Source organism: Tamandua tetradactyla, chromosome 22, assembly GCF_023851605.1.
Source record: "Tamandua tetradactyla isolate mTamTet1 chromosome 22, mTamTet1.pri, whole genome shotgun sequence".
Lineage (NCBI taxonomy): Eukaryota > Metazoa > Chordata > Mammalia > Pilosa > Myrmecophagidae > Tamandua > Tamandua tetradactyla.
In genome coordinates this window covers 7,795,171-7,939,349 of record NC_135348.1, presented here as the reverse complement: position 1 = coordinate 7,939,349, position 144,179 = coordinate 7,795,171, and the positions used below count along the sequence as shown (strand labels likewise).

At 36.0% G+C, this 144,179-nt stretch overlaps 1 protein-coding gene and 1 long non-coding RNA gene across 3 annotated transcripts; one reads left to right on the top strand and one right to left on the bottom strand.

The window, feature by feature from the left end:
- Positions 1 to 25,776: 25,776 nt before the first annotated feature.
- On the top strand, positions 25,777 to 139,153 carry RXFP1 (relaxin family peptide receptor 1). Its single transcript, XM_077139555.1, has 18 exons — positions 25,777 to 25,870; positions 37,515 to 37,652; positions 60,783 to 60,881; positions 64,871 to 65,054; positions 84,098 to 84,169; positions 86,499 to 86,570; positions 89,564 to 89,635; positions 89,726 to 89,797; positions 90,362 to 90,436; positions 108,919 to 108,990; positions 111,572 to 111,643; positions 116,898 to 116,969; positions 117,756 to 117,827; positions 118,647 to 118,718; positions 121,032 to 121,261; positions 122,926 to 123,336; positions 124,066 to 124,284; positions 138,804 to 139,153. The coding sequence occupies exons 1-18, from the start codon at positions 25,777 to 25,779 to the stop codon at positions 139,103 to 139,105; spliced, it is 2,400 nt and encodes a 799-aa protein (XP_076995670.1). The 3' UTR covers positions 139,106 to 139,153.
- On the bottom strand, positions 50,319 to 60,082 carry LOC143666198 (uncharacterized). 2 transcript variants are annotated; one of them, XR_013167456.1, is made up of 2 exons: positions 59,234 to 60,082; positions 50,319 to 58,308 (listed from the first exon to the last, which is right to left on the bottom strand). It is a non-coding gene; the product is annotated as an uncharacterized LOC143666198 (long non-coding RNA). The 2 variants fall into 2 exon arrangements; XR_013167457.1 differs by lacking the exon at positions 59,234 to 60,082 and adding an exon at positions 58,779 to 59,042.
- Positions 139,154 to 144,179: the final 5,026 nt, after the last annotated feature.

Genomic DNA, 144,179 nt, shown 5'->3' with positions numbered 1-144,179 from the left:
GACAGGGTTACATAGAGTAAATTCTGCACATTGTTAGCACTTAACAAATGCCATCAACCGATATTTACTTCTTAAGGATGGTTTGATAGATGATAGATAGATAGATAGATAGATAGATAGATAGATAGATAGATAGATAGATAGAAATGATAGACAAATAGATAAGAGTTCAGCTTATTAGATATTGTGTCCTTATCTTCTTCACACTATCCATTTTGCCTTGGGACACTAAATCTATTGTGACTAAGTATGTATCCCTATTATATTCTTCAATGGGGTACATAGCAACACATGAATCATGTGAAATGTGATTTAGCATTTAATTGTTGATTTTCTGCTAAAATGACATGATAACTTCTGGTCCCTTTTGTCCTGGGTGACATTGTTTATATTTTGTAGAAAATATCATTTGGAATACTTGTACCTATTAATTGTTCTGTCTCATTTGCACATCTTGCTTTATATCATTCCCCAAAAGTCATTTCACTTCAAAATTGCTTAATTAATGCTAAATCCGACAGCTAAAATTCTCTTTTGGTGTGACTTAGAGATGATGACTCTCATGAGTCTTCCCTGACTGACAGCTGTCAACTAAACATGGATCCATAGGATGAATGAATTAACTGTATGTGTTTAGCCCTTGGTTTGTACTTAATATTCTTAATATATGGGTTGGGGTACTAATACCTGAATATGTACATCTTAAGTCTCTGACTGATATTTTACCAACTTCTTGCAGAGGGACTCTCCCAGCTCAATAGTCAAGAAAACTTGATAAGATGGCTGTTACTTCTGTTGAAAATGATGGCGGTTAACAGATTTAGAAATAAGAACAAAACTTAAAATATGGTGCTGAAGAGAGTAGTGATCTATTTCCGTCACGGTAGGATGTAAAAACTACTGGTTAACCACAAGATCAGAGACTTGGATCTTGGAGTGCAGGTTAACCATGCTTGTCTGGTAACTCACAATGTTGTGAGAAGTAATTTTCAAAGCTATGGTTCTGTTATTATTCAAAGTCCCTCAATAAAGTTTCAAGAAGAAGTTCAAAGATAAGAAAGGGTGTTAACCTATTAAGCCTATGCCTAGAGTCAGACGTTCTGCTGTGCTCAGCCACATAGAGGCACTGACAACAGGGATTCCATCAGACCCATAGTACAAGCTTATAATTGAACAATATGGGCAGGAAGAAAAGGCTAGGAACACACCCCATCGGTTTGTATTTAAAACTCTTAAACGTATGTCTTCAAATTGTAAAACAAGAGAATGAGAAAACACACTTTATTCAAATTTTAGGTAGGAAAAATTCTATTTTAATTATCTGGTAAAAATCACTATTTGAACATTGTTCAAGAAGTCTTTAGCTACAATACAATGTTTCTCAATCAGGGATGATTTTGGCCCTCAGGGCACATCAGGCAATATCTGGAGAACATTTTTAAAAGTCACAACTGGAGAGTGCTACTGGCATCTAGTGGACAGAGGTCATGGTGCTGTTAAACATCCACAAAGCTGAGGACAGCTCTCCATAATAAGGAATTCTCCAGCCGAAAATTTCAGTAGTGCTGAAGTTGAGAAATCCTGCTACCATGCGTGGTAGGAGTGGTCTATGCTGACTCTTGGGTTTTTTCCACCAACATATTTGTAATATTCTAGGTTCATTCCTTTTACCAAATATGAGAAAGAAGTGGCATCCACAGAAAACAAATGTCCAAAATTGTTTCTTCAGTAAATATCTATTCTAGCCAATTAATATATTCCTAATAAAATTAGAAATGATTTTTGAAGCCTTGCTTACCAAGTAAGCCAGACACCAAAAGACAAATGTTGTCTGATTTCACTTATATGAAATACCCAAAACCCACCAATTCAAAGAAACAATGTAAATTACAGGTCACCAGGGACAGGTGGAGGGGGTGGGAAATAACGAGTTATTGCATAATGGACCAGACCATTTCCTGGTCCCTGGTCAACTAATTGCTTACATCTATAATACCAGCTCAAGCAAAATTTTCAAAGCTAACAAAATAACATCAGAATTACTTTGAAAAATTACCTACTTTATTATCAGCTTGCCTTTTACTGAAAAATTCACAAAGCAAGTTCCTTCATTATTTTGTTGAAAAGCTTTTTATGGGTCCCCTTCAGATATTCCCACAGCATCCTTCCAGGAAACACTATTTCTGAAATAAATAATCCATCAATCACCCACAAAACATTTTTTAAATGTTTCAAGTATTATTAAGAAACCAACCATTGTATGGGCATTCAAAGTCAGTTAACCATATACCTTTCTACTAAAAGAACAGTATTTTCATTTTCTAAAAATCTATTGCTAAATGAATGAGGATTTATTAAGATTCCTATACTGCATTTCTCCTTTCATAGAATTAATTTATGAAAGTGTTATTATAGTGTTACTATAAGATTTTAGCCACTATTTAGAAATAGATTTTTCTTACATTCAGTCATAATTTATATTTATATATATAGTATAAAATCATGTAATTTAAGCAGATTCTACTTGTAGGGTGGTTAGGAGACAGTAATCTTAAAAAAAAATTTCTCATATCACGTTGGTACCCATTCTTCTAATAAGACTTACCCTGTAGGGAAATAAAAATGATATACTTTGGTTAACAGAAAATGCAAACCCTTTTGGACATCCAGGCAACCAAGATAACAATGTAAGGTGTACCAGGGTAGCATTCCCACACATAATCTTTGAATAACTAGCAAAAATTGGCAGAGTCATCTTCCTCAAAACTCTAGTTAAAGGGTTGCAGTAACTGGGTAAGGGCCAAATCAAGAAAACGCAGATTGAAAAACAGTAAGAAGAGCTCTTGACACTATAGCTATCCACACATCAAACCCTCCCCAGCATGGTGAAAGCCAGTTATGTGTTCTTGTTCTGGGTCCCTGACCCTGTAAGGGAGGGAGCAGAGTTATCCCTATGCACATACCGGGATGCCTGTACATCAGGTGACGACATGAAAGATTGAATCAAGACACTCATTTCTGGCCTTACCCTCATAGAACTTTCCCTATAGGCAGAACAGCTTGTAGAAAGCTAAAGCAGGATATGAACCAATTATTCTAGATTAAAATATTACCAATTTTAAAATATACAGTAGAGCACCCTGGAGCAGGGAAAGCACCCCAGAGCGAAGAAAGTCTTTTCATAAGGAGAAGGGGGGACGTTCAGATCCTGCAAATGGAAGAACTTCTAAGGCCTAAAGAAAGCAGAAAGCACAGGACCAAACACAGAAACAGACGGCTGATCTTCTTGATAGTGGGGCTAAACTCTGAAAGAGTACACCAGGCAATGCAGAGCCAATTTTCAAAGACTGAGAAACATATTTTTTGCGTTAGTTTATTTGTTTTTGATAGCTCCTGGCACTCTAAAAAATCTCTGTCATAACACCAGTTGCACACAAACTTTAGGAACAGACAGCTCAGGGACAAATACTAAGCTAACACATTAAAATATACAGGGTTCAACAAAAGATTATAAGACAAAGAAATAAGAAATTATGGCCCATCCAAGGGCACAGTATAAAATTTTTCATCAACAAAGGAGATTAGGTGTTGGACAAAGACTTTTAAAAATTTACCTTTAATATGATCAGAGTTAAAGGAAAGCAGGAGAAAGAACTAAAGGACATCAGGAAAATGATGAATGAATATATGAGACTTTCAATAAAGAGATAGATGTTTTTAAATGAATCAAACAGATAAACTAGAGTTGAAGATGACTACACCTAAAATGAAGAAAAAATAATCCCCAAGCATTTCAAAAGTAGATTGGAGATAGAACAGAGACAATTGAAATGATTCAGGATGAGGAGCAGAAAGAAAAAAGAATGACCAAACTTGAACGGAATCTAAAAGACATAACTAGATTAAAAAGGGAAAAATGAGAAAAGATGCAAATAACTAAAATAGAAAACAAAAGAGGGGCCATACTACTGGCCCCACAGAAATAAACAATTTATAAAAGGATACTATGAACAATTGTATGCCAACAAATTAGATAACTTAGATGGTAAAGTTTCTAAACACTCACAAACTGCTTACACTGACTCAAAAAGAAATAGAAGATTTCAACAAACCAATAACAAAGAGATTGAATCAAGAATCAAAAACCTCCCATCAAAGAAAAACCCAGGACAGCATGGCTTCATTGATGCACTTTATCAAACATTCCAAGAAGAATTAGCACCAACACTGCTCAAACTCTTCCAAAAAATTGAAGAGGAGGGAACACCTCCCAACTCATTCTATCAGGCCAACATCACCCTCATGCCAAAGCCAGATGAAGATGCCATAAGAAAAAAAAATGATAGATCAATATCTCTTATAAATATAGAGGCAAACATTTTCAAAAAACACAAAGTAAACCAAATCCAAATATGTTAAAAGAATTGCACAACATAATGAAGTGGGATTTATCCCAAATACACAAAGGTGATCCAACATAAGAAAATCATTTAACATAATACACTACATTTTAAAAAAAAACATATGATCATTTCAATCGATACAGAAAAGGCATTTGAAAAAGCACCATATCTTAATAAAAACATTCTAGAAAGAATAGAAACAAAAAAGAAAATAAAACATTCTAGAAATAGAAAGAAACACCCTTAACATGATAAGGGTATTTATGAAAAATCCACCACTTAGCATTATACTCAATGGTGGAAGACTGAAAGTTTTCACTCTAAGATCAAGAACAAGACAAGGATGTCCACTGTCACCACTATAGTCAACATTATATTAGAAGTTCTAGCCACAGCAATTAGGCAAGAAAAAAAAATAAAAGGCAGCCAAATTGTAAAGGAAGAAGTAAAATGTACCCTATTTACAGATGACATAATCCTATATATTAAAAATCCTGAAAAATCCACAACAAAAACTACTAGAACTAATAAACAAATTCGACAAAATGGCAGGATACAGGATAAACATGCAAAAATCAGTGGTTTTCTATTCACTAGTAAAGAACAATCTGAAGAAGAAACCAAGAAAAATATTCCATTAACAATAACAACTAAAGAATGAACTATCAATGAATAAATTTAACCAAAGATGTAAAAGACTTGTACATGAAAAGCTATAAAAAATTGCTGAAAGAATTAAAGATGACCTAAATAAATGGAAAGATATTCTGTTTTCACGCACCAAAAGACTAAATATCGTTAAGATGGCAATTCTACCCAAAGTGATTTACAGATTCAACACAATCCCAATTCAAATTCCAATAGTATTTTTTGCAGAAATGAAAGTCAATCATCAAATTGATATGGAAAGATAAGGGACCCTGAATGACCAAAGCTATCTTGAAAAAGAAGAATGAAGTTGGAGTACTTAAACTTTCCAATTTAAAAGCATATTATAAAGCTATACAATAATCAAAACATCATGATACTGGTACAAGGACAGACATACAGACCAATAGAATCAAACTGAGAGTTCAGAAATAAGCCCTCACATTTATGACCAAGTGATTTTTAACAAGGGGGCAAAGACCACTCAATTGAGAGAGAATAGTCTATTCAACAAATGGTGCTGGAAAAATTGGATCTCCATTTACAAAAAAAAAAAAAGAGGGAGGACCCCTCTCTCACACCTTACATAAAAATCAACTCAAAATGGATCAAAGATCTAAATATAAGAACCAGACCTTTGAACTTCTAGAAAAAAACATAAGGAAGCATCTTCAGGAACTTGCATTAGGCAATGGTTTCCTAGACTTTATAGCAAAAGTGTGAACAACAAAAGAAAAAAATGGATAAATGAGACTTAACATCAAAATTTAAAACTTTTGCATATCAAAGGACTTCATCAGGAAAGTAAGCAGACAACCTACACAATGGGAGAAAACATTTAGAAACCACACATCTGATAAGGGTTTATTATCTGGAACATATAAAGAAATCCCGCAACTCAACTAAAACACAACTTGCTGGGGAAGACACAGACACACACTCAGCAGCCCTCTCCCAGGCCTCACCTACCACCCCCCCACCCCACCCCCACTCCTTTTCTATTGTGTGTTGATATTTCAGTCTGCTTCCATTCCTCAACCCAAGGGAGATGTTAGGTCTAATGGAAAGACCCAGCCAGATCTTAAACCCAAAAGCCATGAACAAGCAGTCTCAGATACTTATCAGAGCAAGAACTCTCAGTGGCAGGGGCCCCTCCCACTTAGGTCATATAAATATGCCACTGAAACAGCACAGATTTGACTTTTCTCTCTGACATGAGCTGGGGCATGCAGAGATGCCAACCTCTGACCCTGACTTGAGCATTTTAGTCTCCTTGGGAGACCAGCAATGATGGGATCTCTTCCTCTGCTCTTTTGAACTCTTTGTGCTGTATAAGTAATAAAGCTGCTATTTGATGAAAATTTCTGTGGTGCCTAAGTCTGGGTTCCCACACTACATCACTCCACACAAACCCAATTACAAAATGGACTTGAATAAGCATTTCTCCAAAGAAAATATACAAATGGCCAATACACACATGCAAAAGATGCTCAACTGCATTAAGCATTAGAGAAATGTAAATCAAAACCACAGTGAGATACCCTTATAGAATGACTACCATATGAAAAAAAAAGAAAGTAACAAGTGTTGAAAAAGATGTGGAAATACAGGAACCCTTGTTCATTGTTGGTGGAAACGTAAAATGGTGCAGACACTGTGGAAGACAGTTTGGTAGTTCCTCCAAAAGCTAAGTATGGAATTAGCATATGGCCTGGCAATCCCACTTCTAGGTATATACACTAAAAAAGATTTGGAAGCAGAGACTCAAACCAGAAGTTTTCACACTGATGCTCATAGCAGCATTATTTACAATTGTCAAAAGGTGGAACCAAACCCAAATGCCCATCAACAGATGGATAGATAAACAAAAGGTGGTATATAAATGCAATGGAATGTTATTCAGCCATAAAAAGGATTAAAGTTTTGATACGTGCACTCACATGAATGAACCTTGAAGACATTATGTTGCATAAAATGAGCCAGACATAAAAGGACAAATAGTGTATGGTCTCATCGATATGAAGTAATTATAAGAGACAAATTCATAGAGTCAGAAACTAGAATGCAGATTACCAGGGGCCAGAGTGGGGGTTATGGAATGGGGAGTTAATGCTTACTTGATAGAGAGTTTCTATTTGGGATGATGGAAATGTTTTGGTGATGGATGGTGATGACTGTAGAACAACATAGTGAATGCAAATAACACCACGGAATTATATATTTGAATGTGATTTAGGTTATAGATATGATATTAGAACAATTTTTTTAAAGTCACAGGATGGTACATACAACACAAGAAGTGAACTCTAAGGTAAACTACAGACTATAGTTAATGATTTTTCTGTAAACCTACAACTTCTCTAATGATAAAAAAGAATCCCTGCAACCAAAACAAAAACAGGAAAAGAGAGAATGTATTCCACAGAAAATCTTCTTTACGTTCTCTTCACTGATCGACATACTAAAAATCATCGTCCAATTAATGGCTGCCATTTATTAGCCACCTATTATGCATGAGAACCTGTGCTAGAGACCCAGTGTGCACTATATTCATCATCACAGCTATCTTGTTGAATCGATATTTTCCTCTTTTTCAGAGAAGGGAGCCAAGACTCAGCAAGAGTAAGCAACCACCCAACTATAAAGTAACAGGGTATGATTCAAATCCAGGAAGGCTTTATTTCACAGCCAGTCTCATGTCATGGTCTCCACTATAGGAAAACTCAGTTAAATTCAAGAGGATTTAAGGTTTGAAAACGCGTTTGTAATTATTTTTGGAACCATAGTCTATTCAAATTCCTAAACTCAGACGAATCATAAAAGATTCATCACACTTGAATTCTTCTTTATCAGTTAATTCCACAAAGGTAGTTGCCCAGTATAGTCCTGTTCTTTTCTAGCTACAAGTCATGGAGGAAAATATCTTTTTTTGCAATACATATCTAGCTCAAATTTCTTTCTAGTAGTGTGCCTTTGATCACTTTAGACATTTGTCAGTGTTCATACAAACCCTCATTTGTAGATTGTCATAGGACATAGAAACAAGATGTTTGCAGTGAACTAGAAAAGCCTGTGTGTTCTCTGGGAAACTTTTCCCCTCTGCTCAGCTTTGTCTGTGTGTGTGTGTGTGTGTGTGTGTGTGTGTCTGTATGTAAGTATGTGTGTGTGTGTGTGCGTAAAGAAGTAGATTTAGTTTTACAGAGAAGAAGGGTGGGGAAGAGAAATCCTGAGGGAGAGAAAAGGAGAAAGAAAAGAAGAGGGAATGGCAAGAGAAAGGGAGAGGGAACGGGAGAAGAAGGAGGGAGGACAGCTTTATAGCTGCTAAGATTGCAGACAGAAATAGCACACAACCACCAAATGCTGTATGCGACTTCAGAAACCAAGACCAAATTTTATTCATTTTTATTAATCATTTGCTCAGAAAGAAGGAAATGACATCTGGTCCTGTCTTCTTCTACATCTTGATTATTGGAAAATATTGTAAGTATGTTCAGTATTTAATTTTGTATTTTATGGAAATACAAGTGCAAATGCTTAATAGTTTTTTTTTAATGCTGTTAAGATAAAAATACATTTTCCAATAAAATTGTACTCTTGTTGCAGGATTATTCTTCTTAATAAATTTCTGGTATTTATATTTAAAACTGGAATAGATTGTCATAGCCAATAGTTGAGAAAGACTGTTACATTGAGCTATACTTCATAACAACCAATTTGTATAACCATACTGACCATTACCTTAGTAAGTTTATAATATTTGAAGAGTAGTAACCCTTAAAGAACAGATTGCATACAAGGAATATATTCAGTGAAATATGCTGGAAAATTCTTTGCCTTTGTTTCAGTTACTGTATAGTTTTAATGCCTAATCTTCTTTGTCTTTTGTGATTTGTGTCATAGATGTGCTTCTTCTTAAAGAGATGCATTCATATAATCCCTTTTTGATTTAGCAAGATTTCTCACTATCCCTTGAAAGAAAAACAAGAAAAAGCACAAAGCACACATAATCACAAACACAGTGAGCTCCAAATGGGCATTTTACTTATACTAAAATACCAAATTTTGCTCTCTCTCTGTATGCCATAGTTTATTTTTCAGAACATCTTTTAATTCAAGGGAAGGAGTCATTCTGCATTAATGCTCATTAAAGTATGTTATGTAAATAGACATAAAATGTTTATGTTTCTTGGGTAATAAAGATGAGAAAGGCAAAGCAAACCAAGATAGAAAACTTTCTGGGTACTTTCAATACCTTATGATGCTGGGGAATGATTAAGCTTTAAAATAATTTGGAACTCATAAGGATGTTTGTATTCTTCTATCTCTTAAACGTTTGCAAAAGTTCTGTTTTCACTAAATATCCTATGGAGGAATATCTCAGGGCAAATTTATCCTAACTCTTCCAATTCTGATATCATGTACTATATCAAAATGATTTTTTTCCTTTCTCCTTCTGTTCTCGACTGCTAGCATACCTCTCCTAAAAGGGCAAAGAAAAGTGAGAAACTTCATCAAAATTATACAGAATCCTGGATAAACATTCTAGTTTCTAACTTTCTCATCTCTAACCTTGATTGCTGAAATTTCCATTTTTTAACTGGAGAGAAAAATTTCAAATTGTACTCCACCACCAAAAATTTAACGTTTCGAATTAGAATCCAGTGCTAACGCTACCGGAATTTTTAACATTTACAGCCAACAGCCTCATAAATAAAAAATGTATTTTACCTTCTTCTATTCCATTTCAATGAAATGAATGGATTGAATAAGCCAAAGGCATACATACTTCCAAAAGAGGCACTCTAGTATGAGGAATTCAAGGGTATTATAAAAGATGCTTGGGGCAGGTTGAGATGTGGCTAATGTGTTGCCAGTCCTTTCAGGTTACTGAAAACGTTCAATGTATACATGTGATCTTTGATGGTAAGAAATTATTTTCATAAACAGAAAACAGATCATCAAAATTATCACAATCATACCCAAAACCTCCATCCTTTTAAATTTAAGTTCTCTTTTGATTTAAAAAAAAAGGGGGGGGGTTTATGGGAGTTATTGGGAACTTCCAGTTCTTGTTCTTCCATGAGCTCCACAAGGGTTGAGGCTACAAATATCTGATGAAGAGTTGGGCAAGCCAGATTCTTGGCTACATAGCATTCACCTGGCAGAGGCAGCGCTCATCAGGGAGCCCTGAAATAGCAGCTCTCATCCAAGGCTCACCTTTTAACATAGCCCATCACCCAGCCCAACCTAAGCAGAGATTTCCAGTGCACAGAGCAAAAAACACAATAACTACACAGAAGGATAAATTTCTTAGACATCTGTGACTGCCCACTATTGTTACCTTTTTTTATCCACTCTCCTGTTCACCTGGGAAAGGCAATGTGATGTCACGTAAAATACTAGCCTAAGGTGCTTATCAGCACTACCACATACTAGCTCTGGGACTTTAGACAAATGATTTACCTTCTCTGAGCCTTAGTTTTAAGAATGGCAATAAAATCTTTTACCTTATCTAACTGTGAGTCCCTGTGTTTGATCCTTTTTTACATAAATGATCTTTTTGAATCTTCACAAATCTAAGATGTAGACAGAATTAAACACATGAGGAAGGTAAGACCCAACCACTTCCAGTGCCTTGTCACAAGATACAAGCTAAAAAAATACCAAAATTTTGATGCTTTCAAAGTCTGTCCTCTTTTACCTAAACCATGATCAATTTCAGTAGAGAAAATGTGTATAAATAGGCTTTTAAAAACTCTAAAGCCCTTTTTGGACTTGAGCAATTATTAGTCATCCTTTTAACCAAAACCACTTATTGAATGCCTGGTAGTTTAATAAATAATAGAACTAAAAGATGAATATGGTATAATCCCCGCTCTAAAGGGAAAGATACCAGTTTAATCTAGAATTATCATGCAGTCAGACAAGCACAAAATCGAGAGGCACACAGATTAAAATTTAGAGGTTTCCTTTTACCCTTGAGGAATTGTCATTCTTTAAAAATTCCTCTGTCTTCAAAGTTAGAGCTCTGAAACTATGAAAGTCAGCACTGCCCCAAACAAGAGCTGTTTAAAAAGTTGAAAAGGGGATTAGACATCGAGTAGAGATATGAATGAAGCTGATCTGGATAGGACTATGATATATCAGAAGACTGGGTAAAGGATGATATCAGGTGTGAGACTAAAGGAAGAGGTGTTTATTGGGTACAAAATTTTTATTTTGGGTAGTGCATTTCCACCTTTAACTTGTATGGTCAGTTTAGTTAACACCATAAGTACGTGGAATCTTGAATAGAGCATGAGATTTTGTTGGCTTATCCAGGTTAGCATGATGCCCCAATAAATCCCAGAGTTAATATGGACAGTGAATAAAGAAGTATTTGTAAAATCCCCTTGAGGGAATGGGGAGAAAGGAGGAAATATTCAACTTCCCTATTTGGAGAATTTCTGATATTCTCACAAGCAGTGGGGACAACCATATTAATAGGCTGAGCCCTTGATCTTGGGGTTTGCCCTTATGAAACTTATTCTTGCAAAGGATAAGCTAAGCTTACTTAAAATTAGGCCTAAGAGTCACCCCCAGAGAACGTGTTTTGCCACTTACATGTGGCCTCTCTCTCTAAGCCAACTCGGCAAGTGAACTCACTGCTCTTCCCTTCTACGTGGGACATGACTACCAGGGGTGTAAATCTCCCTAGCAACGTGGGTCAAAACTCCTGGGATGAGCCAGGACCCAGCATCAAGGGATTGAAAAAATCTTCTTGACCAAAAAGAGGAAGAGAAAAATGAGACAAAATAAAGTGTCAGTGGCTGAGAGATTTCAGAGTAGAGAGGTTATCTTGGAGTTATTCTTACTCATTATATAGACATCCCTTTTCGGTTTATAGTGTATTGGAGTGACTAGAGGGAAGCACCTGAAACTTTAGAGCTGTGTTCCAGTAGCCTTGTTTCTTGAAGATGATTGTATAATGATATAGCTTTTACAATGCGACTGTGTGATTGTGAAAACCTTGTGTCTGATGCTCCTTTTATCTAGGGTATGGACAGATGAGTAAAAAATATGGATAAAAAGTAAACTAATAAGGGGAACAAAGGTAAAAATAGAGTAGATGGAAATACTAGTGGTCAATGAGAGGGAGGGGAAAAAGGTATGGTATGTATGAGTTTCTTTGTTTTCTGTTCCTTTTTCTGGAGTGATGCAAACGTTCAAAAAAATGATCGTGGTGGTGAATACACGATTATGTGATGATATTGTGAGCCATTGATCGTACACAATGTATGGAATGTTTATACATTATGAATTGTTTGTATGTTTGTATATTAAGTTTTCTCAATAAAAATATTTCTTAAAAAATACTGTAGGGTGGAAACTTTTGATTAGAGTACCTCCACCAGATATGATGCACCCAATTGTGGGTATGAGCTTTTGACTAGATGCAGGTTTTTTTTTTAAAAATCCTCTGTCTGTATCTAGTTAACTGTATCGTGTCCTTGTCACTTTCCAGGCTTTCTTAGTGTAGTATAGTTAGGTATGGTGTTACCACTGGGGGAAGTTGGAGAGAGTATTCAGAAACTTTGTGTACAATTTTGCTACTTTTTGTGAGTTTATAATTATTTCAAAATTACAAGTTAATTATGAGCAGTTTTGTATCTGACTGCTTTTATCCACCATTTCACTGGTCAGATTCATTCATATTAATGTGGGACTTTTTTTTTTGTCTATTTATTTTAAGAAAAGTTGTAGTTTACATAGTTATCATGCATAAAATACAGGATTCCCTTATGAAACCTTAGTGTTCTTCAAAATAAAAAAGATTCCTTGGTATAACCTAAAAAAAAAATTATAAATTTAAAAAAATCCCTGAGAAGCATCCTTATCAGTAAACGTTTTCATTATCACTTAGTATCATTAAGCTAAAATAATAATTTTACTTTACATCTTGGATAGGCAGGGTACAAAAGTGAAAAATAGGAAATAAAGTGGCCCAAACATAAACTTGATCTACTTTAATATTTTTTCAAAGACTGACTCAGCTGGTGAAAAGCCTCACTTTTAGACTCTGGATAGATACTTATGAGATGCCCTGGTCTTTGCCATGTGTTCTAGTTTGCTAGCTGCCAGAATGCAATATACCAGGAATGGAATGACTTTTAAAAAGGGGAATTTAATAAGTTGCTAGCTTACAGTTATCGCTAAGGCTGAGAAAATGTCCCAATTAAATCAAGTCTGTAGAAATGTCCAATCAAAGGCATCCAGGAAGGGCGGGCCACAGTGGCTCAGCAAGCAGGAATGCTTGCCTGCGATGCCAGAGGACCCGGGTTCGGTTCCCGGTTCCTGCCCATGAAAAAAAAAAAATGCATCCAGGAAAAGATACCTTGGTTCAAAGGGGCCAATGAAGTTCAGGGTTTCTCTCTCAAGTGGAAGGGCACATGGAGAACAAAGTCAGAGTTCCTCTCTCATCTGGAAACGCACATGGCAAACACAGCATCATCCGCTAGCTTCTTCTCCTGGCTTCCTGTTTCATGAAGCTCCCCAGGAGGCATTTTCCTTCTTCATCTCTAAAGGTCGCTGGCTGGTGGACTCTGCTTCTCATGGCTGTGCCATTCTGCTCTGCTCTCTCTGAATCTCCTTCATTCTCCAAAATATTTCCTCTTTTATAGGACTCCAGAAACTTACCAAGACCCATCCAAATGGGTGGAGACATGTCACCTAATCCAGCTTAACAAACCACTCTTGATTAAATCACATCTCCAGGGAGATGATCTGATTACAGTTTCAAACATACAGTATTGAATAGGGATTGTTCTGCCTTTATAAAATGGGATTGTGATTAAAACATGGCTTTTCTAGGGGACACGCATCCTTTCAAACCAACACACCATGGATCCCAGCACTGACATGGCACCTAGAATTTTCTTCTCTATCCATGAAAGAGAAGTATAAGGAAGGAGGCAGTCGCAGGATGCATCAGTTAGTGCATGGAGAAGAATACTGGTATATTTACACATCCCAAAGATACTAGAATAAACTTTCTAAAAGGCAGATTACAGAAATATCCAGTATTCCATCTTAAATTATTTTAAGTTTGCGTAAAATTTTGTATTGTTCTTACTATGAACTTGGAATCATATTTTTCTTTCAAATAGAAAGAAAATTAATGTGCATGCAAATAGCATCATCACCTCTATAAAGGTAAATACATTATTATATTTGTGAACTAAATAATTTCTCAAATATAATTTCACACATCAGGACAAACTTGTTGAACTGAAAAGCTTGTAGTTGTGTGTTCTAGTTAGACTTACATTTTTGTTCAGAAGAAACTGTAAACGTTAGAAGTCATTTTGATTCAACCCTTATGATCGATGATGGGGAGTAGTTGTTTTTGTATTTACCATTTATTAAAAGTTGTTCGAGGGCCAGGAACTGTGCTAAATGCTTTGCATTTTATCCTTATAACAAAACTGTGAGATATTCCACTTTATAAAGTAGGAATAGAAGGTGAGAAATATTAAGTAGCTTGCCTCTCATTGCTCTCTAGTAAGCGTTGCAAAAGAGATTTGAATTCAAGTTTACCTCCTTGAAAAGTCTATGCTTGTAAAACATAACTCAAGTCTAATACTTTCTAAACTTATAATACCTTAGAATTAAAAAGGATCTTAACAGACCATCTGATCTAGCTCACTGCCCTTCAGGCAAGCTCAATATTTTTCTATTTTAGAGATTAAACAATAAAGAAATATTGACCAGTCAAAGGTAACAAACCTGGTAAATTGAGGCAGGCACTTCCACATCCTGGGGCAAAACCCTCTCCAACCCAAGGAAGTTTCACAAATTTACGTTCAGGGATCTTCTCTAGTGAGCTGAAACTGTTTGCTCTACACACAATCTTCAGTGTGCACCAACAACTCATGAATTAGGATATAGCCTATGTAGAGAATTCGAGGGTGTAAAAACTTAGGCTCAACCTGTATTGACCACAGGTCTTTGCCTAGAAAGCACTTTTGTTTGTAGCACATGGCACAGAGCTATACACATAGCAAGTACCAATAAATGTTAACCTAATCCCTGTATTAGCTTGTCTCTCTCCTCCTGGATATTTTTTCCCCTTATCTCCACAGCTTCAATAGCTCTATTTCCTGCCTCATATATAGTGCTCCAATACTCTCTCTCTCATCCTCTTCAATTTACAGCTTCACCCATCATCTTGATCAGAACCCATCACTGAAACTAAAAACTACTTCTTTGGAGACAAGCAGGGGCAAGCTGTGAATATTTCAAATTCAAGTTTTGTTCTCTATCAGATATACAAAGGTCAAATGAGAAAAAAACACCATATAAATGTGTTTAAGCTGCTATTTTCCTATTAAATAGTGGTGTTTTATAGTAATTTGGATATTTGATTTTTCGTTAGATTTGTTTTATAATTATATAGATATTAAATTAATTAACTGGGGTCACCATATTTTAAGTCTTACATAATGAATGTATTTTTTTTTTAATATTCATTGTTTTCCAAAAATTTCTGAGAATTATTCTTTGGGAAGGGAATTTGGGGGTTTTTCTGAGGCGTGCTACATGACGTAGAGCTTTACCTCTTGCTGTTATGCCAGCTTCTCTCTCCACCTGTCTCTTACCTTCATTCTTCCACAACTTCTCCTGTATCGCCCCAGGAACTCAAGTTCTTCTAATTCAATAATGCAGAACTACATACTTCTCTCTTTAGCCCTTGTTTCCCAAATTCAATTCCAAAATCCTTTGTATGTCCAGTCAAGGCACTCAGCCAAACCAAAATGTCACCCATGCCATTAGCCACAAAGAGACCGCACAATTCATCCTTCTTCAAAGGCAGATGAGATTGTAAATAATTTTTTTTGTTTTTTCTGGAGGATTGACTGTGCACTTAAACTGATGGGCCATACAATTATATGGGCCACTTCACTGATTAAAACATCTAGCTATGCTGCTGCTTCCTAATTCTTATCTAACTCATTTAAAGAAAAATAATGCAAAACTTCTTTTTCTGCCTCCAGCAGTCTGAGCCTTGCGTTATTGCTATCTAGTTAAACAATCTCTTCTTATATTTCTCAAGTAATTCTTAAACTCTAGTTTCAAAAATTTGGATATTTCTAAGTTGAATAGAAACTTATATGTCATAGAGCACAATGCCCTCATATTTTACATATGAAGAATCTGATACTATTCAGCAGTGCTCCTGTTTATTTTCAGTTCAATTATTGTTTACTCACTTTAAAAAGTGGGTCTCCAAATTTCATGTGTAGGACAAGAAGAGCACAGGAAATATCAGAAGGATCAGAAGGAAAATCCCCTTTAAATAGAAAGAGCCTAGACTGAAGCGGTCAAAATAAATTCTTTATCCACCAAATTCCTATCCTCAAAGATTAAGACTCTGCCTATTTGCCAAGCTAGCATAATCATTTTTCACATACCTGCCTGGTAGCTAAACCTTTTCAACTTCTCACAGCCAAGGAGAGAATGGGGCAAGGGAGAGAAGGTTCTAATCCTTCTCTCAAGGCCATGATGGCAAAAAGTCCCAAAGGATCTTCTAAAATTCTCAGAATAGATTAAGGTCCCATGGGCATCCTCACTATCTTCACTCCCACTCCAGTTCCTGCTCCTAGCCTAATCTCCAGGTAACAAAATCATCTTTAAGGAAGCAATCTGTCCACCACGTGCTGTGTGGGTAATGAATCTGGTCCCTGGGGCCACCACTTCTGAGGTGAGGGACTTTTTACATGCTACAGGTTGATAAATGAGACTGAATATTGTATATAGCTGTGCAGTGAAGCTACAGTGGAAGAAAAATTTGCCAACTTTTTGGGAATAATTTGTTGACTATCAGAATCTTTCAGACATTGTCAATTTCCAGACAGATGCCTTCTTTTCTACAGACGCCCCAAATAGCGTGGGCACCAAATACCTATCAGCTCAACCTCTCGCATAACCCCTCTCACTCCTCCATGAGAAGGAGTAGCATCTCTCCTGTCTTTCTGTCTGTGCAGGGGCTAATGCCAGAGACAGGAAGTGCAGGTGAGGCCCTGATTACCTAGAGTCACCCTAAATTTCTTTTTTTTTCTCCCTTTCTGTACCCCCAGCACACAGTTTCCTGAGATGGGAGTAGCATGTTTTCCAACTTTGTGGGCACTGAAAGGACACCCACAGAGGCAATGGGATGCAATCAGTGCATCTTCACTGTTGTGTAAGGCTACCAAAAGTATTAATGCATGAGTTGGTGACAAATGACTCTCACACCAGTAGTGAACTGTCCATTGTCATGACAGTCTGGTTTCATCTTTATCAAGTGTGGTAAGAAGGTCTCTGCATTTTAATTGCAGGCACTGAGATGAACTGGATGTGTGAAACTAATTAAGTTTCCCTGGTGGCTTTCCCACTCCTGAAAGTTCTGATCCTGCTACGTGCTCAGTCTCTCCTTCTCTCTCCAACATATAGTCTGTTTTGTGCCAGTGGTTCCCAATTGTACAGTTGATTCCCAGTTCTAATCAACCAGTTCCTGTTTCTCCTGTAGCTCTTGATTTCTCCTCCTAATCTTAACCACACTCTCTATTTCTTTGAATCTCCACTCTGCTTGAAAGATATACACATGGGGGTGCAAGGGTAGTTCAGTGGTAGAAATCTCGGCTGCCATGCCGGAGACCCAGGTTCTATTCCCACTCCATGCACTTCCCAAAAAACAGACAAACAAGAAAAACAAATGAACAAAAACTCAACAAATGGTGCAGCAATAATGGGATATTCACATGGAAAAATAATGAAATGTGACCCCACCATACAGCATACACACACACACATGCACACACAAATACACACAGAGACTCTCTTCTCTTGGTCCCAAGTCTTGCAACCAGAATTTTTATTTCTACCTGCCTCTTCTCCATAAAATTTCCTTCTCAGGAATCAGGGCTATGATAGCAGACAGCTGTCTATTACATGTACTGGATACAAGTTAGATCCCATTCCCCACTCACATTTTGCACAGCTACCTGGATTCATGGCTGTATGTGGAAGATTTTTTCATTATTCATAAGGTGAATTCAAAACCTGATCCTCACAGTATAGGGAGGTTACCGCCCTGCAGTTACATAGCAGCATCCATTTAATCATTATTTTTTTACAGAATTTAACTTGCTGCTTAAGAGAATAAAACATACATGTAGATATGAATTGAAAAATTTTAAATAAAACTTGTAAAGGATGTCTCTGGATCTACTGAGAGAAATCAGATAAGCTGCCCTATAAAACTTTGGAAGCTTTTATTCAAGTTATCTATTGCAAGTATAAATTCAAATAAGTGATTAAGTTCTCAGATGCATCCTGCCTTGCTTTCTGAGATAGAACACAATTCATTCACTGCGCTCACTCACAAAACCTCTGATCCTTGTCTTTCTTTTTATCCTTTTCTCTCATTCTCCATTACTCATCCCAGCTTTTTGATATTTTAATAGATTTTTCCCAGAGCTGGCTAGAAATGTTTGACTTGCTTTCAACGGTCCAGAAGTTTTGCCATTTTTACTTTCCTAAGTCATGGCTGATTTGCTAGAAATTGCAAAACTGCCTCATGATTTATAAATGTTTCTACTTTCTCATACATTTCAAACTTAGACGAGAAGATGTCATTGGTCATATTTTCTGTTAGCTTCTCCTAACCTCTGTTTAATATCAGTATTTGTGTTAAGGTCGAGAGAGGTGGCTAATTTGGCAAAGTTTAAATTTAGATTTTCATCTCTGCCCTTTTAATTGCAGTCCTTCTCTTCTGATCTTATGAGCTGAAGCAAAACAATTTAAGCTCCCTGGAAGGACAGATTGTTTTTGTGTTTTGAAACTGAATAACTTTTCTTGACAACCGAGCATTTCTCCCCAGTGTTGACTGGAAATTATGTGGCAAATCATTTGCCCATCAAATACATTTTGATGAAAAATCTGTACTTGTTCTTTTGGACTGTTGCTTATTCTTATGCGTCGTTTTTCAATGTCTCTATCCCAGTATATGCAGCATGTTTAATATCATCTTCATGAGCCACTATAGTCATTAACTAAGAGAAGCTGCAGAAATAATTAAATAGTTTTGTTCCTTTCCCTCTAAGAGTTCACATCTAAGACAAATATGAATAGACACCAGACTACAATGAGCAGATAAGTCCAAAAAGGTCGTCATTAGCATATCCCCTCAACCTTTTCCCTAATGTCTGGTTATAATGAGCAATTGAAGAGATAAATGAAGAATGAATATGGTACAGGTCAGGAAGAATGGAAATTATGAGGAAGAGTGATATGAGGGAAATCAAAGGAGGAATGATGCTAATTGGTGTTGGGCAGAAATAGAAAGGGCTTGAGGACAGACAGCAACCTTCAGAGGTAAAAGAAGAATTCAGTGAAGTCGCCCAGCTGGCCATGATATAGAGGGAGGGTAAGAAATAAGCAAAGGCACACATATTGATGATGGACGTCAGTGTAACCATTATAATGCCATGAATGTGGTCCAGTTCCAGAATGGGATCACATTAAAGACATTCCTCTTTATCCATGCTTCCAAAAAGGATGGTCCTTATACCCAGCCTACACAATTCTTACTACAGCTCCATGCCCATTCCTCCATCAGTCCTCGGGACCCAAGAGCCTTTTCCTCTTTCCACCCAGATTCCTCTCTTTGATCCGAGGCAACACGGACGCAATGTTTCCGCTCCCGTTTCCCTCCGTCACCCAGCCCCACGCTGCTGTTGCCCTCCTGACACCATACACCCCTCTGTCTGCTGCACAAAGTTTCTTTTCTACTCTAATTTTTTTCACGTGAACTCAGCTCAGTTTTTGTCCTTTCTTTCCTCAGAAAGCACGGGGGGGGGAGGGAATTGGGGGAAGAAGGTTAAAAGGGCAGTGCCAGGGTGCACAGGCGGCTCAATCGTAGAATGCTCGCCTTCCATGTAGGAGACCTGGGTTCGAGTCCCGGACCATGCACCCGAAAAATAAAAGGGCAGTGCCAGCATTCTTTGGGATGAAGGTTGAAAATGAGGAGAAATGTTACACACATACATACACACCTTATTACCTTTTGTCCCATCGTTAATATTAAGTATACCAAAATTAGCTGTACTGTAACGAGTGGTGAAAAAATTTTCATATCTCTGAGTCACAAACCACAGAAGTGCAAAAATGAGATTTTCTATTCCTATGACTGAACTAATGACTCCAACATAAGTTGATAAGAATTTAAAATTTTCTAATCCAAGATAGCTTGATCTAAAAATCAGTTACTTTTTATATTGGGTAGATGGAAATACTAGCAATCAATGAGATGGCAGCATAAGGGGTATGGTATGTATGGGTTTTTTCCTTTTTTCTTTTTATTTCTTTGTCTGAATTGATGTGAATGTTCTAAGAAATGATCATGATGATGAATATACAACTATGTGATGATATTGTGAGTTAATGATTATATACCAAGAATGGAATGATCATATGGTAAGAATGTTCGTGTTTGTATGTTGATATGTTTTTAAAAAATTAAAATTAAAAAAGAAAAAAATAAACAAAAAAATCAGTCACTTTTGCTTTAAAATTCATTCTCAACCACTTCAGAATTCTTAACCTCTACACTCTCCTTCCAGTGCATGATAGCATCTGGGTTCAGGGGAGCTTCTGAAACATTGAAGGACCAGGGTGGATGTGTGAGCTGGTAGAGAGATAAACATCTACAGTAACTTTGCCAGCTTCTCATGAAGTTTAACTCCTTCCAGAGAGTCTTAGCATCTGCATTTACCAAAGCATTCAAATGACCTTCCATATTCTCCAGCTACCAGGTCCAGCTACTCCCCATACTTCTCACTGAAACAACATCGCTTTACATTGCCTGTCTGCTCATAGCAAACCTTCTCAGGAGAGCCGAGGAAGCTCTCAAACACCTGTCCTTGTCTGTTAGGAGCCAAGGGAGACTAGGGGCTGAGTAAGACCCTGTCCTTGCTTACCTTTCATCACAGCTTCCCAACCCCTCACATCATACAGGACACATGACTTATTAGAGACTTCCCCTTCATGGTATCCATATTAGGGTAAAAGACAAGAATCATTTCTGCTAGGGTAATCCTCAAACTCTCTTAGAGGTTTCCACCTGTTCCCTTCCACATGGGGTTTTAGATACCATGGGGGTAGGATGCTTCATGCTCACATATAACACCCCCTAAATCCAGAGAAACTGCTTTTAGAGAATCATACATTCTTAACCCTCTGTGCAGGTTGTGAAAAGATTCAATGTTCTGTAACATTTGGTATTTGTCTTATTATTCAAAGCCAAGATAGTAGAAATGAAAAAAGAAATTCTATTAGTTACCTGGCCTTTGCAATTGAAATCTACAACTTTTAAGCTGTGGAACTCAAAGCCAAGAATTTCACAGTTCTAGAAAGGTTCTTCTGTGCCCTAACTTCCCTGGGGCAATAAAGCACTATCTAACTGCCTAGTTTCAGTGGTGGAAGGGTCAAAAAGAATAACCAAGAAGGAAACATACTTGACCATTTCATAAAAGCACAGAGCATTTGTAAGCAGGAATTATAACCATAAAGCCACAATGATCTGAAATAATAGTTAAAATGGAATGTCTTAGTAAAGCTTGAAATCTTTTGAAAAATTGCAAAACATATAATATCAAATAGTTAAATATATTTCCCAGCAGTGTTAAGTCTACCCAGATGAATATACACATATACTCACTTTCAAGAAACCCCCATGGGGGAATCAGATTTTTCAAAACTTGCACAGTAGTGGATAGGGTTATTCACTTTAACAAAGTATCTGCATTTGGTAGTTTCTTTTGAAGTCACACAAAATTTACTCACCCTGTTTGGATTCTAACTCAAATATCTTGGTTCAAAATCCAATACTCTTTGGAAAACTGTTTCCTCCCACTCTCACACTTTTTTTAGTCAAATTAATTCCTCCTGTTTTCCTTACACTTACATTTTTGTGTAATTTTTATGTTTAATCTCTTAAACTTTGACGTTTTCTTTACTTTTTACTACATGTTTTCTTTTCCTATTGTTCTAACCAACACTAACCACAAAATTTTAGAAGAAAACACCAAAATAGAAAAGTATTATCCAAAATGTGAAAAATAAAAAAATTAATGGTTTTATCTATTGGATAAATAGACAAATTTAGGAATGCCTAAAATAGTAGAAATTGGGTTAAATACAATGAAGGTGCAAGGAATAGTTTGACAGTATGTACTCACCCTAATCAGAAGCTCTCACAAACACTCTTCTCTAAGGTCTGCTAGGAACCTACACTGCTTTTAAATTTAATATGGGGAAATTGTTGCAGAATTTTAATAGATGAGCATGTTCTGTATTCTGTGTTCTCAGATACACAAAATGGGCTAGACCAAAGCTCCCATACTCTGATCATTATTATAATTTATATTGCCAAAATAGTTACAGTCTGTTAGATTGCTGAAGTTCTAGTTAAATGATAAGTACTTGTAAGTGAGGTCTACTTAAATCATCACAGGAGCCCTGAAGGGTAGAAGTATCCTGACTTCTCCAGATGAAAGACTAAGTCTTCAAGATTCAGGCATTTGCTGAGGCACATGGGCTCTTAAGTGTTTAATTCAAGGCTAGAACTCAGGTTTATCTGGTTCCCAAGTCTGAGTTCTTTCCACCCATCATGCAAACCACAAGCTCATGATACATAATCATTTTATAGGGCAAATATATTTTTTCCCACTTACGAATGAAGCAACTGCACAAGAAGTTTGAACTCAATTCAAACCTACCATTCATCGCTTCCTGGGGAAATAGGAGAGGGTACAGCAAGATAGGCACTTCTTATGAAAAGAGCAGGGCATGCTTAGGGAATGATGAGAAGTGCTGGTTGGTTTATGAATAAGACTAGAACAAATGCTTAGTGAAGAGGTTAGGGAGATTGGTGGAAACCAAGCTAGAAGGTCTTTGCATGCCACACTCAAGAATTTGAATGTATTGTATATCAGAAGAATGGAGATTTTGTGTTGAATGGCATAAAGAGATTTATCCCTTAGGAAGTAATTGTGGCAACTACACCAAGATGTGGCCAGTTACACACACTCATACCTTTGCACCTGAGTCACTAAAAAGGTAGAAGTGATGGCCAGTTCAAACCAGCTGTTAGTTTTTACATTGTCTCCCTGGGACCTTAAGACATTTTTAATAGCTTTTCCCCATAACTAGCACTTACAAATTGCATAATGTCTAGGGGAACACAATACGAAGTTTTGGTTCAATTCCCAGAATATGATAGCACTGTCTTTTTTTGCATCGTACTATACAAAGACCCAAATAAAATCTCTACTTCTCATTCCCCAGCATCCTTTCGATCTATTCTGTGACTCTATTTACCTTACTTCCTACATCTCTTGTGCTGTTTGTTTTCTAGCTCTGCTGTCTTTAATTGTATAAAGCTTTTGGATCCAATTTGCAAATAACGCAATAGATAAAGCACAACAGAAAACATTAACAAAGATGTATACAATAATGAACAGTAGCAGACAAAGTGTTTATATCACAGTCATTTGAAACTAGTGTTGACTAGCTATCTAAAAGTACAATCAGTATTCTCTACTACATAAGCAACTTAGTGACACAAAACTGTTACTAAGAAAGTATTAGTCAACAGAGAATCTACTCTGCAACTGTAACCTGGCAACAGTAAAAAAACAGCACAAATACAAATAATTTAAAACAGTGTGCTTACAGGGTGAAGGCATACTAGTTATAAGAATGTAATTTTACTCCCTGTTTTACTACATTTACATTTTAATCAACAGCAGTACTCATGATGAGTTTTATGCTCAAGTGTGCATTCAGTAGTTGATTATACTTGGATTTTCCTTTATGAAGCATACAATAATCCCAGGATGAAATGCTGCTGAAAGTTTAAGATTCACCATTAAAAAAAATGCATCACAGATACCCTAACCCCTCAGGAGAATTTCATTCTCCTATAAATTTGCAGAATCTTTGACAAGCTGTCTGGAGAGCTAGCTTGCCTAAGACATCTTTAAAATAAGAATACATTATATCATTCTTGCTAGTAATTATTAACCCAAATACTGAGTTAACAGAGACCCATGACTGAAAATGGGCTGTTTTTTGCAAATACTATATTGATGATAGAGAAGCCATTACTAAGACCTTACACCACGGCCAGAAATATAAAAAGTTGTAGAAAATTTTTTAAATTTATGAAAAAAAGTAGTGAGTCATCTTCATCTGAACTAAGTCGTGTTCTTCCACTGGACCAATTATTTTCTGGAGTAAATTAAATACACACATGGAAACTGTATTAACGCTTTACAAATAACACTTAGCTAGGGTACCATATATATTCCAAAAGTGCAACATTGATATACTAAATAAGGTTTATACTGGAGGGCTGAAATAATTCCATGCGTGTGGAAGGCACAATGGTTACTTCCTATTTCCCAAAAAGAATGAATTCCACGTTTTTTGTCAATTTATAGAAACTTAGATAAGCCAGGACAATTGGATTTTGTTAGCTTCATTAAGACAGATGTATCTTTTAGGATCTAAATCTAAAATCCAAGTAACAAAGTACAGCTGTCATAAATATTGTATCACCCCCACCACTAGCTTTACTAGAGAGGTATTCTTGATTTAAAATGATTCTACTTTGATTTCTTTGTTCCCTATCGCTTCCCTTCACCCCATCCTCTCCTTCCCCAAAGCAGAACTAAGGCCTTTAGTTTAGCTATTCCATAGACAAAATATGCGGTCCCTAGAGTTGCTATGAGTTTGACAAGGGGCTTATATCCTCGAAACAAGGACTTGGTGGCTGATTATAGTAGTATGAGCTCCAGGTTGCCTTTGAAGAATATTGTTTTAGAGAAATTGGCCCCTAATCCTTTGAAACCAGAGTCTAGGGAGAAGTCTTATTTGTCATACACATTAAAGAGATCTTCACAATCCCATTTTAAAAACTACTCGAAATGTTTCAAATACATGAACAATTATTCATTCCTTCTTTCCTTGACCCACTATTTTTTTAGTTTCTACAATATGGAAAGCGCCAATACAGGCATCAGAAATCAATGATGGGCAACACAGAAAGATTCCTCCCATAGGGAAGTTACATTGTGTTAACAATATCCAAATAACAGAAAAGTGAAGTATTAATTAAGCTTTTTTAGATGGTAGTAAGTGTTGGGGGTAGGAGGAAGAAAAACATTGTAATAGGCTAGTAACTAGCAAGCAATATGGAGGATAATGTAAAGGATACAGTGATCCCACACAGTGTCTCTAAGGGAGAAGGAGCTAATGAGGCCTGGTTAGTGAGGAACAGCCATGCTTGTAACAATCTGAGGGAAGAACAGTCCAGCCACAGGAAACAGGTAATGCGAAGGCCCTAAAGCAAACACATCTAGAAACATGGTCAGTGGGTTACAAACCTAGTGAGGGAGGAAAAGTAGAAGGAACCCAAGTCAAAACTTAGGAGTGGCCCATCTTATAAGATCACAGGTAATGGTGCAAAGTTTGGATTTTATTCTAGGAACAACGAGGTGGTAGAAGGTTTAAAAGGGGACATTTTTGTAATCTCATTTGTTTTTATTTAAAGATTCTCAGTCCGCTGTGTGTTGAGCAGGTTGAAAAGAGACAAGAGTAGAGGAAAGAAATCTGGGTGAGAGACTATTGTAGTTAAGAAATCATGGTGGCTGACTCTAGGGAAGGAGTGGAGCTGGGAAGAAATGGATATATTCAGGATAGTTGTGGAAAAAGCACTCAAGGACTTCAGATAGAAGGTGAGGGGAATAGAGAAAGGGAATCTCCTATCCCTAGAAGGTGAGAGGATGCAAAAGGAATTGTAAGGTTCAGAGAGAAGCTAAAGGAATTGGGGGGAGGCATGAATGAATATGTAGAAAATGGGTCATACAATCTTAGCTTTCCTGCTTCCTGTAGGACAGTTTCTTGCTCCAGAATATTCAATTCTGAAAAATTGGCGCTTCCTCTTATCAACCACACACAAGCACCCAACTGAATTATTGATTTATTGAGCTGGGTACAGATGGGCAGGTCAGCAGGCAGCCACTCAAAGGAAACTCAGGTGGCAACAGAAGTGACAGAGCATGACCAAAGAGGAAGACAATGAATCCTTCCTCACTGCTTAACCTGGTGACCTGAATTAGCAACCACCTTCCTTCACAGGCTTCACTCCTAATTTGTGATGGCAGCATGGACAGAAACAGGAAGTCAGACAGTAACAATACACAATGAGTACACGTATGAGGACACATTCACCAGAAGGCAATCAAGAAAGGTAGAAGTGGGGCTACTCTGCAAAAGTAGAACTAACTACTTCCCAATAGGCAAGTATAAGAAAAGGAGAAAGGCACAAGCAACATCTATATGGAATAAGGGATGAGCTCAGAATCAAAGGGGAACAACTCAATATCTTAGCCAATATTTGGCTCAGATGCTTAGAATTTCATGGATTCATGATTTATTGGATAGTATAGATTCAATGAAAGATATAATTAGCATTGTTTTTAAAGTAAAAGTAATCCGGAAATTACATTTAGATGCACTTAGAAAGATGGGAAATCCATACTCAGTATGTGATGCTCTCCCACATCCATTAACTTCATCTAATCACACCAGACAACCGGGGAGGTAGAATTACTAATCTCCATGTTCTAAGAGGAAACTAAGAAGTCAAGAAACTTGTGCAAAAGCCCACAATGGCACAACTGGGAACTTCTAAGATGAACCCTCCCTGCCCCGCCACAGCCACGCTTAACCTGTGCTGTGTGGAGCACACATCAGGGACTAACTGTTGTCTGAGGTTGTAGTTATTCCAAGAAAAGACAAAAGCACGAAAACACAGGATTTAGATTTAAATAAGTTTTTTTTAATGTTGCGGTGTTTCAGGCAGTTATAAGGAAAAGCATTAGAATTAAGTTCATGTTAGATGCCTGTTTTAGTTTCCTTGGCTGTCAAAGCAAATCTTAATGAATAGGTCAGTTTAAACAGTAGGAATTTTAATGGCTTATGGTTTTGAGACTGATAGAAGTCCAAATGAAGGCATTTTCAAGGCAATTCTTTCTCCCAATGATGGTGGCATTCTGGGGCTGGCTGCTTGTGATCCTTGGTCCTTACCTTGTCGTATTGGAAGGCACGTGGTGGCATCTCCTGGTCTTTCTCTTCTCTTCCAGTTTCCATTATTGTTCAGCTTCTGCTGCTTTCTCTGTTTTTCTCTCTCTGTGTCTAAATTTCATTCTTTTTATAAAGGACTCCAATAATAGGAGTAAGACTCATCTTGATTGAGTTGGGTCACACCTTAACTGAATAACCTAACAAAAAAATCCTACTTACAATGGGTCCAGAGCCATAAGGATGAGTTAAGTTTGAAAACACATTTTTCTGGGCTAAATACAGCTCAAAATCACCACTAAGTTACTAGTAAAATAGTAGCCACCATGGGAATCCTAACAAGGAAGCAGTGGTCATTTACCTGTGGTTCTGTGGACAAGCAGCTGGCCAACAGCCACTGCCCTCAGCTGCCTCTGATGCCACTCAGAGTCCTGCTTATTTTATTTCTCCCTGAAAAGTAATGTCCCTGCTATGAAACATGAAACATCTATGTCACTTCCACTGAAACCTTGTCCAACTCTCATAGCCTACAGATATCTTTGAAAGTGTTCTTTTGGCTAAGATGGGGGAAAAAATCACAGACTCCAAATCATAAACACATGGGTGATATGAAATGAAACACTTTATAAATAGTAATCCTGGCATTCAAAATTCTTTGTGTCTCACACCCAAAATTCTCAGAAAGTCTAAAGCACATAAAAGCCACACATGCACACACACACACAGACTACATATGAATGTCAGATGATTTCATATTTATTCAAAAACTGTGCAGCATGGGCCCAAATACCAGGCAGAAGAGAGTCAAATAGTTCACAAATAATAAAAATCTTAAAACCTAGAAACTTTATAAATTATTTCAGCTATAATAAGCTAAAAAGATAAACACATTTACCTAATTTATTACAAAAAAAATTATTTTGAAAAATTTCAAACCTAGAAGCATTACATATACAATGTGTGCCCATATACTCCTGGATTCACGCACATTTACTTTAGATATTTCAACAAGTATGCATGCATATTTTTTCTTGCTGAATGATTTAAGAGTAAACTGAAGACATTATGAAACTTCACGCTTAAATACTTCAGCATGTATCTCCTAAGAATTACATTTTTTATACAGTCCACATATAATTACTAAATTCAGGAAATTTAACATTGATAAAATAATGCATTGTCCCAATATATCTTTTATAGAAAAAAATATTTTTTTTTCTGATCTGGCTCCAATCCAGAATTACACATTGCATCCCATTGACCACATCTGTATATTCTTCTTCAGTCTGGAGGCAATTGAGTGTTTTAAAGAATGTGGAAGGGCTGTTCTATAAAACACTCCACGTTTTGGATTTGTCTGATTGGAAGCGTACTCTTTTATATATATGTAAAAGTGCACCTTTTGCAAACACAAGATTATCACACTTGTCATAAAATATACCAGGGGAAAGCTACCTATTGTGTTGGGCTGATCTCCTGTTCATGTGTCTCTTCACATTTGCATTAATTTTTCTCTAAAATTATTATTCACAGAACTTCCTGTTTTCACCTCTCATGCTTTTTCTGTTAATTGTTCTCTATGATCCTTCAAAAAAAATCCATTTCTCTCTCCTAATTTTCAAAGTCATTTCTGAAACCTTAACCATAAACCTTACACCTTGCCTTCACCTTTCGGCAATCATTTTCAAGATTTCTTTATATAGGTACACTTATGCTCTATGGCTCCCTTCAGGTAGGGAGTCTGTATTGCTATTTTCATCAAAACCTTCCATGTCAGTTTGAAATGCATTCTAGATGCAACAAAGAGAAAGCCAAGCAGCAGTAGTTTAAGCAAATAAAAATTGTTTTTCTCATATGAGCAGAATTCCAGAAGTAAATGCTCACTGACATTGGATCAGCTATTCAGCCATCAGGGTCCCAGGTTCTTTCTATCTTTCCCACTCCAGCATCCTTCATGCATTGGTTTTCACGATATGCTTGTCCTCTAATGGATGGAAAGATGGCTTTGTAGCTCCAGGCATTAAGTAAATGTTCAAAGCAAGACGAGGTAGAATAACGGCATGAAGCCGTATCTTTCCCCTTTTTCCAAGAAACCAAAATCTTTCCTAGAAATTCTCTAAGAAGCCTTATTAAAATTTGGTCACATAGCCACACCTAGCTGCAAGAGAAGGAGATAAAGCAGGAAATAGGAGTATCATTATTGAGTTATCATCTCACTGTGTGGTACTGGATGTATTATCACCACAGACAAAATAGGAATTTTATCAGAGAAAAGGGAGAAATGGATATTGGATAGGCAACTAACAGTTTCTTTGACTCCTCCCAATAACTATATAAATTTACTCATTCTCTATTTCTTCTCAATTATATTTCATATTTCCCTCAATTTTGCATCATTTATTTTCTCTCCCTACAAGTTCATTGAAAAATGAACTTTTAAACTGTTTTTTTTTCACTAACACTCCATCTTCTCCCTAGAATCTAGTAATATTATATCAGCTCATCTGCCTCTTCATTTTTCATGAGAGGAAAAACTGAAATTCAACAAGATAAGGTGACTTGCCCAAATTTACCCATCAATTTTGTTGATACATCCAAGAATAAAACACAATTCTACTGAATTGTATCGTAGTGTCTGCCACTGAGGGAATTTGGTGCACATTTTTGCATTATACTCTTTGGTCCCTTTTGCCAACTCTTTGAGTATTTAAGGTTACCCATGAGGCTTCATAATACAGTTGTTTATTTCTGGAGACTTCTCTAAAGAGGCAAACTAACAAGAAACCCATATTTTCCCCTTCAATGAATATTATTTCCTAAATATGATGGGAGGAGAAGCTAGGATAAGAAAACATTGTCTTTATCAGAAATCTCTGTTCCAATGAACAATAAATTTGAGTTTATAAAGTGCCATTAAATATTCTTCCATCTAAAAGAGTAGAGGAAATTGTCTATTTAAGTGCACTGTATTTATCTCTGACCTTGTGGGGAAGTATCTTGGGGATACCCCTGGCAATACAAACAGGTAACACCCCAATGAAGCAACATGTTGTCCATGTACTGAAATGTTTACACTCCATGTGTGCTTGCACGTCAGTTTCACTTTGATCATCTCAGCATTTTACATGGTTTTTTCCTTCTGAATATTTTTATGAAAACATATTTATAGCCCATAAGTTTTGTTTCACTCATCAAGAAAATAATACTTATTAAGCAAGCATTGTAAGCCTCTCACTACATAGGTTCTCACGTATAACAAGAAAGGTCCCATCACCGAGAACAATTTCTGGAGAAACACAACAGAATTACATGCCAAGTTACATAATTATGCAAGACAATATGGAAGAGACTGTCATGTAGTTGGTGAGTTTTACAGGATTTCAGAAGAGAGACAGACTCCGCAGAACAGAAATGGTTAAGGAAGAAGCCAGTTAAAAAGGTGCAATGGACCTTAATCTTGAAGAGTGAGTAACACTTGGGTAGAGGAAAAAGAAATATTCAGGCAGACCGTCATAGTGAAGAAAGTGATGCAGAAATAAAAATCATTTTTCAGGGGCTCATTAGCAGGTTAATATGGGTGCACTAGGAGAGATCCGATGGTTAAGTTCACATGTTCTAGAATTAGACATACCTGGGTCTGATTTCCAGCTCCACTACTTTTACTAGTTCTGTAATTTCCAAGCAATTTTCTCCTCTATGCCTTAGTTTCCTAAACTATAAAATCATTGTAATATTAATACTTACTTAATGGAGTTTTTGTGCAGATAAAATGAGATAAGGACTGTAGACTGCCTAGCCTACTTCCCAGAAAACAGCAAATGCTCAAAAACATGAAAGAAATACTACTAACCACAGCAAAGGATTAACGTAATGGACTATAAGATTAAACAAGTACGTTGTGGCCAGGTGGGGATGCCTTGAATACAAGGCTAGAGATCAAAAAGAAGCCATTAAAAATGTATTACCTAGACCTGAGATAATAAGGATTAGAATCAGTATAAATGGAAACTAAGCATTGAATGGACAAGTTACTAAGAAGAAATAAAACTGTTCTTGATTTAGGATCCTTCTTTTTTGGGTAAGAATACCATAATCAACAAAGTTGGCTAATGTCATGCCAATGAGTAAGAATAAAAAATTGATGCTTGGGGTAGTCGAAAAATGAGTTTTGGACACAGTTTGAGGCAGATGTGACAAACATACAAATACAAAATTCAGAAAGCTTGGTTACTGTATGTGTTTGGAAATACATGCATTTCTTCAGTAAAAGGTTACTGACTGCTTATTATGACCAGACCCTGAGCCCTAAGTAATGTTTACAACACCTCACCCGACTGAGTATTACTTATTAACCTCGAAATGTTTGATTCTTGAAAAAAAAAGAGAGATTTAATAAAAAGCAAAGCATCTTGTCTTTTTCACGCCCTCGTTCATAGTTTTTTTGCTCTTACTTTATACAGAAGTTTAGCATGTTTGAGTAGCTGCATTTGTAGCCTCAGTGGACTGCGGTAATGCAATAAAAGTGGGAATTAGATACTAGAGAGGGGGACAAATTAATGATAGTAGAACTGATGGCTGGTAGAGAATTGTGGAGAAAAATTATGAAATATAGGCAGAACTCCAAAAGTACAGGAATATGTGATCAAATTTATAGGACAAACAGCCCTTCAGAAAGCTCTAAAGGCATCACTGTATTGTTCAGCATGAAAACCCAAATTCACAAAAAGGTTAATTGAATTCAGTAGATTTTTGAAGCTTCAGAAGTAAGACTAAACTCAAAATTTATATCTGAGGCCACCAGTATAGTAATTCTTTGATAAGCTTTGCTGCAAATGGGAGACAAGAAATGGGGAATTAGCTTGTGCAGAAAATGGGACCAAGACAATATTATTTTGTTTTGTTTGACTTGTTTTTAAGAAAGGAAAATAACAGCAAGTTTTCAAGCTGCTGAGAATGATCCAGGAAATAAGTAATAATTGATGATGTTTAAGAGAGAAAAAGGCCTCGCTGAAATGTATCCTGAGTGGGAAAAAGTGGATGGAATCTGGCACTCAGGTGAAGTACTGAATTTAGACAGAAGCAAAGACCATGCTTTTATCACAGAGAGTCAGAAGGCAGGACATGTGACTGTAGTTTGTGGGCAGGTTTGTCAGGGTTCCTCTGCTGGTCTCAGTTTTATCACTGAGGTCAGAAGATGGGAGAGGGAGTGATGGAAGTCTGAGAAGAAAGAAATAAAATAATCATCTAAGAGTGGGAGAGTAAATGTAAGAGGAAACCATTATTGAGCAGCTTTTAGGGCCCCTTAAGATGTGGATCGTGGTTTGTATACTGCAAATCAACCTAGAGTTCTCCTCATTCATTCATTAAGATTTATTGCAATCTTCCTAGGTTTAGGGCACCCCTGGGAAGTCACAATAACAGAGCAGCACTTTTCCCAGGTGTTTTAGTATGCTAAAGCTGACCAAATGAAATATACCAGAAATGACTTTTAACAATGGGGATTTATTAGCTTACAAATTTACAATTTGAAGGCTGTGAAAATGTCCAAACTAAGGCATCAACAGGACTTGGTCTCCTCCCCAAAGACTGGCTACCAGTGAGCTTCAGCTCCGCTGTCAGGTAGCAAGGCACATGGCAGCATCTGCTGGATGTCTCTCTCCTGGGTTTTATTGCTTCCAGCTTGTGGCTTCAATGGCTTCCGCTCTGAGCTTCTAGGTGTTTTTCTCTTTTAGCTTCTGTCTCTCTCAGCTTCAGTGTGTCCTTCTCTCTAAACTTCTCTGGGGCTTTTTTCTGTGTTTTACCCTCTTCTAAAGGACTCCAGTAGGAAGATTAAGACCAACCTTGAATGAGATGGGTCACATCTCAATTGAAACAAACTAATCAAAAGGTCCTCCTACAACTGGTATACACCCACAGGAATGAATTAAAAGAACTCGATCTTTTTGGGGGGTACATAACAGTTTCAAACCATCTGTTCCAGTTTGCTAACTGCCAGAATGCAATATACCAGAAATTGAATGGGTTTTTTAAAAAGGGGAATTTAATAAGTTGCAAATTAACAGTTTTTAGGCCATGGAAATGTTCCAATTAAAGCAATGAAATGTCCAATTTAAGTTAGCCAAGGAAAGATACTTTGATTCAAGAAGGTCAGTGAAGTTCGGGGTTTCTCTCTCAAATGGAAGAGCACATGGTGAACAGGGTGTCGTTTGCTAGCTTCCTCTCCAGCTCCCCAGGAGGTATTTTCCTTCTTCATTTCTAAAAATCACTGGCTGGTGGACTCTCTGCTTTGAGGTTCTGTGGCGTTCTCTGTTGTGGCTTTCTCATGGCTCTGTCGTTCATCTCGGCTCTCTCTGAATCTCCTGCCTTCTCCAAAACATTTCCTTTTGTAGGATTCCAGTAAAGCAATCAAGACCCACCTGGAATGGGTGGAGACACATCTCCACCTAATCCAGTTTAACAACCACTCTTGATTGCGTCACATCTCCAGGGAGATGATCTAATTAAAGTTTCAAACATACAGTACTGAATAGGGATTAGAAGAAACGGCTGCCTTTACAAAATGGGATTAGGATTAAAACATGGCTTTTCTAGGGGACATACATCCTTTCAAACCAGTCCACCATCACGCCAGGGATGCCAGATGAGCTAATCCTGTGTGCTTTGCTTAAAGTGTTATCTTCCTCCAAAAAAGATGTGTGTGACAGCAACTTAGTAGCCTTGAGTACACAAAACTTGGGATTCATCTCAGTGATGTATAATTCCAGAAAGACTACATTTAAAATATATTTTGAACTCTACAGTACCTGATTTAAATCTGTTCAAGGCACACACACACGGACACGCACACACACAGAGAATATAACATTTTAAAAATGTAGCTATTACCATTCATATTGAAAAATATACAATAATAAAATAAGTAAAACTCCTTTTACGAACTTAGGGGTAGTATAAATGGAACTTTATTTCTCTGTAACTGAAAAACTTGAGCGTCCATTTCTGCAGTAGCAGAAACTTAATTTACTCATTTTCAAATAATTTAATCACTTCCATTTTCTATCTCTCTCTCCTTTTTCCAATATCTTTTGGGCTTTTTCAGTTCAAGGTTATACACCTTCTGCATCTCCTTCATTTCTCCGCAGGAGTGCTTTCAGTTCCACCATGGTTTTTGTGTCACCTAGGCACTGTGGAGTGGAGAGGTGGCATCTGCTTCGGTCCAGTAGTGACATCCACTCTTAGATGATTCACACTGTCCTTTGGTATGGACCTCTGTCCCTTCCACATCTGCAGTCCAGGCACCAGTTCCCCAGCACTCTCCCACTGCTGACATCACATGGGTCACTCTGCATCTTACTCTTCACACTCATGAGGCTGGCCTGGTCTGCTTATTCATTCTCTGGTGCTTCTGTTTCCTCCAGAGAGTGCAGGAAATTTCTGATGACTCTTCCATTTCTGTCCAGGGTTTCAAGAAATAGAAGTATGTAAAAAAGGACCCATCGGGTTTTAACGTACCAGTCTTCCTTTTCTCTTCTATTCTGTTGTGGTTATATCATGTGAGGTTTGTGGTCCCTTTTTACGCCACCCTGATACAGGTTTCTCCTGCTTCTGAGTCCTCCCTTTATATTATCGGTTTGGTCTCAACCCCAGGTGAATGCAGCTACCCTCTGATCCATTTCTTCCTGCTTTATGGTGGATTCTTATATCTTTGGAGGGCAGGAAAACTACCCCACTGTATGCATTCTAGCACTCTGTGGTTTATGAATCAATTCTATGATCTGAGATCTCCAGACAAGTCAGTGCTTCCCAGTGCAAACAAAAAAGAGTTTCTCTCTCATAAGGCTTGGCTTTTGCAATGGAAAGCCAATGCTTTCAACAACATTGCTTCAGCTAAACTTTACAAATTAATTCGGATAGGAGTGTATTTCTTTGCTCTCAGTATAATTGCTCTCCCTCAAAATGAACCACTCAGTAAAGCCAAGCTGGTGAACACAAAGATTTTGAACTAATGCTTATAAGTGAAAGCTGTAGTCATATTAGCCTGAATAAAATTTATGTATTCAGTATTAAGAAAAATAATTATGAGTGGGCCATGGTGGCTCAGTGATAGAGTTCTCGCCTGCCGTGCCAAAGACCCAGGTTGGATTCCTAGCGTGTGCCCATATAAAAAAAAAAGAAAGAAAGAAAGAAAGAAAAGAAAAATAATTATGCACACATATAAGATTTACAAATGGCCCTAGTTTAGAAACAAAAACTCACATGGTAGGGCGGGCCGCGGTGGCTCAGCGGGCAAAGTGCTTGCCTGCCATGCCGGAGGACCTCGGTTCGATTCCCGGCCCCAGCCCATGTAAAAAACAAACAAACAAACAAACAAAATACAATAAAACAAGAAAATGTTTAAAGATGTTTCCCTTTCTTCCTTCCATCCTTCCTTCCTTCTCTCTGTCTTTCCTTCCCTTCCTCCCTCTCTCTTAAAAAAAAAAAAAAAAACTCACATGGTAATTAGGTAGAAGAATTGTTATTCAAGGTGCGATAGTTAAATTCATGTTTCAACTTGGCCAAGTGACAGTGTTTAGTTGTTTAGTTAAGCAAGCACTTGTGTTATTGTTATTGCAAGGATATTTCATGGAATTACGTCATCAGTAAGTTGATTGCTTCTATGGCTGATTATATCTGCAACCCACTGAGGAGATTGCCTTGAACAATGAGAGAAGTCTCATCCTATCAGCTAAAAGCTTAAAAGGAGAAGTGATGATTTCAGCAGTCAGAATAGAGAATTCCCATCTCTGTCTATTTTAGCCAGCCAGCTTCTCCTGGAGAATCTAACAAGGGCCTTCATTAGTACTCCTGGCTTGTAGCTTGCCCTATGGGATTCAGACATGTGCATCCACACTGTCACATGAGACAATTCTTACAAAAATCTTATAATATTTACAGATATCTCTTGTTGGATCTGTTTTAAAGGACCCTGAGTAATATATAAGGTCTGCATAAAATAAAGTTAACCCAGTTGCACAAGTCTGGCGGTTCCCATTGTGTAAAATTGTTATGTGATGGCACTACCATGCTCCTGGCAGTTTAAGCCATTTCAACAAATTCTGCCTATACTAAATTGCGTCTCAAATGTGTCCATTTTCCTCATCTCCACTGACCCCACCTAGACTAAGCCCCATTACCTTTTCCCTGCAACACTGCAGTCACATAACTGGCAGCCCAGCTTCCACCCTTGCCCTCCCTATTCCCCTACCCATTGACACCTGACCTCCAGCAGCCAGAGTTATCTTACTAAAGTATACATGTTTCCCAAGAGGTCCCTTGGCTTAAAGCCCATCATGGGTTTCCTTTTACATTAAAAGAAAAAACAGAACTCCTTATCCTGGCCCAAGGATACCTCTCTACCTTGTCAACCTCAGCTCATATCACCCATCTCTGCTCACCATGCTGTCACAGCAACCTCCTTTCAGTTCTGGGGTCCTGTGCTGGAAGCCCTCTCCACCACCACCTCTTCCCCACTTTCACCTCTTCCACTTCCATAGGTGATTTCTTTTCTTCTTCAGGTCTTGCCTAAATACTACCTTTTTACAGAGGTCCCCACTAACATTTTTATCAATCCCTGGCACTTAGATTGCATTATAGAACCATAATTTGTAACTTTCGTTGTGCACCTCTCATAATTTGTAACTATTTGCTAACTTGTTTGATGTGTCATCCCTGCTAGACAGTAAAATCCACAAAGACAGGAACCCTGTTTTATTCGATGCTGAATGCACAAAATCATGCACAGAAGCCATGCAAAGGAACTATCCAATAAATGAAGGAACTATGGGCATATGCCTTCCTGTCATTCTCTTTGTCTTCCTCCTCCTCCAATACCAGACTAGCCTTGATTCTGAGCCATTAGGTAAGAATGGAGTAAATTCCTGACTTTTAAGTTGATTGCTGAAAATTTTTTGGAGAAGAGGGGAATTAAACTGAATTGTAAAGGACAGACAGACATTTCATAGAAAAGGAAGAAGAGGGAAAATACTCCAGATCGTAAACAGCACAAGTTAAGGCAAAGAGATGAAAATCTGAGAATGCTCTGGAGACATGGAAAAGAACATCCTATTTGCGTTGGAGGTTCTTAGAAAATAGTTGGTGTCAGGCTAGTAAGTAAGGTGAAGCTACCATACGGAAGGTTGTATGTACTGGGATGAGATGGCCAAGTGTTTGTGCAAGATCAAAGGGTGAATCATTTTTTACCAAGCCTTTGTATTAGCTTCTTCAAATATTGTGTCCTCTCTCCCTCTTTCATCACAGTTACTCATGGAAGTGAACATGATGCCAAGTGCTCCCTTGGATATTTCCCTTGTGGGAATATTACAAAGTGCTTGCCTCAATTTCTTCACTGTAATGGCGTGGATGACTGTGGAAATCAGGCAGATGAGGACGACTGTGGTGAGTGCAGCCACTTCTATTCATGGCAAGAGGAAGGGGGCAAAGGCACTGAAGGGAAGTCACTGAGCTCTCTTGTAAAAAGAGGAATGGCAAAAGAAAAACTAAAATGAAATCCAAAACGTTACTTAAGGAAATCTTGCCTTTATTTCACTAGCTTAAAACAGCCATTCTTTGCTATGTAATGGTATCACAGCCAATGTCACAGGAAAGCAGTTATTGCTTTGCAGGTATTCCAAACCAGCAAATCTGCCTGTTCAGTCTCTCAGAGGCAGAATGCTGTGGACAAGGAGATCATGGACTCTGGAGCCAGACTGCTGGGGTTTGTGCCTGGGTACAAAAATGGCCAACTAAGTAAACTTGAAAATGTTCATTAGCCTCTCTATGCCTCAGTTCCTTCATTTGTAAAAGGGTTTGACAACTGTTCCGACATTAGGAGAACTTGTGAAGAGCAAATGTAAAGGACTCGAACAGTGCCAGACATTTGGCAAGTGTTGTAAAAGTATTACAGGCTATTACTCTTTCTAATCTTTCTTACAAGAGTTGAGAAAAAGTAAGGCCTCCTAAAAAAAAAAAAAAAAGACAATATGTAAGTACAGCTTACCTATTATTTAACCAAAAACCATACCTATGGCTTCTGGATAATTAGAACTTCTGAGAGAACTTGACTCTCAGGATTTTGTTAAAATTTTTGAAGCCTTGAAAACATAGATTCATGAAAGAACATGAATTACCTGGATCTAGCTCACTATAGAAAAGAAGAGCTTTCATAAATAATTTAATAAGATTTATCACTCATGGAGAAATAAGTACTATTTTTGGAGGGCAAAAACGTGCACAGCCATGCTAACATTTGAAGTCCCACCTAATAACTGTGATACTAAATAGGCCTTGCTATCATCACTGCCTCAAGTGATACGGGTGTTTCAAGGCACCACCTTGAAGGAATTAAACTTTTCTGTTTGGAACACAGTCACAATCAAGGTGATAGCTCAAGTGTAACCATACTATCTAAACTGGTAAGCTCATCCTATAAGTACATTTGATTTGGTTGACCATAAATATGTTTTCTTCTTTAAAAAATGTATAGCTTCTTGTTAAAATAGCTAAATACTGAATAAATGTTTTAAAAATAAAGATGAAATGATGTTCTGTCCATTGCCAACCATTTTCCCCTCAACCCACTGGAAAATCCATTAGGGAGGCTTAGATGGAGTGACATGATAACTTCCCACTGGCAACCAATAGAAATGGCAGCCAGAAGCAGGAAAATGAGGCTGATGGGGCAGCATATTCACCAGCAGAGTTGCTTCTCAGTGAAGAGTTTGGAAACTCTTGCTTTAGTGTTAAATTTAAAAACTAAAGTAGCAGAAAATAACAGTCAGAATAGTAATTCTTAAAGTCATGTGAGTTTCTCAGGATTCACCAACCAGCAAATTCAGATAGAGGTCATATGGGGTTAGACTTAGGCTTGGGAATCAGAGAGGTCTGGATTTAAAATCTGGCTGTGAGGGGGAGAAAAATGGCTTATTTCTCTTCTATAAAATGAGGATAATAAGAGTATCTGTGACCCTGGGTTGTTAAGAGACTTCAGTGAGATAATGTATCTAAGACACTTGGCAGAATACATGACACATAATTAGCACTCAAATATTAGCTAGTGCAGCTATAGTTATATAATAAATGTAGTGGCTCAAGAAATAACCACCTGCTGAACTCACAATTGTGTAGATCAGCAATTTAAGCTGGACTCAGCTCAAATCATCTGGGCAGTTCTTCTGGTCTCATTTGGACTTTCTCCTGCATCCGCCACCATCGGTGGGTCAGCTTTGTGATCCCAGACCTTGGCTGAGACAACTGGAGTGACTCAGCACTGGTCCATGTGTTTTCTCCTCCTCTAGGAGGCTAGTGCAGGCTTATTCTCATGACAGAGACATGGCACCCAACCATAAGAATGGAAGCAGCAAGCAAGTATTCTTGACACCTAGGCTCAGAATGGCACATTGTCACTTCCATCACATCCTTGCCAAAGAAAATTATGAGTCCAGTCCACTTTCAAGAGGTGGGATATAGACTCAGTGCTTGATGGGAGAGGTGCAAGGTCACACTGCATGGGCACAGGGAAGGCAATACTGCAGCCATTTTTGCAAAACCTGCCATAATTGTTTTTCCTACAAGTATTAATATTAATTCTGGGTGACTTAGATTCCTCACCTATCTGACTGTAGGAAGGCCTGTCTGTTAAGCATTTCAAATATTTCTTGGAACAACCATGAATTATCCAGTTACTTTTTTTTTTTTCACTGAAACAGCAACAGAAAGCACAAGGACTATTTTACACTTTGATTTTACAGTTTTATGTATGTGTGTGTGTGTGTGTGTGCATCTTACTGACTCTGGGATACTGAGGGGGTGGGTAAGCTTTCCCACATCTCCTGAAATTGTATCTATGGTTTATTTGGGGAGATAAATTATCTGGATTGCTATATTTGACCCTTTAGTATGTTGATTACCCTGAATCCTGGTGAATTACAATAGAAAGCAATTTAACATTAGGAAAAACATTAAGGCATATTTCTTTACACTTAAAATTTGAATTCTGATGAAAAGCATGGGTTTAATCCTTTTGAAGACATTACTTAATCAGAACACAAATCAAGTTAGAAATGTATCTGAGTATATCTACAATGTTTTTATTCTTTTTCCACTGTTTTATTTTCTGCTTAACTTTCTCTTCCTTCCAATGTTTCTTCTCCTCTCTCTCTCAAAATCTGTGGATTTTCTATTCATCTCAACACTTTCACTCCCCCACTTCATTCTGCCTATCTTTCTCCTCTTTTACTCTGTCTCAGCTTCCCATTCTATTTCATGTTTGCCTTTTCTTCTCTTTCTTCTCCCTTTCAAACCAAGACTACTATGAAATTCATAAATCAGAATTCAATTATTACTTAGCTCACTTCATTAACTTATAAGCTGATTGGTATAACCACTTAAACAACTGTGCCCAAAAGAAAAAAAATCTAAGCAGTTGCTTTTAATTTCCCGCCATCCCCCACCCCTTAAGTTAGGTACTGCAAAATCAGTGGTTCTTATTCTAAAGTCAATGGACTCTCCAAGATTCTAGAAAATTTTTAGTGGATCTGCGGATCCCCTGAAAACTGTTTGTGAAATGTTGTATATTTGTGTGATGAGAAACACACCTCTACCTAACTATCACCTTTGCAAAAGCATTTATAGTTTTAAAAGGCAAACAGCTTCCTAATCCCTGCCATTGACTAAAACAGAAGCCTCCTAACAAACTCCTGAATCCTAAATTGGGATCAAATTCTCCTAATTAGCACTGTCAAATTTATTAATATAAAATCATTATATTGCCTGTAGTTTTAAAAGACAATCACAACAATAGCAACTTTCCCTCACCTACTTTGATTTCTTTTTAAAATGAAAACAGTATAGAGTTGTATTTGGGCTCAGATGTTGAACTTGCCTCCCCCCATCTTTGGTTACTTGGGCAAGTCCCTACTTTCAGCTAAGTACCAATTTTCTCATTTTGAAATGGGGATAAATTTGTTGTGTAGATTAAGTAAAAATGTCAAAATGTTTGTCCTATATATAATAGGCCCTCATGGTATGTGGATCAGAATATTGGCTATTACACTTGACAGTCACCCTGAAGTTCACACCCGTGAAATCCTGTCCCAGGAATTGTTTACTTTTGATTTCACTGGGTTCCAAATCAGAGAAGTATGAAGAAAATTAAGTGAAGATTGAGCGAGCAATATGTACCCAAGATGCCTCCAATTTATCATTTAGGGATATCAGGGATGAGCAGAGAACGATTGTGTACCACTGACTTTTATAAAAATGGGATATTTAAAAAAAAATGGGATATTTAAGTCATGGGTTGAACAACAAAATTCTATCTACATGTGCAGATAAATCCCCTAAATGCTGGCATCTGAAAATGAACATTTTGTTTAATGGACTAATACTGACTATTAAAATTAAGGGGTGCTGCTGAATCATTGATATCTCTTTTAGTCTCCAGTATCTTAGGGTTGCTAGAAGTAAAAACTTAAGATTGTGGAATTATAACCCATGACAAACTCTGAAATATGTTCTACAGCCAATTGTGATGTTGTGCTTTGAAAGTTATTGCTTTTTTGTATATAGGGTATTTTTTACAAAAAAGAAAAGAGAAGTCAATTGTGATGATAAAAAAGTATTTATTCCTTCTAGCCTCCTATATTCTAGAGGAAATAGAACTAGAAGGAAAAATCCGAGAGGATCATACAGTAGCCCATGACAAACTCTGGGATCTGTCCTGTAACTGCACTTGTTGAAGAGTGCTTTGAAAACTATTGCTTTTCTCTTTCTTTGCTTTGTATATATGTTACATCATACAATAAAAACGTTTAAAAAAAAACATTGAACTGTATGACATAGAGGGAACTCTGATGTAAATTAAGGAATTAATACTTAATATAAAAATAAATAAATAAATAATAAGGGCTGCAAGGATAGTTCGGTGGTAGAATTCTCAACTGCCATGCAGGAGGCTAAGCTTTGATTCTTGGCCCATGCACTTCCTCCCACCAAAATTTAACAAATGGTGCTGCAATAACAGGATAGTCACACAGAAAATAGAATGAAATGTGACCCCCACCATACAGCATGCAAAAAAAATGAATTAATTTAAAAATATACATATAGGTGACAGAAAAGTAAATATTATTTAAATATTTTCATTAGATGAAAAAGTTTACATTGTTTTAAAACACTCTTTAATCACCATTTTCAATATTTGAAAGCATCAACTTCCACTTTGGGAATTAAAACATTCTTTTTTCATCATTGTCAATATTTGAAAATGCCCAAGTCCAGTTTGGAGAACATTCACTGTTAAGAAGAGTAATTCACTCTTACGCAGAAATGTCTATGTAAAAAATACTATTTCACAAACTGGTACTTATCTTCCTATGCCAGAATCTCATAACTCTTAAAATTCACCTATGGCAGTGGACATCCAAGTATGGTCCTCAAACCAAATCCATCAGCATCATCCAGGATCTAGTTGGAAATGCAAACTCTCAGACCCCACCCCAGACCTATTGAATCAGAAACTCCACTGGTGGATCAGAAATCTGTTTCAACAAGCTCTCCAGGTCACATGTAATTTTAAGAAGCACTGAGTTAAACAAATGAGTAGAAAATAAGAAGTGCATGCAAAATGGACACAGCAGAAGAAATAAAAAAGAATCAGTTTTTCAGGATGGTATGCAAGCATTCTAACCTACTAAATAAATTCCATTGTTATCAATTATTTAATGTTTATTGAGTCTTTATAAGAAAAACTGATACTCTGCTGGTTGCAATTCATCTAGAAATACAAAAAAAAATGTAAATTATGTTCAAAATTTCAAAGACGGCCACTTATGCTATAGCTGACCCTGTGGGTACATCAGAACTTTCCAGGAAGGAAGGTAGAATTTTATCACCATCTTGAGTGGCCAGGTAATGAAAATCATGAGATACTTTATTTCTGCTTGTCTTTTTAATTTCCTTTGCCAGCTGTTTCGTTTGAACTTTTTTTTTCTTTTCATTTTATAGTATGAGGATAATTTATGCTCCCCAGGCTATTCATTTTTAAGATATCCATATTTAAATTCTGCTTAATGCTAACTAAATTAAATTAGAGAGTTGGTTCTTTTCAGAATATGTAAATTCATGCATATTTAAGTAGCATTATAAATTTTCAATCCCATAGAAATACCAACATCTTAACATATGAATAAAATTAATGCACATGGTTAAAAATCACTTTAAAGTGTTCATTTGCAACTCATTTATTATCAATTTTTTTTTAATCTTTTTTTAATGGAAGGAGGAGGTTTTTCATAATCACACCTTTAAAAGTACCTTCTAAAACAGATATCCAAAAACTTATTCCTTATTCTCTTAAGCTATTTAAACACTGACTTCAAAAATAATTATCAAAACAGAGAAATTAAGTCTAATAGAACTAGTGGAAACAAAATTCATGGACATCACTAAACAAACAAAATTCATGGACATCACCATCAAGTAAGTTAAACTGACATCTCATATAATGAACTACTTTTTTATTATCATGAACACTTCAAACAAGTAGTCCTACACAGAGCATTAAACTCCTTATTTTCTCAGAAAATGAATAAATTAGATTATAACTGAACACTTTGTTAAACATAAAAAAAAATAAGAATATCTCAGCACAAAGACCATAAGACTTCAATCTACCGAGTATTTTTCATGGATAAAATGCAAGCAAAAGCAATAGATGCAAAAATTTTAAGTGGAATTCGTAGGACTCCCTTACTTTCTAAAACATTTAGACAATATAAAATTTACATATATATATATATATATCAAGTGATATACCATTTTTATAATTACTTTGGATCCTTACTGATTATGCTGGCTTGGTACCCAGAAAAGCCATGATCTTTTAATCCAATCTTTTGGGGGCAGATCTACTGTGGGTGGGATCTTTTGATTAGGTTGTTTCCATGGAGATATGGCCCCACCCATTCAGGGTAGATCTTAATCCGCTTACTGGAGCCCTTTAGAGACCTGAGAGAATTTAGAGAAGAAGGAAAAAATGCCTCCGGAGAAGCAAAGAGAGGACCCATAGATCTTTGAAGACAGAAAATGCCCCAGCAGATGCTAAACTAAGAGATGAAATCCAGAGTTTGTCCCGGATGAGCTAAAAGAGGACCCAAAGGTGTTTAGAGAAAGAAAACAACCAGGAGAAACCAGAAGGACCCACAGGAGCTGAGAGAGACATTTTTAAACCAACCTAGGAGAGAAGAGCCAGCGGACTTTGCCATGTGTCTTCCCATGTAACAGAGAAACCCTCAGATGTTATCCTTCTTGAGTGAAGGTATCCTCTTGCTGAAGCCTTAATTTGGAAATTTTCATGGCCTTAAAACTGTAATTTTTTTTTTTTTTACATGGGCAGGCACCAGGAATCGAACCCAGGTCCTTGGGCATGGCAGGCAAGCACTCTTACCTGCTGAGCCACCGTGGCCCGCCCAAAACTGTAAATTTTTAACCTAATAAATCCCCTTTGTAAAAGCCAATCCATTTCTGGTATATAGCATTCCAGCAGCATTAGCAAACTGGAACACTAATGAACTCCAATATGGAAATTTACAGAGTTTTACCTAATTTATGCCATTTAACATAATTCCCATATAATTTCCATATGTTCTTTGCGGTGCATCACAAACCCATTTTTCATCTCTACTCAAACCTGTCATAGGCCCAATCAAACACAGTAGAGGCCAGAAAGTAAAAAAAAGTCATCAGAGTTATGTTAGGTGCAGCAATGCAAACCAAAATAAAGAGAGACCTTTCAGTTTTCCAGCTAAAAATACTTGGAAGAAATAAGTATGGGCAAATGCCAATGCCAATGGAACCTGATTACAAAAAGCTAAGTAAGGGTATCGAGAGACTACTCTGGAAGTCACTCTTATGCAAGCTTCAGTTAGACATGGCTACTATCAACCAAAACTATTCCTGCCAATCCTAAAGAACACCTAGAGCTATTAAAGATTCTACAAAGGTTCCATGCACTAGGATAACTTTTCAGAAACCTACAACCTCCAGAAGGGTCCCTGGACCAGATAAGTCTTGAAATGCTGAGGGGCCAGCCTCTCTAGAACATCAACTAGTTCCATCCCCCCATCCCATATTATTGGCAGCCCCTTCAATTTGCAAAAGTTAGAATGGGCATAGCCCAAATACCCCTAAAGAGTGGAAGAAAGATCAAAGGTGATGGTGGAGTTATACAGAGAAGGTAGGGTTTAACAAATGGGTATGATTGCTGAATCATGATATTGATGTTTCTTTTAGTCTCCAGTATCTTAGAGCAGCTAGGAGTAAAACCTAAAATTGTGGAATTTTAACTCATACCAAACTCTGTTCTACAACTAATTGTTGCATTGTGCTTTGAAATGTATTGCTTTTTTGTATATATGTTATTTTTCACCAAAAAAAGTTGATGTGATGATAAATACACAGCTATACTGAAAAAAAAAAGGGGATTGAATGACAACAAAACATTTTCCATTCTGGAAAAAAAAAAGCTAAGGGTGCCCTCATTTCAAAAACATATATGCTCATTTTAAACTCAGTAGTGAAAATGAAATATTAAACATTTAGCATCAAACATTCAGGTGCTATTAGCATAACTCACTATACCTAGATTTTTGTTTAAAAAGGAATTCTTTGCATTTTAAGATTAGAATTCGCTAATATTTCTTATTCTATATTATAAACAGCCTTGTACAAAGAAGGCATCATCTTGAGATCAGACTGACCCAACCTCACCCCCTGTTGGAGACAGGGTGAATTAATCTACTGTGAAGACCTGAGTTATGCCTTTTGAGCTCTGTAGATTCTTTCTCTAAACATCCCTCACCTCCTCTGCACTTTAGCATCCTCCTCTACAAGTTTCCTGTAGACTGATCTGTATCAGCATTTCTATGACCCATAGGGGAAATGGAAAACCCTTCTAATACATCCCCAGATTTTGAGTGGTGTAGTGGGTTGAATAGCCCCCAAAATTCATGTCCAATCAGAACCTCAGAATGTGACCTTATTTGCAAATGTAATTAATATAACAATAGAGATGAGATCATACTGGATGAGAGTGTCCATTTAAAAGACAGAAAAGGATACACAGGAAAAGAAAAAAGAAAGAAAGAAGCACAGGAGAGAAGAAGGCCTTGTGAAAATGGAGGCAGAGATTGGACTTTTGTTATCACAAGCCAAAGAAGTCATCAGAAGAAACAAGGAAGAATTCTCCCCGGTAACCTTTGGAAGGAATGTAGCCCCGACAACACCTAGATTTTGGCTATCTGGCCTTCAAAACTATGAGAGAATAAATTTTTCTTGTTTTAAGTCACCAATTTTTTGGTGATCTCTTATGGTAACCCTAGGAACTAATATAGGTAGGGACAGGGAATACCGAAGGGTCACCCTGTCCATGTGGCATCATGTGACATTAAGTCCAACACAAAGTCTTGGTCCGGATTAACACAACCCTGAGAGCTTGGTTTTAGTAAGTTCTAGAGCATTTCCAATGAGCCATGCTTATGCATTATTGTATGTGACACAAACCCCCTTAAAGATGACTTCCTTTTGTTGTTCACATACAATTCTGTGTTCTCTCAAGCCTGAACCACGTTTTTTAATGAGGTCTTTCTTGAATTCAATTTTACTACCATCTCCCTGCCTCCCTCCTGGCACACACATACATAAAGTTGAAATAACTGATAAAAAGAAAAACTTTTAACAGCATGAAATTTAGGACCTCACAGCTTTATTGAGTGATTCATGAATCAGACAGCGTCCTATCCAGGAAATAAAGGGGAGCACCACCAAGAGATAGAAATGGCAGGGATATACAGACAGGCTTCCACAACCAACAAGGAAGCTAGCCATATAAATGGCTCTATAGGCTGCATTAAGATATTTATCCTTATTTGCCTAACACCAAACTAGAGGTGCTGGGACAAACAGCTAAACTGAAGGTGAAAGGCCACGAATGGTTGGCCTTAGGTGTTAGGTTCTGGGGAAGGCCAGTGCTACAAGAAAACAGGAGCTAAGTAAAAATTTTGATTTGCTGAAATGATTTTAGCATGAGTAACTCCATCTTGGGTTCATGCGCATTATGAAAGATAAACAATGGTAGAAGTAAACTTCACCATCTTAGCAAAAATAGTGCCCTGCTTATGAAGTTTCTTTGGGAAACTCCGTGCAGATATGAGCATCATTGTACACATAAAGTTGTCTATTTCAACTCCTTCAAAATTTTATCTCAAATATTTTGTCTTTCCCCACCCCCTTCAGTTGTCATTATTATAAATAATCTATTTGGAGATTTCTCTGTTCAGCAAATATTTTAGGTTTCGAAAAGCAGCCTGTGTTTCCCATTAGTCTGGGCTTCACTATTTGTTGACACTTCCTTTTAATCTTCCTAGAAATATTTGTTTTTACTTGTAAGAATTGAAATAAAATTAATAACAGGTACTATTTTTTGAGTACTACTGTGTACCAGATACAGTGCTTATCCTTTAAATACATTGTCTCATTTCATTCTCACCATACATTGAACAGATAGATCATCTTGTAAAATAAAAACTTGAGAAAACTGTGGTTAGATCTGAGAGTTTTATTGAATCAATACAAGAATGAGGGAGATTTCAATCACCAAGCAGTAGAGAGGAATTCTACCAAACAAAGAGAGCGGTGGGCTTTTATAGACCGAAGAAGGACGTTCATGGGAGAAAATTTTCATTGGTAATGCAGCCTACATTTTTTTCATATGGTTAGCGTAGGCCGTTGCTTAGCAATGAGAATGTTAGCTGGCATAAGAATAGGGACTTGGCAATAGCTGATCGGCTGATTTAAATTCTGTTTTCTGCACTGGTCGGACATTTACAAGGACTAGAAATTTCCTTAGAGTCAGCAGATTTTGTTGATATGGGACTCAGCACAGGGTGCCTCAGGTTGGGTAAACTAGATTTTATTGATCAATCTCCATTCAACGTGAAGGAAAATGGAAACTCAGAGTAGTTACATAACTTTTCTACTGTTACAGTTAGCCCCAAGCATTCAGGTAGCTTTGTTCTGTTTTATTTTGATTGGATGGGGAGACAATGCCCATGCTACTCGTCATTATAATGGAATTGCCTTCAAATAAATATCTAATTGATTAGATTTTAATTCAGGGTGTCTACCTTTAAATCATGTCATAAGCATCTTGATGGGAAAGAAAAAGTAAGGCATTCTTAATTTTCTTTGTAGAATGTAGTATGTGAGCGATTAGATGAACTTCCAAGTTAAAAATGAAAAGTGTAATAAGAATAGTAAATATTTTTACAACATCTACTATATATATAAGGCACTATACTAAGTACTTTTTATATATTACTTTACTTCATCCTTTTAACAATGCGAAAGAAAAGCAGATTTTTTTCCTCCTTCAAAGATCAGAAAATTGAAGGACTGCACCACACATGGTGCATATGAGTTAGTCCACATACTCATGTGAATGAGAAATATAAACCCATATTTTTCTATGGTGAAAGATTTTGCTATTGCAAGCCTCAGTTCTTTCCAAGTGGTAGAAACTTAAACCAAGACAGTCCTTCCTTCATCCCTGGGGATTGCAACTGAGTTCAGCAGCCTGTATCGTATCAGAACATTGTGTGGGGGCTGTCAGGCACGGAGAGCCTGGTTCTCTGCCCTTCTGGTGTCACAACATCCAATGAGATGTATATCAATCCATCTGGTCCCCTACCTTAGGTCACCACTCTGTTTTCTTACACCTGCCTGGGGCCCTGTCACATTCATTGCCTCTCCTGGCCACATCCTTGGCACACTGGGGCTCACAGGAAACATTTAGCTACTCCTGCCCCAGGCTGACCCCCTGGAGAATGTCAATGACCATATTTAAGTCCATCTGCCCAGGTCCTACAGCCATTCTACTCTATCACTTCCATGTCAAGCCAGGGTAAACAATTCTGTGAGTAATGCTGCACCTATGGGCTTTACCTATCAACAGAGCCCAGCCACCCCTGCTCTCAGAGCCCAGAAAAAAGTGTGGAGAATTTGTCATATCTCCTAGGTTCAGCCTGCAGAGGAGGAAGAGAAAGTAGCCCCTTCCACTCTCCCTTCCTGGCCCAAGTCTCTTCATTAATACCGCAGATTATTTTCCTACGTTGCCTAGGCACTCACTAATCTATGAGAATTAGAAAAGTGGTATTTACTTACGGATGTGATAATGATGATAAATGCTCAAAGTAGGATTATAAGAATGTTTGAAACTTTCAAGAACTCCTCTAATTTTTAATTGGCCCTGCACTTAAAATTCTGGAACACTGAATATTCTATCATTTCCTAAATACCGCTTTTTATACAACTATTAGAATGATTGCATTGCCAGAGAGTTTGGGGTAGAATTTAGCTGTTCTCATTTTGGAATATTTCATTAAAGTTGGTGGTTTGCTTTTTTTAAGGTTAAAAGCACAGGAGGGAAAGTGACATGGGTCATAAGTATGTGCTTTAACATGCAAATAATGCATTACATATTTTTTTTTAATGAGTGATTTTCTACTTATTATTCTCAAAACAATAATTGTTTAAGTAGTTGTACCCTTGGCTTTCCTAAATATACAGACCTGATATTAACCTCAAATATGTTTCTCTGTGTTTATCCAACAATGCTCAAATAATATTTAAGCTACTTTCATAAGGAGTTTCATCTTAGAACACTTCCTACTAGATGGGGCACACAAGGCAGCTTATTAGTGGCCATAATTTCCTTCAAAAAAAAGATATCCTGAGTAATGTCAAATCCATGATTTTTACAAAGAGTTAGCTCCAAGGATGCGAAACCCAGAAAGAGTTGTATGCATTTGGTCCAGCAAACTGCTATTGTCATTAAAACTCAAGGAGGCACCACAAAGCTAATTTGATGAATCACTCTGCCTGGCCAGGTTTCATCCCAACCAAGGTTTACTCTAATGTCCACAGGTACCTCTACCTGTGGGGTGCATTGCTTTCTGAGCAAACAATGTTCCACCACGTTCCAAGAAAGGATGCTGAAAGTTAAGTGAATATGTGAGAGACTCAGGAATGCTCCACTTTGCATAACTCCAAACTTTATAGGTTAATCAGCTGTTTATTCATTAATCATAGGCATGTTATAACCTATCATTTTTATTCCTTCATTTAATAAAAGATCAGACTATTAAATATATAAGCATCATCACATCCTCATTTATTCTGGCCTCCTCTCTGACAGAGGTACAAGTTCCTCGACTTTGGATTACTCAAAATCCAAACTCAAGGGAATCCGGGAGTGGCATTCTTGCCCCTACTAATCTATGGGAGCATTTATAAAGTGTGCTTCAAGGACTACTTGCAACAGAGTTACCTGGGCAGGGCTGGTTAAAGGTGCTGAGTGTTTAGGCCCACCCCTCAGCAATTCCAAGCTAGTATGGAATGCTAGCTGTGCCCAGAAATCTGCATTGACAAACATCCCAGGTGAATATCTAACCTGTTAAAGTTCTTAAATGATTCGCTTCTCGACGGAGATCATTTTGTTCAGAACACCTGGAAAATGATAACTTATTCTAAATCAGAGGTTTCCAAATTCAGCAGGCATTGGATCATCTGGAGGGCTTGCTAAAATCCGTATTGCTGGACCCCACCTGCAGGGGTTCTGATTTAGTACTCGAAACTTTGCTTTTCAACAAGTTCCTGGATGATGCTGATGCTAGACAGATATTCTTTTATGCAAATGTGGGAGTAAACACTTTCTAAAATGTATTAATAGGTGTCATATAAAGTGGGTTAAATAAAATTACAGATATGTCTTTAATGCCAGAATTTTCATTTCATCATACTAGCATGCGTAATTAATTTCTAAGTGGGCTATAGGATGCAGCATTCCTCAAGCACATTTTACCAGAGAACTCTCTTCTCAAGGAGAATCTGGGAAACTTTTGAGTAAAGCCTGATACAGCGTCATGACCTGGACCTTTTCCAGTGCCATTCAGACCTCAAACCTCACCCTTGTCTCCCAATGCAGGAGAGTCAGACAATACTGTAGAAGGGAGATGCAGAGGTCAAATCTCACTTTTCCATAAAACTAAATTATACCAATCACTTGGTACTAATTTTTTAGTACATTTTTTAGTACTTGGTGAAATTTTTTAAAACATTTTATATATTGTATACACCTAATGAGAGCTCATAAAGCCATATTTTAACTATATTAAACATGCCTTAGGTAAATAAGTCTCTGTATTCACACATTTTTTAAAAGCACCTTAATACTTGCTGAGGTATATTAAAATACACAGGTTCAGGGCAGGCCCCAGTGGCTCAGCAGGTAGAATTCTCACCTACCATGCCAGAGACCCAAGTTCGATTTCCAGTGCCTGCCCATGCAAAAAAATAAATTAATTAAATACATAGGTTCAGTAGATTATTTCCTACCATACCCTGTAAGAAGATAAACCATGTACATCAATAAGCATATTATGAAGCAGATTACATTGTGTCATAAGAGCGATGTAAACAAAGTACCAGTCAATTGGGTACCACTGCATTTATCTTATCTGAGTATCTTGAGCTACGTGACTGTCAACTATCAGCAACATTACCAGAGAAAAGAGATAAGCCCCATTTGAGTAACAGGACTTTTCTGTTACTAAATGCATCTCTCTTTCACTGAAGTGTGAGAAGGGCTCTAGCTGAGTTGGGCAAATCCCATAATGCAGTGTTTCCAAAACCTTGCTTTAAGAATCCCCTAGAGCACTCATTGAAATATAGGTTCCCGGGCCCCATACTAACCAAATAAATCAGAATCTCCAGTGGAGGGCTTAGAAATCTGTGTTTGACAAGTGCTTAGTTCACAGCCTTTATTTTAACATAAGGGAGACTGGATTTTCTTGAAGTGTCTTTTTGAACAGAACCCCATTCATTCATTCAATCTGTAAATATTTATTGAACTTAGGTAGCCATAAAAGCCAAGATTTTTCTTGTTTTTTGTCATTAATTTTTTATTCAAACATCATTACATCATTTTATCAATGTATCTTTTTAGTAAAAAATATGTATTTTTATTTATGTTGATTATACAACACTACCAATACATACTGGAAAGCAGGTTCTCTGACACAATATTCTCCTAATACAGTGCTCTTCACACTACCCTATGTTTCCTTTTGAAAAATCAGAGAATCAAATTTCAGAGGGATAGATATTAAATTACAATCAAATGAAAAACTGTTTCAGGGTCTTAAAATATGAATGATATTAAATATAGAATCACATATACCAAAAGCTATTTTCTTAAAAATGTTAACTTTCCAACTTTGCAATATGGGCTATTTTTCCTACATTCTATAGTCCTGCCTTCTGGTGGGAGGAAATAATGAATGAAAAGTAGAAGAAAATGCTTTTGGGAAGGTACAAAGAACAGTAAAAACTTATTATTAAATATGTTACATGTTTGAAAACTTTTCTGTTTAAGAAAAGATCTTGGGTGGGTCACGATGGCTCAGCAGGCAGAGTTCGTGCCTGCCATGCCAGAGACCCAGGTTCGATTCCCAGTGCCTGCCCATGTTAAAAAAAAAAAAAATGTCTTCAATAACCTCTTCAAATAATGGTGCTTAACGCACTGGCTATCCATATGCAAAAGAATGGAAAAAGGATCCATATCTCAAAGCCTATACAAAAATTCATTCAAAATGGATCAAAGACCTAAATATTAGTGCTAAGACCATAAAACTTTTAGAAGGAAATGTAGGGAAATATCTTATAAACTTCATAATAGGTGGCAGTTTCCTAGACCTTACACCCAAAGCACAAGCACTGAAGAAAGAAATAGATAAATGGAAACTCCTCAAAATTAAATCAAAGAACTTCTTTAAGTAAGTGAAAAGGCCTACACAATGGGAGACAATATTTGGGAACCACATATCAGATAAGGGTTTAGTATCCAGAATATACAGAGATTCTTCAACTCAACAACAAAAAGACAAACAACCCAATTATAAAATGGGCAACAGACATGAAAAGACACTTCTCAGAAGAGGAAATACAAATGCTAAAAGGCACATGAAAAGATGCTCAACTTCACTGATTATTAGGGAAATGCAAACCAAAACCACAATGAGATATCATCTCACACCCACTGGAATGGCCACTATCAAACAACAACAACAACAACAAAACAACAAGTGCTAGAGAGGATGTGGAGAAAGAGGCACACTTACCCACTGTTGATGGGAATGTAAAATAGTACAACCGCTCTGCCAGGCAGTTCAGCAGTTCCTCAGGAAGCTGAGTATAGAGTTACCATGTGATCCAGCAATCCCATTGCTAGTTATCCACTCAGGGAACATGAGGACAAGGAACATGAGGATAAGCATTGGTGTGCAAATGGATATTTGCACACCAATGCTTATAGCAGCATTATTTATGATTGCCAAGAGAGGGAAACAGCCAAAATGTCCATCAACAGACAAGTGGATAAAGAATCCAAAGTCTGGTATATACGACTATGGAATGTTATGCAACTATGAGACAAAATAAAGTCATGAAGCATGTAACAAAGTGGATGAAGCTTGAGGACATTATGCTGAGTGAAATTAGCCAGAAACAAAAAAACAAATACTGAATGGTCTCACTGTTATGAACTAACATTAATGAATGAAATTGGAGAATTGCAGTTAAGAACACAGGTTATCAAGAGATAGAAATGGGGTAGAGATTGGGCAATTGGAACTGAAGAAATACAGGTTGCACAGCAGGACTGAGTGTAAAAATTCAGAACTATATAGCACAATACTATTTGATTGTAGCATAGTAAGACAAGTACATTGACTGAAACTGAATGTGAATGTGACAGAGGGAGAAGGGCTGGGGGCACATATGAAACCAGAAGGAAAGATAAAGGATTAAGACTGAAATGGTATAACTTAGGAATGCCTAGAGTGGACAATGATGATGATTAAATGTACAAATTAAAAAACAACATCAAAAGATCTCTTCACAGATCTTTTTGAAATTTGGGAAGTTTAAACAGGTTTACCTTGTTCTTTCTGCTAATCTAAAATTACCTAATCCATCCTGACATTCCTGCTCTTATTCCTCCTTTCCCTCTTTTTTCTCTCACTTTGTGTGTGTGTGTGTGTGTCTGTGTGTGTACAATGAGATACATATGAGGTAGAAGGTAGAAGAGGTAGAGAAAGGGAGTAGGATTAAGAAAGAGAAGAGAAGAGAAAAAACATAAATAGCTATATCATTTGAATTAATTGGATTAAAATGTTGTGATTAAGGCCATCTACAGGGTATCCCTTAAAATAGAAAAAGGACGAGAGTGTTGGTGAGGGATAAAGGATTAGGGAAGGGCACAAAGCCGGTGATTTTAAGCACTGCAGTATTAGTAGTAAAAATGTAGCAGATTAAATAGTTCTTTTGTAAAATCTCAGTTAAATATAGGGCCTGCTTAAGGACCAAAAGGAAAGAAAATCATCACCAAAAGTAGTCACCCAACCTCTTCAAACCATGAATTTCAAAGAAACAGAGAAACACCATCGCCCCAAAACAGCCCTGTGTCCTGGAAGGTGTCACCTCAACCAACTTTCATTGTGGTTTTCTAAGGGATAGGTGAATGTATCAGTAACACGAGCGTGAATATGAGGTGTGCACTTCCCCCCACGAGGTGAGACAAGGCTTTGGCAGCCTGCAAGATGACATATTTCAGACCCCTGCAAGCCCACTTTTCATTGCTTTTAGTGGTTTATATAGTGGTGTACGTTTATAAGGATAAACGATGCCTCAACATCCAGAGCAAAATGGCTTATCTTACTTACATGTTTTATTTATGACATTTGTAAATATAAGACAATTTGTAACATAAATTAGAAAATTAATTTACTTAGTAGTTTTTATTAATACCTCAATGATTGGCAATGCTATCCTTTACTCCACAAATAAAAATGATAATGATCTTGAACTTCAGTTAATAATTGCTCCTGGCTATTATTTAAATAAATTTTTATATAAATTCACACACTTCTGGTGTAAGATCAGCAATGTGGAAATGAGATAGGCAACAGAGAGATAGGTAACAAATAATAATAGCTATACTTAAAGCCAGTGTCACACAAAAGTTGGAATTCTATAGGTAGAATATAAACTGCTTAAAATATTTCTTTTTAAACTAATATATAAGGGACTGGAAAGACAGTATAAAAATAATTTTATAATTTTAATTCTTTGGTTTTTTTAATCATTTTCTTTCTTATTCAAACAAGTCTTCTCACTATCAATGTTTCTACCTGTAAATGGAGATGATATTAATGACCAAATAGAGTTACTATGAGGAAGAAATAATGGTATGAGACAGTAGGTACTTGCTAAATATTAGTTCTCTCGGTTCCAAGTGTTAATATTCAACTTCTCTGTTAAGATTGGGAGTGGGGCGGGTCCCTTACAGAACCCTTTATTCATGTATCTAAACATATAAATCAATTCTTAAAAGGCAAAACTTGCCCCACCCCCCAAAAAGAAGAAAGTCCACAAAATCAGCCACACCAGAAAAGCAGAATGGGGACAATCTAATGTCATAAACTTGAAAACTTGTCAACAAAGGAGAAAGATGAACTAAATTGTAAGGTTCCTGGCCCTATCCCCAGAACCCATACAAAAAACTCAAGAAAATGCAGAAAACTGTCACCAGCATTTCTGTAGTGGGATCACAAAACTAAACTACACTGAAACCCATAGTTCAGGAAAAGTGCACAACCTTTTTTTTTTTTGCACCGGGAACCAAACCCCAGTCTCTGGCATGACAGGCAAGAATTCTGCCACTGAGCCACCATCACACCGTCCCAATGCACAGCTTTTTTTCTCTCTCATGACCTTCCACCTAAACTTCCAAAATTAAGTAACTAATGTCTGGCCATAGTTAAACCATATTTTAATCCAACAAGTCAACCAGTCCCTGTATCTATCAGGAGTTTAATTCAATAAATAGAAACCACTGTAAGTATGTAAAATGGAAAGAAACTGTCATGTCGAGTTCATGTGTCAATTTGGCCAAGTGGTGGTACCTGTTTGTCTGGTTGGGCAAGTGCTGGCCTGTCTGTTGCAATGAGGACATTTCACAGAATTAAATCATGATCATGTCAGCTGCATCCATAGCTGATTTCATTTGTAATCAGCCAAGGGAAGTGTCTTCTGCAATGAGTGATGTTTAATCTAATCCCCGGATGCCTTTTAAGGAGGATTCAGAAGAGACAAGCTCTCTTCCTGCTTCAGCCGGTGAGCCTCTCCTGTGGAGTTCATCCAGACCCTCCATTGGAATCGTTGGCTTCACAGCCTGCCCTGCAGATTTTGGACTCTGCATTCCCACGGTTACTTGAGACACTTAAAATTTTATATTTGCGAGTGTTCCCTGTTGATTCTGTTCCCTAGAGAACCCTAACTAATACATAAACTGATTCAGGGAATTAAACCCTTGCAAAATTCTCAAAAGAAGGGGATCTAGCAGTTCCCCCGTTGGAGCTATTGGATCCAAGAGCATAGTACCATAGCTGCGATCTAGGAATTCAATCAGCAGCTACCACCACTGCCAATCTTGCTGCCCCTACCACTGCCACAACTGCCTCTTGGCACCCACAAAGCTGGTAATGCCTAAAATGCTGAGTTCAAACCTGCTACTGCCACAGATGCTTCTAAACACTTATATCTCTGTTTCTTACACAGTAGCAGAAAATTACCTCTACCTCTCTCCTGCCAATCAAAGCACATGTAAATGCATCTCAAATTCTGCCTTGAAGGAAATGAAAATATTATCCTAAACTCTCCAGTCTCTGCTGTGTGGGAATGCGCCAATGAAGGGAAGTAGAATGGAAGATGAGTAAGCCAATCTACAGTACCCATGACATGTCATACAGTCCAAGTCATATCTCTCATAATCTATCCTTTTGATGACTCGATATCCATATGCATTTGCCTCTCAAGTTCATTGAGCCCAGACCAAGTCATTTCAGTCAATAACCTAGCAAACTACTTGAGCCAGCATACTGAATCCAGACACTCTAGTAGGAAATCCATATTAATTATATTTTCCCAATCTAAAGTTATATTCCTTCCTTCTGGTCAAGAGCTCTTAAAATCCATTCCCAATAAAATTTCTTGGATTTCTGCATATAGAAAATAGCCAAATCTTATAGTATGTCAATGTCTTCCTATGTCCAACATGTACTTGTCACCTGGGACATGCTGGGATCTGACTGTACTTATAGTAATTTGGGAAGTAAAGAAGTATGGTAATGAAAGGGCCTGAGGAGAATGGGCAAGTTGTTTACCTCAAGTGAAGTAACTAATGTGTCTCCAAGCAAACTAGGTCTAACGTTACCACAGATGGAAAAGGGAGCTGTTTCTGCTGGCAAGAAGGCTTCAGTGGGATGATGATTTACGGTACTCAGATTAAAATGGACATGCTCAAATGTCCCATTACAATTCACAGGGTTACTTTCTTTCCAACTCTGCATTCTTAGGTTCATTTAAAAGACATGGAAAAATGTAAATTCAACTTATATTGTAACTTATCAACCCATGAGCTCAGATTCTATCTGATTTTATCTACTTCAGAGCTCAGGCCACAAGAATAGTCTTGAAAGCTCCCTGGTTCTCTGTACTTCTTTGCTGATAAGTTATTTATCAGTGTTTGTCATTTGCTTTCTTTAATCTCTCCAGGGTAGTCATAAATAGCCATCCCACCCTACAAACCTTGTAACTTCTCGTTTTCATTCTAATGATTTATCACAGCAACCACTTTGCCAGAGTTTAGCCTTCTGAGAAGCACTTCATTCCAGAAAACCACAAGTGATCATTTAAATAAACCTTTTGTCACTGTGTGCCATAAACTATGAGTCCTATTTTGTTAATGGTAATAGAATTGCCATTATCTTCAAAATCAAACAAGTCAGACAACCAACCCAATATTTCTCACCTTGAAAGTCTGTTATCTACAACTCCTTATGGAAAGAAGATATTTGGAACCGCTCTAGCTTGTATTTCCCTTAAAAAAAGATTTCATATGTGATTTTAATAGAGTGTTTATAGAATCATTGTAAAGGCTATAGAAACAGGATACAGGAGCAAGAAACATATCACCATAATTGCAAGCCCAAGATCAAGAAGCATCTGCAGTGATGCCGCTATTATTATGAATCATGTCTTAACATGTGTGAAGTTGAAACCCTAAAACTGGCTCCTGTACCTGCCTCTACTGCCACAAGATACCCTTGAGGTTGGTTTCTAGAAATTTCTAGTCTCCCATGAGTTAATGCAGTTGGTAAAGGCTTATCTACAGAGAGAACCCTAGCTGCTTAGAGTCTGAAAGACATAGACTTAAGTCACAATTTCGAAAGACCATGAATCACAACTTCTAAAAGACCATGAAAGCATTCTAAAATGAGGATGGAATGCAGGAGGAGAACGCATCGATAAAATCTACCACAGTCTTGATATATTATACTGACTACATACACTTAGACTTTCAAATTTCCTCCCTCTTCTGTTTCTCTGCCTTAGATGCCATCCTCATGATCTCAGGTGTGGGAAGGCATCTTGAATTGGTTCCTAGTATTTTCTTGTCTTGGAGTGATGTCCTTTGTCCTTCAAGTTACTGAGTACCCTTCTGGTGTCCCAACTGCTAACATCTGAAGTTGGTAAAATTGAAGTCCATCAGCTATCTCCCTCTGAACTGAGCTATCATTATATTACTACCATTTTATACTGGTATCATTTGTTACTTTAATTTATTTTGCAATCTTCAGTTATAAAAAAAAAAACTTTAAAACTAATGAGAAAGGCTAAAGGAAGGATACTGTTGTAAATATAATGTTTAAATAACTTATCTTCTTTCCAATTTTTCACCTTTAGTGGGACTTTTAAAAGGAAGTCTAATTATACAAGCCTATTTAGCATTTATGCTAAATTACCTTTTCTTTCCCAAATGTAATCTTCATGGAAGAGATAATGAGCAGTGGAAAACTAAGAAAAGAACCTGGAAGGGGGGGAAATTGCACAAATTGTGTTTCATCAGGCATTAGCATGTGCCAATAAACTTAACCTTTCTGTTTGAGACAACTTGATAGATTGTGGAGACCATTCACAATCCCAGAGAATTTAGAAGTAGCAAGTTTATACAGGAAAAAATGAGCCCCATTTTGGAAATGTTGCTCTTGAGGTAACTGTGAGAAACTGTGTGCATGTTACATGTAGTGGGAGTTGGAGATAACATTTGGAGTCTACACCATGGGTACGGGAAAGTCACTTTCACCAAATCCATGTCGCCGAACAAGGTTGCAAAATCTGAACTAATCTCATATTCAGATTATACATATATGGCAAGAATAATTTACAAAATTAATTTTAGGTTTAATGTCAACAGAAATAGGACAAGCATTCATTATTTTTATCATCTGTTTATATGTTTGTGCATCCTTAAATAATCCTGGCACCATTACAAAAAAAAAGTTTTTAGAACCTCTGAAGAGGATCACATTCAAATCCTCCCAGAGGTGAAGGGTTGTCCCTTTTGCAAACATCTCAGGGAAGCTGAGCCTACACCTCCATTCACTAGTTCATTCCATCGCATAACTGGCTTCATTGTCTGATATGTTTTAAAATAATTAGGGTCGTGAGGAATTTTGTAAGGAAAAAAATTGTTTTTTCTCCAAAGTGAAGATTTTACCATTTTGTCTGCTTTTATAAAAAGCAATACAGGGCAGGCCACAGTGGCTCAGCAGGCAGTGTTCTTGCCTGCCATACTGGAGACCTGGGTTCAATTCCCGGTGCCTGCCCATGCAAAAAAAAAAACAAAAAACAAAAAAGCAATACAGGAGATTAATATAAAAATCAGGGGGTATAGATGAGAACATATATAAGCACCCAGAAGATAATCACTATTAACCCTTTGGTGCCCTTCTCTCTCTCTCTTTCTCTGTGTGTGTGTGTTTATGTATACAAATATAAACATATGTGTAGATATGTATACATAAACATATATATGTATTAAATGCACACATAGATATTTTCTAACAGAAATGAAATCATGCTGGTCATGTTGATTTGTTTTCCTTTTACTTAACAATGCATCATGACCATTTATTCATTTTAATATATCTCCAGCATCAGTTTTAATGATTGAAGAATAATTTTAAAATCCTAATTAAAATGCTAAGAACAGTTTGATGTATATCAATATGTCTAAAGTGCTGTTTCTCAAAGTATGGTCCAAACACTACTTCCACAGAATTGCCTGTAATGCTTCTGAAAAATAGAGACTAGGGGAACCCATCCTAGATCTACCACATCAGAATATCTAGGTGAAGGGCCTAGAAATTCGCATTTCTAACATATTCCCAAATGATGCTTATCTCACTGTCTGAATATCACTGTATATTTCAAAGAAAGGACCTACTTTTTCCAACACACCAGAACATTTCTATTTTCTTGAATTTTTCTGTTATCTGATTTTTATTTTAGGAGACAACCACGGATGGTCTCTGCAACTTGAGAAATATTTTGCAAATTTCTACAAAATGACTTCCCTGTACCATTTTGAGGCAGAAACACTTGAATGCTGTAAGTAATCAAAGGGCTGAATCTCCTTTACCGTGACTTTGTAATAAGACATCAAGTTTTTTAAAGTTATATCCATTTTTTTTAAAAAAAGATAAATTACAGTTGTCTAGTTTGTATTCCCATTAGAGATGCAGACTTAATTTGGAAATTTTGTTTTTAAATAACTTTAGGTATAAAAGTAATAAATCATCCTAGGTATTATTGTGAGCAAAATTTGTAACAATCAGGGTTGCTATTTTGTGTAAGCCCCCTTTTCATAGTCACTGACAATCTTATAAACTCTGATGTAAAGGAAACTGAGAAAATAGAAGAACGGAGAAGTTGTGTTGATATTTTTGCGAGTGAGAAATTTCCTGGGGACTGAGCTATGTTTTAGAAGTATGAAATCTTCATTAATTACAACCTGTTATTTTTAATCATATACCTAAAATTTTCAAAAATACTGGAAAGGTTAGAAGAGGAAGCATAACCATGAGATTAACTCTACATTTTATATCAGCAAGATCTATGAGAAATAATTCTGTATTAAAACAGTTCTAATCTAATGAATTGTGCAAATATTAATCTGTGCCTTGATGTAATTTTCAAAACCTTGGTTTGAAAGCAGGGCTTGGGTAGAAGAATCCTTTGCTAAGTATTTTCCTTTATGTTCTGCTACAAATTGTAAAGTCTGCCATTTTTATGTTTTAGTAATTTTTGTCTTCATCATTCAAAGGAGAGTAATAAAAGCACTAATAGTTCCCAATTTCAGGTGATAATACATCCCTCTGGAGAGCTTCACAGGTCACTCAGCAGTTCTCTGTCTCAATATCATGCCTGTCTCCAAGACTATGGACACCAAATTATTTGATCATTAAATAGTTCAAGCTTCTAGGTAATAAAATAGCTAACAAATATAATTTAACTATTAATATAATGCAAAAGAATTCATGGATCAGGCTACTTTATCTTCAAGTGTAATTATTTTCTTCTGTTTTATTACATATGGTTTTCTCCTCATTTCTTAAATTTAACAGGACTTTTTAATAACTCACCTTATTCCCAAAAGTATTTTTATGTGGCTTACATTAGCCATATGGCTACCAACAGACTTAACATTATATAAAAGACAAATACCAAGTGATGAGTAGAAGGGGCGAGGAAGAAGAAAAACTATATAAGGAAATCCTCATTGAGAAAAGTTTGGCGATTGAGTACTGCACTTGCATTCATTAGTTTAAAAGAGAAATATAATGGGTTCCATAACTTTAATAATTTGATTGGTAAAGCAAAAACACACAAATGGGGTGAAAAACATACCAATTCTGCAAGAGAAATAATTTTTTTCCCTAAGTCTGAGGCCTGGGGAGAATTTGTCACAAGTGTATTTATAGAGGAATGGATCTACATAATAAATGATGTATCAAAAAATACAGAGGAGGGGTGGAGCAATAGTGGCTCAGCCTGCCATGCTGGAGACCCCTTGATTCCCAGTGCCTACCCATGCAAAAATAAATAGAGAGGAGACGGTGCATGGGTAGTTCAGGGGTAAAATTCTAGCCTGCCATGTGGGAAACCCAGGTTCGATTTCTGGCCTATGCACTACCCAAACAAAGATTCAACAAATGGTGCTGCAATAGGAGAATACTCATATGGAAAAAACAATGAAAAGCAACCCCCACCATACAGCATACAAAAAAATATATATATAGTGGTGGTTTCTTTTATCAGTACATCATGATAAAGAACAGATACAGAATTTTAAATTAGAATTCTTTAAAGACAATTCTGGAAGTATAATTGATTAATAATCTTTTTTTCAAACTTGATTTCAGTGGAAAAATGGATTGGAAAGTGTAGTGCCAAATTTGGGGATGAAACAGGTTTTCCAAATGATTACATTTGAATCACATTATTATAGGGACTTATTAGACATTAGACTCATGAGCATGTCTAGATCTTTTTGGCTGGATAAAAAAATATAAAGTCAATTTAAGAGCAATGTCATGTAAAATATAATATCTAATATTAACCAGCATATTAATAAAGTTTAAACGAGAGATTTGGAAAGTACAGAAATTTGGATATTTTGACATAGTTGAAATATCCTATACAAGCCATTGGTATCACATTTACAATTAGTATTTTAGCATAATCAGGTATCCATGTTACTGCCACCTCTTTTAAAATATTTACAATATTGCCTATTTTGTAAGTGACACAACTTACTTTTCCCTTTCTGCGTTGTTGGGTATTTAGTTGTTCTTCTCTATTACAAATAACACTGTATTCAACATATATGGATTATTTAATTCAGTCCATATAAATGGGGGAAAAAAATTGGAATTATTGTTTTTTTACTGTCCTCTCTCTCTTCCTGTCCTTCTACTCACTCTCAATGGCTCCATCTTCCTTTCCAGCTCTCACCATAATGTCCCCACAATATAAACATAGGCTCACATATTAGAGATTAGTTTGATTTACAAAAATAGAACCAGTTTTCTGAGTTCCATAGCCAAAATAGGTATTTACGGCCATAAACTGTTTTAAAGCTCTTGACAAATATTCTGTTTACATAAAGCGCAAAACCTAAGTTATGATTTTGATCTTTTGTAGCCCCGTAAAGGAGCCTGTGAAGAAAGAACACCAATCCCCCCACATCTGAGTACAAAGACACTTAGCTCAAAGCCTCTGGCCAACTACATTCATTAATCGTTGTCCCACCAGCTTTGTCACAGGAGTCTTTACTTTGCCATTGAGACTCTTGCCTAATCGTTGGAAGCTCAACTTAAATGTCAAAAACTGGAAGCTTGCAAGCAGAAATCCTCATAGAAGTTTTTGTCCTATGATGTTTTGAAGCATTTAAAATTAGCTAGTATTATTATTATAAATAGGTAATTAAATGTAAATCTTTGTATTTATGGTCTCTTAGAAAGTTAATAAACTTGGATACACAAGACCCCCATCCTAGGATGTCAATAGTTAGTTGTTCTTTTAAAAGATCTAGACACAGCGTAGGCCTATTTTGCTTCTCTTTTGTGTTATCTGCCTGCCCCTGTAGACATGTGAGCCTGTAACTGCAATTTAAGGCTCCAGAAGTAAGGCACAAGGAACATTCCTCATTCTTCTCCGTAATTGATCGCTCTTCATCAGGGTGAGAATCATAATACTAGATGATAATCCTATTACACTTGTTAACTATATGAACATGTCGCTGTGAAGCCCTAATAGATTTCATTCAGTTACTTTTTTTTTTTGCATGGGCAGGCACCAGGCATTGAACCCAGGTCTCCAACATGGCAGGCGAGAACTCTGCCACTGCGCCACCATTGCCCGCCCCCTAATAGACTTTATTAACATTGAATCACATCCTTAGGAATATCACCACAGCCCCATGAGATGACCAGAGGCAAGCAGCCCATCCTCTCTCTCTTCCCAAGCCCCACAGGTGACAATAAGATGGCTGTGCAGACATGTTCAATCCCATAAATGACATTTTAGACCCTCTTATATCCTTACATTAGCCAAAGGAAGATTATAAAATTGCAAGCCCATCAAAATCCTTTGAAGAACTCCCGAATTTTTCAGGAAAAAAGAACACAACATTCTATCAATAATGATTAGTTCTCCTCTTTGACGTGAGTTAACAATGATTTTGTGCTCCATTAAAGGTTTAGATTATGTATTAATAAATATTTTGCTTTTAAATAGCAGCTTTGATATGGACATCAAAGTTCACCACACATGATTATGTTAGTCTTGGTCATAGCCACAGCCCCAGGGTCAGTAAGTGCAGATGATTTCACTCGTTTTGCAAGAAAAGGAGAAGAGCAGCCTGCTATTAAAAAAAAAAAAAAAAAGGCATGGACTGGTAGAGGTATATGCTTCCAAATGTTAATACTCTAGCATCGTTGTTGGTTAAATCAAAAGAAAAATAAGAAAACTTGAAGTATGACCCAAATGTCTTTGGTAAACCATGACATATATTGTTCTAAATAATTTTCTCATAGCTTTTCATTTCATTTTCATTACCCTCCTCTTCCTGGCCTCTCACTGTTATCATTTCTTACTACCTCCTCTTTATTCAGTGGCTGGTTCCGTGCCCATGCAGTGTCTTTGCCAAGGTCTAGAACTTGCCTGTGATGAAGCCAACTTGCGAGCTGTCCCATCGGTTTCTTCAAATGTGACTGTAATGTAAGTAGAAAAGAATGGCTTCATCCTGACAGCCAGAATAGCACCTGTAAAATTGTACCATAAAAAAAGTGCATATTAATAAAGCATTTTTCTTCAAAGGTGATATTGTTCCTTGGTGGATTATAGTTATTGCTCATATTTGTCTGGCATATTAATTGCCTGGCCCTATTCTATATTACTTCATATATTAACTTATTTAATACCTTATAACAATCCTATGAAACATTTAATATCATCATATCTTATCTAAACAAAAGATAACATCAATCATATGTGCTACTAAAGAAAAAAGACTGATGAATTATGATACTATCTACATTTAAAATAAATGGTCCTTTTGAGTATTAAAAAAAAAACTACCAAATACACTATTATATAGAGCTTTCCTATCACATAGAATTTTTATATGACACTAATTGAAAGAACTCTTTTGAGACTTTATTGGATACCATTTTAATACACTCTAGTGTAAATAAGAAAGAAAATACGTCAAATAAATTCACTAAAATATTCCCAGAATTTCACAAGGTGTAACTCCTCTGAATCACACTTTAATTCAGAGATGCTGATGTTGTTTCTTTTCTAAGTCAGACTTGAATATGTAAAAGTGAATTATCCTCAAAGTTAACAAGTGGTTTATTCAGTACAAATTTTGAATTCAACCAAGCTTCAGCAATACACACACATGCATATATCAACAAAATGTAAAATATTTTACTGAAACTTCCAAAGAAAGAAATCAGGGGGAGTAGTATGAAGACTGAGATTTCTTAAATGGATATTTCAATCCGTTATTTTTACTGAGATTTTTGTTTTCACCCAGTTTTAATGCCTTTTGGCTCCAGCTCTGGATGTACAAAAACAGAACAGGAATAATTGTAGAGTTTACAAATGTTGACAAAATCTGCTTTTTTCCCAAAGCATATAACACAGTATTTATGCTTGAATATAAGGGGTAAGCTGCAGCTCAGAGCTGCTGTTGACAGCGTACCATCAAATTCATGAGTCAACTCTGGGGAGTTTACCCACTTGATAGCAGCCTGGTAATATGATTAAAAACAGCTGGCAGGGTAAGCTACAAAGACCTGTTTTCCAAAGGAGAAAACATTCCCACCTGAACTAAGGAAAAAGAAGTTATTCTACATTCTATCCTATCCTTGTCTCACAATAGTTCTTTTTCATAATAATTAGTCTTACTAGGGAAAAAAAAAAATACCCAAAAGGATCTGAGTTTCTGTGAAGAGTTTCCATGTGTTGAGGATTGAAGTATGTCTCCTACAAAAGGCATGTTTCGGTGCCAAATCCCTGGCCAGTAGGTGTGAACACATTTGTAGATAGGACATGTGAAGATGTTATTAGTTAAGGTGTGTCCAAACTGAGTGAAGGTGGGCCTTAATCCAAAATGGTAAAGTCTTTATAAGCAGACAGAACTGGAAACAAAAAATGAGAAGCCACGGGAGCAATCAGAAGCTGGAAGTCAACAGAACCCAAAAGAGAAATGAGAAGATGTTTCCATGTGTATTGCCATGTGATGGAAATGCCAAGGAATCCAAAGATTGCCCACCAGCCAGAAGATAACCCCAGGAGGAGGCAAGCCTTCTAGCCTCTGGAGCTGTGAGCCAATGAATTCTTCTTGTTAAGCCAACCCATTGCATAGTATTTGTTTTAGTGGCCAGGAGATTAAAATGAATTATTTAAATCCTGACTGGAACTGCAGGCTATAAGAATTTATGATGATTTTTTCAAGGAAAAAGAAAAAAAGTCTTACCTGCACTGCTTACATGAAATTTCTAGAAAACCCAAGTCAAAGAATACCCTGATGCCACCAACCTCATTTTTCTCACTTTTCCCACAAGCAAAATTTGAATTCACCTCAACAACTCAACTAATCTTCGTAAGAGAAAGGAACAAAATGAGAGTGATGGAGGAACAGTAGGATGAGACAAAGACTAACTGGTGTGTGAACTCCATGTACAGACATTCAGATTCAATTAAAGCAAAAATCACTGTCCACATTTGCATACATACATACATTCACAAAGAAATTTGTGTAGTGCCGTGGATCACCAGTTTGCCACTGGTATAAAGAAAAAAATTGGGATCAGATGTTTCCAATTTGAGGTAACATGAAATTTCACTCCATAGAAATTTTCAATAGGCATCTGGAAATATAAGAATAAAGGAGTGGCCAATTTAAATTTTATTTCTACAACATCATCTTTTGTTATTGTTTTAAAAAAAGATATAGTATTTTCTTGTGCTTTGGGTTGAGCAGCTTGAATCAGGTTTATACTTTCTCTGCAGAACACTGATGATAGTCAACATCATGCCTGGTTCCAGTCATTTTTTGTTCAATCCCACAGTGAAAAGGAGCTTTAGGCTTTTTAACAAATGCCTTAGAAAAGTAAGTGCCAAATTGTATTACTGAGCTGTTTTCAGATTTTGAGTTGAAACTATTACAGGGAAATAATGTCAGAAATAGATCATATCATACATAAGTACATTATCAAAGAAGCCCATAATCCAAGTAATGTTTATTGAAGTTAGGAATTTTTTAAAAGATGTTTCACATAATGAACAAACAGGCAAACAGATAAAAGTATGTGTATATTTCTATATTGTTCTTGCTTTCTAAATGTGAACTTCTTCTGTTTAGTGAGCTGACTTAAAGTCACTAGAACTATATAATCCAATCGAAAGAGGTGTCTTTAAAAACTAGATTCTAAGAGGTGCAAGGGTAGTTCAGTGGGAGACCCAGGTTCAATTCCCAGCCTATGTACTTCCGAGAAAAAAAAATTCAACAAATAATGCAGCAATGAGGGGATAGTCTCATGGAAAAAGAATGAAATGTGGCCCCCACCATACAACATACAAAAACTAGGTTCTAGAACTGGCTTTGATAATGACAATAAGACTAGGCATTTTCATACACATACACACCTACACACTCACTCTCAAATAATAAATATATATATAATTAATATATGTTATCATCATCATTATCCATTAACATTGATTGAGCAACAAACACAATAAACAAGTAAATATATATAATATGCTAGAAAACAATTATTGTGGTAGCAAAAGCCAAACAGGTTGAGGAGTATTCAAAGTGGAAAGAGGGTCACCTGCAATTTTAGTTAGGGTGCTCAAGTTAGATCTCATTGAAAAGGTGACATTTGAGTAAGGACTTGAAGGGTATAACAGAGTTAGCTTTATGGACTGTTCCAAGTAAAGGAAAATAATAGACATTGAGATAAGAGAATGTTCCATGTTTTCAAGAAAAAGTAAAGAAGCCAGAGTGGCTATAGCAGAACAAGAGAGTAGGAGATAAGTTCAAAGAGTTAACACATAGAAGGATTGAGTGAAATCACTTAAGACCCTTAGTTCATTGTGAGAACTTTAGCTCTTATTCTAAATAAAATGGGAGTCACTGGAGGATTTTGAGCAGACTAGTTACATGCTCTGGCTCACATTTATAAAGGAGCACTCTGGCTATTGGTTGAGAATAGACAGTAGAGGACAAAGGTGAAAGCAGAAAGACCAGTTAAGCTATTGAAGTAAACCAGAAAAGAGATGACAATGCCTTGGATTTCTGCATGGAATGGATGGGAGCTGGGGAGGCTGGTTAAAATAAAAGTCAAGGAATCAAGGATGCCAAAGATTTAACCCTGAACTCAGGAAAGAGTTTCCATCAACTGAGAAGTGTAAAACTTCCTCTTAGGAAGGAAGATTAGAGGTCAGTTTTGAACATGTTAATTTTGAAGTAACTATGCGGAAGTAAACGAAAACCACATGTTTAAGTTTGCTGAAGCTGTTAGAACTCACTATACCAAGAATGGATCTGTTTTTATAAAGGGATTTATTAAGTTAAAGTTTCATAGTTTTAGGGCTATAAAAATGTCCAAATTAAGGCATCAACAAGAGAATACCTTCACACAAGAAAGGCTTATTTTCTGTCACATGGGAAGATACACAGCGATGTCTGCTAGCCCTTTGCTGCTGGGTCTCAATGCTTTCAGCTCCTCCTCAGAGGAAGCAGTGGCCTCCTCTCTGTATTTCTGTCTCCAAGCATCTCCAAACATTTGGGTGAGCTCCCTCCACAATGTTTCTCCTTTTAAAGGTCTCAGATAAACTAATTAAGACCCACCTTGAATGGGCAGAGTCACATGTCTTATCTAATCAAAAAGTTACATCCACAATTGAGCATGTCAGATCTCCACAGAAACAATCTAATCAAGAGGTCCCACCTTACAATATTGGACCAGGATTAAAAGAACATGGCTGCCCCCACAAAATTGGATAGGATTAAAAGAACATGCCTTTTTTGGAGTACATAACAGTTTCAAACCAGCACGGCACCCGAATAAGAACAAGCATGGGTACTTATTCAGAGCTTGCTATAGCAAAAAGTCAGCCAGCATCACATGCATTTGTCCAAGATTCAAAGGTAGGTAGGGGAGTTGAAAAACTTTATACTGAAAAAAATAGAAAGCTTCATATATTCTCTGATTAGAAGACTGTTGGCATGGGGAAGCTACAGGCAGGCTAACTAGAAGCAGAGAACCTTATGTGATTGGTTTGGGGAGTATATTTTGTTTTCTTTGGTTGGTTCTGAGTTGGAAGTTAGGGCAAAAATTAAGGAACCTAGCAGCCATTGACCAGTGATGCTTTGGGGCCAATTATTTCAGAGGTTAGCTTTCTGTATTGATTGCTTCAAAGTTTTGAGTCAGAGTTAAACTTTTACATATGATCTGACCTTTGTCCCTTTGTACATTCATTCTCTCATCTATTAGATATCTTAATAGAGATGATGTACTGGCAGGTTAATATATGAATCTGGAGTTTATCTGGGCTGAAGATGAATTTGGAAATCATCAACATATATTGGCATTTATCTGTATACGCCTATTTGAAGAAGTCATAAAGAAGAATAGAACCCAGAAAGGAGACTGAGTAGCAACCCATTATTCAGAAAAACACCTAGATAGTTTAGTAGCCTGGAAACCATGTGAAGAAAATGTATAAAATATAGCTTGATCTTTTCGATTAAGCTGTTTTCATGAAGGTGTGACCCACCCAATTGTGGGTGGGATATTTTGATTAGGTAGTGTCCATGAAAATGTGTCTCCACCCATTCAAGGTGGGTCACTTATTAGAGTCCTTTAAAAGGGAACCATTTTGGAAAAGGCTTCACAGCCAACACAGAGACATTTGGAGTTGCAGGAAGAAAATGTCCCCGGGAAAGCTATTTGAAACCAAAAGGACCAATAGATGCCAGCACATGCTGTCCCAGCTTACAGAGGTGTTCTGGATCCATCAGCCTTTCTTGAGTCAAGGTACCTTTCCTTGGATAACTTTTGGACATTTCTATGGCCTTAGAACTGTAAATTTATAACTTAATAAATTCTCTTTATAAAAGTCAACCCATTTCTGGTATATTGTATTTCTGGCAGCATTAACAAACTACAGCAAGTGGCTAGATGGGACTAAATCCTTATTGAAGTGGATTTAAGAAAGAATGTAGGAATATCTTGGACTGAAGGATAATGTTCGTTACTTGATTCTGATTCTCTACATTCATCTTCCTCCACTCAAAAATAATAAAATCAACAAGGAGCACAAATGAAAATCACATGACCCAACATTCAGCATTACTAGTCAACATTATTTGGACCCAGAGAATACCACAATCTTCAAATTACCTTTAAGTCCAGGTCAAACAAAACACCAAATTCCAACAAACCCCTTGCTTTCACCTATAAGAATGGAGTGCAAAGAATGGGGGGGAAATGTAAAAGATTTCCATGAAGAAGAGGAAAATGGGGCATAAGACTTGGATGAAATTAACAAAATCACCTCCACTAGGAGAAAGTCCAGCATAAGTGCCAAAACACTGAACACAGACCTGAGAAAGTGAAGGGGCTTGAAAATGAGCAGGAACAGGAGTGGCAACCTGAAAAAAACATTATTTCTAAATGAAAATCAAATAATAGTGAAGGTGAGGTACCCTTTGGAAATGTGGCAGTGAAGAAAAGGAATTAAGAGACAAAAGGTAATGATCCTGGAGAAGAACAAAACAAGACACAGTCATTCCCTCCTCTTCATTCCATCACCAACAATAGCATACATTATGAAATATAATCAGCACATCACTAAACTAACAGAACAGTGTTCCATAAAATAGCTAGAATAGAAAAAAATAAAATAAAATAATAAGCAAAAAGCTATGAATCAAAACATTTCACCTGATGAAATTCTCCCCCAAAATAGCAACTCTGATATAGAAGAAAATGGTAATGTAATATCCCAAACTCAACCAAAGAGATATGAAAACCACCTTTATTCAGAAATTTTATAATTAAGAAAAAAAGGAAGGGATGTAATGGCTAAGAGCTATGTACCTCAGAAAACATGTTCTTAATTCATTCCTGTTGGTCTGAACCCATTGTAAATAGGACCTTTTGATGAGGTTACTTCAGTAAAGGTGTGGCCCCACTGAATCAGAATAGGTCTTAATCCTATTACTGGAGACCTTTATAAGCAGAATGAAATTCAGAAGCAGAGATTGCAAACTAATATTAGATGAGGAAGGATCAGGCCAAAATGCATTAAACAAGACAAATAAGAATATTTTATAATTCTAAAAGACAGAAACTACAACAAGGCAAGAGATATACACAGAAATATATAAATAATAACAGACTTTGAGATGCCAAAAAATGAAAGCAAAAGAATAAAAAGGGTCATGCCATAGAAACCTAAAAACTGTCCATTAAGAAAATTTTGTGGGGTGGGCCATGGTGGCTCAGCAGGTAAGAATGCTTGCCTGCCATGCCTGAGGACCCGGGTTCGATTTCTGGTGCCTGCCCATGTAAAATAAAATAAAATAAAATAAATAAATAAATAAAAAGAAAGAAAATTTTGTGTAAAAGGTAAAATGCAAACAGAAATTACAGAATGTCTGGAAAATAATGATAATAAAATACTATATTATCAAGTTCTATGAGATATATATGTATATATATATATACACACATAATCAATGATCAGAGGAAATTTCTATCCCTAAACTCCTATGTCATGAAAATTAAACAATAAAAGTAAACTAAATTTTCAACTTAAAAACCAAGAAAAGAAGTTACCTAAAATAAGTACAGCAACAGAACAATAAAGATTGAAACAGAAATTAGTGAGGTAATACGGTGGGTAATATAGTGGAGTAGGGAGCTCTAGGACTCAGTCCTTCCACCAAAACTACTATTAAACAGGCAGGAACTGTCTGAAACAAGGAATTTTAAATTCCAGAGGCCAGAAGAACACAGTACAGAATCCAGGGAAGAGCCAGAGGAAGAAGCTGATAAATTACAGTCCAGAACTGTAAGTTGCTCTCTCCTCACAGTGGCTACCAGCACCCATCCCCACCCTTGCAGCAGACCACCACAGGGTTCAGTTCCTGGCTACATGTTGGTGACATAAAGGGACATAAAAATCCTCTCCCCCAATAACAGGGGTGAGCATGGCCTATTGCTGTACACATCTTTTGATTAGCAAATTTGGATCCCTGGGTCCTGGCTCTAAGGATAGCTAGTATTTCAACCCACTCCTGACAAAGGTGAAGGCAGCCATTGTTTCCACCTTCACTGTGCAGGGGTGGAAGTGAAGGAGATTTAAAGAAGCAGAACTTCCTCAGGGCTGCAGGGGACAGTTAGCTGAAGGGCTGCATATTCTGGGCAAGCCAGGATAGCTCAGCTGTGGGGGGCTGTCACAGTAGCTAAAGGTACCCTTCTCCAGGGCACTCTGGAGTTGGACTACACCCCATAGGTGGGTCCCTGTCCGTGCTTTGGCTGGGCAAGACTGATTTGAGCAAGTGTTCTTCAGGGTGGCCCTTCTGCCAGAGTTTGCCCTCCAGGCAAAAGCAGCATGAGACAATGAAAGTACAAAAAACCATAAAGACAGTCTAGGACAAAGGCCTGCCGGCTTCAGATGCCCAGGAGAGGGAGGTCAACCAATTCCTGTAAACAGGGAAACTCCAAAACAGCTAAGAAGCAAAATCCCAGGACAAGACAAAAGACCAGCAAGACAGGGAAAACCCTGCACGGTGCAGTCACCTCGGGCAGATCTTCCTGGCAGGAGGACTGAAGCTCAAGAACATCTCTCGCTTAACATCAGTCAGTTGCAAAAGCATAGACACCACACTGAGAAAATCTCAGAGTCAGCATTTTAAAATATAAAAATACAGTGTATTACAAGAGCACAAGACAAATGAACAGGAAACGATGGTCCATCCAAAGGAAGAAGAGGAAAATAGAGAAAAACACCAACAAAAAAGGATGCGAATGTGGACACACAGAACAAACCTTTTTTAAAAATGATCTTTAAAATGCTTAAGGAGATGAAGGAAAATGCAGAGGAAGAACTACAGGATATCAGGGAAGCAGTGAATAAGCAATATGAGAGCCTAGGTAATGAGATAGAAATTTTTAAAAGGCGCCAAACAGAACTACTGGATTTAAAGACCACAATAACTGAAATGAAAAATGTCCAGAAGGATTTCAAAAGCAGATTGGAGCTGGCAGAAGAAAGTTTCAGAGAACTTGATGCAAGACACTTGAAATGAGCCTGGCTGAGGAGCAGAAAGGAAAAAGAAATATTAAAATTGAAAATAGTCTAAGACAGCTATAGGACACCACCACATGCACCAATACACGTATTATAGGAGTCCCAAAAGAAGAGAGAAGAAAGTGTCAGAAGGAATACTCAAAGAAATAATGACAGAGAACTTCCCAAGCTTAGCAAAGGGCATGAATAGGCAATTTCAAAAGGTTCAGAGAACACCAAACATGATAAATATGAAGAAAAACACACCCAGTCATATGTTTATTATGCTATTAACTGTAAAAGAAAAGGAGAGAGTTCTGAAAGCTGCAAGAGAAAAGAATTATGTTACATATAAGGGAGACTCAATTAAATTACATGCCAATTTCTCATCAGAAACCATGGAGTCAAGAAGGCAGTGGAATACTTAAAGTACTGGATGAAAGCAATGGCCAACCAAAAATTTTATATCCAGCAAGACTTTTTTTCAAAAATGAGGTCGATCTCCAGGACATCAGATAGTTCCATTTCCCTACCCCATATAAGTGACAGACCCTTCCAATATTAAAAATTTAGAATTGCTATAGCCCCAACAACCCCAATGAGAGGTATGGAAAGATCAAAGGTGATGGTGGAGTTATACATAGAAGAAACCACTTAACAAATGAATATGAATGCTGAGTCATCAAATTGATTTCTCTTTTAGTCTCCACTATTTCAGAGCAACTAGATGTAAAAACTTAAAATTGTGAAATTGTAACCCTTGTCAAAGTCTGAAATATGTTCTACAACTAATTATGGTGCTGTGCTCTGAAATTTATAGCTTTTTTCTATATATGTTATTGTTCAGAAAAAAAAGAAGGAAAAAAAGTCGATTGTGACGCTAAAAAACTATTTAAGCCTTCTAGCCTCCTATTTCTGGAGCAGCTAGAAGGAAAAATATGAGAGGATCATATGGTAGCCCACGACAAACTCTGGGATCTGTCCTGTAACCATTTGTTGAAGGGTGCTTTTGAAAACCATTGCCTTTTCATTTTTTTGCTTTGTATGTATGTTATACTATACAATAAAAAAAGTTTTAAAAAATGAGGGTGAGATTAAGACATTCTCAGATAAACAAAAACTGGGGAGTTCATAACCACTAGACATATACTACAAGCAATGCTAAAGGTATTCTTCAGACTGAAACGAAAGAACATGAGACAGTAGTTCAAAGCAGCTAAAGAAATAAAGACCTGTGGTAAAGGTAACCATTTGGGGAATTATAAATGGCAGTATTATTGTAGTGTTCTGTTTGGTATGTAACTGTACTTCTTACTTCCTACAGGAACTAAAATATACAGGAAGGAATGATAAATCTAGGTTTTTGGACAAACAGATATAAGTACAAAGATATAAGTGGTAACAAGTACAAAAAAATAGTGGGGGACAAAGTGATATAAGAAAAGTATATGTGCATGCTGTTGAAGTTAAAGTTGGTGTTGATTCAAATATGACTTATATATTTAGGATATTAAATTTTAATTCCATGGCAACCACAGAGAAATTAGATGAAAAATATATCCAAATATAAAAGAAAAGACAGCTGGGGTGGCTACACTAATATTGGATAAAATAGACTTTGAATGAAAAACTGTTATGAGGGACAAAGATGGTCATTAGCTCCTGATAAAGAGGACAATTCAACAGGAAGATGTCACAATTACAAACATGTAATCACCTAATAGGAGAGCCAAAAAACTTATGAAGCAAATACTGGCAGATTTAAAGGGAGAAACTGACAGTTCTAAATTAAAAGAAAAAAAAATACAGAGGATATAAATAACAAAAATGGGAAATGAAAAGGGGGATATTAGTGCTGAAATAAAAAGGACTACAAGGGGATAGTATGAACAACTGTATGCCAACATATTAGATAACTTAGACGAAATGAAAAAATTCTTAGAAACATGCAAGCTACTACATTAATTCAAGAAAAAATGAAGTATCTTAACAAACCAATTACTACAAAGAATTTGCATTAGGCAAATAGATGTTATACCCGAATCACAATCAACAAAAGAAAAAATAAATAAATAGGACCTCATCAAATTAAAAACTTGCTCCTTAAAAGACTTTATCATGAAAGTAAAACAACAGCCTACACAATGGGAGAAAATATTTGGGAAACATGTATCCAATAAAGGTTTAATATACAGACTAAATAAGGAAATCTTTCAATTTAACAACAAAAAGACAAACGAACCAAAAAATGAGCAAAAGACTTGAATAGACATCTTTCCAAAGAAGATATACAAATGGACAAAAACATCTGAAAAGATGTTCAACATTAGATATCAGGAAAATGCAAATAAAAACCACAATGATACCATTTCACATCCTCAAAATGACTTTTTTTTTTTAACATGGGCAGGCACTGGGAATCAAACCCAGATCCTCTGGCATAGCAGGCAAGCATTCTTGCTTGCTGAGACACTGTGGCCCACCCTAGAATGACTATTATTAAAGAATAGAAAGTAACAAGTGTTAGAAAGGATGCAGAGAAATGGAAACACTCATTCATTGCTGGTGGCAATATAAAATGGTGCAACTGCTATGGAAGACATTTTGGTTGTTCCTCAGAAAATATAGAACTACCATATGCCCCAGCATTCCCACTACTAAGTACATATCCAAAGTATAAAAGCAGGGACTCAAAGGGGTATTTATACATAAATGTTCATAGTGGCAATATTCACTATTGCCAAATCATAGAAAGCTACTCAAGTGTCCATTAACCAATGAATGGATAAATAAAATATGACATAAACACACAATGGAAAATTATTCAGCTGTAAAAAGGAATGAAGCCCTAATGCATGCAACAATATGGATGAACCTTGAAGACTTCATGTTGAGTGAAATAAATCAGACACAAAAAGATACATATCATGGATCAACTGGAAGGAAAAGACTAAAATTGTGCAACTGTAACCAATACCAAACTCTGAAATCTGCTCTATAGCTAATTGTTTTGGTGTGCTCTGAAATTTGTTGCTTTTTTGTGTATATGTTATTTTTCACAATAAAAAATTCCTAAAGAATCTATAAAGCAACTAGTAGAACTGAGTTAAATTATCAACAATGAAAGACACAAGATTAATTTTCAAGATTCAATTGTATTTTTAAATACTCTCAATAAGCAATTGGAAAATAAAAACAATAGCATAAAAAATAAAACACTTAGGAATAAGTTTAGCAAAAGATATGCAAGATCTCCACACTAATCACTGAGAGAAACTTTTAAAGACACACGAATCAGAGAGATAAATAGTATTCCTGGTTTGGAAGACCTAATAATTTTAGGATGACAGTTCTCCTCAAGTTGATCTATAGAATCAGCCCAATCCAAATAAAAATCCCAGTAGGTTTTGCATGGAAATTAAGAAACTGATTCTAAAATTTATCACCAAATATATCAAATTCAAATTTTAAATGCCTTGTCTAATATAAACAGACAAAATTTGAACATAAAAAAGGTGAATATTGTATGATCTCATTGTTTTGAAACAATTGGAATAACCAACTCTTAAAGTCAGAATCTAGAATATACCAGGGGACTGAGTGGGGATAAGGAGTTGGAAGTTAAGGCTTAAAATGTAGAACATTAGGTTAAAATAAATTTAGTTTGAAATGCTAGTGGTAAATGAAAGCGAGGGGTAAGGGGTATGGTATGTACAATCTTTTTTTTCTCTATTATCGTTTTATTTCTTTTTCTGTTGTCTTTTTATTTCTTTTTCTAAATCGATGCAAATGTTCTAAGAAATGATGAATATGCAACTATGTGATGATATTAAGAATTACTGATTGTATATGTAGAATGGAATGATATCTTAATGTTTTGTTTGTTAATTTTTTTAATTAATAAAAAAAGTTTAAAAAATGTAGAACATTAGTATTTTCAATGATGGAAATGTTTCTGTAATGGATGGTGGTGATGGTAGTACAACTTTGTGAGCACAGCACAGTTAACAGCACTGAAATAAATGATTAAAAGGGCAAATGTTAGTTTGTACATACGGTAACAAAATTAAAATTAAAAGAAAAAGTCCATGGAACTACATTATATAAACAGTGAACCCCAGGTTAAACCATGAACTTTAATTAATAGTACAATTATAAAAATATGCTATCATAATTGTAGCAAATGTTCCACACCAATGCAAGGTGCTCATAATAGGGTGATAAATGGGAACCCTGTATTTTATGATGATTGTTCTGTAAACACACAACCTCTCTAATAAAGAAAAAATTAGGGAAAAATAATGAGGTGGAAAACAAAAATATTAGGCAAAATTAATGTATCAAAATATTAGTTTCTTGAAAAAAATTAACAAAATAGACAAACTATTTAGCTAATATAGTCAAGACAAAGGGACACAAGTCAAAATAAGAAATGACAACTGGAAAATAACTACTGATACAGGAGAATTTTTTTAAGTTTTAAGAGACCACTTTTCACACTGCCCGTGTAAATAAATTTGAGAACATACATGAAAGGATAATTTCTTAATAAAATACAGTTTCCAATTGCCATACGAAATAAAGAAGGTTATAAAGAATTGACTCTACAAGAAAGCACCTGGTCCAGTTGACCCACACAAATAGACAAAAGTAAACATTAGAAGCAGAATAAATAGAAACGAAGAAATATTTTTTACCTGTAACATAATAGTATTCTGGAGAACCTTAAAGAATAAAGACTAAAACTAACACCAGCAATAAAAATATTCAGTTAGCATGATAAAAAAAATTAACGTGCAAAAATCAACAGCTTTCATATAATAAATAACCGATTAGAAAATATCATGAACGATTAGATTAAACTCCAATTACAATAGCAAAAGAAGAATAGTAAATACATAGGAGTACAGTTTTTAAATCTTCATTTTTAAAAAAGAGTCTTGAAACAACAAAAGCAGACCAAAATAGGTGAAAAGTAATTCTTGATTTGGGTTGGGATATTTTATAACCATCAAGGTGTTATTTTTCTCCTAGTTGATTTATAAGCATAATGCAATCTCAAAAAAATTAACCAGGATTCTCTCTGGAGCTAACTAAGTGAATGCTAGTGTTCATATGGCCTAATAAACACAAACTATACCTAGGAAAACACAGAGAAGAAAGCCTTATGACGGAAGTCTGTCTTTACCAGATGTAAAATATATCACAAATATATACATATATACACAAAGCCTATATAGTTTTTAAAAATATGGTACTGGTGCATGAATAAACAGATCAGTAGTACAGAATAGAAAGTCTAGAAATAGACCCAACCACATAGATAAATCTAGTATATGTTTTTAAAAAATGGTATCTCACTCAAATCACGAGAAGGAAAATGCCCTTTTAAATAAATGGTGACAACTGAATAATCATTTAGAAAAAGACACATTTAGATTCATTTTTTCCAAAGTGCTTAAGAACAAACTTTAAATGAGTCAGAAATGTACATGTAAAATATGGAACTATGCAAATATTAGAAAAGAACATGTAAAAACATGATAACCTGAGAGTAGGGAAAGCCTTTCTTACTATGCTTCAAAATCCAGATGCAATAAAACATTGATAAATTCATTTACAGAAAAATAGAAAGTTCTGGGAGGCAAAAAAAAATAAGAAAAAATAGCATAAGCAAACTCAAAAGCTAAATGATAAATAAGGAGAAAATATTTGCACATATATAAAAATATACATAAAAGATAAAACATAAGATAAAAGGCAATTTATTTTTTAAAATAACTTTAAATTTAAGGGGAAGAAAAGATAGAAAAAATCTCATAGCAACATGGGCAAAATACACAGACAAATTTACCCTTTACACTGAGATGTAATATACCTTTTTGGCAAGACTGTAGAGAAGTACTTGCTCATATATTGCAAATGGGAATGCAAAATGGTACAATCTCTATAAAGCATAATTTGGCAATATTTAACAAAACTACATATGTGTCTATACTTCAAACTAGCATCCTAATTCTAGAAATACACATTTAAGGGTTTTTTTTTAAGCCTTGTTATTTAATTTTGTTGAACATAATAGTACATTAATATACTTCCAAAATTCAAACCTATAAAAAGACATATTCTGAAAACTGTAACTCCCTCATCTCTCCCTCTTCACCATTCCTACTTATCCCTTGCAGATAACTTCATTTTTCCCTCATTTGTCCCTTCTGTGTTTCCTGCACAGAAATATGTAGCTATGTTATGCATTATTTTCTTATTTCCCCTTTTTCTCACACAAAAGGTAGCATACTATATATTCTCTTTTGCACTTTATGTTTTTCTTTACTTTATGTATATCCAAGAAATCATTCCACGTCAATTCATAGAGATTTTGTTTATTTTTACAGCTGTATATTACTTTACTTTGTGTATGTACTATATGTAGTTTCTTCAAAAATCCTGTTTGAGTATTTTGCAATTACAAATAAAGCCACAATGAAAACACATGACTGAATAAATAAATAAGTGGGAGAGAGAAGCTAAATCTTCCTTATTTCTAAATTCTAAATCTTCTAAATTCCAAATAACTCTGTAATTGGTTCACCCTCAAGGAGGCGTAGGTACTCCCTACTCATTAAGCATGGACTGTGCGTGGTGATTTCTTTCCAAAGAGTATAATATGGAAAAAGAGAGGAAAAAGGAGCAATTTTACAATGGAGAAACTTGGCAAACACTACCTCAGACAGATGGTCAAAACTAATATCAATAATCATACTGATATTATATACCCTTGATATGATGTGATAAGAATGTCACTTCACCTCTGTGTGAACCATCACCACTGAGAAAAATCAGACAACTCTCAATTGAAGAACATTCTACAAAATTTATGATCAGTACTCCTCAAAATTGCCAAACTCATTCAAAAACAAGGAAAATAAAGAGGAACCTAAGACATTGCTACTAAATGTAATGTGGTTTCCTTAATGGGATCCTGAAACAGAAAAAGGACATTAGAGAAGAACTGCAGAAATCTGAATAAAGTATGTCAATATTAGTTCATTAATTGGACACACCTACCGTACTAACATAATACGTTACTAGGGGAAACAGTGTAGGAACTCTGTACTAGCGTCACAATTTTTCGTGAATCCAAAACTATTTTAAAATTATTTTAAAATTAAAATAAAAGTAGATAGGATCAATGGATTAGAACCCCAGTGAGATCAAAGTTTTGTTGGAGTCTACTAAAATTAATAAGCAAAACAGTTAAGTCTCACAACATATATAATTCAACAATTAAAGTTTATATTATGGATCTTCAGAGTGCTTCTTGAATAGTCAAACTCTGAACATTGCATTTACAAATATAAGAATCTAGTATATTAAAAAGTATTTTGGTTTGTCCTATTAAATAAACACAGTAACACCTCCTTCCACTTCAATAAGATGCCATGAAATTATAGAGAATGCTATTTCAAATAATGCGAAAATATTTGGTGTCATTCAGAAAGAACTAACCTAAAAATTCTAGGCACTATTAATAAGAAGCCAATTTTCTAAGAAAAGTACATAGGAGAGACTTAGATAAGCCTACCTTCTCTCTACAGTAACTCTTTTTGCTCAGATGCCATTAACCTTTCCTTCTTGAGTTCTTTCAAGAAACTCATGTGTTGCTCTTTCATAGAATCTTCAGCATTCTTCCCTTACTGTGGTTACTGGGGTCCTATTCTTCTCAACTAGAGAAAGGGAAATGCCATGGGTTCCATGAGGACCCAGAGCATGAGTTTTCCATTTATCTGTCAAAGTTCCTAAAAGACTATAGTATGCTCTAAATAACTATTTTTAAATTGAGTTTAAAAGTAAGTAATAAAAATCAAACAATCTGATTTAAGTCCTGGCCCTGAACTATAAAACTAAAGTTAATATCCAAAAAAAGTTCTCTATTAAAAAAATAAATGCTACCTGACATCTAAATAACATATAAACTTCTTAGGTTGGCTCATATACTTTTATCCTCTCTATTCCTGTACAAATAGTAGGCAATCAACACATTTTTACTGAGAAAATAAACAAATGGATGAACAAACGAACACATTTTTATGAACATACTGAACTTTTTTTTTTGCGTCCTAAAAGCAAATTCAAATATATCACATTTTTTTTATATACAGCATAAACATTTAGCAGGATATAAAGTAGAATTTGGAAACTGGGCCAAACAAGAATCATTAGTAAAAAAGGGATCCTCATTAGTTGAAATAATGAAGGAAAGCATGTTGGTGATAGATACTCTAGCACTTAAGAGCAATTTTAAGAGAAAGTTATTAGTCCACCCAACTTTGGCATGCATTCATTTAAAAATAATTTAGTGGCTGGTATGGATAGTCTAGAATAGGATTTCTCAACCTTTTTTCTATTTTCACTAATGGCCTCTCCCCAGTCCCACTAAGGAGCCATCTTAAACTTTTTTTTTCCTTAACTGCAAATACTCCCCCCTGCCACCAGAAAGTTTTTTGCTTGTTTGTTTGTTTGTTCGCATGGGCGGGCACCGGGAATTGAGCCCAGGTCTCTGGCATGGCAGGCGAGAACTCTGCCACTGAGGCACCATTGTACCCTGCCCCCCACCCACCCACGAAGTTTTGTCCATCTTCTTTGTCTTTACATATTTAGGACAAATTTACGTATTTGTCCTAATCTCTTTACGTATTTAGGTATATCTTGTGCTTTAGAGATGAAGTGTAAGACTGTTTTTTGGATTAACACCTTCGTTAAGCATGCCTGGTCTTTTAGACTTTGGAACAATGTTTCTCAAATTACATTCTAAAAATGTGTTTCAGGAGGTTTCTATATATTTTAAGAGGGGTCCATTACCAAGTATAATGGTTAGGTTTGTGTGTCAACGTGGCTAGGTTATGGTGTCTAGTTATTTGGACACCATACTAGCACTAGCCTGATTGTTACTGTAAGGGTATTTCATGGATTTAAATCATTAATTAGTCAGTTGATTGCATCTTTGGCTAATTATATATAGAATCAACCAAGGAGATTGCCTTCAGTAATGAGCAAAGTTTCATTCAATTAATTGAAGGCCTTAAAAGCAGTCAGAAAGAATTTCTCTCTGTACTTCAGCCAGCCAGCTAAAATTCACTAGAAATTTCACCAGAGTTCCCAACTGGCAGCCTGCCCTATGGCATTCAAACTTCCCAATCCCCATAATCGCTGAACCAATTTCTATAATAAATCTCTTACTATTGCCAGTTCTCTGGAGAATCCTGACAAATACACCAAGTTTAAGTAATACTGGTCTAAAATCTAAACATTGTTAGAGCCTTTTGTATCATACTTTCTTAACCTAAATCAATTTTGTCAATCAAGTATTTCCATCTGTTTATCTCACAGTATGACTTTATCAACGCGTATCTGCTCCAACATATTATAATTGTTACCATATTGTAAGAGGTCTTCTTATTGAAATTCCTCCTTTCACAGTTAAAGAGACTGAGCATTGGAAAGGTTATGTGTGATTCACACAAACAAACTTAGCTAAAGGCACACATGGGTCTGGGCCCCAGCTACAGTGGTATTGGGTTTTGGGGTTTTGTTTGTTTTCTTTTTATTTATTTATTTATTTATTTTGCATGGGCAGGCTCCAGGTTTCTGGCATGACAGGTTAGAATTCTGCCACTGAGCCACTGTTGCACCACCCTGTTTTCTTTTATTTTGTCTCCTATTGCACCACATTGCTTTTCTAGAAAATTAAAGGTTTAGATCCCTCCCATATAAATCCGACTATGTGGATTTGGTCTGTGTCAAGTTGCTCATCAAACTGCAATATAAGGGAAGTCTTTCTAGACAAGTTATTGTAAGAATGTCATCACTTATTGAATGAAGATGGTAAAATTGTATGTTTCAGTTGAAAGTTGCCTTCAAAACGAATCTGAAAAGAAAGCAAGACTAATGGAATGTCAGCAATGAACTTTTAAGGAATATTAAATTAAGCTCTTATTCCGGAGACCCGGGTTCGATTCTCGGTGCCTGCCCATACAAAAAGTAAAATAAAATAATTAAGCTCTTAAATGTATTTTAAACAGAAAACAACTTATTTTTATTGTCGCTCAAAAGTTGAATTGTTTTTCTGATATTCATTATATAAATATTTAAAAGGAAAGCATAACTGGAAATCAGTTATTTTTCCCAGTTTTATTATTTTAAAAAATATTCTCAAAATCATGTTGTAACATAAATGTAAGATGAATATCCTCAATAATACAAAATCAACATATTAGTCCTAGTAGAACGATATTACAAATTGAGAGTGAGGTAATAAAAGATAATGTTTACTGAAAGCTGGATATTTAAGTTAAAAAAGCTTATAGTTATTCATGTTGTTGTCTTTGTTTAAAAGAAAAAAAAATACCTAGATAAGAACCAAAAATTTACATTTATTTCAGGTCACTTCAGTGGAACTTAATAAGAAAGCTCCCTCCTGATGGTTTCAAGAAATACCATGATCTTCAGAAGCTGTAAGAAAAAAATTAATTCCCAGTAATGAACTAAAGTTAACTAGTATTTTTTGGTATATCTGTTTCTTCTCACTTCTGTGGAGAACAACACTGCACCACTGCTAAACAATTCCCTGAAGAGAAATTAGATCTAAACAATGGTACTGCCAGGTAGTATTTTTCCTGAGTAGTTCTTGAAGCCATTCTAGAAAAATCTCAGATACCTTACCCAAAAAAAACTAGACCCTATGTTCTGTGCTCTCGTGTGCTCATATGTGCTCCTATCACACTCCCCCAAAAGGGAGACACTAGGGGTTTTTACTTTCTGGCACAGCCTGAATTGTCTTAATGCCCACCTTGGAGAAAGAGTAATGGTCTTTTACTAGACCTGCCATCAAGGTTAGATAGTGACAGATTTTTATTCATATGTTTGCAAATTCAGTATCCTCCTAAAGTAGCAAATCACTGCGGTTTGAAACTTCTGAGAAGATTGTTTTGGAGATTTGACTCCATTTTCATATCAGCTTTGAATGTTGTGTTTTATTTTTACCTGAAATGGTATCTGACATCCTAGTTTCCCTTCAGTTTAGGATCTTGTATGTATTCTCAAAATCCACAAATAGACCCAAGGATGTTTGCCTGTTACTTAGGTCGACTTTGTGACATAGTCATATTGTCATATAGTTGAACTGCTGGGTTTAAATATGCTGTGCCTAAATCACACTATGGAGAAAATGTGTCAGAATTCTTCATTTCATTTTCTTACCTGTATTGGTTTTAGTTTGGGTTTTAGGCTAAAGAAATCTGGTATATAAATACATATTGGATATCTATATGTTGGATATATAACAGATAGAGGTACAGAACAGACAGTATGACAGAATCAAAAGAAAAAAATATGTTAATTTCATTGAATGAAATATCCTAAAAACTGAGAACAAAAATTCTAATGGAAATTACTTTTCTGAACTTTATACTGAACCCGTATTAACAATTAATGGAGAGGAACATTTCCAAATCAGTCTTGATCTTAAAACTTCAAAATGATACTTTCTATTCTATCCTCCAGCTTCTGGAATATGGAGAATTTTCTGACATATACCACCACTTCCTGTCCACATGTTTAAAAGTAGTTAGGACCATGAATTTAAATAACACAATTCTGGTTTACGTAACACAGCAGTTTAACTTTGTTGCCCAATAAAAATTGAACTAAATTACTGAACAGCCAATTTGTTCCAAGCAATAAATGATCAAAGTAATCTAATTTAAAAAGCTTTTCCTGATTGGGTATTAAAGATTTAGTTTGATTCAACCTCCAGACAATGCAGTCTATTGCTTAATAGATCATTATCATAGTTTAAAAAAATACATATTAGAGGCTTTCTGTATACTAGTGAGAAAGATGTACTTACCTACTATGGGATGGAGCCCATGGCACTTTGGTGAAATTGTTAGATGTGTAATAAACATAATAATACATCAAAATCAAATTAAATTGTATTGCATGTTGGAGAAATAGGAAATCTCTTTTAATTAAAATTTCTAATAAATTGAGACTCATTTCTGTTGAGTTTTCTCTTACTGTGTCTAAAATGTATAACATATATATAAACTCAGGATCCCCTAAAGGAAGATATGCCCATCACTCAGAGTAAGAGGTCAGCCCTAACTTTATGATTCTCCACAAGCTGGGGAAAGTACACATTGAAGCCGAAAGTTTTTATATGGGTGCACTTGATGCAATTGCTTCTGCTGTGGTATTTATTTCCTTTGACCTCCAGTTAACTCAAGGCCAAACTTCCAGTGTTATCTTACTGCACTCTGTAGGCCTGCATTCTTGTCTTGATATTGCAATCTAATTTATATTTTTCTTATCCTGACTCTTTATAGTTTTCTCTTTTGTCATATATATTCTCCCTATGAGCTGCCTAAAACACTTTTGGGAACCAGGTTGGGGATGTAAGTCAATGATTATTACAGTTGACCTCCTTGGCAGATTTATGATTAACATGGAATATAGTTTGAGACATTAAACATGCCATATCCATGTAGTTTTATCAGCACTGCTTTAGCACTTACAAGTTTGAAGAATTATAGCAGGGAATGCCTAAAAGTCTGTTTCCTAGGCCTGTCTGATGAGTAAGTGGGCACTATGCATTCAAGTTGTATTCCTAAAAAATTCAAATATTTATTTTTACCTATGTTATGTTTGCCTCTATAGCTAAACTTTCTAAATAAAAACTAGCCTAATTATGCACGATGTTTTATACCAAAATAAAATTACATGAAAATCCAGCTTTACTAAATTATTTCATTATGCTTACTTTTTTAATAATCATTTTCACAGGTGCTTGCAAAACAATAAAATTAGATCTGTATCCATGTATGCTTTCAGAGGACTGTACAGTCTTACTAAACTGTAAGTACCAGAGCCAACTAATTCGTCCATTCCTTGTGGTCTGTCAGTCTGACCCATTCCACATCAGTCCTCCTGCTTCCAACAGTGCCCAGGAGATGTGCAAATAGTGCTAAAGGGGTAGCATAGCCTAGTGGCCAAGAAAAAGGGATTTTGAGTCAGGGTCTGAGTCCTGACTTCATCACTCACTAAGTATGTCACCTTAGATGATTTACTTTTCCTTTCTAAGCATCAGTTCTCTCTATTATAAAATAAACCTATCTCAAAGGTCCATGAGAAAATTCGTGAAAAGTCTGGCACATAGTAGGAATTCAATATATAATAGTCTTGATGACAGGAATGATTATTGAATGAACTTAAACTAAAAAAGCCATATAATAATGTATACTTAAGGAGAAAGCCCAAATAATTCCCCACTTATTCTTTTAATATTAATTCTGCTTATATGAAAAAACACTGTAAAAATAAAAGAGCAAAGCTTTTTAAAATAGGTTTTCTCGAACTCCCATTTCATTGAGGTCTTCCAAGCAGTTGACCCCAAACTCTTAGAAGTTACCGTATGAAAAATATAACCAAAAATTACATAAATAAATAACTCTCTGTATTTCCATTCCTGTCCCATTTCTTTTAATCCCACTTTCTATACTAATTCCAGAAATTCATTCCATTCAGATTCCTAGCTTGGGATGTCAGAGTCTGGGTTTGACTCAGAAGGGCACATAATCATTTACTAGAAAAATGGAAGAAGGCAACAAAGAGACTCAAAACCTTAATGGTAACCACTTCACCATGTACTTTTTCCCTTCTATCCTCTCTACATTCTTTCACGTCATACTACCTAGAGTCACTCTTCGATTCATTCTCATAGGGTTCTGATTATCTTTCTCTCCAACCCCCTAAAACCTATTTAAAACTTGTTAAACCAGCATCTGCTTAGATTAAAGTCCAAAAGATGTGGAGGAAACTCTTGAAAATTACTACAGAACTAGAGATAAATTTAAAGGTGCTCTCCATCTATTATCATAGTTTTTTTCATAACACTGGAATATTGCTTGGGTGCTAGAGAAGTCACATACCTGTGGGTTTTTATTAAATAATTACTAACTACTTGCTCTTTATACATCCTTAAATATCTGTTAGCCATTACAGTGCATAAGTTCTCCAGCTAGACACCACGGAGCCCAGAAAGATAAATCAGTCATGCTTTTACAAGCAGCTTACACTTAACAATTTTGGGTAGAATGCTGTATAACCCCTGGAGGAATGCCATGCCTCTTGCTCTCTGGAAGCCAAAGAGGAGAAAAGTATGCCAACATATATTCAACAATTTGGGAGCAATTAAAGAGGTTACTTAAGTCCTAAACCTGTGTTTTCCAGACCAAACTGCTATTATGATTCACTGAAAGAAGTGGTCGTTTTGGATCCAGAGCAATGAAGGGTGGTTACGAAAAATGAATAGGACTGTGCTAAACAGATGAGCAGAGGATTCAGGGTGGAGCACATGCTTTTTAGGAGGTGGGGGTCTCTTGGCTTTTAAGAGAGCCTCCTGGTGTGTTCATGGGAGATGTCAAAGCTATTCCTTACCCCTTCCTGTCTCCAACTGAGACTCTAGATTTATAAAGAAATGGCTGTAGCATGGGACATCGTTCCTTGCTACCCCTCGGTAAAAGCCAAACCTGGCAGGGGAGAGAGGTTTCCCAGAAGGAGAACTTTTATATGATGTCAATTCTAAGAGTGGAAAAGAACAGTGTGATCCATGTATCCATGGAAGTGAAATGTGAACTTTCCATATGAATCATAGCAGAGAGGAAAAAAAAGAGGAAAGAAATTGGAATGGGAGGCATGAGCAGAGATATTGCTGTAATAAATGTGTACTGAGTGCTTATGAATTACAGGCTACAATGTGCCAATGTTTATGGCATGTGTCACCTCAAATTTTACAACACCCCTATGAAGTATGTACTGATATGATCCCCATATTAGAGCTAGGGAAACTGAGGCCTACAGAAGTTAATTAGCTTGCTTGAGGTCATACTGTTAATAAGTAGCAGAACCAGGAATCAAACAGGCTGTCGGAAGATTCAGTGCATTGAATCATTACTTGAAATAGATTGAGATAGGAATAAACATGGCAGGAGGAAGAGATTAACACAGTAAATCAGAGAGTTCATTCACTTTGTAGAAAAATAGGAAGTAAAATTGAGTAGTAGGGTAGTACCAAACTCCTTAGCAAGAATTTTCCAGAACAAGTCCCTACCTGGCTCCCAGCTTCATCTCCTGCTTCTCCCCACAACATATCATGAGGAAGCCAAACTGAATTACCTGGTGTTCCTCGAACTTGTTACTCTGTCTTATGCTCTTGCCTTAGCTATTTCCTCTATCTAGAATAACTCCCTCCCATTCTTTGTTTTGTGAATACCATTTCTTCATCTAAGAGTCTTCTCAGTTTTGCCTCCCTTATCAAAGACTTCCTGTCCTCTCACTCCTCCATGTTCTGCAGTTCCCATTTCCATCAAATCGGGGGCTTTCTTCTCTGGAATGTCAGAATACATTATAAACATGTCTCTTCTCTTTGTCACCATAATAAGCTGTTCACATACTATCTCCCCTCAGGACTCTAAGCCCTTCAAAGAATGGGATGACATACCTAACAGTGCAACAGAGTAGGGACTCAAACAATTTGACAAATAAATGAGCAGATGGATTAATAAATAGATTAATCATTTCATTAATTGATTATGGGAAACTTGAAACTGGGCATGATAAGGTAAGTGATAAGAAAGTTTTAGAGATTCAAAGACAGATAACATGATGAGAATGATACCTAAAAATATTTTAAATGGATGTTTTCCTATTGCTTTTTTATTTCTTTGCTTTGTATATATGTTATCCTATACAGTGAGAAAAACATTTAAAATGGATGTTTTCTTTTTCAATTTGTTTTAAGACATCAAGAAGGTACAAATGTATTCTATTTTATTTCTCCTTTTTTTCAGGTATCTCAGTTATAACAGAATAACCTTCCTGAAGCCTGGTGTTTTTGAAGATCTCCACAGATTAGAATGGCTGTATGTTTTATTTGTATGCATTTTATGATATTAGTTTTAATATTCTAAAAAATATATAAATGAATCCATTTTTTTCCTTCTGGTTGGCAGGATAATCGAAGATAATCACCTCAGTCGAATTTCCCCACTAACATTTTACGGACTAAATTCTCTTATTCTCTTGTAAGTACTAAACTAAAGCAAATATTTCAATTGAAAGAAAAGACATGAACAAAAAGTACTGCTTTAAGTTCGATACATTAAATTGGTAAGTGTTAAAACCCTAAAAGTCCTTTTCATCATATGCTTTAAATGTAGCTTTGAAAATTTGAACAATTGTGTAAGGCTTTCTGAGTCCTAGAATGTCACCCCATCAAAATTAAATACAGCCTCATATCATATTTTATTGACATATTCTTAAGCAAATTATTACTTTCCTATATTAATCTTGATAAAGAAAAATAACGTTCAAAGTTGCTTTCTTTCTACTTCTTACTGCTGAAGAGTACAGACTCTATTTCAGCTACTAATGTTGCTGCTTCCTCGATCTAATATGACAGCTAACACTTGTCAAAATTTTACTACTAACAAGCACTTAAATAGAACAGAACTTACAGACCGGAAATGAAAAGAAAACTACTAACTTCATAAATTGTAGTAGTTTCATAAGAATAATGTTAATACCATCCTTGACTTAAGATGAGAAAACAACCAGAAGAATGTGACTTTCTTTCTTTTCTTTTACAGAGTACTGATGAATAACGCCCTGACCCATTTGCCTGATAAACCTCTTTGTCAACATATGCCAAGACTACATTGGCTGTAAGTTGCCCCATCCTTTTTTTCTAAAGAAGTCAAGTAATTTTTCTATTTTTGCCTAATGGATTTTGGATATTGGCTTTTTTATAATAGCAAATTGTTAAAATCATAATGCTTTTCTTCAAATTACTTTATTTATATTAAATATTCACATTATCTAAACTATGTCTTCCATAATTCTCACCAAAACAAAACAATCCAAAAAGACACTTTGGAACCAGGAAAAAGGAAGACAGAAGGGATGTCATGGGATCTTTATAACATCCCCACCACCTTTCTTCTGTCTATATAGTCATCTATAAATTTACTACAAAAAGCCTGTCATATTTGTTTCATACCTAAATTCTGAATAATGAGAATATTGTATTTAGCATGATTTATTTTTTAAATTTTCTCATCACAATATGCTCCAAGGAAATCTTTGTTGGTAATAAGTATCACTCTGCCTTTCTAGAATCAAATAGCCAGCAAATTTGTTTTTTTAGAATACAAACTCAAAAATAAGAAATTAAAAACAAAATGGATGCTAAAAAGTCCCAATCAATAAATTGCATATACATCATTTTAATCATATGTAAACACTCATGTCTTTTTTTTCTTGTAGGAAATATTCTAAAGGTTGGTTGTTTGGTTTCTCACACTTCTAATGCAAAATTAAATGCATGGGGGAAAGATAGAGTCAGAAACATTGATTGTGGTAAAAAGTGACAACAGATAGTCCAAAATAAAGCAGAAGACTGAGATGCTATAAATACTAGACAAGCAATTCAAAATACACTAATTTGAAACTACTTAGAGGAAGACAAACATCTCAAAAATCTTTACTAAGTCCAGAAGGCATCTTAGTGTGACATTTAGCTCATCTGACATGAGCTAAAATCATCAAGGAAAAGGAAATTTAAATTCAATGTTCTTTACTATATTTGAATTTTCATTCAAATGATTACACTAGCCAGTATTGCACACTCAGTAATCCAAACTTAACCAAAATTGATCAATACTTAGATTAGTAAATTAGCAAATAAAAATTCATGTATTGAAACAAGAGGCAAGCATGGGAGGTATTATGCACTTACAATTATAAACCTTTCCTTTCCTTTTAAATGAGAATAAAATATACAATACACTTCAGATAAAAATTAAAATACTTAAGATTTATTACTTATGCATTCAATTGTGTCCCCCAAAAAAGATGCATTGACGTCCTAGCTCCGTTACCTCATTGTGACCTTATTTGGAAATAGGGTTGTTGGAGATGGGATTAGTTACACTAATGTTTAGTTACACTAAACTGGTAGGATGTGCCCCTTATCCAACAGGACTGGTGTCCTTATAGAAGGGGTGGATTTGCATGCAGCAGACAGACATGGGGAGAAAGGCAAATGGAGATAGAGAAGGCAGAGATTGGACTGAGGGATCTATATGCCAAGGAATGCCAAGGATTGCTGGCAAACACTAGACTCCAGAAGAGGCAAGGAAGGATTCTCCCCTACAGGTTTCAGAGGGAGCTGACACCTTAATTTCAAACTTCTAACCTCTATAACAGTGAAAGCATAAAATTTCATTGTTTCAAGCCACCCAGTTTATAGACTTTGACACTACAGCCCTAGGAAACTAAGACTGTTATCAAAAAGGTGCCTTGTTTAAGTTTCATTACTAAAATTACTATCTGTAAATTTTAGTTATTCTAAACAACTCATATTATATGTATTCCTGATAGTAAATAATATCCCAGAATAAATACTAGTAATAATATTTTTTGCTTTGTAGGTATTCATCTCTTTAACAATTAATATAGCTTTACTTTGCACATGAACTTTAATTTAACAAGATATAACCTAGAAAATCTGATACATTTGCTGGTCAAAAAAATTTTAAGTTTGATTTAAAGGGGGAAAATACATCTTTAAAAAAAGACACTTAACAGCCTGGGAAATTATGCTTGCAATATATAGACAGACAACAGATTAAAATCTTTAATATAGTTATTTTAAAGCCATATGAAAACTCTGAACACTGCCATAACAGGTAGAAAATAGAAAAAGAAAGAAATGCAATAAACAAGCTTATGAATTGGTGAAATAGCCAAAGGTGAACTAAAGGTAAATAGAGTAAACTAAATCCTTATATTGAGATTTGAAAATTTAAGCATGGTTGATAGGAGACAATAGATAGATGGTGGAACAAGATAGTAGAAGATATGGAAAATGGTGGAAAATAAAATGTGATAGATATAAATGGGTAGACAGATAGATAGACAGAGATATATGTATGTATATACATCAGTGAAAGTGGATGAATTAGCAGTACTTCCATCAATATGGATCCATTTTAAGAACATGATATGAATTATGAAGGAAAAGTTACAGAAGCATACATAAAATAAATTGCAACTTCATTCAAACAATATTGCGCTTAGGATATAGAAAGCCATAAGACAGGATTGCTCCTTTTCTTCAAGTAAGAAAACACTTTATAATCTACAAATTCATATTTCCTGGAGCCCATCAGAAAGCTATAGTCATAAGGCAAGCAAATACACTGAATTCTTAAGAGGAAAAATGGAACATGTAAACCATTTAATTTGGAGCAGAGCACAGGATAAAGAATTGGATGTCATAAAAGCAAGGCGATGAAAAATTGCTAAAATTTTAATGAACTTGTAAATGTTTAGTGTGGGCTAATGTAACACTTTAGAATAACTAGGATCCTCACACTCAAGGAGAGTCAGTTATCCCTCACAGGCTCTTTTCCACTGGCCTCCACCAGCTCATAAAATAACTAGGAGCAGTAAGAAGACCAGAGAGAGTTGTCTTTGGTAGCACATAGGCACAAAATAATACTTCTTCCCTAGACTTTTCCCTGTTACAAAGCAAAAAACTTAAGCCACTAGGGTGGGGTAGGAAGCACTCCTGCACCCAGGCCCAGGCAAAGATTCTCTGCTTTGCTAGGAAAGGTAGAAGCAAAATTTCTCTGCCCCAAGGCTAGGAGCAGAAAAAAAAACTCTCCAGGCCAGGATTCTGCACTTATACAAAGAAGTAGGTCATGCCTACTTGGGTAGGAGCAGGAAACTCACACGAGAGTTAGGCTGCTAAAGACATGGAGAACAGCAATGCTAAGAAAAGAAAAGCAAGAAAAAAAAAAACATTTTTATCAGAATATAAAGCAATCAACAGAACCAACCCTAAAGTGACTCAGATGTTACAACTACCAAACAGAAGCATTAAAATATTGTGATTAATAAGTTAAATAGTATCATGGAAAAGGTGGACAATATACATGAACACGTGAAAAATGTCAGCAAAGAGTTGAAAGCTATAAAAGAGAATCAAAAAATTTGATTCAGGAGACTGGACACAGCTGGTGAAAAAATCAATGACCTTGAAGACAGGTGAACAGAAAGTTTTCAAACTGAAGCAAAATGAGGAAAGAGAGTAAAATAAAGACAAAACAGAGAATCTAAAAGTTTGGGGATAATACAGAATTCTCTAATAAATGTATAAGTTGAGTTAAAGAAAAAAAAGAAGAACAGAAGAAATACCTAAAGAAATACTGGCCAAGAATCTTCCAAATTAACATAAAACAACAAACTAGAACACTAAGAACCTCAGAAAAAAACCAAGCAGAAATACAGGAAAAACTGCACAAATCATTGTCAAGCTGTTGAAAACCAAAACTAAAGACAAAACCTTGAAGGCAACCAGAGAAAATAGAAATATTACATACAATACAACAAAGATAAATAGAACAGACTTCTTGACAACACAAGAACTATGTAGGCCCAGAACACAATGGAGCTGCATCTTTAAAGAACTAAATGAAAAAAGTAACTGGAACTCAGAATTTCATATGCAGCAAAAAATGTGTTTTTAAAATGAAAAGGGTAGTGCAATGGTAAGCTCAGTGGCAGAGTTCTTGTCTGCCATGCCGGAGACCCAGGTTTGATTTCCAGTGCCTGCCCATGCAAAAAAAAAAGAAAGAAAAACTAAAAAGAAGATGAAATAAAGACTGTTTCAGAAAAACAGAAGCTGAGGGATACTATTTCCAGCACACCTACACTACAAGAAATGTTAAATGAATTTCCTCAAGTAGATGGAATAAGATACCAGATGTGCCTTTTCACAAAGAAATGAGCAATGCTTTAAAAAATGAACAAAAAGTAAATAATACCAACATTTCCTTTTTTTTTTTACATGGGCAGGCACCGGGAGTCGAACCTGGGTTCTCTGGCATGGCAGGCAAGCATTCTTGTGTGCTGAGCCACCGTGGCCCGCCCTCCTATTGTATTTTAATCTCTTTAAAAGATAATTGCAGAGGTTTGTGGGAAGATGGCAGAGTAGAAGCTCCAGGAATCAGTCATTCACCAAAACCACTATTGAACTGGCAGAAACTGTCTGAATCAATTCGTTTAAAGCTCTGGAGTCTAGTGGAACACTGTGCAGAATCCAGAAAACAGCCAGATGAGGAGGCTGGTAAAGTAGGATAAGCATCAGTGAATTCCACCTTCCATGCAGTGCCTACCATTTCTCATTTTTTTTTTTTTTTTTTGGATACATGGCAGGTAGCAGTGGGGACTGGGTGGCTCTAAGGACCTCGGCCTCCAAAATTGGAGGTGTATGTTCTGATTGCTAATACTATTTTTTGTCAGCCACTTCAGATCCCTGGGGAGCCAGTTGTGAAGCCAGACATCGTTCCAAATCCCCGCGGACAAAAACATTAGAGGAATCTTAAAGAGGCAGTCTCCTCTCTCTCTCTCTCTCTCTCTCTCTCTCTCTCTCTCTCTCTCTCTCTCTCTCTCTCTCTCTCTCTCTCTCTCTCTCTCTCTCTCTCTCTCTCTCTCTCTCTCTCTCTCTCCTCTCCCATTTCCATAATTTGGAATAGTCACAGATTGATGGAAAACAGTCCTCAAAAGAGAGCTAGACTCACAAAATAATTGAGCATTGGTGTTTTGGTGTAAGAAATACCTATTACTTGGAAACAGAACGTCTAGTGTTAGCTAGATAACAGAAAATCTGGATTCTTATCTCTAGTCTTTCATTTCTGTCACATACACTTAATTAACATTACTTCTAGGATTTTAGCCTTTTCTTATGTGAGCCACCTGCCTAATTAGTAATAAAAGTTCTTATCATAGTTAAGTCTTGGTTTTTTGGCTTGTAAAATTTCTCTGCATTCCTGAAAAGATAGTGTACTAAACATAAAGTATTCTTCTTAGCGTAACTAGCAATTTATATTATTCTATTTAATTCTTACTTTCTACATGTGGCTTTTTTATTGAGAACACTGTTAAATCATTACTTGCCTTTTTAAACATTCACCTCAACTCTGGCTAAAATCCTTTTAAAATACCTTGGAAAAAGAGAGATAAAGCACCACATTTCAAAAATCACCTTTGGCTCTTAAGCATTACTCAAACGCCATTAAGAGTTATTTTGCTTTTGAGTCATTCAGTGTTCTTTTAGGCAAAGTAACTTTTTGCTTTCCATATCAAAAAAGTTAACATTGGAAATGTTTATAGTAAAAGATTTTATCATGTTATCAATCCAACCACAATCCACAGTCAGTCGTATTTTTGAGTACAGCTATTACATGATACTTTTTGTGGCTTTGTAGTATGTGAAATGATAGTGTTTATGGAACTATAGATATCTTACATTTTCAAAGGAACTGTGGGATTCTATCAATTCAAACAGAAATCTTTCACTCTAAATGAATTTTATACTAAAATTTGACTAGCTCAGCTTAAGACACACCACAGCAGGTTGAAGAAGGAAAAATGAAGAGTTTAGAGTTAATGGATTAAATTTTTGTTATTGCAATAGGTTTAGTCTTAACATTATAATATTTCTAAATGAAAAATCATCAAGTATTTGTTACCATGTCTAATGATTACTTTGTTAAAAGCAAAAGTGGTCATGTGATGTACTAAATGTTAATTGCTGTTTTTAAATGTTTAAATCATACCAAACAAATCATGTCTATGCCATCCAGGGTTTATTGTTAATCTTTTTAACTGAGTACTTGGATTAGGATAAAGGGCTTGTAGTATGCACTGTTTATTAATGAAATAAGTAGAAAACATTAGTTAAAAAAAAAAGAGAGAGAGCCAGAGTAGTTATATTATTGTCAGACAAAACAGAGGTTTAGTCAAAAGAGATTACAAGACACAAAGAAGGATACTGTATATTGATGAAACATTCAATCCAACTGGAAGATATAATGATTATAAACGTACATGCATGCACCTCACAAAAAGCCCCAAAATACAGAAAGCAAAAATTTATATAATTGAAGGGAGAAATAGAGAGTTCTATGATAATAATTGGTGACTACAATATACCAGTTTCAATAACTGATAGACATATAAACAGAAAATCAATAAGGAAATAGAGGACTTGGACAACACAATTAGCTAACTAGACCTAATGGACATATGTAGAACACCGTACCAAACAGCAAGAGAATGCATGTTCTTCTAAGTGCAAATGGAACATTTTCCAGGATAAACCATATGTTAAGCCATAAACAAATCTTAATAAATTTTGAAGTATTGAAATCAACCAAAGTATCATAACAGACCACAGCTCAATAAAGCTAGAAATCAATAACAGAAGGAAAACTGGAATATTTACAAATATGTAGAAATTAACCAACACAGTATTTAGTGACCAATAGGTCAGTGAAGAAATTAAGAAATATCTTCAGACAAATGAATATTAAAATTTATGAGATGCAGTCTAGACAGTGCTCAGAGGGAAATTTATAGCTCTGTATGCCAATATTTAAAAAAAAGAACAAAGACCATAAATCAATAAACTAACTTCACACTTAAATTAAAACAAGAGGAGCAAACTAAATCTAAATTTAGTAGAAGGAAGGAAACAGCAAAGATTAGAGATCAATGAAATAGAAAAACAGAGAGATTCAACAAAATGAAAAGCTATTTTTTAAAAGATCAATAAAATTGACAGATCTTTAGCCAGACTGATAAAGAAAAAGAGAGAAGACACAAATAACTAAAATCAGAATGACAGTAGGAACATAAGTACTGACATACAGAAATAGAAAGAATTATAAAAGTGTACTGTATTACATAGGGTTCTCTAGAGAAACAGAATCAACAGGAAATATTCATACATATAAAATTTATAAAAGTGTATCACATAACCATGGGAATGTAGAGTCCAGAATCTGTAGGGCAGGCTGTGAAGCTGATAATTCTGATGGAGGGTCTGGATGAACTCCACAGGAGAGGCTCGCCAGCCAAAGCAGGAAGAGAGACTGTCTCTTCTGAATCCTCCTGAAAAGGCTGCCAGTGATTAGATTAAGTATCACTCTTTAAAGATGACACTCCCCTTGGCTGATTCCAAATGGAATCAGCTGTGGATGTAGCCAACGTGATCATGATTTAATTCTATGAAATGTCCTCATAGTAAAAGACAGGCCTGCACGTGCCCAACCAGACAAAGAGGTACCACCACTTGGCCAAGTTGATACATGAACCTAACCATGACAGTCCACCCCTTGTCAACTTGGCAACTATACTCATCACCTTAAACCGTACCTAATTTCTAAATAGAAAACAATAAGAGACACATTTTTTTCCTCACCCAACAATACTCAACTGCCCTCCATATAACTGGAAACACATTAAATCTCTCCAGAATACGGTGCAAGTTCTTGGGTAATACTCATTCTTAAACTTGATACCTTACAAGTTAAATACTATAGCATGAACAAAACAGCATTACAGTCCTCATTTCCGTAAGTGATCACATGGTCATAGTTCATATTTATCACTACCCTCTTCCACTACCCATTCCATGTTCCCTTTACCCTCAACAAGCATTTCAGCTGTCCATGGTTCTTTGCCTGGTGGGGTGAACCAAACCTTTACTCCTGAAGTTTCAGAGCCATTGGTAGCCCTGCCTGGATTGGTCGTTGCCATTTTCCGTTGATTTTAATCACAGGGCATGGTAGTACTAAAAGACACCCTAGGGGATCTCTTATATTGCAGGAAACTTTTTCTTAACCTCCACTGTGTAATTGAAATCCTATTTCCCCCTGATAGTCAGGGTCAATCACCTCCAGCCAGTAATGTAACCCCCTTCTTGGCTTGTTGTTCCAGGGGCATGAGTAGCCCAAAGTGACCAGGTGGCAGTTTTAGATTCCAGTTCAATGGAATCATTGTTGTTTCTCCTGGTGGAAGCACTTGCCCTTTTGGAACTAAAACCTGTAGACCAGTTACAGTTACAGGAAGCAAAAATTTTCCTAGTGGATCACTGGGGGTAATAGTGAGTGGTGCCACTTCCATTTCTACCCCTTGGTTCCTGGACCCGTGGATCCTGGCAATGGGAGAAACAGCACTATATAGCAGATGCTGATTCAGAGCATACACAGCTTCCTGGAGAACATTACCCCAGCCCTTCAAAGTACTGCTATCTAATTGGCACCATAATTGAGTTTTCCAAAGGCCATTCCACCGTTCTGTCAATCCAGCTACTTCTGGATGATGGGGAAAATGGTAAGACCAGAGAATTCCATGAGCATGTGCCCATTCCCACTCTTCATTTGCTGTGAAGCGTTTCCTTGATCAAAGCAATGCTGTGTGGAATACCATGACAATGAATAAGGCATTCTGTCAGCCCATCGATGGCAGTTTTGGCAGAGGCATTGCATGTGGGGAGAGCAAACCCATATTCAGAGTATGTGACTATTCCAGTTAGAACAAATCACTGCCCATTCCATGAAGGGAGTGGTCCAATGTAATCAACCTGCCACCATATAGCCGGCTGGCCACCTCAGGGAATGGTGGCATATGGGGGGCTGAGTGTGGGTCTCTGCTGCTGGCAGGTTGGGCACTCAGCAGTGGCTGTAGCCAGGTCAGCCTTGGTGAGTGAAAGTCCATGTTGCTGAGCCCATGCATAACCTCCATCCCTATCACCATGGCCACTTTGGTCATGAGCCCATTGGGGGGCAATGACAGGAGTTGCTAGGGAAAGAGGCTAACTGGTATCCATAGAACGGGTCATCTTATCCAGTTGATTATTAAAGCCTTTCTCTGTTGAAGTCATCCTCTGGTGTGTATTCACATGATACACAAATATGTTCATGTTTTAGCCCACTCAGAAAGTTCTATCCACATACCTCTTCCCCAGACCTCTTTGTCACCAATTTTCCAATTATGGTCTTTCCAAGTCCCTGACCATCCAGCCAAACCATTAGCAACAGCCCATGAGTCAGTATACAAATGCACCTTTGGCCAGTTCTCCTTCCAAGCAAAATGAGCGACCAGGTGCACTGCTCAAAATTCTGCCCACTGGGAGGATTTCCCCTCACCACTGTCCTTCAAAGACACCCCAGAAAGGGGTTGTAGTGTTACAGCTGTCCACTTTCAGGTGGTACCTAGATATCATGCTGAACCATCTGTAAACCAGGCCCAAGTTTTCTCTTCCTCAGTCAATTCTGAGGTACTCCGCAAGAGGCCATAGCTCTGGTCCAGAAAAGAGAAGGTAATGTGGCAGGAGTGGAGACCATGGGCATTTGGGCCACTTCCTCACGTAACTTACTTGTGCCTTCAGGACCTGTTCTGGCCCTATCTTGTATATACCATTTCCATTTTATGATAGAGTGCTGCTATGCACGCCCAATTTTATGGCTTGGTGGGTCGGACAACACCCAGCTCATGATAGGCAACTCAGGTCTCATGGTAACTTGGTGGCCCAAGATTAAGCATTCAGTCTCTACTAAGGCCCAATAGCAGGCCAACAGCTGATTCTCAAAAGGAGAGTAATTATCTGCAGCAGATGGTAAGGTTTTGCTCCAAAATCCTAAGGATCTGCACTGTGATTTTCCTACAGTGGCCTGCCAAAGGCTCCAAACAGCATTTGTTTTTGCAACTGACACTTCCAGTACCACTGGATCTGCTGGATCATATGGTCCAAGTGGCAGAGCAGCTTGTACAGCAGCCTGGACCTGTTGCAGAGCTTCCTCTTGAAAAGAAAATTAAGGAAACAATTCAATTTATTAAGCATCTGAAAGAATAAAGAACCTAGGAATAAGTTTAACCAAGAACATGAAACACTTGTACACAGAAAACTACAAAGCACTGCTGAAAGAAATTGAAGACAACCTAAATAAATGGAAAGAAATCCCAGGTTCACAAACTGGAAGACTTATTATTAAGAAATCGATACTGCGTTCATATTTTAAAACTTAAACTTCTGTGTAAGACTAAAAGGAGAAATGATTATTTGGTGCAAAATTTATATTTTGGGTAGCGCATTTCCTAATTTAACTTGTGTGGTCAGTTTAGTTGAACACCATAAGTACTTGGAATCTTGAATAGGGCATGAGATCTTGTTGGTTTGTCCAGGTTAATGTGATGCCTTGATACATCCCAGAGTAACTTGAGCAGTTAACAAAGAGATACTTACAAAGTCCCCTTAGGGGACTGGGGAGAAAGGAGGAATTATTCAACTTCCCCATTTGGAAAATTTCTGATATTCTCACAAGCACTGGGGACAACTGTATCAATTAGGCTGAGCCCTCGATCTTAGGGTTCCCCCCTTTGAAGCTTATTCCTGAAAAGGAGAAGCTAAGCCTACTTATATATATGCCTAAAAGTCACCCACAGAGACACTTTTTTGTTGCTCAGACATGGCCTTTCTCCCTAAGCCAGCTCATCAAGAGAACTCACTGCCCTTCCTCCTACATGGGACATGATTCCAGGGATGTAAATCTCCCTGGCAATGTGGGACAGAATTCCTGGGATGAGATGGGATATGGCATCAAGAAATTGAGAAAACCTTCTTGACCAAAAAGGGGAAGAGAGAAATGAGAAAAAATAAAGTGTCACTGACTGAGAGATTTTGAACACTCAAGAGGTTATCCTGGAGGTTATTCTTACGCATTATATAGATATCCCTTTTCAGTTTATGGTGCATTGGAGTAGCTGGAGGGAAGTATTTGAAACTGTTGAACTGTATTCCAGTGACTTGGTTCTTGAAGATGATTATATAAAGATATAACTTTTGCAATGTGACTGTGTGGTTGTGAAAGCCTTGTGTCTGGTGCTCCTTTTATCCAGGGTATAGACGAATGAGTAAAATAAATTGATGAAAAATGAATAAATAATAGGGAAGATAAAGGGTAAAATAAACTGGGTAGTTTGAAATACTAGCAGTCAATGAGAGAGAGGGATAAGGAGTATGGTATGTGTGAGTTTTTTCTTTTTTCTTTTCATTTCTTTTTCTGGAGTGATGCAAATGTTCTAAAAAAATGATCATGGTGATGAATACTTACCCATGTGATGATATTGTGAGTCACTGATTGTATACCATGTATGGAATGTATGTGCGTGAAGATGTGTCAATAAAAATATTTTTAAAAAATAAATTAAATAGATAGATAAATCAATACTACCTAAAGCAATCTACAAATGTAATGCAATGCCTATCAAAATTCTGGCAGCTTTTTTGCAGATATAGAAAAGATGATTCTCAAACATACTTGGAATCTCAAGGGATCTTGAATAGCCAAATCTTGTAAAAGAGAGTGAAGTTCAAGGAGTCACACTTTCTGATTTCAAAACTTACTGCAGAGCTTCAGTAATTGAAACAGCATACTACTGGCATAAAGATAAGCATATAGACCTTTGGAATATAACTGAAAGTCCAGAGATAAATCCACACATCTATGGCCAGTTGATTTTCAACAACAGTGCCAAATCCATCGAATAAGAAAATAATATCAACAAAATGGTGCTGGGAGAACTGGAAATCCACATGCAAAAAATAAATGTCGACCCCTACTTCTCACCATATACAAAAATTAATTCGATGACCTAAATATAAAAGCTAATACTATAAAACTCTTACAGGAAAATATCCTTAAGACTATGTAGTAAGTACTGTATTTTTAGATTTTACACCAAAAAGCACAAGCAACGAAAGAAAAAACAGACATAATTACTTCATTAAAATTAAAACGTTTGTGCATCACAAGACATCAAGAAAGTGAAAAGACAGCCTACAGAATGGGAGAAAATAATTTCAAACCATATATCAGATAAGGGTATATTCAGAATATATAAAGAACTCCTACAACTCATCAACAAAAAAGACAATCCAATTAAAAACAGGCTAAGGATTTGAATAGACATTTCTCCAAGAAAGATATTCAAATGACCAATGTATATGAAAAAATGCTCAACATCATTAGCCATGAGGGAAATACAAGTTAAAATTACAAGATACCATTTCACACCACTAGGATTACTATTACTGGAAAAAAAAACTTAAAATAACAAATATTGGAGAGGATGCAGAAAAATAGAAATCTGCATACATTGTTGGTAGGAATGTAAAATGGTGCATCCACTATGGAAGATAGTTTGGCAGTTCAGCTCCTCAAAAAGCTAAACTTAAAATTGCCAAATGACCCAGCAATTCTACCCCTAGGTATATACCCCAAATAATTGAAAGCAAGGACTCAAACAGATATTTGTACACCAAATTTCATAGTAGCATTATTCGCAATAGCCAAAAGGTAGAAGCAACCCAAGTGTCAGTCAACAGATGAATGGATAAACATAACTGGTATACCCAAATAATGGAATATTATTCAGTTGTAAAAAGAAATGAAGTACTGGTACATGCTACAACACGGATGAAACTTGAAGACATCATGTTGAGTGGAATAAGTCAAATACAAAAGGACAAATATTGTACCATTTCTCTTATTTGAAATACTTAGAATAAGTAAATTCATAGAAGCAGAAAGCAGAATAATGGTTACCAGGAATGGGGGAGAATGGAATGAGGAGTTATTGTCAACTGAGTATGAGTTTTGGTTCGGGATGATGAAAATAGTCCAGAAATAGTACTATAAGTTATACAGTATTGTCGATGTACCTAATGTCAAATAATTGTCTACTTAAATGTTCAAAATGATTTTTATGATATGGATATTTTATCACAATTAAAAATAAATTATTTTGGGGTGCAAGGGTAGTTCAGTGGTAGAATTCTCGTCTGCCATGCAGGAGACGCAAGTTCGTTTCCAGGCCCATGCACTTCCCCAAAACCAAACAAACAAACACACAAGCAAACAAACGAAGAAAACAAATAAACAAACAAAAATTCAACAAATGGTGCTGCACTAACAGGATACTTACAAGGAAAAAAAATGAAATGTGACCCCCACCATACAGCATACAAAAAAATTATTTTAAAAGGGGAAAAGAAAATTGCCCATCCAAAGCAAAAGTAGTAGCAATGTATTATGATGTTTATAACATATGTAGAAAAAATATATGACAACATTGACACAAAAGATGGAAGGAAGGAAATGGAAATACATGCTCTCTCATATTAGTGAAGTGGCGTGATATTATTTGAAGAAAGATTGTGATATGTTAGAGATGTATATTGTAAATCTTAGAGCAACCACTAAAAACAAATAAAATTAAATAGGTATAACTAATAAGTCAGCAGTGGAAACAAAATATAATCATTCAAAGTAAATTCAAAAGAAAGCAAGAAGAGAAATATAGAAGAGATGAACAAAAGGAAAACAACTATCAAGATTGTAGATTTTTAAAAAAATGGTAGATTAAATCCAGCCCTATCAATAATTACAGTAAATGCAAATGAATTAAACACTTCGTGTAAAAGGCAGGACAAAGAGAAAATATGATCCAACCATATGTTGTCAAATAAAATTAACTTTAAATGGATTGTTGGAAAGTAGAAGATGGAAAATATATTATGAAACATCAATTTTTTAAAAAGCTGGACTGGCTATATTTCATACCAGAAAGTAGATCTTAAAACAAGGAATGTCACCAGGGATAAAGAGAGATATGACAAAATAACAAGAAGAAATAATAATCCTAAATAAGTAAGCAGTTTGAAAATATATAAAGTGAAAACCATAAAACTGAAAGGAGAAACAGGTCAAGAGATATCATTTAGAATGTGTTTCTCTGTTGTCATATTTTTTAATTTAAAATTAATTAAAAATTTTAAAAAATAAAAAAATAAAAAAAGAGATATCATTTAAAGCTGAAATCCACCATTAAATATATATATGCATATTTGATATGTCTATGATGAACACTAATAAAAAAAGAACATGATTGAAAAAAATCTTATGTTGGAAGAGGAACAGAAGGGAAGACAACATATACTATTTTCATTTCTTATGAGAAATTAATTATTGTTAAATGAAAGAAAAGCTATAGGGTATATCTTATAAAGGTAATCAATAGAATATACACACTGTATAGAGACCATAAGAAATCAATTAAAAAAAAATTGATGCCCATTTTTTAACCCATAAAACAGTATAGTAATATTTTTAAATAACAGGCCTAGGTCAAGATATATTAATATCAGTAAATGTAAGTGGGTTGAGCTCACCTATCAAAAAAAAAATTAGGTTTTCAGAATGGCCCACAATGCAAAACCTAACTCAGCAGTACTTACAAGAAATACAGATATAACTAAGTGACTAAGAAAGATTGAAAGCAAAAAGCTAGTCAAAAGTATGTCAGGTAGACATTTTAAAAAGGAAAGCAGGTATCGTATTTTCACATCAAAATAGGTAGAATTCTGGCCACCATGCATTAAACACAAAGAAAAACATTTTAATGCAATAGTGTGTAATTTCCAAAAAAAAACGCGTATAATATGTATATTTATGCACTAAATGGTATCCATATAGCAACCAAAAACAAAAGAAAAAATATTCATATATAAGCAATAAGAGACATAAATCCACCTTTCTCAGTGCATTAAAGATCAAGTAGAACAAAAAAGTAAGGATATGCAAAACAAAATTAAATAAGTTAAATCTAATTGGTGTATATTACGCTAAAATGTTCCTTCTCCATTCCCTTCTCAATAAATTGAACTGATTTATTCAAAGCAGTGATGTGCTCAGCTAAAAGAATATATTTCCAGCCTTCCTTTTATCTAGATATGGCCATATGACTGAGATCTGATCAATGAGATATAAGTAAAAACAGAGACCTCTGTGAAGTCTCCTCATCTAAAAGAAAATGGATATGATGGCTTGAACTTTAGCATCATCTTGGCATGAACAAGGGCTGTGAACAGTAAATATGAAATATTTTCAGTTTCTAACAACTTTGTAAAACTACCTCTACCAACAAAGGCAGTGGATTCTTTGCCTGATGTACTCCCCTGAGACACCAGGGATCCAGAGAGAGAAAGAGTTTAATGCTAGGCATAAAGCAGGAGTTCAGATGTCCTATTGGCCCCAAAATCTGTCTTCCCACACTGCAGTAGTTCTGATAGTTTTGTAGTATCAAAAGATGGGCAGGTTTTAGGATAATGAGCACAATGACTCCGGATGATTCAATATGAGATTATTTAATTATTCAGCATGTGCAAATTGATTATGTACTTAATCACAGAATGTATTATGAAAATAGTGGCTTTAATATGATGATGGGCATGATTTTTAGTATTATAATGAGGTATAGGTGACATAGGTTAAAGTCTACGCTACTGTGCATGTCAGGCAGGCCCATTTTGGTTAGATCCAGTTTGGGTTATCAAGACAACTTTGCAATTAGGGTGGGTTAGTTCTGGGCTGGCCCAAGGCCCCTCGTTAATAAACACTGGGGGGTTGTCTTTAGTGATCACAAAACTCCAAAGTTGAAAAAACGGATAAAATGGGTGCAAGTGAGGGTCAGTCACACAGTTTTTACAATCACAAGGTTACAAGATAAAGGCTATATAATCATATAAAAATCAAGGCAGTTGAATTGCAGTTCAAAGATTTTAGGAATTTCCCTCTATCTACTCCAATATTTCAGAAAGCAAAAAGAAATAGCTATATAATAATTCAGTGACCATAGTCATCCCTTAAATCCCAATTTCTCATTTACACTGCTGTACCAGCCCTCAATCGCTGTACTATAAACTTTTTTTTTTTTAGAAAAATATCTTGTGTATTTATACTATTATGCAGTGGTTGGGTCTCTATTATATGTACCTATAACTAACCCTAATAGATAAAAACAAAGAATGTCCAAAGCAAATTCACCAAAACTGACCATATAATTTAGGACATACATGAATGCAAATCAAACTCAAGAAACAGATGAAGGAATTAGCCTAAAGTAGAAGAGTAGCTATCTCTTCTTCTTGAGATGAGAACACGGGGTGCATCTAGACGCAGAAAGTCTAGGGCGTCCCCTTCCCCAGTACCTCAATTTTCTCTGTGAAATAGGACCAGAAATGTTTAAAAGGTGAGGGAGGAAGCAACCGTTAAGGAGATGGGCATGTTTGAAATGATGCTTGGGAATTGAGAATTGGAGCTGAGAAGGGACAGGTGAGGTAATTGGTGATTTTGTTTTTTATTGTTGTTTTTCCTCAGACCCAAGGATCAAATTTTCCTTTTCAACCAGTTCCTCCATAAATAAAGGGAAGAATAAATGGTTGACTCAGAGCTTCATTAAGTGGAAAAGGTGGCCTAGACACCAAACAGTAAGAAAAATATTCCCTGCCAATTCCATCAGGTCTTAAAGCTAGGGAGCAGGAAGCAGGTTTTATGCCTTAGCTAATATACATGCTGAAAACCAGATCTCTGCATATAAAGACCCAAAAATCTCTGATTCTAGGAAGAAAGTCAAAGTATACCTCAGGGTGAAATTAAACTCAAAGTTAAATTAAACTAATAATTTAAATTAGCCACAAGCTCCTAATTTGTGTCTAGATGTGTGCCTTTCACTGATATTTATAAATTAGTAAATTAGTACTAACAAATATTTTTGCTACTTTAACAGGAAAAAGGTTACAAAGAAAGCTAAATAAGATAATCAATTCCCCTAACAATGGGTATTTTGTGAGGTTCAAGAGAGAATCATCATATGGTGGTAGTTTCTTGGTAATAGCAATAAAATATGAAGAAGAAATGCCATGTCTGCTATTGACACACATATATTATAAGAGACCAAAAGCCTTGCCCAAACCTAATGACCAAAAAAATAATATTATAAGTATTTACCTTCCAATTTAATAGAATAACAGAACTTTTTCTTTAGGCAGGTGATCTAGAATCAAGATTTAAGATTCTAATATAATGTTCTATGTAAGTAGAGAAATCCTGTTTACAAAATTCTAAAGAGATATTCTCTCTGCTAAATACTTATAGTATCAAGAGCTCATTCTCTCAATACCACAGATTGTTAGGAAGTTTGAGTTTAAATTTGAAATATTTTACATCTTCTGTCTAGTAAACCTAATTTTGCCATTTGTTGGAACAGAAAAACCCTGAGATATCTTCTACAGCTTGATTTCAAATACATGTCTCTTATTTTGCCCTTCTCTGGTATAAATACACTCTTTTCTTCAATTGACTTCAGTTTCCAGACCCCTTCCATCCTGGTCTTCTGCTGCCCTAGATATACCTTGATTTGTCAATGTCTGTTTTAATTGCAGTACCCACAATAAAACCGATTATCCTGCATGTGGCCTAGACAGGGAAATACAGGCACTTCTATTAATGTTACCCATGTTTGCCACAGAGATTTTACCAGCTGTATCACACTTGAACTCATATATTTTTGTCAGGATTATTTCTCAATAGTTCTGTGTTATACAGTGATCACTAAACTAAGTCCTGGGATAAAATGAGTAGATTTAAGGACCAACATTTTCTTTTGAAAGTATATCCCTAAAAATTCAGCTAACTCGTTCTCTGCTTTATCAACTTGTACCATCTTCTTAGTGATAAGATAAAGAAAGAGGGTCACTAAAAGATAAATTTCATGATAACCATGAAGAAGAGACAATAAAACATGACTTTTATGGCAAATTTAGGTGCTCAGTCCAGATTCCTTCTGGTGACGTGGTGCCACACAGCAGGGCACTTCAGGGGGGTCAGTAGCAGCTCACTGAGCTGAGAAGTCACTGCCCAAGGACAGCCTGTTAGTACCCCTCTGCATAAGGCTTCCCCAGTGGTAAAAAGTTATTGGGACTTTCTTCCAAGAAATGTTAGGCTAGGGAGGTGGAGTTAAATATTACTTGTAGCAGTAGCAGCTTCTGCAGTAATAATAGAATCTTCTGTAGGCTGTAGCAAAGTAGGGTCACTTAGGGAAATGTCATTGGTAAATCTGAACAAACCTTTAATATATTTCGCTATTAAACATCTGTTAGTAAAATGAGTACCTACCATAATAAAAGTTTTCTATTTTAATTCTTATTTTCTTCACATTTCTCAGGATAACATATGTGCCCATATAAACACATAATTATGATGTATCCCAAAACATTTCAACTAAATATATCGTATATTATTTCAACTATTCTATAAATGGCTACATTTTAAAATCTATATGAAATGAATATATGAAAAAAGATATTTTATTAGAAAGGCAAATAATTCTTAACCAATTTATTACTGCTTGTGATTAAAATTTAGCTTTGTCATGTTTTGTTTTTATGTTCCAGAGACTTTGAAGGCAACCATATCCGTAATTTAAGAAATTTGACTTTTATTTCCTGCAGTAATTTAACTGTTTTGTAAGTAATGCTTTATCCTTTTTAAGTAATGTTACATTCCCTTACAAACAAAATGAGTCATTTATACAGACTGATACTAATAAAAACATACATAGTAATTCCAGCAAATGTTTACAGTCAACTGGAGTTTTAGAAACAAAAATACACGGGCAAAATTATTGAAGTTCAAACCTAGGGTAACCACATATTCACAATGTAAATGCATCATCATCCTGGCACTCTAGAATCTGAGGCCTGTTTTTCTCAAACTTGACTACCCTTGAGGCCAACTTATCTCATAGACCACCAAAAACCTGTCCTTGAATCTCAGTTTGAGAAAGACTACATTCAAGTCTGGATCTAAAGAATGTTTGCCCTTTACAAATTTTTACTGCAAAGATTAAGATTTCTTATCATTGTTAGCAATTTTGATTGTAATCAAAATGAAAAAAAACGCTGCAAAATGATCAGATCTCTGAGGATATAATTGTGGAGAGTAGGATAAACCTTAAAATGTTATTGAACGTAATTTTCCTTTATGCCTCTCTGGCCTGTTTTAAATTCACATTGCCTCTTCAATGAAAGTTATATTCAATATGTATGTATTGAAGACTATATCTTCAATATAAATACACAACTGCCTCATTGTCCTTTATTTTTTTCCAGAACTATGTTTTTCAAACTGTGGGGTGCAACTCACAAGTGGGAGATGAAAGCAATGTAGCACGATTGATTTAGTATGTCCTAACCAGTATTTTCAATGAAATAGATTAGAATTAAATTGACCAGAAAATGTCAGTGTTGAGTGCAGAAAATAAATATATTATCTCATGAATCTTGGGTTCGTGGGTGTTTATTTTTATATCTCAATGTATAATGCATTTTTTACTGTGAATTGCCATGGAAAAAGTTTGAAAACCATCACCCTAGACCACATAGGACCCCTGTGTATAGGTAATATAATACTACCACTGCTACAGCAATATATTTTCTTGAACTATTCCAATGATTCCAAAACCACTGAAGAGTGAGTGAGTTCAGTAATCTTCAAATACAGGATGCTTTATATCAGTCATGCAAAATAATTCATCTTAATTGCCCAAAGAAACCCAAATTGCACCTGACAGACATAGGCCAAAAAGTATCTGAAAAAGTTAGAATTTATTTTCTGCTCTACCTGTATTTGTTTTTACGGACATCTCTGTATGAAGAAATCATTTGTGGGTCTCCTATTGGCAGGTGCTTGTACTTTTCTGGTCCAGGGACACTGAGAAAAGGTAGTAATGGTTTGGAATGCTGGGAAGACATGCGACAAGGCCAGCTTCCAGGCATGTCACATAATGTTTAATGTAATTTTTCTATGAGTTAAGCTAGTTGGTAGCACATGGGATCAGTGAGGAAACAGTTTGTCAAAGGTTACAGACTGAAAAAAAAAAGTTACAGATTGATTCAACATGCCAAACTCGAGATCTTCTGAATTTAGTCCACTTTAGAATTCCTACCTAAATCACACTAACTAACAAAATGTGTGTGAATGCTATGGCATGTAGGGTATTTTGTTACAAAGATATGCTCTGCCATCTGTTTAAGTTTACTAGTGCTGCCACAATGCTATATGCCATAAATGGGTCAGCTTTTATAAAGGGTATTTATGAAGTTACAAGTTTACATTCCTTAGGCCATAAAAATACCCAAATTAAGGTATCCAGAGACACACCAAGAAAGCCATTCTGGGGAGGCATGTGGCTAGTGTCTGTTGGTCCTTGCTACTGGTTCCATTGCCTTTAGCTTCTGATTCCAGTGGCTTTCTCTTTAGGCATCTGTGGGTCCTGACTTAGCTGCTTTAGGGCAAAATTCTAGGTTTCATCTCTTAGCTTAGCATCTCATGGCAACATATGCTGGGCTCTGGTTCCTGTCTAGCTTCTGTCAGCTCTAACAAAAGCCACATCTCCTGGGGCTTCTGCATTTCCAAATGTCTGTGTCTAAACTTTCTCCAAGCAGCTCCAAACATCTGCAGCTGTGTTGGTTCTGAAGCAACTGAGCTTTTCCAAAATGTCTCCCTTTTTAAAGAACTCCAGTAACTAATCAAGACCCACCTTAAGTGGGGGAGGGGGGGTCACATCTCCATCTTATCAAAAGGTCACACCAACAATTGGTGTGTCATATCTCCATGGAAACAATCTAATCAAAGTTTCCACCCTAAACACTAGGTCTGGCCCCACGAGATTAGATTAGGAAAAGAACATGGCTTCTCTGTGGTACATAACAGTTTCAAACTAGTACACCAACAAAAGAGGTGACTCCAAAATAGCTCCCTATACTCTCAGTTACATAATATTCAATAAACTCAAGAATCAAGGTTCTCATTATTTCTATTGCAAACCTCTTCCCTACTGCACTTAAAAGTTTACACTATATTTTATTATTGCCATCATTAAAAGATTTAGAAAACAAGATACTACTACTCCTACTACTTCAAAATACCTTGAAGTAAAAGATGCACTATTTATAATAATTCTTATTTGTGCAGACTGTTAATCTCTAATAATTCATGTATCAAGTACCTCCAGAAGTTATAACGTGCTTTTCTTTATACTTTCAGGGTAATGAGGAAAAACAAAATTAGTCATTTAAATGAAAATATTTTTGCACCTCTCCAGAAGCTAGATGAATTGTAAGTTTGATTAAATATATGTCATTAATATTTTTCTTTCTACTATTTCATTTTATATTTTTATGCATATATGCTTTTGTGTTTGAGAAATATTGTCTACTGTTTTTCTGGGATTATTTAAATAGATTTTGCATCACAAAGGAATTCAGATAGCTTATAAAATATGCATAAAAGAAAAATATAAAATAAATAATTGAGGAAAGTATAGTAAACAAAATTCAGCCATAGGGAAAGAATAAAAAAGAATAAAATTAATATACAAAATACAACCTATACCACTCTGTCCCACTGCAAGAGAGAGATAGCAAATTTGTCTTTAAGCTTCCTGAAGGCCTAAGATTTAGAAATCATAAGATAAAAAACATTCTATTTTGCTGATTCTGAAACCACAAGATAATCTCTCCCCTGGATCCAAAAGGAAATTAGGCACTCTCATATAAAATATCACCATGTGTAAATATGGAAGAAAATATTTAAAACCACTATTTTTATAATTCTCCTTTTTGAAGGTCAGTGACATAAATGACAATGATGGTAAATTCCAAAAGGCATTAAAACAATTCTATGATGAACCAAAACCATGTGCATAGTGTATAGTAGCTGCTGTCAGAATAAAACTACACATAGAACAATAGATGAAGAGCATGTTCTTCAGACTTTTTTTTGTATTTTTTTCTCATTTAGGTGTTTCCTAAAGCTTGACTAGCAATTAAATTGATTTTATAGTCTGTAGAAATAATCGGCAATAAGGACAATCCATATGTTTTGATAATTATTTGAGCTATTAAAACCTTTTCATAAAAATTATAGAACATAACCAGAATGCTTCCCTGGACAGCTCGCCTGGGCCCTGAGACAGTAGGAGGGAATACATGTGACTTGAGTAGGATCACTTCTCAGAAAAACCTCTGCTCTACCACATCAGTGAACAAGCCATTGAAATCTCTACATTTTTGCCATAATGACTATAGCCTGGAACATTTTTTGATAGGCAGTGCCAATCATACACAAAATCCACAGGAAAATATCAATACATGTTAAAGCAAAACATCTGCTACAGTAAGTTCCCTTATATGACAATTGAACCGTACCATCAGCACATATAAAATTACTTTTTTCTCAATTGTAGGGTTAGGTACATCTAAGTAATCCAAAGATATTACCCAGCCATTACAATGCAAGTTAGTCTAGAAATCCATCCTTTTCCTTGTTTTAGACAACTTGAAAACACTATTTGAATATCAGAAGAGAGTTCCTCCAAATCTTGATCTCATGGTAGCAACAAGATATAGGTTCTATAAATCAGTAACAAGCAATGAACATGGAACACAAACATCCTAGTTGGTAACAGGGTTAATCCTCATTTGAGAGGTAAAGGAAAGATCAACAAAACTGAATGGAGGGTAATGACGACCAATGTTTAGTTCTGCCTAAAGCCTGCCTTATCCCATATTAAACGTTGACTTGAAATATCAGATTTCAAGGATGACAATGGCATTTCTCTAAGAGGTGATGGTTTTAAATGGATGGGCCTAGATCCGGAAAAAGAAGATTGTCCTTTTAAGAAAGCGTTGTGGATATTTGCACACCGCTGTTCATAGCAGCATTATTCACAATTGCCAAAAGATGGAAACAATCCAAGTACCCATCAACAGACAGATGCATAAACAAAATGCAATATATACATATGATGGAACATTATGCAGCAGTAAGATGAAGTGATGTCCTGAAGCATATGACAACATGGATGAAACTTGAGGACATAATGCTGAATGAAATAAACTAGCCACACAGGGACAGATACTGTAGGATTTTGCTCTTAAGAACTTAGTAAAGGTAAACTCAGAGGCTGAAAATACAGAAAATAGAGGACCTAGAGATACATGGAAGCTGGAGATTGGTGAATGGTTAGCTAATGTGGTTGAACTCCCTAATGTAAGGAAATAGACGTGAAGGCAGTTCTCTAGTGGGTCTATAGGTAATATTACCATATTGAAGGTGAACATGATTGAAAGGGGTTGTATAGACCTATGTGTTGCACTAATTAACACAGAAATATAAATAAGTTCTTGCAAGAACTACGTCAAAGGTAGGATTCGTTTACAAAGAGTATTTAAGTTCAGGGTACAGGGGGAAAACTGCTATTGCATGTTATGGGCTATGTTTAACAGGAAAACACAAAGAGTACACAGCAATACCAGGGGTAAATAAGTGGGGGGTGGGGGAGGACAAGAGTTAAGGGGTGGTATGGATTTTCTGTTTGGGGAAGGTGTGTTTATCAGTTATTTTTCTCTTGGGAACAATGAAAATTGTCTAAAGTTGAGAGTGTTGATGATTATACCACTAAGGGAGGATAATGTGAGACATGAACTATTGACTTTGAATGTTATACTTGGTGCCCAGTGGATGGAGGTGGCTGAAGGATACACTGGCTAGGAAGTATGGCAAACTGTGGTGTATAGATTTGATTGAATATTGTGCTGCTACAGAAAGGAAAGAAGTTGTGAGGCATGCAACGAGGTGAATGAACCTGGGGGCCGTTATGTAATGCAAAATACGCCAGAAACAAAAGAGTGAATATTGCATGGTCTTATTTAGAAAATACTTCAAAGAACATTGGGGCCTAGAGTGTAAGCTTTTATAGCAGTCACATTTAGTCTGGAACCGTAATTATTTCTAGATTTTGAGAGAATGTGCTATATATGTATAACCTGGGATTTCCCTGGAACTTTGGTACCTGTGTGACACCTAAGACTCAGAGTAGAAGTTCTGCAGGTCTCAAAGTCAGCGTTACCACATACAACAACTGTTAAAGAAATTGAAAAAGATGTCAGGCTTCAATTAGAAATAAAAACGAAGCTGATCAGGTCGAGGCTAAGGTTTCAGAATACAGGGGTAAGGAGGACATTGTATTTTAATACTTCACCTACTGTATGTGGCCAAAGGAAGAGAGATTTATTTCGTTCAAAACCTAAATTTTCTACAACACATAATCTAACTCAACCTGTCTGGGTAGATCATTTAAACAACTCAAACACATGGAGCCCAGTATGGGAATGCGGGCTTGTGATTCTGCATAGCTTAATGTAATGCCCAGATCCCAGAATATGTTGAGCAGTTAATTTAAAAAATATTGGTAACATCCCTTGAGGGATGGGAGAAAAAAATACGTAACTCTTAAACTTTACCACCAGGGAAACCCCTGCTACTGTCTCAAACATTAGGGACTCCCAAATTAATAGGTCAAGCCCTTGATCGTGAGGCTTGAGGCTTGCTCACATGAAGCTTATTTATGTAGCAGAAAAGCTAAGCCTACCTATAGTTATGCCTAAGAATTGCTTCCAGAGGACCTCTTTCATTGCTCAGATGTGGCTCTCTCTCTCTCTCTCTCTCTCTCTCTCTCTCTCTCAAAGTTCAACTCTGCAAGGAAAATCATTACCCTCCCCCCTATATTGGAAGTGACATACAAGGGAGGCTGGCCCTGGCACTATGAGATTAACAATGTCTTCCTGACCAAAAGGGGAAAAGAATTGTAACAAATAAGGTATCAGTGGCTGAGAGAATTCAAATAGATTTCAGAGGCTTCTCTGGAGGCCACTCTTGTGCAAGCTTCAGCTAAATATTGTTATTTATTATTGTTTATCAAACCCCAACCAAAACCATTCCTGCCAACCCTAAAGAACACCTAGGGCTCTATCTGAGATTCTGATTCTGATACAATGTTCCATGCACTATGATTACTTTCCTGAAACCTACAATCTCCATGTGGGTACCTAAGCCAGATACAACCTGAAACCCAAAGGGGCCAGCCTCTCCAGAACATCAGCTAGTTCCATCCTCCTATCCCACATTATTGACAGCCCTTTCCAATGAAAAAGTTGGAATTGGCATAGCCCAAATATCCCTAAAGAGTGGGAGAACAATCAAAGGAGAAGGTGGAGTTACATCAGAGAACTACATACAAATGAGTATGACTGCTGAACCATTATCTTGCTTTTTCCCTTAGTCTCCAGTCTTGGAGCAGATAGAAGGAAAAATCTAAAATTGCGAAACTGTACCAAACTCTGAAATCTGTTCTATAACTAATTGTTGTGGTATGCTTTGAAATTTATTGTTTTTGTATATATGTTAATTTTCATATTAAAAAGGGGGATTGTATCACGCTCTGTAACCCTCAAGACTTGATCACACCAATAGAATTAATGGAGGCAAATAAATAAGCAAAATCAGGATTGACTCATCACAGAGGACTTTAAAAGTAGTTCTAGTGGCACAAAATCTTTGTCATGTGCTTGATTTAATTTCTGCAATTAAACCAATTACTTTAGCTGATAATGTTTCTTGAGCCTATTCAGAAATGGACCTCAAGCCTAAGTTTAGATCAACTTTCCTAAACTGAAATTGAGAAAATTGTCCTTTCAGATGTCACTTAGGCTCTATCCCATTAGATAATTCATTCAGTAAGAAATATATCCCAGTTTTTTGTTTGACAACCAAAACCAGACACTCCACTAAAAGTTGTTGAACATGATACTGAGAATTTTAATATCCTGGTGGACTACTCTAAATTTGTTTTACACATCACATTACAAATATGATCAATTTTCTATTTGGTTTCCTATACAAGGCACTGAACGGTGCTCCACTTTTACCTGAATATGGAGCAGACAGATTCAGTCTTTTAAATGGATTCTAACTGGGGATGGAAAGAAGCATTAGTCCAAGACTAGGTAGACACTGGGTAGGCCAAGATGAGTAGATGTAGTTCTTGCACACAAATAATTTACACACTTCAAAAGGGAAACATACATACTGAAACTGTTTTAATATTATGTGTGCTATACGTATTGTGTGTGCTATAATAGAAGGGTGCAAAAGGATTATATGGGAGAAAATAGGAGAGAACATCTAACCTCCCTGGGCATCAGAGGCTTCACAGAGGAGAATCTTAAAGGATGAGTAGGAGTCCACCAAGAAGAAAGGGGGAGAGAAAGATGGAAAGAAAGAAGAGGCACAAAAAAAAATGTTTATCAGAATTAGATAATTGGTCTTATATCAAGCACTTGTTTTTGAAGGAGTGATAAAATGAGATAAAATATTTTTATTCCTTTTTAAAAATGTTTAGACTTTTGGTAACCAATATAAATCACCAATAGCATTATTAGAAAGTGGTATAATGGCTTCCTAATGAATTTCACAAACATGGATAAAGTCTTTAGAAAATAACAAAACATGTTTGCAATTATTTTTCTAGGGATTTAGGAAGCAATAAGATTGAAAACCTTCCTCCACATGTGTTTCAGGATCTGAAGGAGCTCTCGCAATTGTAAGACTAATATTAATTTTTTTCATTTCATTTCTTTTATACAGCTACTTTTTCATTCTTATTCTTTTTTCCTCTTTCTGTAACTTTCCCTGTCCCAGAGGGTCCCCCATCCTTCCCTTAACTTCCCTTTGAAGTGTGTAAATTATTAGACCTTAACTAATGGTCTAATCTAGAATATATATTTTTAAAAAACTTACTCTGAGAAGCTCCTTTTAATCAATAATTCTTTCAAGATGTTCTCAAAGGATTCTGACAAGTTCTCCCTTAAATTCTGTCACTCTGATCTAAATCTCTTTGTCCCTACCTATAACCTTTTACTTTTCATTTCATGCCTCTCAAGGAGCTAGTACAATATGTTACTCTTTGATATGGGTTATTGGAAAAAGTATTAGGTGTGATTCCTTTGATTCAAATTTGGCCAAATAAAATTTTTTTTCTTTTATTTAAAGCACACTTGAATCTAGGCAGAATGTGAGGTGTGGTTCCTCTTTGGGTCCCCTGTCACTTCTCTGGTGAGAGCCCTTTCTTGACCACTATGAGGTGTTCATGCTGCTCTCTTCCTATGGCTAACACAATCATAGAGGACTTGCCAAAAGTCAAGTATTCCTTTAAGTGTTTTACCTCCCTTAACTTATCTAAATATCCAATCAATCCTTTGAGGCAGATGCTTTTACTATATCTTTTGTAAATTTTAAAAAGTAACCCAAAGTCAACAGATACACTTTTTCTTTACCCACGTAATTTCTATTGATGACTTATTACTGCCCCTTTTTTTTTTTTGGACAGGAATCTATCCTATAACCCAATCCAGAAATTTCAAGCAAACCAATTTAGTTATCTTGTCAAACTCAAGTCACTGTACGTATACATGTCTGGTTTTGTGATGAAATTGTTTTTTAAATATTAATGGTTTATATTTTTTATAGGATCTTTCAAATCAGAAGCTTTCTTCCTAGGATATTAGTTAAGCCCCATTAAACCATATAACGTGAGTGCTTGCTATACAAGAAAAACAGACAGAAAACTATTAGCTATATCATATACTTATAAACTATTATATAAGATGACTCATTTTATAGCTTTCTCTAAATCTCTAAATGATCCTCTGAAGGAACCTGTGCACATTCATTCCCCTATCAGCACTGGGAATCTGAGTTGATCACAGCCAGCCCTACCCCAAGATGGAATCTTCTAGAGTATATGAATTATTACTTGCATCACTAGGAGAAAAAAAAAAAAATTCTGTTAGAGTCTAAGAATTGCCTTAAAGAGATGTTTCAGTTTATTTAATTCAAGTGTTCCCTCAGGAAAATGTTATTCTATTATTATAAAATGTATTACTAAATTATTAGAAAAATGTCAAAGATGTAAAACCCAAAAGATAATGCTTATTCATTTATTTCACAAATATTTATTCAGTAGTTGCTACATACAAAGCATTGTGCCATGATCTCTGAGGATCCAAAAATATTAAAGAGAGAGACATATGTATAAAAGAATTAAAAAGAGGTAGACTTGGGGCAGTGCCTAGCTAGGGTGGACTGAGTATGAATACTTTCGGGAGAGTAGGTGTTAGCTAAAAGCATTTTGTTAAATTTTCCATCATAGAGACTCAAATTAATATACCAAATATAACATACATGCTATTTTGTGTGATTACTAATTTGATATTTTTAGCAGCCTGGAAGGAATTGAAATTTCAAATATTCAACAAAAGATGTTTGGACCTCTTAGGAATCTCTCCCACATGTAAGTAGATGTTTTTCTTGCTCTTCACCTTAATTTATAACTTTTTTTTTTTTTTGCATGGGCAGGCACCAGGAATCAAACCCGAGTCTCTGGCAGGGCAGGCAAGAACTCTGCCTGCTGAGCCACCATGACCCATCCTCTTCACCTTGATTTTAATCTATTATATATTTTCACATGTATTGCTATAATACATCTCATCTATTAAAATTTTCTACTAATTTGCCTAAATAAAAATGCACTTTTAAAACTTTGATATTGGGGAAGGTGATTTTGAATTTTCCACATTCAGGTAGAACCTCATAAGTGATTTTTTTTGAATATGAGGAACCATGTGTATGGAGAGAAGCCACTATGTCCTCTAAGGAATTTTCCTCAGCTCTCATACCATTCACATATGGTGACACTTGCCCAGTGAGCTAGTAATTTGCACACATGGTAAAGTGCTGCTAGGTGACAGCATAGGAATTTACATATGCAACATAAAATATTTATAAAGAAATAATTGTTGTAAAGGGGAGACGGTAGGGAGAGATCTTCCTCAGTGAGAAGTGCCCCATGTCAGGTGTCTATATGATTGAATCAAATGTACATGGATGAAATGGTAAACTTTGAAAAATCTTTTATTCAAGCACTGAATCTGGTTGTACTGTTGATTACCTGTTTTAAAAACATTTTCCTTAATTATAGGTAATCTAATTGCAGGCATTAGAATGGTCTCCATGCCATGGCAATTGACTCAATAATTTACACAATGTCATATATGCCACCATCAATTCTTGAATCATGCTTATACTTTAAATCTAACATAGGACAATACTTTTGTTTTCCATAATTCCTCAGAGAGAATGCTTATAAAATATTCTTTGTTTGCATATCACATCAAACACTCTGGGTAAATAAGAAAAATGGAATTTGTGGAAAGAAAATTGCATAGCTCATAGAATCCAAGAAACAACTTAAGGGACAGACGTGAATTAGGAAGAAATTATGTCAGATCTAGAGATATAGCCAGCAAGACCTAAACAGCAGTCTACAATCTTATCCCAGCACTGCTGGAATTACTCATTCAAGTGTCACTCAATAAGATGTAGAGTTCCAGGACAGAAAGTCCAGTTGAACTTGCTTAGAGTTCTTATTTACTCTTGGCTTGGGAAGCACTTCCACCAAAGTTCCACCATGATTTCTCTCACAGTGGAGAAGCAATTCCCTCAAGGGAAATCAGAATGCCATTATCAGAAGGATGCTCGGTAGTCAAACAACAAACATTCATTATAGTTCTGCTGACCAAAGCAGAACTTCATCCTAAAACACATGAAACAAACTGAAATGGCAGCCACCTCTCCTTCCTCCCCAATGCTCTGCTCTCCTCTCCTTCAGGAACTCACAGAAAATGGCGAGCAAAGATTGAAATAGAAAAGGATGGAAATATCAATTGAACTTGAATTTAATAGACAATATACCATAATAATCAAGCTTTTTCGTAGTATACTTTATTACTACAGCTCTTTATATCATATTTTTCCCAGAGTACATGTGCTTACAAATAGATGCAATTTACATCCCACTTAACTAGAAATTTTCCTAACAAGTAGTTTGTCTCCATTATGTGGTGATACTTGTAACTGCCTCGTGTAATTGATGTTAGAATTTATTCCTATCACCTAGAAGATGCCCAGTAAACGATGCTGGTGTTGGTGTAGCACGGTAGGAATTATTTGTTATCCAGACGGTGTTTTTATCAAGGAGAGAGGTCTCTCTATTCATAAAAATATTCATGCAACAAAGATTTATTGAATATGCATTATGCTCCAAAATCTAGTCTTAGAAACAGGCATGTTAGTAAGCAGTTACATATAAGATAACTTCTATAATGGGAAAGCCACGGAAGCACTGAAGAGAAAACACATAATTCTCTCTTCCCCTCAGAGTTAAAAAAGCAAGACCGGTTGCAACAGTAACAGTTGCTATGTAGCAGTCATTTATATATAGTAAATCCTAAAATCCCAATAAAATTATCCTTGGATTAATTCTCTTGATCGCATCCTAACAGTATATTAATATTCTAAGACATGTTTAACACTTGTATATTCATTATGCCAATTTGCAGCTCTTACCAAACAGTCTTTTACAGTGAAATCAAGTTAATGGAATTAAGCTTAAATTTAAAGCTTAAGTATCCCTAACGTTTTACAATCCTCTGAGTCTCAAATTAAGACATTTGCTTTCTACAGAGACAATGTAGAAAATAAATCTTAATATCTGGTGACATCAATTAAATTAAAAATCTCATTTTACCTTCTCTTTTTACACCAGCTATTTTAAGAAATTTCAGTACTGTGGATATGCGCCTCATGTTCGTAGCTGTAAACCCAATACTGATGGAATTTCATCTCTAGAGAATCTCTTGGCAAGCATTATTCAGAGAGTATTTGTCTGGGTTGTATCTGCAATCACATGCTTTGGAAACATATTTGTCATTTGTACCCGACCTTATATCAGGTCTGAGAATAAGCTACATGCCATGTCAATCATTTCTCTCTGCTGTGAGTATTTCCTGGTTAAAGAGGAATTATAGTTTTGAATGTACAAAAGAATTGTCAGTATAAAATAAGTAAATAGAATTATAGAATTATCTGATTTTTAAATTTTCTTTTCATGTATGTGTCACTTTCACATTTTCTGCAATTTTGAAAATAGAATTACTTTAGTGATAGGAAAGAACATAAGTTTTTCAAACAAGTTCAGTCACATTACACAGATTAATGAAGCTCTCCTTCATTGGTTTTCTCTCATAGAGTGGCTCTGATGGCATAACATTTTATTAAAGCGCCTAGATTCTTACTCAGAATAAAATTGCAATTATTTCTGGTCAAATTTTGACAAGAGCTATATTTACTTTTTTGTTTGCGTGACCAATTCATAGATATCAATTTAATATCTAGATGATATTGTGTCTGAGCTTCAAGAATCTTTTACAGTCATAGTTTGAAATCTTTAAATAGGAAGAAAATATTTTGAAGTGGTACTAATTTTTAAAAATTTTTGAAATGTAACTGCAAGGTATTATGTTAAGTGAGGACTACAAAGAAAAATAAGCAAGAAACCAGTCCTCGAGGAGTTTACAGGCTGGATCAGATGGCCTGGAATTTATCCGTACTCTATCAAGCAAGTAAAGCATAAATTGATACCTTGATATATATTTTTATTTGTGCTGTTCCATGTCTCACTCCCACCTTCTAATGTCAATTGTTTTTATATTGCATATATAAAGAAACAGAATTCAGAAATTATGCACTATTTTCTATTACTAGCTTTAAAAGTGTAAGCAAGCTCAATTTCCCTGATAAATGCTAGAATATAACTTCAGCATTTATGGATTAGGGTCAGCCTTATGATTTACATAGTAATATGATTTTAGGGACTTAGGGTGGGATTCTTGTGCAGTCAAAAAAATCTCACCCATCTCCTCATAGGTAATGTTTGCTTAAAATGCAAATACGCCAGGTAATATATCTAGTGGTAATATATCCTCTAGAGCTGAGTCTTTTGGGTTGGGGACCTTAAAAAGAAACAGAGAAATATGTCAAAATGGGAAAACAGAATCAGAGAGAACTGGGTAGTTTTAGCCTCCTAAAATTGTAGTGACTGCAGAATGCTGCATAATTATTTGTATCTTCTAAATTATAGACTTTCAAAAACTATGGTCATTACTCACTCTATCATTGCAACTTCCGAAATACCTTCTCTGGGATTTTGGATGATGCTTTAGCTTGTTAAGCTGGGAGAATTTCAGTGGAAGAACTAAACCAAATAATGACATCTCCGTCTAGGTTCCTAATTGAATGCTGAACATTATTGCATTTTATTCATTTATTCACCACTTCTAGTTAGGACACTAAAATGGAAAACAAAACCAACAAGATCTGTGCTCTCACAGACTCATGCTTTAGAGGAAAATACATATTAAACAAATGATCACTTCATAAAACTGTAGAAGGTGCTTGCTGTGAGAGCAGTTATAAAAGAAAGTCAAGCAAGAGGTCCTCACTCATAAATGACTTCTTTGGAGAATGAAATTATTGTCCCCCACAAAATAGAAAAAACTTGGCTATTTTTTTCTTTTAGTAATTAAAATTTTTCTGCTTATTGATAATTCCATTATACCTATTTATTTCTCTAAACTTGTGAAAATTACTGACTCCTGTAGGTGCTGACTGCCTAATGGGAATATACTTATTTATGATTGGAGCCTTTGACATAAAATTTCGTGGAGAATACAATAAGCATGCACAGCTATGGATGGAGAGTACTCATTGTCAGCTCTTGGGATCTTTGGCCATTCTGTCCACAGAAGTATCAGTTCTACTTTTAACATTTCTGACACTGGAAAAATATATCTATATTGTATATCCTTTTACGTGTTTAAGACCACGAAAATGCAGAACTATTACAGTTCTGATTCTTATTTGGATTTTTGGGTTACTAGTGGCTTTAATTCCATTGAGCAATAAGGAATTTTTCAAGAACTATTATGGCACCAATGGAGTATGTTTCCCTCTTCATTCAGAAGATTCAGAGAGCATTGGAACACAGATCTATTCAGTGGCAATTTTTCTTGGTAAGAAAGTATTTTAAGTCCTTTCATTCAAAAGGTGGAATAAACCACAATATGAAACCATGATATCTTTGAAAGTTCACAAATTTTTATTTTACATATTCTTTCATCCAGTATTTCTTGGTGAAAGTGAGAGTGGATTCTTTCAGAACCCCCTAGAGGGATTCTTTCCCCAAATTACCTCTTGATCATAAAAATTCCAATTTAATGCAGTTTATTAAAAGGCAAGAAGATACTTAGCATTTGTAGTTCATGAATTCACCTTAATAATTATAAGCAAAATAACTTTCAGCTCTTTGTCTTTATAATCTGAACTAATGGAATTTGTTATTTTTTCAAAAAAAAAAAAGTATTTGTCTTGAGAGTAAATATACAAGTGTTTTGAACTAGCAGTGTGAGAATATTCCCAAAGTGTGGTACCAAATAATTACAATATGGAAAAAAAATCCCTAAGATGTTTTATGAAATTTTATTAAGCCCAGGATATTCACTGAATCACTGTAATTTCATTCTAATATGCCATATTAAAATCAAATATTTCATCATTCCTAGTAAAAATACTTCAACTCAAGAAAATTGGTGAGTTCTATGCATCTTAGTAATTATTTCTAAAGAACAAAAACCATGTTACAGTCTACCTTCTCTTTAATAAAAACAAGGAACATGTACTTTTATTGCTGTTTTTGGGATAAAGTCCATATACATTAATAATATTCCTTTTTTTCTAAATAGGTATTAACTTGGCAGCATTTATCATCATAGTTTTTTCCTATGGAAGCATGTTTTACAGTATTCATCAAAGCACCATTACAGCAACTGAAATACAGAATAAAGTTAAAAAAGAGATGATCCTTGCGAAACGTTTTTTCTTTATTGTATTTACTGATGCATTATGCTGGATACCCATTTTTATACTGAAATTACTTTCACTGCTTCAGGTAGAAATACCAGGTACAATTTCTTTTCTTTTTGTAAAGATATAAGAAATCAGTTTTGTGGTGTTCCTCTGGGAAAGATAATTAAGATCTTGAGCACTAACTGATGTCAAGAATTATAAATCAAGTTTATATCTACTTCAGGCACTATTCACGAATAAAATGTTCACTGGGAAGAAGCTGTTCAGTTCTTTCCATAAATTCCTAATAACGAGTTATTATTGGACAAAAGAACAATGACCAAAATAAATTATACACAAAGTGTTAAAATTGATCTGTCCATGAAAAAGATGCCCAGGAAGGAAAACAATCCAAAACAGTTATCAAAGTATTACTCATTTTGTTTCAGAATGTAAACAATTAATTTTGGGTAGGATATATATTTTAATATATATTTTTGCTTACACACTTATTAAGTGATTACCAATTTAGAGAGCCTAACCTCAGTATGTAAGAGATCATGAAGAAAATGTGCTTGGTATTTATAAACAATGCACAGGGATTTCCAGGAAGTATGGAAGAGTAGAGCGCTCCAGGACTCAGTCCTTCCACAAAAACAAATATTAAACAAGCAGGAACTGTGTGAAACACTATTTTCAAACTCCTGAGGCCAGAAGAACACTGTACAACATCCATGAAAAAGCAGAAAGAAAACGCTGACAAATTACAGTAAAGAACTATAAATTACACTCCGTGGAGATTATCAGTGCCCCAATCTCACAGCAGGCTCATGAGATCCAATCCCTGGCCTCTTACTGGTGATAGAAAGGGATGTAAAAATCCTATTACTTAAGAACAGGGGTGGGCATTGCCAATCACCAATCACAGCTTTTGATTCGTGAATTCAGATCACCCAGTACCACGTCTGAGGGTGATCATGCCACCCCTATCATGGCAGCAGCAGCCATTATTAAAACCCTCCCCCGATAAGAGTGGGGGCAGTAGACCCAATAAATCCCAGAGTGATTTGAACAGTGAGTAAAAAAGTATTTGCAAAGTCCCCTTCAGGGAATGGTGAGAAGAGGGAAAATTCAACTTCCTAAGTGCAGAATTCTTGATATTCTCACAAGCAGTGTGGACAAACAAAGCAATAGGCTAAGTCCCCAGTCTTGGGGTTTGTTCATATGAAACAACCCCACAAAGGATAAGCCAAGCCTACTTAAAATTAGGACTAAGAGTCAACCCCAAGAGAACCTCTTTTGTTGCTCAGATGTGGCCTCTCCCTCCAGCCAACACAATAAGCCAAACTCACCACCCTCCCCCTGTCTACATGGGACATGACTCCCAGGGGTGTGGACCTTCTTGGCAACATGGGACAGAAATCCTAGAATGAGCTGGATGATGGACTCAGCAAAGGGATTGAGAAAACCTTTTCGACCAAAAGGGGGAACAGTGAAATGAGACAAAATAAAGTGTCAATGGCTGAGAGATTCCAAACAGAGTTGAAGGTTATTCTGGAGGTTATTCTTACACATTAAACAAATATCAACTTGTTAGTCAAGATGTAATGGAGAGGCTGGAGGGAACTGCCTGAAAATGTAGAGCTGTGTTCCAGTAGCCATGTTTCTTGAAGATGATTATAAAATGATATAGCTTTCACAATGTGACTGTGTGATTGTGAAAACCTTGTGTCTAATGCTCCTTTTATCTACCTTATCAACAGATGAGTAAAACATACGGAATAAAAATAAATATTAGGGGGGAAAATGTTAAATAAATTTAGATTGAAATGCTAGTGATCAATGAAAGGGAAGGGTAAGGGGTATGGTATGTATGATTTTTTTTCTGTTGCCTTTTTATTTCTTTTTCTGAATTGATGCAAATGTTCTAAGAAATGATCATGCTAATGGATATGCAACTATGTGATGATATTGTGAATTACTGATTATATATGTAGAACAGAATGATCATATGTTAAGAATTTGTGTTTGCTTGCTATATATTTTTTAAAAATTTAAAAATTAAGACTTCCGGAGAAGATGGCGGCTTAGTAAGACGCACGGGTCTTAGTTCCTCCTCCAGAAAAGCAACTAAAGAAACAAAAACAATACGAAACAGCTCCCGGAGTCACGACAGAGACCAAAAAGACAGCGTACCCCATTCTGGAATGGCTGAACGGGCAGGGATAATCCGCTGCGGTGAGATACCCGAGGGGCGCGCGTTTTCCCAGCCGGGGCGGCTGGCGACTGGGGTCCCCTCCACGCACGTGGCTCCCCGGTCTGACTGGGAACGTTGGATAGCGGGGCCCTCCCTTCACGCTTGGCGTTTCGGGCCAGCTGGGCAATTAGGACCGGCACTCTCCCAAGCCGCGGCGGCCAGCGACCCCCCCCTCCACGCGCGGTTTCCCGGGCCAACTGCCATGCAGACAGACGAGCGCCACGAGCGCCACCTACTGGGCAGGAAAAGAAAAACAGAACCCAGAGATTTCACAGAAAAACCTTTCAACCAGCTGGGTCCCACACCCAGGGAAATCTGATCAAATGCCCAGACACCAGCAGAAAATAATGGATGACGCTCGGAAAATTGAAGATATGGCCCAGTCAAAGGAACAAACCAATAGTTCAAATGAGATACAGGAGCTGAGACAACTAATGCTGAATATACGAACAGAAATGGAAAAACTCTTCAAAAACCAAATCAATAAATTGAGGGAGGACATGAAGAAGACATGGGCTGAACAAAAAGAAGAAATAGAAAATCTGACAAAACAAATCACAGAACTTATGGGAGTGAAGGACAAAGAAGAAAAAATGGAAAAAACAATGGATACCTACAATGGTAGATCTAAAGAGACAGAAGCTACAATTAGTGAACTGGAGGATGGAACATCTGAATTCCAAAAAGAAACAGAAACAATAGGGAAAAGAATGGAAAAACTTGAGCAGGGGATCAGGGAACTGAATGACAATATGAAGCGCACAAATATACGTGTTGTGGGTGTCCCAGAAGGAGAAGAGGAGGGAAAAGGAGGAGAAAAACTAATGGAAGAAATTATCACTGAAAATTTCCCAACTCTTATGAAAGACCTAAATATACAGATCCAAGAAGTGCAGCGCACCCCAAAGAGAATAGACCCAAATAGGCGTTCTCCAAGACATTTACTAGTTAGAATGTCAGAGGTCAAAGAGAAAGAGAGGATCTTGAAAGCAGCAAGAGAAAAACAATCTGTCACATACAAGGGAAACCCAATAAGACTATGTGTAGATTTCTCAGCAGAAACCATGGAAGCTAGAAGACAGTGGGATGATATATTTAAATCACTAAAAGAGAAAAACTGCCAACCAAGACTCCTATATCCAGCAAAATTGTCCTTCAAAAATGAAGGAGAAATTAAAACATTTATAGACAAAAAGTCACTGAGAGAATTTGTGACCAAGAGACCAGCTCTGCAAGAAATACTAAAGGGAGCACTAGAGTCAGATACGAAAAGACAGAAGAGAGAGGTATGGAGTAAAGTGTAGAAAGAAGGAAAATCAGATATGATTTATATAATACAAAAGCCAAAATGGTAGAGGAAAATATTATCCAAACAGTAATAATACTAAAAGTTAATGGACTGAATTTCCCAATCAAAAGACATAGAATGGCAGAATGGATTACGACCCAGCAATACCACTGCTAGGTATCTACTCAAAGGACTTAAGGGCAAAGACACAAACGGACATTTGCACACCAGTGTTTATAGCAGCATTATCTACAATTGCAAAGAGATGGAAACAGCCAAAATGTTCATCAACAGACGAGTGGCTAAACAAACTGTGGTGTATACCTACGATGGAATATTATGCAGCTTTAAGACAGAATAAACTTATGAAGCATGTAATAACATGGATGGACCTAGAGAACATTATGCTGAGTGAGTCTAGCCCAAAACTAAAGGACAAATGCTGTAAGGTCCCACTGATGTGAACCGACATTCGAGAATCAGCTTGGACTATATCATTGGTAACAGAGACCAGCAGGAGTTAGAAACAGGGTAAGATAATGGGTAATTGGAGCTGAAGGGATACAGACTGTGCAACAGGACTAGATACAAAAACTCAAAAATGGACAGCACAATAATACCTAAGTGTAATGTAACTAGGTTGGAACACTGAATGAAGCTGCACCTGAAATATGGTTTTTTGTTTGTTTGTTTGTGTGTTTGTATCTTTTGTTTTTGTTTTTTTCTTTTTCCTTTTTATATATATATATATATATATTATTAGTATTATTTTAATTCTCTTCTCTATATTAACATTCTATATCTTTTTCTGCTGTTTTGCTAGTTCTTTTCCTAAACCGATGCAAATGTACTAAGAAATGATGATCATACATCTATGTGATGATACTAAGAATTACTGAGTGCATTTGTAGAATGGAATGATTTCTAAATGTTGTGTTAATTTCTTTTCTTTTTTTTCATTAATAAAAAAATTTTTTTTTTTAAAATTTAAAAATTAATAAAAAAGAAAAAAAAAGAATGGGGGCAGTAGAGATTTAAAGATGCAGAGCTTTGTCTGGGCTGCCAGGGAAAGTGAGCTGAAGATTGCATTTGCTGGGCAGGCCAGGAAAGCTCAGCTTTGGGGAGCCATCGGAGAAGTTTTGGGCACCCTTTGTGACTGCCTCCACAGGCCACCCTGGAGCCAGTCTGTGTGCCCTTCATGGGTCTCTGGTCCACTCTGGAATGACTTAATTGGGAAAGTCCTCCCTGGTGTGACCACGCTCCAAGAATTTGCCCTCAAGGCAAAAGCAGCTGAGACAACAGAAAGAGTGTAAAAAGTATAGAGATGGACATTCTAGAACAAAGGCCTGCCTGCTTCAGATACCCAAGAGAGGGAAGTTTGTTCCCTGAGAAACAGAAGGGACAACCAAACTCCTATAACAGGAGAAATCTAAAACAACTAACAAGCAAAAGACTAGAATAAGACAGAGGCAGTGAGAGGGAAAACCCTGCACAGTGCATTTACCTTGAGCAGACCTTTCTGATGGGAGGGTTGAAGCTCAGGAAAATCTCTGTCCTATCGCTGAATACAAAACCAGGAAACAGACATCCCAGAGAGTAAATCCAAAATTAACATTTAAAAATATTAAAATGTACAGTGTGGGGTGGTCCACAGTGGCTCAGCAGGTAGAGTTCTCGCTTGCTATGCCAGAGACCCAGGTTAGATTCCTGTTGCCTGCCCATGCAAAAGAGTACAAGACAAATAAAGAAAGAGGAAATGATGGTTCATCCAAATGAAGAGGATAAAAATACAAACAAAAACACCAACAAAAACAGATGAGAATTTGGCCATACAGAATAAAACTTTTGAAAAATTATCCTAAAAATGCTTAAGTAGATAAAGTGCAAAGAAAGAACTATAGGATATCAGGAAAACACTAAAAGAACAATAAGAGAGCCTAAGTAGTGAGATAGAAATTTTAAAAAGGAACCAAACAGAACTACTGGATTTGAAGACCACAATAACTGAAATGAAAAATGCCCAGAAGGATTTCAAAAGCAGATTGGAGCTGGCAGAAGAAAGATCAGTGAACGTGAATACAAGACACTTAAAATGAGTCAGTCTGAGAAGCAGAAAGGAAAAAGAAATATTAAAAGTGAAAATAGTCCATGACAACTATAGGACTCCATCAAGTGCACCAATACATGTTATGTGAGTCCCCAAAGGAAAAGAAACAGAGAAAGGGGCAAAAGAAATTATCTGAAGAAATAATGACAGAGAACGTGATAAACTTAGCAAAAGACATGAATATGCACATCCAAGAAGTTCAGAAAATATCAAACAAGATAAACATGCAGAAAAATACACCCAGTCATCTATTGTTTACACTATCAAATGCAAAAGACAAGGAGATTCTGAAAGTGGCAAGAAAAAAGCAAAATATTACATACAAGGGAGTCCCAACTTCACTGAGTCATGATTTCTCATCAGAAACCATGGAGGCAAGATGGCAGTGGGTTGAAATATTTTAAATGATGTAGAAAACAACTGCTAGCCAAGAATTTTATATCCAGGGGACTCTCTTTCAAAGAAGGAGATTAAGGTATTCTCAGACCCTCCCTAGAAGCAATGCTAAAGGGAGTTCTTCACACTGAAATGAAAGGACACTAAACAGTGGTTTAAGGCAGCATAATCAAAAATGAACTGTGGTACAGGTAGCCTTTGGGTAACAATAAATGCCACTACTGTTCTACTATACTGCTTAGTGCATAAATCTACTCCTTACTTCCTACAGAAGGTAAAACTCAAACACATAAAAAGAAATGAGAAATCTAGCATTTTGGATGTATAATGTGCAAAAATATAGTGGTAGCTAGATAAAAAATGGTATGACGACAGAGAAGTATAGGAAAGTATATATGCATGTTTTGAAGTTAAGCTGGCATCAAACCAAATATGACTGTGATATATTTAAGCTAAATTTTAACCCCATAGGAACCATGGAGAAACTATATGAAAAAATGTCTAAGTAGAAAGGAGAAGTCACACAATATGATACAACACAAGAAAGCAAGTAAATATAAAAGGAAACTTTAATGGAAGTGAGGGACAAAAAAGGTATAAGACTTATAAAAGCTAAATTCCAAAATGGCAAACGAAAGATCTGTCTTATCAGTAGTGACATACATGTACATGGATTAAACCCCCCAGTCAAAAGACGGAGATTGGCAGAATGGATTAAAAAGCATGACCGAGCTACATGCTGACTGCAAGAGATTCACCTTAAAATATGCAAGAAGGTTGAGAGTGAAAGACAGAAAAAAATATACCATGAAAATAGTAACCAAAGAGAGCTGGGGTGGCTATACTAATATTAGATAAAATAGACTCTAAATCAGATATAATTATGAGGGACAAAGATCATAACATACTGATGAAGGATCAATTCAGTCGGAAGATGCAATAATTATAAACATATAAGCACCTAATAGCAGAGCCCCAGATTATATGAAGCAAATACTGGCAGATTTAGAGGAAGAAACTGACCATTTTACATTAATAGTAGGAGATTTTAACACACCACTTTCAATAATGAATACAACATCTAGTCAGAAGATCAATAAATTTGAATGATACACTAAATTTGAATGATATACTAAACCAACTAGACCAAACAGATATACAGAACATTGCAGCCAATGCAAACAAAATAAACATTCTTCTTGAGCACAAATGGATCACTCTCCAGGAGAGACTATATATTGTATCACAAAACAAGTCTCAGTAAATTCAAAAATACTGGAATCATACAGGGTATATTCTCTGACCATAATGGAATGAAGCTAGAAATCAGAAAATAAAGGGAAAATTCACAAGTATGTGAAAATTAAAACAAAATACTCTTACACAATCAATGGATTAAAGATGAAATCAGAAGCAAAATTAGGAAATATCATGATGTGAATGACAATGAAAATATAACATACCAAATTTATGGGATGCAGCAAAGGTAATCCTGAGAGGAATATCTGTAGCTCCAAATGATTGCATCAAAAAAGAAGAAAGCCTTCAAATCAAAGACCTAACCTCAAAACTGGAAGCGCTAGAAAAAGAAGGGCAAACTAAAACCAAAGCAAGAAGAAAGGAAATAACAAAGATTAGAGCAGAGATAAAATAAATAAATAAATGGAATCAATAAAACCAAAAGTTTTATTCTTTAAAAGAATCAGTAAAATTTAACAACCTTTAGCTAGAATGACAAGAAAAAATGAAGATACAAAATAACAAAAATCTGCAATGAATAAGGTAATATTACTACCAACCACATTAAAATAAAAAGGACAATAAGAGGATATATGAATAACTAACTATATGCCAATAAATTGGATAACCTAGATGAAATGGACAAATTATTAGAAAAATGTAAACTACCTACAGTTACCCAAGAAGAAATAGATCTCAACAAACCAATTATTAGTAAAGAGATTGAATCAGTAATCAAAAACCACCCAACAAATACAAGCCCAGGACCAGATGACTTCACAGTGGAATTCTACGAAACATTTCAAGAAGACTTAACTCCAATTCTATTCAAACCCTTTCAAAACTTAAAGAAGGAACCCTCCCTAATTTCTTCTGTGAGGCCAACAGAAGAAATTTTTTTTTTTTTTGCCACGGATAAAGATTTTTTTTTATCTTTATACCAAAGTTGGATAAAGATATCACAAGAAAAGAAAAATGTAGACCAATATCTCTTATGAATATAAATGTAAAATCCTCAAGAAAATACGAACAAACTGAACCTACAGGATTAAAAGACTAATACGCCATGATTAAACAGGACTTAACCCTGGTATGCCAGGTTGATTCACATAAGGAAATCAATTGACATCAATATGTCACATAAAAAAATGAAAAAAAAGGAAAAAGCACCTGATTATTTCATTTGGTGCAGAAAATGCATTTCACAAAACACAGCACTGTTTCTTGATAAAAACACTAAGAATAAAATACAGCATCCTTAATATGATAAAGGGCATATATGAAAAGACCACAGGTAATATCCTACTTAATGGTGCAAGACTGAATGCTTTCTGGTTAAGATCAGAACAAGACAAGTATGCCCACTGTCAACACTTTTATTCAACATTGTATGAGAAGTTCTTGCTAGAGCGGTTAAGAAAAGAAAAAGAAATAAAAGGCATCCAAATTGGAAAAGAAGAAATCAAACTTGCCCCATTTGCAGATTATCTATATACTGATCCTATATACTGAAACTCTACAACAAAGCTCCTACAACTAATAAATGAATTCAACAAAGTGGTAGGATTCAAGATCAACACCCAAAAATCAGTAGTGTTTCTATATAAAAGCAATGCGCTATCAGAACAAGAAATTTTTAAAAATCCATTCATAAAAGCACCTAAAAGAATCAAATATCTAAGAATAAATCTAACCAAGGATTAAAAGACTTGTATACATAAAACTACAAAATATTGCTAAAAGAAATGTAAGAATACCTAAAAAATGGAAGGATATTACATGTTCATGAATTGCAACATTAATTATCATTAAGATGTCAATCCTACCCAAAGCAATATATAGACACAATGCATCCCTATCAAAATTCCAACAACCTTCTTTGCAGAAATGGAAAAGTCAACCATCAAATTTATTTGGAAGGGTAAGGGACCACCAATAGCTAAAGTCATCTTGAAAAAGAAGAATGAAGTTAGGCAACTCACAGACTTCCCAATCTTAAAACTTATTACAAAGCCACATTGACCAAAACAGCATGGTACTGGCAAAAAAAAAAAACATATAGGCTAATGGAATAGAACTGCGAGCACCAAAATCACTTATGGCCAACTAATTTTTGACAAGGTGGCAAAGACTATTCATTGGAAAGAACAGTCTCTTCAATAAACAAACTGGATCTTCATTTGCAAAAAAAAAAAAAAAGGAGGACACTTACCTTATACCATATGATAAAATCAACTCAAAATAGATCAAAGACCAAAACATAAGAGCTAAAACTATCAAACTTCTAGAAGAAATATAGGGAAGTATCTTTAGGAACTTGTGTTAGGCAATATTTCTTAGATTTTACATCCAAAGCACAGCAACAAAAGGAAAAATAGATAAATGGAACCTCATCAAAATTAAAAACATTTGTGAATCAAAGGACTTTATCAGGAAAGTAAAAAGACAACCTACAAGTGCCAGTTTGAAACTATTATGTATCCCAGAAAAGCCATGCTCTTTAATTCTCACTTAATATTACTGGGTGGGATCTTCTTTGTTGTTTCCATGGAGATGTGACCCATCCAAAATGTCGGTGGTAACTTTTGATTAGATGGTTTCCATGGAGATGTATCTCCACCCATTCAAGGTAGGGTTCTTTATTGGAACCCTTTAAGAGGGAACCATTTTGGAAAAAACTTTAGAGCCAAGTAAGCCCACATAGCCAGAGACCTTTGGAGATGCAGAACGTCCCCAGGGAAGACTTATGAAATGAGAAGCCAGGAGAGAAAACTAACAGATGTCACCATGTGCCTTTCAAAGTGACAGAGGTGTTTTGGACCCATCGGCCTTTCTTGAATCAAGGCAGCTTTCCCTGGATGCCTTAGTTTGGACAGTTTCATAGCCTTAGAACTATAAACGTGCAACTTAATAAAAATTCTTCTGTTTTAAAAGGCATTCTGTTTCTTGTATATTGCATTCTGGCAGCATACAAACCAATACAGATTTTCGTACCAGAAGAGGGGTCCTGCTGCAGTTTGAAAATACCAAACATGTTGGAATGGCTTTTTAATGGAGAAGAGGAAGATTCTGGAAGAGTTGTGAGGATCTTGATAAAGAAGGTCTAGAATGCTTGAAGAGATTGTTGGAAGGAATGTGGACTCTAAAGATACCTCTGATAATGCCTTAGAAAGGAATGATGCGCATGTTATTGCAAACTGGAAGGAAGGTGATCCTTGTTTTAAAGTGGCAGAAAATTTAGCAAAATTGGCTACTGGTTTTGGCAGGAAGGCAAATTTTAAAAACCATAAACTTGATATTTAGCAGAAGAGATTTCCAAATTAAATGTGGAAAGTGCAGCCTGGTTTCTCCTTGCAGCTTATAGTGAAATGCAACGGGAATGAGGTAAGCTGAAAACTGAACTCTTGGATACAAAGAATCCAGAAATTGATGGTCTGGAAAATTCTAGACTTCCAGAAAGGTAGACCCTAGAGAATAGTGTCTCACCTGATTTTTTAACCAAACATGGAACCAGTCAGCCATTTCAGGAGAAGCCAGGATTGGAGATAGAATTATCCAAGAAGGATTTGTAGAAAGTCTTATTGTCTGATCCCTGCATACTCCATAGAAAACCAATAGTGCTGTGGAATCTGTATAAAGAGAACCACTGACAGTCTGTACAAAAAGGGACAAATTGAAGGAAAAATGACTTCAGAGGCAGAAACATGGAAGCTAAGGTCTGAAGCCAAGAATCCTCCACCAGGAGAGCGGACCCACTCATGCACTTGGAGAGGGTGAGTGTGTCCCAGGCCTCAGAGAGTGGAGCACATTCCTTGGGGATAGGGGAGAGCCTTGCTGCCACCACATATTTCTGAGAGGGTTGAGAGTGTGCCCCAGAGATAGCAGAGAGCCCAGGTTTTGCCCCAAATGCCTGCAGAGGGGGAAGCCAAAAAAAGGTGGGCTCCCCAATGTCCTTCAAGGTTGCAATTCTACCCCAGCATTTGGAGAGAGCTGGGCCACCACGTAGGCCTTTGGAAAAGGTGGGACTGCTACTTTCTAAGGCCCCAAGGATAAATGACTCTCAGACTTTGAAATCTAGTGGAGTTTGCCCTGCAGGTTTTCAGAATTGTTTGGGTCCAGTGACCCCTTTGTTCCTTCCAGTTTCTCCCTATGGAAATGGGAAGATGTATCCTATGACTGTCTCTCCTTTGTATATTGGCAGCAGATCACTTATCCTGAGTTTTACAGGTCCAAAGCCAGAGGAGAGTTTTGCCTTAGGACAGATTATGCCTGTAGCTGACATTGATGAGATTTTTTATACTGATTCTGACCATGTATTGCATTTGTATTTCTACTGAAATGGTTTAAGCTTCATGATATTGTGATGGAATTAACGTATTTTGCATTTAGATAGAACATATCTTTTAGGGGTCCAAAGGTGGAATGGAATGTGCCAGTTTGAAATTGTCACTTACCCTAGAAAAGCCATGCTTTTAATTTTCATTCAGTATTGCTGGGTGGGATCTTTTTTTATTGTTTCCTTGGAGATGTGACCCACCCAGTTGTGGGTGGTAATTTTTATTAGATGGTTTCCATGTAGATGTGCCTCCACCCATTCAAGATGGGGCTGCTTACTGGAGGCCTTTAAAAGGGAACCATTTTGGGAAAAGCTTTAGAGCCTAAAGATCCCACACAACCAGAGATCTTTGGAGATGCAGAAGGAGAACACCCCTGGGGAAGCCTTATTAAACAAGAAGCTAGGAGAGAAAGCTAGCAGATACCATCATGTGCCTTTCCAGGGGAGATAAAGTGTTCTGGACCAGTCAGTTTTTCTTGAATCAAGGTATCTTTTCTTGGATGCCTTAGTTTGGACATTTTCACAGCTTTAGAACTACAAATTTGTAATTTAAAATAAATTCCTCTTTTAAAAAGCCATTCTGTTTCTGGTATTTTGCATTCCCACAGCTTACAAACTAACACACTACAGAACAGGAGAAAATCTTGGAAACCACATTTCTGATAAAGGATTAATATGTAGTATATAAAAAAGAAATCCTTCAACTTAACAGAAAAAAGGCAAATAATCCAATTTTTTTTTTTTTTTTTAAGAGAGAGGGAGGAAGGGAAGGAAAGACAGAGAAGGAAGGAAGGGAGGAAGAAAGGGAAACATCTTTACACGTTTTCTTATTTTTTATTATATTTTGTTTGTTTGTTTGTTTTTTACATGGGCTGGGGCCGGGAATCGAACCGTGGTCCTCCGGCATGGCAGGCAAGCACTCTTGCCCGCTGAGCCACCGCGGCCCGCCCCAAATAATCCAATTTTTTAAATGGGGAAAAGACTTGAACAGACATTTCTCCAATGAAGGTATACAAATGGCCAGAAGGCACATGAAAAGATGTTCAACATCATTAGCCATAAGGGAAATGCAAATCAAAACCATGATGAGATATCATTTCACACCCATTAGAATGGTTTCTATTAAAAAAGGAAATAAGTGCTGGAGAGGATGTGGATAAATAGGAACCCTCATTCATTGCCGATCACAATGTAAAATGGTACAGCCACTGTGGAAGATGCTTTAGCAGTTCCTCAGAAAGCTAAGTATAGAACTACCATATGACCTGGTAAGCCAACTACTAGGTATATCCTCAAAAGAATTGAAAGCAGGGATTCAAACAGAAACTTTCACACTGATGTTCCTAGTGGCATTATTTACTTTTTCCAAAAGATGGAAGTAACCCAACTGACCATTAATCAGTGAATGGATAAACAAAATGTGGTATGCACCCACAATGGAATATTATTCACCCATACAAAGGTATGATGTCCTGATACATGTGACAACTTGGATGAACCTTGAAGACATCATGATGAGTGAAAGAAGCCAGACACAAAAGGACAAATATTGTATCATCTCACTGATTTGAAACAGAATAAGAAAACTTGAAAAGTCTGACTCTAGAATATAAGTTACCAGGGGATGAGGTAGGGATAGGGAATGGGAAGTTAAGGCTTAAAATGTATAGGGTTCCTATTTGGAATGATGGAAATGTTTTGGTAATGGATGATTGTGATGGTAACACAACATTGTGAATGCTATTAACAGCACTGGAAATATGTATCTGAATAAGATTAAAGGGGAAAATGTTAGATTGTATATATAGTAACAGAACAAAACATTTTTTTTTAAATCTATGGAACTATACTACACCAACAGGGCACCCTAAATTAACCCATGGACTTTAACTAATAGCACAATTATAAAAATGTACTATCATCCATTGTAACAAGTGTTCCACACCAATGCAAGCTGTTGGTAATGGGGTGGTATAGGGAATCCTGTATTTTATGCATGATTGTTGTGTAAACAAATAATATTGTGCAAATAACTAGATAACTTTGTTTAATGCAGTACATATTCACATTTTTCTAATTTATAAACGTATTTTAATTTCATAATCCCTTGGTTAGTAGTCATAGTATCTTACGTTTTATGAGTAACAAGAGGTGGGATAGCACCAATTATATTCTAATAAAATCTGTGATTTGGTAGTTGAATATGCAACAAAGTGATTTTTAAGATGTTAGCCAAAAGCGTCTTGCTGAAATAAGTATCTGGTCAAAAGCCTATAAATACACACCTATTTTTAAAAGCAAATAAACAAGAGAAAAGAAATCTATTAAAGATACATCTCTAGAAAAAGGAAAAAAAGTCAATTGTAAAATATTTATTCTTTCTAGCCTCCAATATTCTGGAGCAGCTAGAAGGAAAAATCTGAGATGATGGTATGGTAGCCCATGACAAACTCTGGGAACTGTCTTGTAACTAGTTCTTGAAGAGTGCTTTGAAAACTACTGCTTTTTTCTTTCTTTGTTTTGTATATATGCTATATTATACAATAACAATTTTTTTAATGTTACCACAATAAAAATAAATGATTTGAAAAAAAAAAGATACATCTCCATAGTCTGAGAAATATTATAGGTATTATCTAGTAATGAAAACATTTGAAAAAGGTATGATTTACATACTAAACAATATTGTCTTTCCTAAAATGGAAACATGTCATAATATGTAATCACTTTGTGGAAAACATTTCTACCAAATGGAATATTTTTGTTGTTGCATTCAAGTAAAACTACTTAGTAAAGGATTTGGTTCATCTGCAGCACCTGCACTCCTCTCAAACACTAATACCCTGGAAAGATATCTTGGGAACATAAACAGACTTTGGATTTACATAATATAAAAGGGAAAAACAAGTAAGACAAAAAGGGAGTGGGAAAAGAAACAAAGAAAAGGGATTACTATACTTTGTAAACTAGGACATACATCAATGCTAAAACTATTTCATTTTTCTCTTTCAGGTACCACAACCTCTTGGGTGGTGATTTTTATTCTGCCTATCAACAGTGCTTTGAACCCAATTCTCTATACTCTGACCACAAGACCATTCAAAGAAATGATCTATCAAGTTTGGTATAACTATAAACAAAGAAGGTCTATTGACAGCAAAGGTAGTCAGAAAACATATGCTCCAGCATTCATCTGGGTGGAAATGTGGCCGCTGCAGAAGATGCCATCTGAGTTAATGAAGCCGGCTGTTTTCACAGATTCCTGTGAAATGTCACTAATTTCTCAATCAACTAGACTCAATTCCTATTCATAACTGACTCTGAAAGCCATCTCTTCACAAGGAAAACTGTAGGGTGCTTCATCAAGGATTTACTGGCATGAATGAATACCAAAAAATTAACAATTTATAATGATAATTAAGATAAATTAACCTATAAGCATATGAGGTTGCTATTTGGGAAAAATAAGTGACTGATGCCCATATAAAGAGAAATTATACTGATAATGTGTATACACTAGTACATATTTTGCATGAGAAATTTACTTTTGAGGAATTCATTCATTCTTTCAGCATGCATTTATTATTGAGAACTTACTATCTGCATGGAAACGCAGTCAATTCCTGGAGGTAGACAATACAAAATCTTTCCAATTTACAGTGCAAAACTGTGTTTAACTGAAACAGAATATACAAATTCATCTGCAGCTCCTAGTGTAGGTAGAGATTTGTATTGCCATGCATTGTCAGCAAACAAAAGAATAACAGGCAGTTTTAAATAAAGTTTTTTTATATGCATATAGAATACACAATTAAATAGCATCAGAGAAAACTTGAAAAATTCTTTCCAAAATATAGAAATTGTGTTATAAAAGCTATCATGTTTATGTCTTTAAGTCATAAATGCACTCAAGACCTTATACAACATATTTATTACTATTAAAAAATTCTCCTTATAAACATAAAACAGCACTTTTCTGTCACTTCCTGCACAGTTGGTCTTTCTACTCTAAATCAGCATCATCATATGGGATTGGAATAAGAGAGTGCAAGTTTTGTAAACAAATGAATCAGAAAAGTTAGAATAAGGAGAGATATATAGGTCAATGGGAATAGAACTGAGAATCCAGAAAGAAATCCTCACATTTATGGACAATTTTTGTTAGGGTACCCAGACAATTAAATGGCAAAAGAACAGTCTTTTCAACATATAATATTGGGACATCAGGATATTTACATGCAAAAAAATCAATTTGAACCCCAACTCCATACTATATACAAAAATTAATTCAAAGTAGATCGATAACCTAAATGTAAGAGTTAAAATCATAATATTCTTATGGGCAGGCCACGGTGGCTCAGCAGCAGAGTTCTTGTGTGCCAAACCAAAGAACTGGGTTTGGTTCCCGGTACCTGTCCATGTGAAAAAAAACTGAAAAAAAAAAAGGAAATAATAAAATCATAATATCTTAGAAGAAAATATAGGTATAAATCTTCCTGTATTCTTAGATAAGATACTGCGAACATAAGCATCAAAAGGAAAGCTAGACATACTGGGCATCATCAAAATTTTTTAATTTGGGCTTCAAAGATATCATCAAGAAAATAAAAAGAAAAATGGGTGAGTTGTATGGAATGTGAATTATATCTCAAAGTTGTTTTAAAAAAAGAAAAATCAGAGTGCAATGATTCAGAAACTTTTAATTTAGGAAGAAAAGGTCCACATAGACATGTTTGACTCTAAGGGAAAAATGGTTGTCACCAAGATATGGATTTACCTTCTGTTTTCGTGGTCCATTCTTAAGACACTAAATTTTTAGCCGGTTCTTCTGGTCTCTAGTTACACTACTAGAATTTTTTTTAACTCATATTTAAAACATTTAAACAGGAATAAAATGTTTTCAGACAGTTTTAAATATACCAAAAAAATTGAAACATGAAAATACTGGAAAAAAAGAGAATGCTTTTTCAAATATATAATTGTATGCACTTCTTTTGAAAATAAATTAAATGAAACTTCAATTCTATAAAAAATGTGTATTGATTGCTTTGGGTCTTTTCTGTTCTTATTTAGAATGATTTCAATAATAAATTTTCTACATGAAAAATATGGTACACTTGCAACAAAAATCAGAACATAATATAAAGGTAATATTCTCCTTATAATATTCAATACTGTAATGACTTAGACTGTAAAATATTTAAAAGCTAAAAAATGTAAAAGATAATACATTTAAATTGTTTTATAATATTTTAGTATTAGTTATTATCAAGGAGTCTTAACACTGATAGTAAAAAATAGAATAAAACATTTTTCTGAAAAATATCTAAAAAGAACATAGTAATGAAGATAAGATAAAATGTAAACCTGCAAAAATCATGAGTCTAGCCTATGTTTAAGGGTCTTCTTAGAAATGCAATGAATTTCTAAGCTTTACTCCTGAAATTCCCTTTTAGTGTGCTGTAGTGTCCTAGGCTGCTGAGAGTAAATACCATCAAATGGCTTGACGTGAACAATGGGAATTTATTAGCTTACACTTTTAAGGCCAAGAAAATGTCCACGTTTCAACGGATCTCAGAGTCGAGCGGTTATACTGGAGGTTATTCTTATGCATTATATAGATATCCCTTTTTCGTTTATGGTGTATTGAAGTGATTTGAGGGAACTACCTGAAACTGTACTGCGCTCCAATAGCCTTGATTCCTGAAGACTGTATGACTATATAGCTTTTACAAAGTGGCCATGTGATTGTGAAAACCTTATGTCTGATGCTCCTTTCATCCAGGGTAGGGACAGATGAGCAAAAAAAATCTTGATAAAAAATAAACAATGGTGGGGGGGTAGGGTATAAGGAGTAAAGAAAAAAATTAGTAGATTGAAATACTAGTGGAATGAGAGGAAGGGGTATGGGATACATGTACTTTTTTCTTTTTACTTCTTTTTCTGGAGTGATGCAAATATTCTAAAAATGATCACAGTGTTGAATACACAACTATGTGATGATATTGTGAGCTGCTGATTGTATACTTCAGCAGTATACTGGATGGACTGCATATATATGAAGACTTCTCAATAATTTTTTTTTTTAAAGAGAAAAAAAGAAGATTAGATCACTGGGGTCCAGGCTCTTTCAGCACACCCCAGACAGGGACAGCTGTGCCATAATTTCGACCCTACCTCAACAGGGGCAAAAGCAGTGGAGATTCAAAGAAGGAACTACGCTGGGCAGTGGGGAAAAGTTTGCTGAATAGTGCCATTTACTGTGTAAGCCAGGAAGTGCAGTAAATATAAATTATATTTATATTTTATAAATATAAATATAAATATATATATTTAGAGAGAGAGGTCAAACAAAAATAAAAAGAACAGGTCAAGATCCCTGGAGAAGGAACAGAGGAACAGAGGCTTCCCCTGGGGATGAAACAATTGCACAAATAGTGCAATCTTAAAAACTGTAACACATACCCAAGGCGCAAAAAAAAACAGATAAAAAGCTGAAAAAATCTGACCCATTAAACACAGGCAATTCTAAATGTGTAGAACTAGCTGAAACAAGTGTCAAAGAAGAGCCTCAGCAGAAAGTCAATCAACAATAAAACCATAGGTGAGCGAGAGATGCTGACCTTCAGAGTAAACTCATCAAGATAATCAGATGTCTAGAAATCAACAAAATTCACAAGCCATACCAAGAAACAGGAAGCTACAGCTCAGTCAAAAGAACAAATTAAAACTTCAGAGGAGACAAGGAATTTGAGGAAATAATAGCCAAAAATCTCACTACACTAACTTTAGAAAAAAATAGAAGACCTCAACAGACCAGGTAAAAATAAAGAGATTGAATCTCCCAGCAAAGGAAAGCCTAGGACCACATGGCTTCACAGGCGAATTCTATCAATCATTCCAAGAAGTAAGAGCAATCCTTCTCATACTCTTCAAAAAATTTGAAGAGGACAGAACACTACCTAAATCATTCTATGAGACCAACATCACCCTCATACCAAAGTCAGATAAAGATACTCCAAGAAAAGAATATTACAGACCAATTTCTCTAATGAATATAGATATAAAAATCCATAACAAAATACTTGCAAATGGAATCCAAAAGCACACTAAATGAATTATATACCATGATCAAGGGGGTTTTATCCCAAGTATGCAATGGTCGTTCAAAACAAAGTCAATTAATATAATACACCACGCAAAAAAATCAAAGGAGAAAAAGCATATGATCATCTTAATAGATGAAGAAAAAAGCATTTAACAAAATCCAGCATCCTTACTTGATAAAAACACTTCAAAATATAGGAATAAAAGAAGGGCATATATGAAAAACCCACAGGTTATCTCATATTCAATGTTAAAAGAACTGAAAGCTTTCCCTCCAAGATCTGGTGCAAGGCAAGAATGCCCACTATCACCACTTTTATTCAACATTGTATTGGAAGTTGTTGCCAGAGTGGTTAGACAAGAAAAAGAAACAAAGGGCCTCTAAACTGGAAAGGCAGAAGTAAAACTTTCACTATTTGCAGGTGACATGATTCTACACAGAGAAATTTAAAAACTAAAACAAAACTACTAAAGCTAGAAACAAATTTAACAAAGTAGTAGGGTACAAGATCAACACCCCGAAATCAGCAGTGTTTTTATACAGTAGTAATGAACAATTGGAACAAGAAATTTTTTAAAAAACATTTACAATAGTAACTGAAAGAATCAAATATCTAGGAATAAATTTAACCCAGGATATAATGAACTTGTATACAGAAAACTACAAAACATTGCTAAAATAAATCAAAGAAGACCTAAAAAAATGGAAGGACATTCCATGTTCTAGGAGACTAATTATCTTTAAGATGTCAATTTGAGGATTCGGGGGCCAAGATGGCAGCTTAGCAATGTGTGCACTTTAGTTCGTCCTCCAGAACAACTACTAAATAACCAGAAGCAGTATGGAACAGCTCCTGGGGCCAAGTCAGTGACTGAATACACAGCATCCACCAGTCTGGACCAGCTGGACGGGCTGCGAGCCTCCCCAGAACCGTGAGTGCCCCAAGCTGTGGCAGCCGGCACCCCTCCCCCACAGGCTGCTTACCAGAGGGGAAAGGAAAGGGACTTCACCAGCAGCAGGGGCTGAGCCCAACCAAATGCCAATTGTGGAATTAATTAACAAATTCTGAATACAAAAAAATAGGCCCCCTACTCAAGTGAACCTGGTCAAAGTGGAGGTCGCTCATTTTTGCCCTGGTGCCAAGGGGGCAGGGCTGATGGAAAAAGGAAAGAAACAGAGGTTTTTGTGGCTGTGTTTCTACAAAGGCTTGACTGCCCCTGGATACAGCGGCAAGACTTCTCAGCTGCAACTGCCCCAGGCATAGGCAGAAACAAGCTCGC

Excerpts from the sequence above, each read along its gene's own strand:
- RXFP1 (XM_077139555.1), top strand. The coding sequence starts at position 25,777 with ATGGTGGCTGACTCTAGGGAAGGAGTGGAGCTGGGAAGAAATGGATAT. Across the intron at positions 60,882-64,870 it reads GGCAGAAACACTTGAATGCT|CTTTTCATTTCATTTTCATT; the intron begins GTAAGTAATCAA and ends ATTTTCTCATAG. Across the intron at positions 89,798-90,361 it reads CTAAATTCTCTTATTCTCTT|AGTACTGATGAATAACGCCC; the intron begins GTAAGTACTAAA and ends TTTCTTTTACAG.